The following is a 136,070-nucleotide window of genomic DNA, read 5'->3' as shown; positions in this document are numbered from 1 at the left end:
AGAGAGAGAGAGAGAGAGAGAGAGAGAGAGAGAGAGAGAGAGAGAGATAAGAAAGAGACATCGATTCACACAAAATGCAAAATGTATTCTTTTACGTAAATAAATTCAGAGAAAATTGGACCGTTTAAAAGCGATATGATGTCGAGTGAAATTATTACCTCGATACATCGATATATTGCATGCAATACGCATGTTGAATTCGCGACACTACCAGCGACTCGGGCGCGCGCACACACACACACACAAATATAATCAGGCATAATTCTTTAATTTGTTCACGGAACCGCGCGTTGCACATCGATCTCAAAGTCGCGCAAACAAAGAGAAACCGAGAGTGATTCGAAAGCCATACGGCAACGATAAAGTATGCAAATTAACGTAGTAAATAGGTGCATAGCAGTAAACTTTGCTTCTTTTTTTTCTCCATCGAATATGTGTTATACATTAATACCTACTCAAGTCGTCAGTCGGTTAATTATTATTACGCGCATTCTTTTAACCAAATGAAATCCATTTTTATTAAAAGCGCTGCCTTTAGTTTTTTTTCTTCTTTCCTTTGCTCTCTGTGGCTGATTGCAAGCAAGCGCATTTATAAAACCCATATGGATTGTGCATATAAATATTAATCGCGCGGCAATGTATCCGAGTTGGAATTAGCGACGCGGCGACAGCGCGCTACCGTTTTGGCGTTCAATTAAAATGCGCGCGACTTAAATGACCCAAACAACAATCTGTAATTGGTTGTGACGCGACTCATAAACCGGGCAAAAACTATCTCTATCTCCCTATGACTAATTCCAAAGCTGATTGGAATTCGTTTCTGCCGTATCGTTTTATGTGTGACGGCATTAAAGCCGCACGTATCGTTCGATTGGTCTCTTGGCTGTCGCACATTTGCTGCTTTTTTTTGTTATTCTGTTTGTTGCCATGCAATTATGCGTACTACAAGTGGCAGCCGATCAGCAGGTACACTTGAAAACTTGTCCTTGTCAATCGAATGCAAATGCATGCGTACATAGTGTCTCTTTTTTTTGCTTCTCTTCTGTTTTCGCTTCAATGAACAACTAAACACAAACGAAAACCAAAACAAAAAAACATATGAACTTTATTGGGCACTTGGCTCTGACAATCTGCAACAACATCCGTAAATAATAATTTTCGCAGTCAATCATAATATGGCAGGAGAAAAAAACATACACACTCTGGGGAGTGTGGATGCAATTTTTTCGTCATCAACATATCAAAAATGTCATGCCAATGGTTCATTAATAAGCAGTGAATTAACCGACCGCAGAGGTTTCTGACTCGAAAATGGTATTCAATGATATATGCTTTAACTCTGCTGTTTTTTTTGCTCTCTATCTCTCTCTCGAAATCGATGTCTTGATGCTGGACCATCATATGCTTTCATCGCGATAAGTGCGCAGAATCAGAATGAAGAATAGTTTGTGGTTGGAACATTTCGAGCGGACTAATTTTTTCTTTGGTCGGAATCGAATTGTAATGTTTGTTTGTTTTTGTTTTAGCCTCATCAAGTGAGTTCGATGATTCAAGTGGTTTTGCATTTGCTCAAGTAAAACCACTTAGTCATTGCCGTTGGCCTAATAAAAACCTATCAATAACGATTGTTAAAGTGAATTCCGATATGTTTTTTTTTGTTCGTTCGTTTATTCGATGTTACATTTATCGATCGTAAATCAAAAGGAATTTCACCATTTATACCTCGAGGCTTGACCATAAAACATTTTGTTTTTTTTTTCTCTTCTAGATGAGTATTTCGATTTAGTTGTTTTCATTCGGGAGAAATGAAGAGAAACCGAAGAAAAAAAATCGCGCAACATTGCATACGATTTGTTGTTGGACATCATGATTGGAATGATGCGGTGAACAGGTTGAGAGTGGCTTCAATTTATCCATTAGCCATAACAAAAATTAAGTTGTGACTTTTTATTTTGATTGTTAGCATTAAAGCTTAAGCCAAAATGAACTCTTTCTTGGACTGTGTGAAGGTGAAGAAGTAACGAAAAAAATTTGTGTTTTAAAGCCTATTTAGGTTGGAGGCAAAACCGGCAATTCCGTAATGTCAAAAAAATGGTTAATTTTAATGTCTTGATTATGATCAGATTTTTTTTTTTTGCTGGGGTGCTACGCCAATAGGCCATTAAGCATTAAGAGAGATGATAAGGCATATGATGGATGTGACCGATGATGGAATTGATGTTGAACGACCAAAATCTGTCCACCGTAATGACCGCAGTCAGTGCGTGCTCGCGAACCAATGCATCCATCAGAGAGAGAGAGATAAAAGAAAGATCGGTGCGTTTTGTACGCACGTCATAAAATCCATTACAACTCCAAATGAGTGAGCTCGTAAATTGGACGCACTACATCGAAATTCTTTCACTTCAATTTTTTTTTCGGTCGGTTATCTCGTCGGCTTGATTTCTTGATGCAGTTGCCAAGTTAAATTTGTTGCTTATCTGCATTTTGTGGACGACATTGCGTTCGAAATGTTCGTTGAGCATGCGCGAACGGGTAAGTGAACGAGCGCTCAAGAACAGGCCCAATATATGGATATACAAAGCATTTTTAATATCATAAATCTTTGCCGTCGTAAGAGTCCAAGTGCAACATTTAAACGGCAACGAACCAAACCCAATACATATAGGTAAGTGAATAAAAAAAAACAAATCTCGCTTCGGTTTTTATCATAAGCGAACATGAACTCATAAATAACTCAAAATGAGTCGATTAAATCACCAGCACGAAGGTTCGGACTCTCTGTGTACACAAACGCAACCAGACCATAGTGCTTGCTTGATCAATATATTTTTTTTCCTTCTTCTTCTTCTTCTTTCTTTCCCAAACTGAATTCGACACTGTTATCTCTTGGCCAAAACCGAACCGAGCGCGTTGTAAATTTACGACGTGTCATTATTTGTCATTAAAATGTAATTTCTTAATTTTTGATTGTAATCATTTGTGAAATTTATGTGCGTGCAAACACAAAAATCTTCGCGTTATTGGTAAAATTGGCGAGCGGCAGCAAACGCGACGCTTGCATTTCACATACTCACCAAAAATTTATATGTAATATTGCGAAACTGTGAAAAAAAGCACACAGCTCAGCACATCGCAGCCCAGCCAAGGAAAACTTAATAAATTTAATGGTAGTCAGTACATCTTTTTGATCTTCGGAAAATAATACACATTAAAAAATGTATAAAAATTTCATTAAAATCCCAAGTGAAACAACGAAATTGCCTGCCAGGACATAATCAAGACCCATGAAAGCGACGAAAAAAACAATTCGGTCCATTTCGTTGATTTTTTGGGAGAATCTTATGAAATCAGCCAACAGTTGTTGGAGCAAGTGAGAAAGATGCGCGCGCTGCAACTTCATCATCAGAACAAACACAATGCAGCCATTTATGCTGCTGCTGCCGCTTGGAGGCGAACATTTTCCATTGAACCACTCATAAATCAGATATAAATTGATCTTACGCACATATTAAAATTCACCAACAAATTATTGTTATTAAATATTTAACGAACAGCGAGAGCGATAAAAAAAAACGAATGCACAACGACCAAATGACCGACCCGACAAAATCCATAATTTAATTTTATGCATTTCCAAATCGCTTCATCAATGTGCTTTTGATGGCTTGTTCAATTTTCATCGCAAATGTTATTCATCGTCTTGTGGCATTTCAATCAATTCCGTGGCTGCCAGACCAACTGATTGCCGTCGTGGTCGTCATCATTTCTGCCCGCACAACAATGTAGCGGACAGATTTCTTTAAGGTCGTCACTTGGTGTGAATTTTTTTTTTCCTTTTCGTCGTTATTCCCTTTCATCTTGCAATGCATTCTCAAAATCAGTAATATAAATGTCTGATATGTTTTCGAAATTGTTCGGCGTAATGATCGTAATCAATGGGAAAAGGCGAAATGTCTTGTGATGTTACCTAGAACGACAGCCGTAATAAACGATGCTCAAAATTTAGGCGGATGTAAAACACATATACATTGTATTGAAATTCGCGGAATTCTCTGCCTGGAAATTGGCACTGAACTGAAATAAATATTAACTGGAGAAATATTTAAATATATTTTGTTTAAGAATTGCTTCATGTCAAACCGAATGTTAATCTAAATTTAATGAAACGTTCTTAATAATTTTTTTCGATGAATAAAAAAAACGAAAGACTTAGGCGACGAACTGGCCGCAAACGTAACGAAAAGAACATATGATAACAAGTTACCGTACCGGTACTGACACTGTGTCACTGTGTATTCGCAAACGGTGAACGAGCGATGAAATTCCGATTCGAATTCTGTCAACCGTAAATGGGCGCAGCGAATAAAGAACAAAGACAATGTAAAAAAAATGCACCAAGGATAACAGGATCGCATTGTTGTAATCAGTTGTACTGGATCAGGAACTGTGAAACGTACACGTTTTGCGTATGTACAACTTACTCCGGTTCCATACTTCGGTTCATTAAAACACAAAGCGTACGCAAAGAACTCGACACTCATTACTACACGTATGAAAAGAGTTCGAGTCGAGTTTATTAAGAGAAAAACGTGCCTCATCGAACATGGTAATGAGTGTCACGAGAAATATAATATTTGTTATGTTTAAGGACTTTTTGGTCGTTAAAATTTTCTTCGGTTTTTTCTTTCTGTGTGTCACTCTCTATGTCTTTCTCTCCTTTGCTCGCTCTCTCTCTCTCTCTCTCTCTCTTCACCAAGTTCATTTTATCGATAGTCGAATATAAAGAATCGCCTCTGAATTTCACACGTCCATTTTCAGCGCGCATAATTAATGCATTCTTGTTCGTTGTTGGCAAACAGCCTTCATGAGTTCAATAAGCGTTCATGATCAGAACGTTATCAGATTGCATTGGTTTTGTGTGTAAAGCCCCAACGAACGTATATACACTGAATCAAAATTTTTTTGGGACCGCGTCCAAAGCTGGAGACACGCTTAATTAGTGCCGTGCAGCGCTATAACAAGTGCCGTTACCGTCTTAATTGAAAGATGCAAAATTTATAAGCGCAATAATTAAGTCATCGATTTTGTCGATAGGTACTGCCGACAAACGCTGCAGAAAGAATCCATTAAAACGCGCTTCCTACTGCATATATCGGTTCGATTTCATCACAGGCGGTTGGTTTTTTTCAGTCAAGGTTTATTTTCTCCTTACGTGCGCGCACGCTCACTCGCTCGCACGATTTGTTTGCTACAGAAAATCGCTTTATGAACACATAAATAAATATTTTGATCCGCCTTTTCGCAGTCGAAGCGGTGTGGCGGTGCGCACAAACCCCATATACACTTGTTCGCATAAAATATGTGTATGCGTATTGTTAGCCCAAATAAAGAAACAACACAAGCCAAATGAATGCGCTGTGGCGTTTGTTCGTTCTTCACTGCTCTTTTTTTCAAGCAATTTTGATAATTTATTAATATTTTTTTGCTTTGGTTGGGCGCAGGCGCGACGGTTGTTGTTTTTTTCTCTTTCAGCTTTGCTTTTTGTAGCAATTTCAAGGCGTACTAAATACGATATTTGGTGCGCTGGTTGAAAAGAAGCGACAACAAACACAATCTGCGCTCTGTGTTCTTGAGCCGCGCGCGTATAAACAATGTGTGGTTGGTAAGTGAGCGCATGCTCGATGATTAAGTGCTCTCTTCGTGGCAGTAAATAACACGACAATTGTTAGCTCTGACTCTCTGTGGTGTTTCGCTTAACGAAAATATATGTCTTTGTTGTACAAACATAGCCAAATGTGACGTCTTTATTTCGATTTCGTTCGACACAATCCAATGCCGTTGTGAATTGAATTGCGTTTCTGCTTACAACTCAATCATCCGGATATCATTTTTTTTCATTGACGATGTGCTCTCTTAATGGATCCATTTCTTCTTCAGTTTTTTTTGTTTCCTATTCCCATTGACAATGCGGTGCGTGTTTCGTAATCGCTATACAAAAATGACTTAAATTGAATGAACAACTGATCAGATTCATTCACAGAGTGACTTTTGGATATTTGTGCTTTTGTTTCCCCGTTTAATTTCCGCTGCGAAACGGTGTGATTGGATGAAAATGGTGAGATTCATTTCAAATGAATGCACCATTGAAATTTGATGGTCTAGCACATAAAATTGCTAGATTTATGGTATGAAAAAAAGAGCAAAAGAAATCCATTTCCAGGCGGTATTTGGGTTCGATCATAAAAATCATTTCACCTGTTTGTTTTTTATCGCCGAATTATGCGCTGTAGAAGCTCTACATTAACAAGTTGAACTAAAATAAAAGACGTCTTGTATTGCTCACGGTTTTACTTTAATTAATTCGATTCATTGAAAAATGGTTAATTGAACAAATTTGCTGATACAATAAAAAATGCTGATACAATGTAAAATGCTGATGCAATAAGAATAAATATAATTGGTATGTAAATGCTAAGTACGAATGACGTTGCAAGTGAATTTATGCTTGATATATTTTTGTTCACTCTTGAACATACTCCCGGGCACGAAAAGAAAATTATTATTACAGAAATAGGGAAACAACAATTAATTTAAATGAACGTTTAACATTTCAAATTACAATTTTGATTTTAACAAATTTTTTCTTAGTTTATTTCTCCCATGGCATTAATGCATTGTTTGGTGCTTCGGTAGCATCATTGATTGTTATTACGCTGCTTTGCACATGCTTTTCAATGCGTGTTGGTAGATTTCTTGGCATTGGAGTCGGCTTGCTTGCTAATGTCTGCAATTCCAATTCCAATCGGCGCATTTTTTCTTTCAACTCCTTTTGTTGTAAATAATAATCGTTTTTTTGTTGATTTTTTCTTGTTTTCAAATTTTTTGCTCGTTTTTTCATGAGGAATGCAATGATATGTAGAATCGTATTTCCACACAGGCTGCAAAACACGTATATCTTTATTGTTTTTTTTGTGTCGTCGATTTCGATCTCAATCGCTTTGAAATGCTCTTGATCTTCCTTTATAAAGTTGTCGAGACTGAATTTAACTTCCTTTTCGAGGCAATCATACGATGCACCCGAAACCCAATGTGGCGATTGTCTTCGTTCGCGTTGAAGTAAATCCGTTGGTGCGGAGTCCACGATATTTGGAGCTATGGCAGCCATTGCCAACATAATTAGTGTCACGGTAGCTAATTTTGGCACTGGTTGGACTCTTTTTTTTATTTTTTCTTGCTGTTGATTTTTTTCGTCGTCAGTGTTGATTGGTAGCGGAGCTAACTTTGTAACGGGCCGCTTTTTTCTTTTCGTTGAAATGTTCGTTAAAATGTTCGTAAAAGTCGAAGGACCATTTAATGTAGAAGCTCTACATTAACAAGTTGAACTAAAATAAAAGACGTCTTGTATTGCTCACGGTTTTACTTTAATTAATTCGATTCATTGAAAAATGGTTAATTGAACAAATTTGCTGATACAATAAAAAATGCTGATACAATGTAAAATGCTGATGCAATAAGAATAAATATAATTGGTATGTAAATGCTAAGTACGAATGACGTTGCAAGTGAATTTATGCTTGATATATTTTTGTTCACTCTTGAACATGCGCATTGGGTTCAGTGTCCATTAGTCAAGTCCAAAAACCAAATAGGATTATTTCAAATAAACTTCGTTCAGAATTCGATAAGAAAAAACACACCAAAAGACCGTCGTAAAAATGTTTTTATTTTTTCCTGATTTTGTTGCATATAAATCCACATGCAAACTGGTCGTGCGAACTCCAAAACAAACTGAAAGAAAAAATTTGTCTTGCTGACAAATTAAAGGCAAAAAAAAATGCGATGCGATGCGAAAGAAGACAGTGATCATTTTCGATTGCGGTTGATTGGCACACTTTATCTCGGGCATGATGCTTTTGAGCGAATTTCTGTCCATTTATACGCAAATGAACCGTTCGTTTCTTCCTTCTTTCTTCTCGTTTTGATTTCGTCGTCTTTGCATAACATCGCACGGAATGACGTCGAAGCATTTGCAGAAAAAATGCGAACGCAAAAAGTATTTGCGCTGATACTTTTTGAGTGGTTTTCGGTGTGTCGTGTGACTTGATGCATTTTCCGGTACACGAGAGAAGAAACGACAGACAGAAAAAATCATGATTCGGAACGAAGTGAAATTAATCCACATTGTCAATTGTGTGGCAATGCACCAGGCTTTTTGTTTCTTCTTACTTGCCGCCGCCATGTCGATTTTTGTTGATTCATTTAGTATTTACTCGGCGCATAATTTTGTTTTTCTCATAACGGAATTGTGCGCGCATTACAACAAAATGGATATTAAAGCACTTAAGTGGTTACGCTTATGTATTTTGTTTTTAAGTTTTTTTTTGACTTTTCTGCGCACATTCACACAAAATGAAGCGCGTGGAATGAATAAAATTGGCCTTTGTGTGGTTTTGCTGCTTCATTTCACGCTGCACTACCACTGGTAGTAAAGTGGTGTCTACCAGTGATAAAATATGCTAATGTTTCCATGCTGATTAACTTTCAAGCAACCATTCACAGACGCATCATCAATGGGATTATGCATAAATCACTGTTGGCTGCAATTCATTCTACATATCACTTTCGACAACTACGGCCGAGTTCATCAAGTCCGATCGTAAAAAAGACATTTTTCAAATAACAACGGAAAATAAACGAAGACTGCAAACGGAAATAATTATTAATTAAACGGCGTAGATACACGTCTATAATTATGTGAGGAATAAAGGGGCAAGAGAATTTTTTGTGTGACGATGGTACTCATTGGATTCGCTTGTTTGTTGGTGCTTCTTATCAGTTGGACGTATCTCACACAACTTGCCGTAAAAATCGCCAACAAATGATTACGTTGCATATCCGCAAGTGCGTTCGACATCCGCCTGGACCATCGTTGCATTTTGGCCCAGCAAAATGCATGCGAAAAACCGGCATTCACACATTGTACCTCACGCTTTGCAATGGTGTGTACGTGTTCGCACCCAATGTTTTAAATCATTTACCTTTTATAATTGCCCATTTTTGTTTGCATCCATCGTAATTAAATATATTTTAAAAGATTTTCGGTACTTTGAGCGTTTCACTCTCTCTCTCTCTCTCTCTCTCTCTCTCTCTCTCTCTCTCTCTCGTCAAAATGTCAAAAGACCATTCGATGAAAATGGCCAATTCAATGAGAGACGGAATTATCCGACAAGAGAGTGAGAAAGAAAGAGAGAGAGAGAGAAAAAACGAAGGAAAAGAAGAAAAAACAATCGCCCGGGAAAACGAACAACGAAGATCAAAGAAATTTTCGGCTCAGGCTTTATATATATTAAATATTCACGATACAAAAGTATTCGGCGTAATGAGTTATAATTATATGTTTCTGGCGTTATATTCACTTAAAAGCTTTTTTTCTCTCTCGTTGGATTCTCTTGTTCGCCTCATTCATACCCACTGACTCGATCTCTCTCTCCCTCGTGCTGCCTGATTTTTTGGTCAAGAGCTTGTTGTTGCGATTTATTTAAATTACTTTCCGAGACGTCGCATCCATGTTGAGATTTTCGGTTTTGACACGTTGATTTTTTTTTCTCCATCTTCTTCTTCTTCTTTTCATTTTGGTTTCATGCCATTTTCTGTGCAATTGCTTCGACCACAAACAAATTCATTCCTCAGCCCGCCCGTCATTCGGCTTGGCTTGGTTCGGTCCGGCTATCGCATAATCATCACATCGATGATGCTGATTGCTGTGTGCGAGTATATTTTTCAGTTAATTTCGGGTTAATAGCTTAAAAATATAGACAAAACTGAAATTACTGTTTATTTATACATTTGAAATTGTTTGACGTAATGGACATGGTCACTGAACGCACACAGTGTTCGCCAAGTTCTCTCTTTACTGCTGCTGCTGCTATTCCGTTTCCATTCAGCATTTAATGCATGCAAATTATACGAATAGACGTGTTTAGGTCAGAAAAGTCGAATTTGTGATGCCGTTTTTTTTTGTCTGTTCGTTCCATCGTAATTCTGAAATTCGTGAATTTATCGGTGCTTTTTGACCAAACAAAGCATCCATGCTGTTAATGATGGTGAAAAGAGGTAAAACAAAGCGCACGAACCAACAACAGCTAATGTGTAATTGTTTGATGAATTTCAGTCAAAACGCGATGTAAGTACTGCCGAAGATTTTTTTCAATTAACTGTCCGTTCTGATTGTTTTTTTATTCTCTTGACTTGGCAATAAAATAAGATAATTTATGAAATAAGAGAGAAAAAAAAGTTCAAATTTCGTTTGTTTGGCACATGCGAAATATGCGAGCAGCAGCGACGACGGCGGCGGCAAATGGAGCCCATGTAGAAAGAAAAATCATACCGTCCAACATTAAATTCATGCAAATCAATGCCAAAAAATGTAAATAATAATCGTTGTGGCGGCGCAACATGAGTTTTTATGCACGCACACACACATCGCTTTGCCCCCTCTCTCATTTCTTCTGCTGCTGCTGCTGCTGCTGTGGCGTCGGCTATATTAATTTTATAATTATGTATTATTTCATTTAAATTTCGCATTTAAACGGCTTGAAATTAAATTGTCAGAAATGACGAGAGTAAAGCGTAAAGCGTTTCACAAAAGGTGTCTTATGCGCCATTGCATCAGTGTCACTGCGTCAAACCTCTTCATTTTTGTAAATAAATATACGCACATTCATCGTATTGGCAAATCAAGGCACACGCATTCACGCACACCATTTTTTATTTTTTTTATCTACGCATAGATGAAATTGAAAACCACAAGATAAAGACATAAAGTTCTATTTATGCCATAGTTTCATTGTTACCGCATGATATCGATCGCTGAAATTTGCAAGTAAATTAAATTTTTCTTTTCGTCCATCGCATCGTTAAAATTGATTTGAGAGCGATAAACGGAAGCATAAAATTCAAATCGCCATAAAAAATGTGAACAAACATTGAATCTCTTTATTATGTATCTAGACTCCTAAATCTCACCCAATTTTCTTTACGGCTCAGAAAGCTGAGAAATGGCTGTTGTTCAACTAATGAGTAAAAATAAACGGTCGAAAATACAAAGTGGACAGGCTAGATTACAATCGTATTAAACGAATACATTAGAGAAAAAAAGAATATATTTATCGTAGCCAACTCATTGAAATTCAGCCGCGCAATCGAGATCAGCGACTCAGATCTTTTGTCTCTCTGGCTAAATAGCGAATTTATAAAGAAGGAAAAAAAACAATTTTATCGCATTTGATACGATTCAGTGGCATGACTGAAGAAACCGAAAATTTACACGAGCATCGATTTTATCGTGGTGGTTAATGCGAGCATCTCAATTGTGAACGAACGAGGAGAAAATCGATCCAATCATTTCGTTGGAGTTTGAGCATCCGTTTTAAGCGTTAAATGTATGGCGTGTCAGCCAGTACACACGACTTTTCAGCCAAGCGGATTGTCCCGCTTCAAATCTCGACGGTTCGGCTGTAGCTCGCTTCAAGTATTTTATCTTTTTTTCTTCTTCGTTTTACGATGGATTTTTTTTCTTGGCATCAAATCTTTTTTTTATGCATACGCTGGATTAAACGAGAGCCAACATAACACTCGTATAATTATTGTACACGGCCTAGAGGCATACGCAAATATCAACTATCAATCTTTTGTCGATTCAATGATTTCTACTTCTTCTCCGGCTTGGTTTCGTCTCAAGTTTTTTTATTTCGGTCTTCATCTTCGTTTACGCCAATTGTATGTTATTTAATGCGATTACGACTTGAGTCGTCAGTCGGTTTTGGGTTTTCTCTCTCTCTCACTCTTTCTCTCTCTGTCTCTCTCTGTCTCTCTCGCTTCATGAGAGAAGTTTGATACGCGATGAACGAAATTAAGTGCGAGACGCACAGTTGAACCGAATCCAGAAATGTACAATGTTGGCTGCTCGGAGGGAGACACCAGTCGACAGGGCAAGTACGGTAATTAATGTACAATTTTTTACATAAATTTGCACGTGCGTCGAATTCAACACGACACAAGAGAAGAGAAAAAAAACACGAACCGAATAACGTCATCCGTTTGAATGACAGGCGATGCCGAACTGTGTCTAGTGAAACTGAAATGCATACATTTTATTGCGATAAATTTTTTTTTCCTCCACAAATCGCACCAATATTGATATTAACAACTGACATTTCTTTCTCTCCTGATCACAAAACGTTCGATTGAACGCGATACGATTGCGAAGAAAAAGAACAGAAAACGATGGAAAAAAAATCGCACTGCAATTTCTGGTACAAACGTCACACGAATGCGATACTGATGGATGCGGAAAGGTTTTCAGTGTGTCAAAAATTGAAGGCGGCAAACATCAAAACGTCCGACCGATCTGAAGAAAACAGAAGAGAGAAAAAAGACAAAAGCCGCAGTTGCGTACCACTGATTGTAATGAAAATGTACATTTCATGTACGATTAACTGCGGGTTTTCCTTGTTCTTAAGCCATGTCAATTGTCATGGAAAATAACAAGAAAATTTTCGTAGAAATCATTTTGGATGCAACAAATAATAGCGGCAACAACAACGGCGGCGATGGTGGTCAACTTCATTGATTTTCAACGAACATCATCAAAGCGAAATTTTATTTTCAAGTTCATTTAAAATATGTAAATCATTCAACTACAAATCTATATTTTTCTACAGTAAATAATAGATATAGCAGCTAATCCGACGATGGCCGTAAATCATCGAAATTGTGTGTGTGTTGGCAAACATTTGCATTTCAAATGCTTTTTACGCGGAGTGTGGCACATGGTAAAATCACCGCGAAAATGAAATTCATTTCGTGGGCAGCCGACCGTTAAGTCGAATAATTCGTAATGAAGTTGAAATTCCAACATTTTGTAATTATATCATAAATGCTGTTAATATATACATAGGAAATGTTCACATATAAATCTAAGCGATTTGACGGGCGAAAACAGAAACGCAAAAAAAAGAAAATGAGAGAGAAAAACGAATTGCGAGCAATCGGTAGGAGCAGGGACCACACTTTCGATGGTCCACAACATACAAGAGCATGAACACAAATCAAATCTGGCACTATTAATATCACATAAAGTCAACTAAACTACAAGGAACTGAAATGTAGTCTGTAGCAGGCCCATAAGGAAGAGATAATGCAGAGAAAAGAGAACAACCGAATGAAAGAAGAAAAAATCTACTTAAATAATTTTTGACACCTCTCCACGGGCGTTTTCGAAGCGAACAGCATTTTTGAATATTTATGAAGTGTACTACACACACACACACATACACACACTGGGCATTGATATGGATGAGGATGCATGGGTTTCGTTGTGACCGTCTTTTTTTTCTCGAAATTTTTCGTTCGCTTGTGCTAAATCGAAACAATGTTTTCGAGAAAATAAGGAAGATCTCACAAACGCACCAACAACAACGACAATATCAACAAAGGGGGAAAAATACCAGCAATAACAATGCGAAAGCAAAGTGATCATGCTGCTAAAAATTATGTGAGAGAAAACAAACTGGTCGGTTGCACCGAATGAATGTGAATACAAAAACATAACGCGACTTTATCACCTCGCCTCAATTGGAAGTTACAACGCATAAATAATGTGCGCTTGTTCGGCTATCGATTCGTTCGACAGCCTGCCTTCTTTTTTTACTTGCTTCTTCTTCTTCTTATCTTCGGCTGTTCGGCTGTTGTTAATGTGTGTATACGTCGCGCGCGGTCTCTTCCTTTTACAGAATAATAATTATAATATATCGGGTTTTGGTGCATTATTGAAAGCCACACGTAAAATGTGCGGTGCGCGTACATTTGGTAATTGTGGCGAGTTGAAATTGAAATGGAAACAGAAACAGAAACAAAAAAAAACAATTTATGCGTTTCGTGAAATTTTTATGCATTCGCGAATTTTAAAATGGATTTTATGCGCTATGTTGTTTCCTCCACTGTATTTGATGCAGCAAGGGGCATTGTTTACACGGCGAATTGTCGGAATATTTTACGGAGGATTCGAATTATGCAAGCAACAAACACAGAGACGCACACATACGGCAGCCCATAATAAAAGTCGATTTAGCCATTTGGCTGGGGCACTGCCACGAAGATGCCGATCACATGATAAGCGCTCGAGCATCTTACGGTTCTTATCTTTCTGCCTCCACACGAAATGAAATATTCGTACGACTCGCGTGAGAGAGAGAAAGAGAGCTCAGCAAATGAAGAAATGAACGATCACTTTGCGTTTTTCTTGGTCTCAATTTTATGTTCGTTTTTGTGCGTTATTTCTTATTTAATTTTTATTGCGCTTGTCGAAATGACCGACCACAACATAGAATGTAGTCCAATAAATTGCGTTTTTATTGATAGCAATAACACAATAAAACATCTCGCAAAATGCACATTCATTCACCAGAAACGAATTTCTCAATTCATCTTCGCAAATTTCAAAATGTTTCCCTATCGCCTTGTGTGCTGCCTTTTTTTTATTGTGTTTTATCTCTTCTTGGTGTTATGGTAACAGGCGAACAAAAAAAAGTACGCTGCACTGAAATGAAACGAATGAGCTCGGTTTGGTCGAAAGCGTGAATATGAATTGATATGGTGAACAGTGAGGTAAGCAAGGCTCTGCAAATTAAGATGGAAAAATGAAAAATCGAAGCGATTGTTGTTGCATCTTCACGACAACGACGTCGAAATGGGCTGGACACATTCGAGTGTATTTTTCATGCACAGCAAATGACTTGGAATTCCGCATGTGTATCATACACAAATCTATAAAAAAAATAAAAAGCCGAAGCAATGTTATCATTCGTGTGCTGAGAGGAAAAAGGCAACCAACAAATCGAGGCAGAGTGAACCGAAAAATAAAAATGAAAGAACGGTTTTTCTTAATGTGCTGTTAATAAAAAAATAAATGACTTAATTAGGTACCTGTTTTCATGTAACAACCCAAGAAAGAAAGAAAAAAAAGAGTCCAATGCAAATCGGTTTGGTGGTTACGACGATAACGAATATAATGCGTTTTATTCGTCATATAGACGAAAACATTGTGCATGCGCCTCCTTTCTAAATTGAGTTATTGTCTTGGAGCCGGACGGTTGTTTTTTTTTTGTGTTCGGTTTCGGGGTTTTCGATACTGTTTATACATATTTTTTTTTTATCTGCGAATCGAATGCATAAATGAATGAATCGAATGGTCAGCTCTGTGAGGTGAGGTAGATTCGCATTTTGACCATATAAATTTCATTTTAATGATATTCTTTCGGTCGAAAAAAACACAGAGTCATTAAAACCTTGCAATCGATTGTGTACCAACACAAAATACACACACTCTCTATCTCTCTCTCTCGGTCGCTCGCTCGCTCGCTCACTTACATTATTTCTTGGCCACCACAATCAAGCATTTTTCGACAGCCAGCACAACGCAACAGACAGACAGAGAGGGCAAGAGACACATTCACGATCCATGAATCTTGCAATTAAACAATGTTTGCGTGTGTAACACCTTGACTGAACGAAAAAAGCAGCAACAACATCGCTTTGAATCTGCACAAAACTGGCACATACCAAGGCGTCGATGCGCATGCAATGATTTCAAAAATGATGAACACGAGCATTTCAACAAAGCAAAATACAAAAAAAAACAAAACACAGACGAGTGAAAAAAAAGAACTGGAAATTATTAAATTTTCCCGCGCGCGCAGCGAAGATTGTGCGAATTTTATTCCGCGATAAAAATGATTGAAACGGGAATGATTTGGTGTGCATTCGACGGTTGGTAATAGGAGTTTCATCCTCAATTAATCTCATTTAATTTAATTTTACCTCGTTTCATGCGACTTATACCCCATAATTTGGTGTCAACTACTACTTTCATTTTGTTTCTCGTTATATTTCGTTTTGCACGAGACTCTGTGTGTTTTTTTCGCGCCCGCGTGCGCGCGTCGTTGCTCTCGCTTCAGATTAATCAGAAGCAAAGCAGGCAGCGATATCATAAAGGTGCAGCATTTCCAATTAAATGCGCCAAAAAAAAAACAACCAACGAAGAAGAGAAAAAAAATACAAAAAAACCAAGTTAATTTTGGTTCGACCCTGTGAAAGTCATAGGCCAACACAAAATTTCATGTTTTCAACACGAATGCCATATTTTGTTGCTCTGTTACGGCTGCAAATAGAAAACGGCCGGATTTTCTAATCAAAATTCATGTTCAAGAGCAGTGCAAAACCGCCTAACGGCAACCGTTAAAATAAACATCTCGCCTAATCGAGTTCACGTAATGCCAAATTGCAATAATTGAACGCCAACCGAACTGCCTGCTTTGCTTGCCTGCCTGCCTTACTCGGCACTTAACTTTTCGACTGCAATCAGATGTGATGCATTCTAGAGTCGTGCCTAAGTGCAACCAATTGGAAGTGGCTGCTTAATTTCGAACGTACGTCCCTTGTGATTGTGATACATGACGTCGAAGAACTTGAATGAACACTCAGAAATAGGTAATAAATTTTTCTATGCGCGTTGCACCAATTATTAAATTGAAGTTCAGGTGATGGTCAGCACGCGAGATTTTTTACCGTGTTGTCGATTATAAGACGGAACCATATTTTTTCTATATCTCTCTCTCTCTCTCGATCACTCTCTCGCTGCATCAATCGATTGGCTCAATGTTTACTTAAAATCCTTGTGATAACACGGCCGCATTTCATTGCAGCTAATGCAAGAGTGCACAATCAGCAAATCGCAGTAATCAGCAAGCAAAAAAAACAGCTACAAAAACACATCGGTTCACATGATTACAGCTCGTAATCGATTACTTTTATTATTATTGGCTTTTGTGCAAAGCCACAGAATCAAAAATTAAAAACAACAAATCGAAAATATTGGAAAGCTTCTCGTATTTTTATTCGCGTTAAAGTCAATTAACAGAAATGTGATGTGAACGAAAAACAAAAATGGTGGTAACGGTAAAAGCGAGTCTATAACATATATGTCGGTTTTGATTTGTGCCGTGTTTCAAAATGCATTGCAGGAAATCGGTCTTATTCAATGGGCTCCTTGCAAAATGCATGAACCTTCTTCCAAATGAAATGAATATAATGTTGATTTATTAAGACAGTCGGAAATCAAAGTGCATTCGGTTACAGCGAAAGTTCTTTTTTTTATTTCTTTCCAATATCTCCATCTCTTTTACTCCCTCTTTTTCACTCGGTGCGTGTAACCCAAAGTAGAAATTACAATCTGACCGATAAATTGATGAGCATCGATGATTACTTCCAATAAAAATCGGATATACGATTGTTAATTTTAATTATATAAAATTTATCCGGAGGAATTTGACTGCAAGGCATGCGAATAAACTGTGAAAATGGGGAAACCGCTTTTTTTCTCTTCCATATTCCCTGCACATCATCAGCTTCACCAAAAGATGCTAATGCATAAATTTCCAATCATGATATTTTATGATTTTGGGTTTTTGTGCACAAGCACAAACAGTTTTTTGTTCATTTGATGGGTTCTGCGATTGGGGCAGCAACTGTAATTGGACAGCATGTCGATTTGCGAATGCCTGATTTGTTTCAAGGAAAAGCATAAAAAACCGTTTCATACCGTCCAAAATGATATTTAACCACTAATTTGGTGTATATTTAATCGCATTGCATGCGAAAATAACAGCGGCAACAGCAGCCAAAAAAACACCACACATTGAATTCCCAAATAAAATACTATGTAGTCGTGCGTATGCGCATAAATTTGATGTACGGATGTACCAATTAAGAACAATAAAATTACGCGAACTGAAAACGCGAAGAATCAGAAACAAGACGAGGAAAAGCACAATCACACACTCACTCACACACACACACCCAAATAACACACAGAATGCATAACAAAGTACATGCGATCCATAGGCAAATAGAATCGTGCAGGAAAACAAAAATTGCCGTGTACAGTGCGTGTGTGCCCATTCGACGAATGTGCAATCACTTAAGCCCCTGGATGCAACCAAGCGCACATGAAATACAATCAATTTTCAATAGAGTGCATCTGACCCCGAAACTCGAATCAACATCAAATTTAATATTCACATATTATCAATTAAATTATAAAACATAAGCAATCAATGGCTTTCGGCTGTAATTAAAAATGAAACTGTCGATCGTTGTTAATCATAAAACCTACGATACGGGCAACATTTTCTTCGCAATTCGTAAAATAAAAAGCCTTTTGTATCTGTATCTGTCTCTGTCTCTGTGTATGTATATGATTTGTTCCAATGGCAAATCGAAAGAGAAAAACACGCGCAATGAAAATGCTGCCGAAACAAAACCGATCGATCGACATTGTTTTTTAATTGGCCCGCGCAAAGAGACAACGTTTTTATGTAAAATCGAATCAGAGTGACCGAAAAACCGAAGAAAAAAAAACAACAAAAAAAGAAAAACAGCAACACTTCTGTTTATTTTGGCTTCGTTTCTTTTTTAGTTAACCATTACTCTGTCACTTCCCCCACACACACCATTTTACCATGATTTTTTTTCTTGCTTGCTTCGTTCTCTCTCTTATGTTGTTTCAATCACGTTTTTTGTGCCATATCTCGCCACATCAGCTTCACTTCTTTCTCTCTCTCTCTCTCTCTCTCTCTCAGTCGTAGCACTGAAGCGGACATTGATTTGGGTGCGAGGACTTTTCAGCGCATATTTGTACCAATGGCTGTTTTTTTTTTCTTCATCAAAATATGGGGCCAAAACAAACGGTTCGGATTAATATTAAATAGCTATTGCATCACAGGAGAACTCGGTCATAGCAATAAAACAACAGTAAAAATACACACCGAAAACAAAATACACCATCGAAATTTCATTGAAATATTATTGTGTAATGCAATCATTTTTTGTTGTCGGTTGTATTTGTCTGTCTCGCTTCATTTTGGAATAAATGTTTTGTAGTTGCGCCGAAAAAAAGAACAACGAAAAATAATGCACCTTTGAATAACATAAAATCATAAAACAAGCTAATAAAACAGTGAGAAACATGCATTACGATCTCGATCTCGAAATCAATAAAAATAAAGCCGCATGATCCGATCGAATCAGCAGCGCACAGAACAAAGTGTGTTCGTGCAACAGCACTAATCTTTTAACCAGAAAACCAAGACAATTATTACTTTCAATCGGATCGGATATAAAGTCAATATTTTGTAAAATAACACTTCGTTTTATATATTCATTTTGTTGGCTGCATTTTTGGCATCAAGTGAATTTTGTGTGTGTGTGTGTGTGTCGGTCGGGCTGATGATGCAATGATCTCAAAAATATGAAATCAAGCCACACTCGAAACCGAATTCGGCTCTTATTTTGTTTTTCTTCTTCTACTGACTGTATGTAGTGTTTGAATTTTGTGGCTGAAATCCATTACAGGTCGATCAAAACATTTAAGACGGAACTGTGGGTTTTTCATTTCCATTTGATTTCTAAACTGTTCCACTTGCAAACGCATTCTCAGGAGCCACACTGTGCCCCGGTGATTACACATGGATGACTTCGTTACGCACGAAAATCGATTGATGTGCGAATGCATTTGCATGTAAAATAATACGGTTGTACTTAAAAGTAATAATAATATATTTACACTTGGTGTATGTGTATATCTCGTTGGGCTGCACATATAGGTTGTTATCGAAAAGTTGAGTACATTAATGTCATTAAAAAATGAGCAAAAGCGTTTATTTTGCCCATGTATGACGATGGATCGTCGATCGACGATCGACGACGGTTAGGCGAATGCAAAAATCGGCAATTGCTGAATTAAAAACGGCGAACAAAAAAGATACACACACATATGCGAACGAAGAAATGAACGAATGAATGGTAAAATCGATGGATTGGTAAAAGAAATGCCGGTAGGAAAAATATTGGACCAAGAGTTTTGTTTTCATTTTACTTCGTTTTGTTTTTGCTTTTTGGATGTGACTTGAGTGATCGATTCGTTCATTGGGCCATTGCGCGGTATAATTCCACCACCAGAAAAAAAAACAACAGACGGCAAGACGTACATATGCTTTTTAGCAAGTGGCCCATTGTTTTTGCTTGTGGTCACTTCGGATTTTTCGCTATGCAATTTTTACACGCCGTTTTTTTCCTTCTTCATCTCCCCATGATTATAATGTACATGTATGCGGAGGTTATGATCAACGAATCATTTCACTGAATTTTTCGTTTCATATTTCGTTGTCGATATCTGCAGCATATCCGAGGAGTATGGATATTATATTTATGTAACGCGTGAAGAACAAATAATACGCATGCACTGCACACACATTTAATCATGCTGCCGAAAAAAAATAATGGATGTTGGCCCATGAATAGGATGCGTTTGCATGCCGATGCGATGAGATACGCTTCAAAAAATGCACGTGGAAAAGAAAAGAAATTTTTAATTGAAAATGACGGAATGGAAAATTATGACTAATAAAACTCCGAAATTGTTGATCGTAATAACAATAAAAATGAGGAACGAATTTTTCGTGGTACGGTATCAATTTTGCCGTTTAGTTCGAACAATTGAAATGCATACCATGCATCGGAAGATTTTCCCCGTCGCCGGTGCTGCATTCCGGCTGAAACTGAATTTAATGTGATATTTATATTGACAGAATGACGAGAATAATCACTTTTTTACATTATGTTACGTGAATTTATTTACGGTGAAGTCAATAAAAATCGGATTTCATGCATGCTTTTCTTTCTCTCGTCTGTTGCATGTGCCGATCTTGATGGGATTGGCTTGAGAAAATCTGACAATGATGGAAATGAACTGAATCGAAGCAAATGCAAACTTCATCATCCTATTTTTTGGTTGGGGCCAAGAGAATAACGGTAAAAATGATTTTTTTTTCTTTTGAAAATTTTACGCGAATCCAAGCAACACTGATTGCAAATCCTTGAGAGTATGCATAATTGATTAGCCGTTATTCGACGAAATGAAACCGTGTGGCAGTGGCTGCCGCAGCAGCAGCAGCATCATTCGCGTCTTAAATCATCAGACCAAATTACACGGTACATCGACGAATATTGAACTCATTAAGGGAAAATACACACCATTTCGTCTATTATCACACGGCGAAACGCAGCCGTGCAAAGGTTAATGTATGATTCATGGATCGCTTCGTAAATCTCTATTTGACTGACTCCGTTTTTTTTGTTTTCTACATTCGGTCGAAACGAAGTAACGCCAACAAAAACCTCACTAATTCAATTTACCGATCTTCTTCATCATCATCAGCTGTACCTTAAACCCATTTTCGCAAGACGATTTTTAATAGCTGTAACTAATGCGCATCAGATATTTTAAACGTATTTCGCACTGTGTGTGTGTGCTTGTCTTTGTCTTTTTGTGCGAGCGTTTGAGTCGTTTGTTGTAGTTCATCATGAGAAAATTTTTGTGGCCGCATACATTAGAATGAAACGCAAATTATGAACGCTCAACTCACAGCGCAGCGGCAACAATTCAAATCTCGACAAAATTTTAATAATAATGACAACGATGATGAAGAAGAAGAAGAAAAAATCCTAATGGAAGCTCACTTAAGCATATAACGTTTTTGGATTGTGTACACGCTCAGCAGAATTGATGACGATAATAATTATAATTAGCGCAACGAAAGCTATTTAATGATTTTTGCTGTCCAAGCTTTGCACCGGCTCAGACAAATGCTTCACCTAGGTCAATCACAGATTCACCAAGCTATTTATAAATAGCATTTTGGCGCGTTCGTTTTTCTCTGTGTGCTTTTTAATCGTTTTAAGTGCCTTATTTTTGCAAGTTGGCAAGTTGGCCAATTAGAAGCATTTTGATCGAAAATTGCATATTCTCCATTTTGGGTGCGAACAAGTTCATTTACCTGAACAAATGTGACATAGCGGTTTTTCTCAATTTTTGAGTAGTACATCAAAATGTTTGTGTTTGGAAGTGTACAAATTTATGAAGAAAAAAAAGTGACCATTTAGAATTCAGAAAAGTATATTGAATTTCAACGAAAATTCTGAAGACCTAATTTTTTACTTTTGACACTATTTCAAGAATTTTGTCGAAGTTGACGTGAAATCTGCATTAGAACTTCAGTCCGCAAGACACTCTGCATGATAACGTTTGAATTTGCGGTAATTTCTTTAATGTTTGGCTAAATACTGACGAAGTTCGAGACTCAAACGTTTTATAAGCATCGAAATCAAAACTGCGTCCAATCACTGAGTGGAAAGCATAAAACAAGATGAGTGATTACAGCCAATTTGAGAGTCCACACCAACTTCGGAGTGAGAGTAAAGAGAGTCGAACCACATTTTCCATCTCATCAATTCTGGGTGCTCATTTTCTAGTGTTTGGCAAAGAGAAACACAAAATAATTCAGCGGCGGCGAAAATTAAGCGAAAATTTCTTTGTGTGTTGTACACGTCGCGCGTGAGATTCGTTTCAGTTTCATTCATTCATTCAGGTTAATAAGCTGAGTTCATCTTTGGTCTTGCATTAGTTCGCCTTCACAGCAAAAGTTTTGTGATTGAAATTACAACTGTTATTTTCTCTCCCGAGCGCATGAGAAGCCGCAGCAGCATTCATTGAGTTGGCGAAAATTCTATGCGATGATTGTGTGTTCGATCTGAAAATCTGGGTCGTTTCTCGGCATTAATGCGGATCAAGCACAGTCGACAATTCCAATTTAGAGATATTGAAAACAAGACACTTCTTGCATCGTAAAATCTCATTCGAATTAATTAAAACTGATCCGCTTGTTGGGGTTTTTGTTTCAACTAGAATGCGAACGCATTGTTTTTGGCTCGTTTTCGAAAATTAGCTAAGCGATACTTAAGCCGATAAAATCCGAATCATACCCACGATATTTTTCGTAGATTTACAGTTAGCATTTGGTGCGTTGTGTTGTGCGAGCAATCCTCACACACACACACACATTTATGGTCGTCGTCATCAATGTGACGGTTCAAAAACAAGCGACTGAAAACAACTAAACAAACAAGACAACGACTTGATTTATTTATAAATTTCGAAAATGAGATATCATTCAATTTTCAGTTAATCTGACAGATAGACGGATGGATGGATGACCGAGCAAATGTACAAACCGCCAAATGAAGAGAAATAAAGAGCAACGCTACACAAACACACACATTATTCAATTCAAATTGACACACATAACCAATCAAATGGAATTTGGGTGTATTAAAACAACAAAACGAGAAAGAAAATAAAAACAACAACCGTCAGCCATCCATCGGCTAAGCTATAAGCAATTTTAATTAGCCGAATTTGAAACCAAGAGAAAAAAAACCAGAACGACCAAACCGAATTGCAATGGTTCGATAAGAGCAACACATTTGTTTGTTTGGCAACGGCACATTTTCCATTTATGCTGTGTTTGTATGTGCGACGATGGGGCAGGGTGCGCGTGAGCGCGCGTAATTTCAAGTGGATGCGTGAGAGATCGCTTCACATGCCTAATTGGAAAAGATATTTATCATTTCGTGCACGCATTTCGATTTTCCTTGTTGTTCTTGCCTTTTTTTCGCACGGCACATCCACAACCCGTTGGACCGGTGTGTTTATGTGTGTACTGCTTTTCTGCTCATAAAACAATAAAAGCGTCTCACTCTTCTTATCTAATCCAGAGAGCCCACATGCCATTTAAACCATTTCAACTCACGCATATTTACCAAGAGCTTTACGTTTGATATATTTGACATCTGGATCTCTTCTTCTTGAACGCACCGAAACCGTTTTGTTTGTTTCATTGCGCGTAATACGGTACAACCGAAGAAAAAAAAATCGAGGGGCGATCAAACAAATAGGCAAATAATTATAGAAAAAGAAAACACACGCGTACAACTCTGACTTTAATTTAAAACTCCATAATTGCATCTGCGCTACGTCATGATGTTTCGTCGAGATTTTTTTTTGTTCGGTTGATGTCGTTCTGTTTCATTTCGTCTTGTGTTGTTAATTCGTTCACTGGATTTTGCACTTGGAAATCAACAGGCTTTGTTATGCGCTAAATCCATCACGCTGAATAAATTCATGCGATAGATTTATGCGATAAATGCGATGCGCTCGCTTTGCGGTGAAAGAAGTCTGTTGCTCTTCAGTTGTTCACGCATGAACGTTCATGCTTTGCAGTGAACGCATAGCTAAGCGGTAGTGAAGAGCGACATACCTCGTTCACCGCAAAGCGAGCGCATCACATTTATCGCATAAATCTATCGCATGAATTTATTCAGCGTGATGGATTTAGCGCATAACAAAGCCTGGTAATCAAACAGCGGTAGTTTCCCATCATTCCGGCTAATAGAAAATATGTGCGGCTACGAAATACCTAACGGTAAAATGACGAAAAAAAAATAACGACATCAGATCAATTTATCATAACTTGCCTGACATTGGATCAGCCGACCAGAGAAATAAATTTGAATACAAGCCACTAGATTTGTTTATCTCTCGTATGTGCGCAGTTGTGTGCGACTTGATTGTTTCGGCGTGTCGTTGACGATGTGCAAAACATGCGAATAAACGATCGAGTCAACTGGGAGACTTTTCTATCAAATCGTTCTTCAACTCGAAAACGAATGATGGATGTTTTGTTAAATGTTTACTACCTCCAGCAGATTTCTGCTGGTCGAATAAAATGTGTATGCTGTTTTTTTCCTCATTCTCACTTGATTGTCATTGCAATCGACAGCTAATAGTCATTTGTATCGTGAGCTAAAATAATTAATGAAAATTGATCGCTGACACACAAACAATCACAACATTTATTGACGGAAGTTTAAAAGCATTCTTCGGACAGCGTGTGTGTGATTTTTTCAACGCGCCAAAAGATGATGCGATGCGCATTCGCGAATGAGATATGAAATGGCCACAGAAAGAAATTGTCAAATAAATTTTCATCAAATTACTAAACGACAAAAATTAATGATCGATTTGCATGTAAAACGTTTTTGACACGCATTTATGTCATAATTATGAAAATTTGCATATTTTTTGATTTATCTTTTGCAAAGAAAACGTAACGTAACGTGAAGCTAACGGACGGAATCAATCAACATGATTTCTAATGGAATGATAGCCGGCTGAACTGGAAATCGCTTGATTTTGCTGCTATTTTTTTTCTTGACTTATACGAACACACACACACACACACACACCCCGCAAGCACTCTATCCGATTTCGATAATAACCATCAGATTTCTAACTGGTAAGTCATTAGCCTTTGATGTTAAATTTAAGAGAGAAACAAAATTTGTGTTGGATATCCAGCTGTGTTATTTGATCCACAAAGGTCACTCCGATTTAATTCAAGCGTATTTACTTTGTGGCTCTTTTTTTCTGGCGGTCGTGATTAATCGTGGATTTGTTTGAAAATGTTATGTTCGAAAAAAGATTTCAAATCGATTCGAATCGAAAATCAATAAATCTCTTTTCCAAAAGTGGCCATAATCAGATTTCGTACAATTTCACCTGCCTTCGTCGTTGTCGATATTGATACCGTTTTCGTTTTCGTTTTGTGTGGAAATGGAAGAAAGTAATTACAAGGATTTTGAAGAAAGTTTTTGCATTAATTTGCTCATTAGTCAGTGGCATTGGCAAAGATGGTTGTGATCAGAGCACGACATATAATATATAAAACCAAATATGGCGAAAAGATTTATCAATTTCATGAGTGCGACGAAATCGGGTGGCTTTACTTACGTGGCTCTCTGACTACTTAAGCCAATTAAAAACACATAAAAATCATAATATATTATCGTCGTCGCTTATTTCCTTCTTTCTCTCTCTTTCCCTCTATCTTTCTCCCTCCCTTTGTTAGTGTGATATATAGACGATGTCGACGGAAATCCAATGAAATGACACTTGTACAAATGAGTTCGGCCGCATCAGTCTCGCCCTGTTATTAGTCGAATAAAATCGAAAACGAATGAAAAACTTAAGACACAAAAACAAATAAAAAGAAACAAATATCTCTGACTGAACACATATCTCTGACAATACAATCGAGATTTTCTCATGCGCTAACGGAACTTTGAGCGAATCAAACGGTCAACAATGTCCAAGCCCATTCATAATCACGTATTACATTTCGAAAATGCGCTAACGTTTGAATTTCTCTGAAAAATTCCGTTTCTATTGGTTGTCATCTGATTTATGGTACACTATTTTGGGCACTGATGCTGATGATGATGAGATTCACCAAGTGATTATTTTCTTATTATATGAAATTTTTCGCTATTTCTTGTTGTCATCAATATTGTTATTTTTTTGTGTTGATGTTATTGTTTGGTCTGTGTCAAACTTGTATTTTATTCAATTTGATGTGTTCTTTGCGTTTTTTTTTATTTAACTCATTTTTTTTCTGTGTAAATTCTGTGCATTAAGCAGTTTCACGGGCTTAATCAAAACACACACACACACTGGTTGAAGTGGGTCAATGGCATATATTATGGGTATTTTATTTTACGTTTTACGGTATCTTGGTTGGTTTTTTTGGAGCTCTTGTTTTTGTTAAAATTTATACCATAGTCTTTTCTCCCATTTTCTTCTTCTGGTCTTTTGATCAGTCCATTTTGATCGGTTTATCATTTAATTTGTAGTCATTTCTATCAATGTTCCCAACATTTCTGCACGACCAAATCGCAGAGAATCCAGAGCAAAGTGAAACATGTGGACGGTATGCGATGTGATGAAGAAATTCGAAGCGAAGAAACCAAACCAATGAGTTTTGGCTTTTTGTGCACATATGCAAATTATGTAAATGGACAACCAACGAGATAAAGTCAACCAATAAATTACGATCTTGGCTTTTTTCTTCTCCCTTGAACACATCATTATCGCGTTGCTTTTCGTATGCAAAATAGTGAAAACTTTTGGTAAATTATGTCCCCAAAAACACAATTAATTGATTCTTCTTTTATTTCAACATTTTTTGATACGAAAACGTAACAACTTTTCAATGATGAGAAATTAGTATGCATGTGGTTTAGTTTCAAAAAACCAAAAGAAATAATGCAGTGATTTGAGTGGAATGTTTGAAGGAATTTTCGTCTGTATTCCATTCAAGATCTGTGAAAGATGTAACGATAAAAAATTCACAATATACAGCAATGGTGCGTTTACAAGAATCGTGGTAGAATCATTATGTGATTTTATTATTGAAGACAATTACAGACAATCTTATGAATCGCATTTAGAGCTGACCAGCTGACTCAGATAGAAATCGAGTAACTACCTCTATGTTGATGTGCACGAGCCAATAATAAAAGTGAACGAGTTTTGGAGATTTTCTTCAAATATACTCTCGGCTCCTTTTTAGCACTACATGAAAGGTAGAGCTACTAATTTGCTTTTTTTCTTAATACTTTTTGAGTGATGAAACAAATTATGGTGAATTTGAATTTTATGCTTATATTTTTTATTTAATTTAAAACAGTGGCAGTAACGACAAATAGGTGCATAATATCTCAAAGCGCCAATCAAATTTTTGTTATCAAAAGTTGTTTAAAAATTACATTAATTTTTCGTATAGTATTTTCCTGAGTCTTGAACAGAATTAAAGTGATTTTAGATTCTATGCTCATATTATATATTCAATTCAAACCAGAGGCAGTTTATTTCAAAAAAGAAATAAAACCAAGATCTTGTAATTCATTTTGCAAATAAATATATTACTTCAAAGTTACTTTGATGAAATACATTTCATGTAGTGCGCCAAAAAATAGTTTGTTGTGAAACAACAAAATAGAATAAGTAACTAAAAACTCAAGAACGGTCTTGTTTGTTGTTGCAATGACTTTGACTCTACTTTCGATTCTTTACTGCTGGATATGGGTGGGATATTTCGATGCTGAACATTATTCAATCCACAGCTTTACTAGAAAAATAATTTAAAATAGTTTGCACTGGAACCAAATACACCGATTGGATACATCACAGTGCTATGCTTTGGAGTGATTGCAGCTGAATCTTCACAATTATTCCTCTATGTGCCTCTCATACTTTTCATATCCGTTTGTTTTCATCAAGATGCTTCCTACAAAATGTTCCGACATTTATTGCGTCAGCTTGAATCATTCGATAAAAACCTGAACAATGGACAGATCCTACAGGATTTAATTCAATCTCATATGGCTTACAAGAAGTGAGTTTTAAGAATAAGGCACTTGATACTCACATATAGTTACTAAAAATACATGGGTTAATCGAATAGCTGAAATTTCGTATGATTTTTCGCAGATTCTTTTTTACATCCGCTCGAATCTATCGATTCAATATTTTGTCACAACTCGTATGCAGTGTAATTACATTGGCTGTTGTCATTTTTCATATTGATCGGGTGAGTTTGTTATGTTTTATCTTGCGTTTTATTTTATTCAATTGCCGTATCTACGCCTCAGGGAGTTTGTTTTCAATCGAATTTTGAAGAAAAGGTCCGACACATCCAATGATTCTCCATCCAAAAATTGTTCGATTGTGGAATTTAACGTTATGGACCCCTTTTTCTAAAGTTCAATCGATCGTTTGAAATAATTCCGAACAATTGTTGTGGAATGTCGTAGAATACCGACACATGACTAATTGAGTTATCATAATTTAATCAGCGAATCACGGACTTCAATGCTGACGTTGTCTACCTTCTGTTTGTACTATATGTTCGAATAGTGTACCTCTTCTTGTACTGTTATTTCGGGAAATTGGCTACGGACAACTACAAGAAAATGGCTGACAGCTTGTACGAGAGTAATTGGCAAGATCTACCAGTCAATTTGCAGAAGTTTTTCGTCTTTATGATTGGAAAAGCAGCCAGACCACTTCAATATGATGCATTTGGAATTACTGCTTTGAATTTGGAAACATACACTAGAGTACGTTATTGTGACTATGAAAAAAATAAGATTTCATTTGAATCATAAACTAACGAACACTAATTTACAGATCCCGAAGGCTGTCTATTCTTACTACATGGCGTTCAAAAGCATAACATCGAAATGAAGAAACAACAAAAAATGAACATTTTAATAATACAAATGATATTTAGCTATACATCAACCCCTCATGATTAAAAAATATAACAATTGGAATTTGTACTGTGTGTAAAATGATCAAATTTGTATGAAGAGTAAAACACATCAAATTCAAATTGCTATATTTTTGAAATTGATGAATATTTTTGGAGGAAACCTTTCTGATTAACTATTTATTAAAAGGTTGTAGAAACGATGTGCAAAATAATAGGAGTCTAACTATTTCCGAAATATGTTAACGGATCTATTAAAAATGGTCAATTCGTATGAAAAATGCGTAGAAAATTTGCGTTAACAATTAGATGAATATTGACATCTTACTAGCATTATGTTTGTTAAACTAGCTGCTAACACTTGTCCGACCAGAAAGTGAAATCCTAATGATTTTGTGGTGAAGAATGGTTGAACAAATTTTGATTTATTCAATCAATTCAATTGTTCAGTGAAATATTTGAAAAATTGGCGTTCATATTCTAAGCAACATCTATGACATATGTAACGTTAAAGACTGTTTATTAAACTATATAACACACAGCATACACGGTAGCATAGGGACCTAATAGATAGTTGCTTCAGGGAAAATGAATGGAAAGCAGTATACCAAAACAATAACTGAAAATGATGCAAGTTCTGTCCACTTTTATTCGTTGTTAGATAGATTATAAATTGATTTTCAATGATTTCTTCTTTCTATCATATTAATATCGGTTTAAAAAGTCACATCAACATACAAAATGGACTTCAAATCACTTTAAAGTGTATATCTTTAGCGTCATGCCATAGCTTGCAAACTTGAAAACTGTATTGTGATAATTCATCAAATATTCTTAAACTAAAACAATATGTTAGACATTTTAATTAGCTGTCAACAGAACAAAATGCTATCAAGGAATTTTTCATATTTTTTCCTTTCTTCTTGTAATGATATGGAATGAATGTCTATAAATATTTCTTATCTCAAAGTTTTCCTATCTATTATCAGTATCGTAAAAATTTATGAGAAAAATAAATTCAGAGGTGAATTGGCTTTTTTGTGTGTACGATATGCGCGTAACTGATGATAGATAATGTAGTGGATAAGACACGAATGTATTAAATATGAATATAAAGTCGACCAGACAGCTGCATACGCATTCGTGTGCAGAAATATGCGCCGGACGATCAACAATTGCCCAGATAATATATGGGTTATTATATGATGACATGTAATACAATTCTAATCAATAAATCAGTCTTATTCACTACCTCAAACTGGTAGCGTTATAATTAACCCACTAAATTAAAAGATAACTGTTCACAGAACCTCGTGTACTACAACTCCAAAATTCTTATACACCAAGTTGCTATCTCTTATCAGTCGTAACAAATGGAAAAATCCGCAACAATTATTTGACATGTAAACATACGCAGACAGAACCAACAGAAAACATACTCTTCAGACATGGAAATCGATTATCATCATTCAATCTTGAATATCATGAAAAATTGTCATGTTCTGGCATTTATTTGCCGATATATTCCAATAAAATATATTCAAGCGATATTTCATTGAGCTTTATGCTCTGTTTGCGTCACTCCGATGGATAACGACGATAGCGAACACTTTTTTCCTAATCGCACTGCTAAAAAAGGCCGCTATTAATCACTGTCTTTAGAAATGTTATCTGATTTACTACGACGTTTGCTGAAAAAATGACTCTTTTAAAACATTTTCTTCAATAAGGAGATTCACCGAAAATAGATTGAAAGTGTGTGGCTTGCATCCCTAAATCAATGGTAATGGCATTTGAATGTGAATTAGTGATTGATTTGCAACTCACACAGCTTAAATCGATGAACGATTCATTTCAAATAGAAGAATTGAGGTTATGTTATTTGCACCAATTGGTGCATTCAATTAATTGCTCAAATAAAACAGCAGCGGTTTGGGTTTTTATATGAAAATCACTTTAGCTTTATTCATGGACCTTATGATTAGAGAACAATCGCCAGAAATGCGATGGAATTATTTCTTTTGGGCTTCCAATTGTGCACGGAGCTGATTGTTGAAATCATCTTCTACGTTGTCGTCGTCCCAATTGTCTTCCCAAACGTTGACTTCGTCTTCGTTTTCTTTGCCATCGGCCCATTCTATTGTGAAATCGAAAAAAATAGCATTAGTCTTCACTTGAAATATTTTCTGGTGTGATTGTTATTTAATTCCCATCGAAAAACAGCGTCGTTTTAACAAAGTGACTGTAAGTAGCCACAAACTCTGTTGCCAACACTGAATATGACTTGCATGAAAAACGAAAAAAAAACTCTTACCTTCAACAGGGAATTCCTCGAATTCATCGTCCTCTTCCAAGCAACCGAGATTTGGATTGTTCTTGTCCTTGTCTTTATCAGCCATATTTGAATTTTATTTCGTTTTTTCTGCAAATTTCCAAAATAAAACTAACTCAAGAATTATTGTTAGGCGCTTTGCTGTTGTTTCAATGAATAAGCAATAATCATGTAAATATGACGGCTGTCAAATTGCAGAGTTTTCGAGTACATTCGGTGTTGCCATCGCAGTATTTTTCTAAGTATTCACTAAGTATGTATACGTTTTGGTTTGAATGGAACTGCTTTTAGAAGTGGGAATTTCAACCTTTTTCATGTTAAAAAAATCTTCTATTGAATTCATCTCATTCAAACATACAAAAGAAACATTTTTTGATTCAAAAGTATAACAAACATTTCCTTCTCTCTTAAACTAACTCCATTCCAAAATAGGTTGATTCAAAAAGTGCGACACGAATGGAATATCAAGTCTTGTACCGTTTGTCAATGTTGCCAGCAAAGTACCTTGCGAATCGGTTTGATGGGGTTCGCTTGAAATGTCGTTAGTACATCAAGCTGACACACACAATCACACTCAACCAACACCACCGTACGCATCTAATGAAGCTGTCATCGACGTTTATTTTTGTTCGACATTATTACATGAATGGTGATTCTCTCTTTCTACGAACCACACAAACGAGCATAAACATTTGCATGGAGTGGCTGCACATTTTTGCTAGTGGCCACAAGAAAACAAACGCACTTTTAAAATTTGTCTCAATTGCAAATCGCAGCACCGCCCCAAAATAAACCAATTGAGTGAATAAAGTGTTTGAAAAAGTGTCGGAATCATAAACAATTTCATTGGACTTTGGAAACAAAGGGAACAGAACGATTCCAAACGAAGAAGAGAAAAAAAAGTAGTTCGTGTCTTTCATAACAGCACACCAAATTCAATGTTGTTGTGAAATATCGGTTGGTGTGTATTCAGACTCACAGCGGATACACTTGTAGGCAATATTTGAAAAAGAAAGCGCAAAAAAGCAACAAAATTACGTTTGGCCAAACACAACAAAGAAGCACCGAGAATAACAAAGACCACGAAAACAACAACAACGTGAAGAAGAAGAAGAAGAAGGAACAGAGAAAAAAAACGATCCGTCTGTATGAACGAAAAACGAATGTACGTAATTTTGTGTGCGAAGTCAACAGTGTTGGTGTATTGGTTTCAATGACACACATCCACTTAAGAGCATTTCATCGTCATTGGTGTTGTTGTTTGTGGGTAAATTACGCGCACGTGTAAGTGTGTATATGTATCGTATACAAGCCGTTGAAGTTCCATCTCTTGCCACAAACGAAACAGAAAAAAAAGCAATTGCTATTAGACCAATGTGCGTGTGCGGGATGCATGTGAAATAACAATCAACACACAAACACAATCCCAACAACAATCGTCCGTGTTTCGATTTCATTTTCGTCAAACGTTATCCGCAACGCTGCATGCATTGATAATCGTGCAGATAGAGAGCACAAGTGAATTTCGGAGAGAGCGTGATAGAGAAGAAAATCACATTGTCATATCATTTGCAAATTAAAACGAATAAATATTACGCCGAACAAGCGCGCAGAAGAAAAAAAAACGCACAGCCAGAGAGTGCGGAATTTGTTTTTGGTGGATCAATCAGAAGTGCCGAAAAACTTTGATAACGAGCGAGTACGAAAAAAATGCAGTGGAAAGGTAATTCGATGAACATTGTGTCGGGTCACACAGTTAAATCGTAAATCATCAAACACAATGTTGAAATATTCTCGATGAGAAGCTGTGAAAAGACGAGAGAAGAGGAAACAAAAAATAGAGACGAGTTTTTCATGCATACACAATATTCGTTCAAGTGTGTATTCGCGTCAGCTACGTCAGTTTTGATGGAGTGAACATTGTTCCGAAGGCGAAGTCGCGTGTGTGTCTAACTACATGGATCGTCGAATTTCAATGTGTTTCTAGTTCCAAACAAGTCGACAAAAAAAGAAGAACGAACAAATTGGCCACACAAGTTTTTTTTTCTTTTTTGTTCCAATAATTCGTTAATTTCGGTTTCGTTTGCAGTTAATTCGGGCCGCCTCATGTGATTTCCTAATTTTCGGAATTTCGAGTTTCTTTTCGATTTCACGAGACTGCTTGTGAAATCAATTTTCGCAGCATTTTTTTTTATTCACGGTATCGTGACTAGCACGCAAAACACACCATTCAACTGTCTGGTTGAGTTGTGCGAGTTGTGTAAGTCGAGTTTAGAAAAGAAATTTTCGGGTTTTTTCTGCTTGTTGCTACATTATTGTCACATTGGCCATAACATTGGTCAACCGTAGCTTCATGTGTGTGCACGCGTGATATTTTCATTTTTAAAATCATTTGATTCGAAACGTGTTTGTGTTTGCAAAACAGCCAAGTGCTATTGAAGACAAGAGGAGAGAAAATCGTGAAATCAAAGAAAAGTCGTGCCTTTCATTGTGTGTGCGCTAGCGCCGATAGCAAAAGAGAGTGACAAACAACCGATCGGTATTCAACGATTCGTCGTGCATTTCAAAAATATACACAAAAACACCGATCACCAGTGGTGCGCGCTGCGTCCAAACCATATATATACTCCACGAGTAACGCCAAAATACACAAAACACCATATTATACACATCGCAATTTGGCGCTTGATTGAACTTCGCGCGATCGATTGTCGTTTTTTTTCTCTACTATGGCCGACTTTGATGCAATCTACGAAGATGTACAAGATGAGGAACCACTTCCACCATCCATACCAAAGACCGAACCCATCCTCATTCGTGGCACTGGAAATATGACTGTGTATGTTTTTGGTGTTTTTTTCTCCATTGCTTGTATTGAACAGAAAACAAAATGCAAAGCACCAACGCTATTTTTTTTCTACGCTCAAGGCATTTTCATGGTCGTTTCTATTTTTGATTTTACAGTTTTGGATTAAGTAGTAGCTTTAACACGAGTTTCCCCGCTGGCCTGCAATCACGCGTAGCGCCCGAAGAGTTCAAAGCGACCGTTGGCCGAGTGAATAATATTCTAAAGAAATCCTTACCATTAAAGTAAGACCCCGATTTTGTTTTTTATTTGCAATTACCTTTTCGTTCACTATTTCCATGGTATTTCGACATGTGTACTAAGCTTGTTGTTTTTCTTTTTTGTTCTCTATCTTTCGAAACAGCATTAAGTGGCTTTTTTGCGGATGCATTTGTTGTTGCTGTACGTTAGGTTGTTCTTTCTGGCCTGTGATATGTTTAAGTAAACGAGTAAGTAAACATATTTTTTTTTCCTAATACATACTACCAGCCATTTGGTGGAACATGTGTTTTCTGGATCAATTGCATTGAAAATTTTAATTGTTTCCAATTTAGAAGATTATTAATTAATGATGCCAACAACAATGTTCTTTTTTTCTGTTCATTTTTCATCTGGGAACAACATTTAGACACAACACACAATCAACAAACTGTTGGAATGGGAAAATCAACATTTGTACAACAAACTGGGACTACGCTGGCGATTAAATAAACAACAATGTGACACAAACTCAATGCTGGAATACGTGTTGATGATTGAATTCTTGCCAAAAATTGCCATTTATCGTCCGGATTAGAGAAGCAGACAACGCTTAAAATGCTCCAGCAACATTTCAACTGAAACCGATCCAACATCAACCATATTTACTTCTGCAAAATGTTGATAGAAGTTCGTTTAAAATGTTAGGCTTTAACTTGCAACTAAATTCTTCTATTTTTTCCTCCCTTTTGGCTACGATTTGGCATTCATTTTAGATTTTAAGGCAATTTGTTTACATTTCTTATCAACACGTTTTATTTACGTTTTCGCTTGCAACAACAAAGGAAGCGTTTGTAATCGGAGCGAAGCGATTGGGCATGTTTTGTCACTGTTTTGTAAACATTTTGTTGGAATATTTAGAATCAATCGTGTTCTATTTGATGAAGAGCAGAAGAAAAAAAAATTCGATCATACTTTTTGTATGTTTTTATCAAAATGCCGCCCTTTTGAATCGTGATCATCGATCTCTTGTGATGACAAGCCTCAATGGCTTTGCTCCGTGAATATTTTCAATACCAGTAAAACTTCAGCTGCAATTATTTTTACGAAATTATTTTAAAAGCATCCAAAATTTTAACAAGCATCCTCTACACTCTAGGCAAAAGTATTTTAGACCGAGCTAGACTCGCACCATTCAGTGTAAATTAGCAAATCATTTTAAAATTCATTTCATTTCTTATGTTTTTTTTTGAAATAAGTCAAAATCACAATTTTGTTTTTCTCAACAATCATTTTCAATTTTGGTCCTTTCCACTTTGCAAGGATGAAGAAATTTATTCAACTTTAGCATAAGCATTACAAATTACTACTACTTCAATGATAAATAAGGTTGGAGAAGAAGAAGAGGAGAAAACAACCATGTAAATAAAATGCGATAATTAAGTTTCGATTGTTGACAACCGATTCAACCAATTCAATTTTATTTTTGTAATAAAGTGTAAACATTTACAATATGTATTAAAACGAAACAAAACAAAAAAAAACGAAGAGATTTGATGAACGGAAAAAAAGCGAAAATGCAACGGATTGTATAATGTAAATGATTTGCAAATCAGAGATTAAGCGGTCGAAATGTAGAATTTAAATGAGATGAGTAAGAATGATTTTTTTTTGTTTCGAACTGATGATAGAAAAAAAGGCTTGGATGACAGCAAACACCACGAAAATCTATTTGAACAGAGAGTATTTACACACATGCACCTAAATTTCACGAAGAGAGAGATAGAGAAAGAGAGCAAAGTCTACTTCAAGAAGAATGAAAACAACAAAACACTATAAACAAAACTGAAGCTTCCCAAAAACTAATTTTAAGGACAACAAACTAAAACTAAATGTATATATTTTTAAGAGCTTGTTCACATGAAAACTACTCGTTGTGAAATTTGTTGAACTTATTTAATCATGTTCCGAGATTTGAAACAAAACAAAATTGTACGTAGAAAGAACAAGTCCATGGAATATATATATAACAATCGTAGCCGCAATATACTGAACGAATCAACAGAAGATCTATTTATATATACACATAAAACAGAAAAATAGCTAAACTCATTAAAAGCACATATTTTGGGTACACATATTTTCCAAAATGCCTGGAATTACAATCATTGCCAAATGGGTGGTTGTTTTTTTTTATCCCATTTTGGATGGCAATGCGATACGATGGGACTATTTGGTACAGCGTCGCGACTAATTGAATAAAGGTTGAATGTGGAATGCTGAAATCATTGAACTGTCTGAACTTAGAATGTGTATGCGTGCACTGTACATGTAGAACGGGATCAATGTTGACCCAAAATAACAATATTTAAATGCGGACATTTTTTTTGTTTCGCTTCAAACTGTTAGCCGATGTAATTGTTGAAAAATAAAACCGCTACATGTTCTTTTTTTCGTTCGTTGAGTATGTGAAAATACCATCTCATTTTATTTCGCTTGCGACACAACGAATTCAGTTGTTTTCGGATTATGTTTTTTCTATCGTTATCATTTCAAGTAACAGTTCGATTCGATTAGTTGGAATCATGTCATACACCATTTCGGATACGATTTATTTACGCAAACGGTATGTTTTTTTGCCAGTTTGTAACCATTTACCTCTATAAAACGCCATGTTTTCTGCTTCAATACAAACATATCCAAGATTTCGGTTTTTGGATTCTTTGACACAGAAATCGCCACAGAATCGAATGAAATACTGCTACCGAACGAAAAACAAGAAAATTGTTTTTGTTTTTTTGTTGTTGCCTCAAATAAAACAGAATATAAATGGTCAGACAAAAAAATTACACTTTATTTATTTAGTAAGAAGATGGAACTAACTATGGTTACATACCTATTAGTGACTTACCGAATAACACAACAAATCACTGATTAAAAAGCATATTTACAAGTTACAAATTCGTTGAGAAAAAAAATGATGAAAAAAACACATTGAAATAGATTACCAAGTTATCGAAATAAAAATCAGTCTTGAAATTGAAAATTGATTGTGTGTTTTGCATTTTGTTGGAAATTGACGATAGATGGGAGTTGGATGAAGTTGTGTTTGTCCTAGGCTCTTTTTGGAAGTTGTGTTTGTATTTTGGTCGGATGATTGTACATCGAAGACAAAGACTCCTTAGGTTTATTTTGGCTTTGGTCATTGGTTTAGATAGAAAAGCCCAGTTTGGTATCCATATCATCATGACGTCCACAGTTTGTTTGCGGATCAATCAGTTCGGCGCGTGTGCAAATAATCGCGGAATTGTCAGAATCGCTGTTTGCGATGGAATCCAGCACTCATCAAAAGCCAAATCGATGTGCAAATATAAATTGTCGACATGAAGCAGCATGAAAAAAAACTGATTCACTTCAAATTTCACGGTCACTTGAAGCGTGGCAATACCATATTTTTTTTCTTTTGTGGCTAATAACTTTTGAATTTCATCTGCTTCTCGGTGTGTGCCCAATTCCAAAGCATTTGGCGAAAAAATGAGCCAACTCAAAATAATTGGTATGCGCAAAAAGAACCTCAAACCTTTCAATCCACAAAATCATGACCGGTTTTTATTTGTAATTTTTTCTTTGGTTTCGTTGTCGGCGTTTTGTTGTGCGTCCATACACACAACACTCACGACACGGGCGAAGGAAAAAGAAAAGAAACGAAATCGAGAAATACATTTGGTTCCATAAAATTCGAGCATCGGACAATAGTTTTTGTGTGCGCAAAAAATTTAGGGTAATTTCGGTCATTATTTTACAACACACACCAAGATTGGGCTCGCAAAATAGTGTGTACATGTACAATGGTGCGAGATTTTGCACAACTCAACGCTTTTGTGGCGAATTTTAAATGATTGAATGACATGCACACACCATACAACAATCGACATCAAACCGAGTGAAGACAAGCGTCTCGCATTGTTTTGCATGTGCCCTGAGATGGATTCTACTCTCGTTAATCACATCTCGTCGCTTGTTGCCATTTTATCATGCTGAATGATTCGGTCTAGTTATTTCTCTCGCTCGCTCGTTCGCTCGCTCGCATTCACTCTCGGGCATCATTTCTGTCTCACGTCTTTCTTATTGCCATTCGCCAAATTGCAAAAATCAACTGAAACTATTGTACACATTCACGCAAACGGTGTGTATCGAAGAGCGGTGGCAACAAAAGAAATGATAGATGCTTATGGTGTGTATTTTTATTTCTTTTTTTTATTCTTCTCTGTGTTTGACTTCAATCGCATAGAAAGGTTCATAACGGTCTACAGCGTGCCACCCAACAACACTGGCCAATCTGTGTCCTGCCATCATGCTCTCAGTTTTCTATTGACTTTTACAGAGGTTAGTGCTGAATATTTGTTTTTTTTGGTTTTATGTTGGTTTTATGTGTCTTGAAAGAAAACAAATCAAAGCATTTGGTTCAAAAGTTACCCAAAATTTTACTTCTAAACATAGTTAGAAGCATCCAATTCAAAAACACTCAATTTTACAGCATAGTCAAAATCATAAAGCGCTTGGTAAGTGTTTTTTTTGTTGACCGTTCATTTTTACAAGAAAATACCACATTGCGAGTTTATAGTGTGTCTGTTTGTCAAGACGTCAACGAATTCATTCTTGTTTCGCCGAATTGAAAATACGATTGATTCACAACCGGGCTCTGCACTTTCAAGCATTGTTGACAATATTTTTTGCGATATTTTTCGTTCGTTCGTTCGTTCGTTCGATTGTATGATGTAAGCTGAGCTAAGGAATATTCCATCACATCCATTTAATGAAACGTGTCTCAAGTGTGATGTTTTAAAATGTTATGTGTGGGAACGTCATCTTCTATCGACCACAACAACAACAAATGAAACCATTTGAAATTAGTTCCAAGAAATTTGAGTGATGGATTTTGCTGGTGCTGCACCTCTTCAACCGATTCGCTCACAATGGAAACGTTTTTGCGTTTATGCAAATGTTGATGAGGGCTCTGACACTGGCAGCAGGTAAAACCCTCTCGTCCGATTGAGAGAATGTCGGAGGATTCAACGAACTGGAAATTCGTTCGACGCCAACGATCGCCTTGAGGATAGAAGAGGCATCGTTTGCAAAGTGAATCATTTATCGATCATTTCAGAAAATATACTCATGACGTTTTTTTCTCTCTTCTCTCTTTATGCTATTCAAACACATCATCGACTAATAAATATTCGACATACCAAACCAGTCGGTGAAATCAGCCAAAGTGGCAATTTTATGCTCATTTTCTCGACTTCTTCGTATGCTCTCTTTTTGTTGCTCATTTGCAAAGCATTGTTCGTGTTTAAAGCCAGATTTATGTGTGGCAAAAATTACTAAATCATGTATTGAAGACGATTCCAAACTAATTTCAAGTCAATTCCAAAGGTCCACATCAAAAATTCCAGGAACATGCATGCAAATTTTCCAATCCTTTTTTTTCTCATGAGTGTTTAGCGTTAGCATAACTTGATTCGAGAAGAAGAGCACCGACTACCGGTTACTGATTATATAGCGATGATATTCATTCGCCCAATTTCCATATCAACACAGTCATTAGTGCAACAATAGACACTTTGACTCGACGCACATTCTCCACTCATGTCAGTATAATCAATTTTTTGCATTATTTTGAGCACAGCTTTATTTCATGATTGCGATTGAGAAAAAAGTGTACCGGAACACACACACACACCGTTTAAGGTTAAATTCAAATTCGCAGCTGAAAAAAAAGCAAATTGGCAACCTTGGTGGTTTTTGGCGACTTCGTCATGAGTGAGCACGACAACGTCATTTTTCCAAAGAAAAAACAAAGCCAACCATTTCAAACCCCAAGGGAAAACACATGGTGTGCGTTCACTTCAAATGCCGCTGCGATATTGACTGAGTATGAGAGTTGACGATGTATTGTGAGTACATCTGTTTCGTTGATTTTGATGGTCTCGGTTCTTGTGTCAAACTCACCGAGCTCATTCAGCTGTGGAAACACGAATACGCATGCAAAAAATTCCCAATCGATGATTTTCGCGACGATTCGATTAATTTGAATCATCAACGCCAAAACGATCTAAGCGACGCTTGCGATCGAACAGGAACATAACACAAGAAAGAGTACCGATCGTTTCGATCGCACACAAACTCGCGCGATAGAAGAAAACAAAACATCTATCAACCCATCGATGTGTGTGGTTATTTGCTCCATCATTGATGTGTGCGGAATTTTCAGTCGCCAAATATTGTGTGTGAGTTGCGATTCAAAATGAAATGGAATAGCGTTAGCACAAGCCACTGAATGGATCGCGATGCGAGAAATGAGAAAAAAAGCGGAGCGATTGCAACACATCACTCGCAGGCGGCGATAATACGGAGATTAGCCAGAGAGCTGTGTACGCGAGGTCCCACGCGAGAGCAGAGGGAAAAAATGAGCGCCGTCACTTACATGTATGCACAATCTCCATATCGCATTGCCCGTTTTGCCTGTAACGTTGTTTTTGTTGGCCGACTGGCTGACTGGCTGGTTGACTGCTTTGTGTGTTGTTGTTGCTGTCGCTGCTGCTGTTATTTTTTTTCTCTTTATTTTTTCACAGTAATTTCGATGTTAACCGCTGCTTATACACAATCAAAGTGTGACGTTTTGCGTCCGTCGTGCTACGTTGTTTGGCAGTGTGTTGCGGTGCTGGTGTGTACGCGTATTCCGTTTATTAATAAGATTGATATTCTGTAGCTAAGCACGATTCAGTTTCAGATTCGAACGGGTGACAAACAGTTCCACACACCGCATTTCACGACGGAGTGCAAAATTCAAACGAGCACATTTCTCTCAAGTTCATCTCAGAAAAGTGTTAAATGAAACGAGCAGAAAAAAATAACTGTGTGAATTAAACGATTCAGTGGGACCAATAAGAAAAAGAGAAGGAAAAATATACAAGTGAAGAATCCGTCGAATTCTCACTGTCAAAACACAGTGAAAACAAAAGCAATCTCGAAATACGTTCACTGCAAAGACATTAATCACTTGAAAACAAAACATAGACAGAGTAAAGTGTGTCGGGTTCGGACCGGCATTCAGAGACTGCTATTGCTGCTGCTACTGTATGCAGCTGATAACAAACAACTGATAAATCAAACGGCAAAAAAAATCCAAAATACAAAACAATAACATCGAAAACTCATTGGATTTCCGATTTCCAATGCAACTCACACCAGTGAAACGGACAAACAAAAACAATGCTTTTTGATCGCGATAGCTGACGATTGCTCATTTTTCATGTTTGACATTCGTCAAATAAATTTATTCGTGTAAAAAAAGCAGCAACAACAGAAAATTTGTTTTTTCTTTCGTCGTTCGCCGTTTTCCTCTTTCGTATGTGTTTGTTTCATTTTGGCTACGGTAACAATCACTGCGAAACGCAAAAAATCTGCGCAAATTTTAAATATGGCATTAAAACTGAAGTGGACTACAAACGGTTTTTGAAGAGAGTGTGTGGATATCGATAGAGAGAATTCAATTCACAAATCAGTGCATTAAATCGCGTTTTGTGTGCTCGACATTCGTGCGCTATCAACCGCCCAACCGACCGCTTGCCCGGCGTGTGTTTCCTCTCGAAAATATCACAGCATTCATATGGAAATTTCACCGTCACAACAGCCGTCTTCAACACTAATAACAAGCGCGAAATATCTGTAATATTTTGTGCTCGCCATTCGTCGAAGAAATTGTTTCCATTCATTTGCGCCGATTTCTTCGAATTGTATTTATTTTTCTCCGTTCGTTCGTTCATTCGTTCATGGTTCAATTTGCGCTGATTTCATTCGAATGTGATATTTATGAATGATCATAAGTGATTTTAGTAGTTTTTTTTTTAAATGTTGATAAGTTTTGCTATTTATTTTCATCGTTTTTACTTAAATGAAATCGTCTGGTTGTGCAAGTACAAAAAAGTTGTTGGTTAAACCTTTACCTGTTTGCTAGTAAATAATTAACTTCGAATAAACTAGCATTCTCTTGCTCTGTTACTGCTACTGCTGCTGCTGCTGCTGCTGTTCAATAGTCAACGTTTATCGCCACAATTGTGTTTTTTTTTGGCCGAAGGTATGACCCGTGTGCTTATTTATGTATAGAATCGAATAGTTGCTGCTTGTGTGTGTTTATTTCCGCTTCTCTCAACTCGGTCTTGTTAAAACTTTGAACACAGCATCGACACAAAAAAATTTAATATTTGTTTTTATTTTTGTTTCTTTTTTTTCTTCTTCTCTCAATCTCTTTTTCTGCTCGGTATTAATCATTAGTCATAAAACTTAAATTTGTAACGTGACATTGTCGCAGACTGTTAACACTTGTGTCCGTCAACATATTTATCACACATAAACACTGGCAGAGCCGAAAATGCAGGCACCAAGCGATGAACAATACATTTACAACAAGTGAGTGTTGAGTAGTGTCAATTTCCATTGTTTTTTTTTCCTCTCTCCCTCTCTGTCTGTCTTTGGATTTCTCTGTGCGGTTCCATATTGTACATATTTCTGCCCGCACAACCATTCATTGCTTGACAACATCACACCGCTCCACATATATGCATACATCGAAAATTCCTTATGTCTATTGATCGATACCGCCGTCATTGAGATAACGTGAACATGACCCAGAAATATTGTGCAATTAATTCGGTGTGTGTCCACAAAGTGTTCATGACTCACTTTTATCACACTCTTTTATCTGTTCGATTTGAGAGAACGATATCATCGCCCAGAATCAAAAATTCCAAGATACGAAACGGAAAGAACAATGAAGTAAGTTAATTCAATGGGTAGAAAATCAGATGGCATTGATTTAGAAACTGAAGTCAGACGGACGACTTCTTTTTTTCGAAATCATCTACACATCGCTCAAAAGAACCGTTCAAAAATAGTAGACTCACGGGACAGTGCCAAATGAAACCTGCGCACTTTGAACAGTACTTTTCGTCGGCTTGCACTTAGTGCAGTGAACTTTATTTTCAACGAAACTCAATCATTTCAAGCGTTGAGCAAATGGTTTGTTTTGAAAATTCGCGCTAGCAACGAGGATAAAAGTCATCATCTGTGCATTGACAATTTTGTTTATGGTGTCGTTTGTTTTTTTACGATGTTCGTTGTTGAGCCCGATACTCTGTTTTCATTTTCACAATCATGGGAACACCTGTCTCTACACGTTTATTGACGTATGCCCTGCAAAATAGAATACATCCACATTGCACTCACGAAGTAAATGCATGTTTCGACGAAAAAAAAGCAGAATTTTTCTGGTCTTTTTGGCAACCACAATCGGTATAATTCACAAAAAAATTCAAGTAAATTTGAGTCAGTCAACAGTGTCAGCAGTCCAAAGTCAGTCGGGCATGCATATTCATGAAGTGATCAAGTGTCATAAAAAAATTTACGCTCGCTCAGGTGTATCTCAAATAATCTACATGTTTTACACTTTACAATGGCGTAATTTACGGTTAGCAGTGTGCCTCAACGAACAGACACACGCAGAAGCGTTTAGATAAACGATTCAATGTTCTCATCTCATATCGGCACATCGTCATGTTGCTAAAGTACTACTCTCACGCTTAAATTAAGCGTGTCGCGTCTGTTGATCTTATTTTCTATGCCACAAAACATTCGTTGTTTTTTCTCGCTTGAATTTCAACAGAAATTATCCACCAAAATGACTCACAACAAATTGTTTGATGATGATTTGCTAGAAAAAAAAGCTAACATTGGATTCATATTGATTTCATCGTCACTTGCAAAAAATTTTCGTTATTTCATTTTTTGCTACTTTGTTCGTGCACCGGTTGACAATTATAGCACGTATGAGCGTAGCAATTTCACGGGAACATGCTTCTATGACGACAGTACATGATATTTTGCAAATTTTAACGCCGATCCATGCATTCAATAGAATATTGATAATAGAATCGCGAGCGTGCTCAACTGAGCGGAAACCTTAAAAAGTTTAGCAAATGACTGTTCTTTGTCATCTGCCATTAATTTTTAATTAATCGTTCTTTTTTTACTCAGAAGAAGATTGTTCGTACTGTTTCTTTTTACTGTCTGTCTGTCTCGTGCACTTTGATTCCGAACCAAATTATCCAAAATAAAGACGCGGACTCAATTCAAGCGATAACTTCTACGATGCGGAATCGAATAAACGAATATTTTTGATTGAGGCTAGCAACAATATGGACTCATTCGATGTTGATGAGAAAAGATATTTTCAACAAAAACATTGTCGTTGCGATATGTTGTTTGGCATGATAATAATTTGTATGCTTTTATTCTTTCTTCGCTGTAACTGAATCGATTGTAAACAATATTGATGCACACAACAACGGCTTATCGGTGTTATTGCATTTTTTTCGTGCATTTTTTTGAATTTCTCGTATTCATTTCTGCGTCATTTTTATTCCAGTCAGCAGAAAATGACGTATTCAAAATGCGATCGATACAACGTTTTTCAGCCTTTGAACAGACAGGCGCACACTCACATACTCATTTTGTACACGAATCATGCGCCATTAGACTGTTAATCGATGCATTCTGCTCAATGATATATACACCGAAATTAATAATCAAAAATGAAACGGCCTGAGACTGGTGTTGATAATTTTAACCAGGAACATAACACAATCTGTCGAATAGAAACTTTGTTTTTCCGTAAATGACTATCAATAATAAAACAAAGGCATTTATTTGAGGTTGACAACGATTAAAATGTTATTTTTAAACTTTTTTTCTCAACTTGTTCGAATTATTTTCACAGTAGTGACGCCCTCCCTTAGTACACACCAGCTTTTAATTTACGAAATTAATTGTGTGTTTGATTTTATATTTCGATCATATTGTACCATCACAATTTCGTTCGTTTGCCCTTCTGTTCACAGTAGTGATGGCATTCTCCACCGTTTAAAAGTGATTAAAATCGTCCAAAGTCATCAGAATGATCGAATTGCGACGCCAAAACTCCAACTTCTTTTCATGGTTGCAATTTTTATCATTACGTTCGGCATGACGCATTCAATGAGTTCATGTGTACTTGTTGTTTGTGACACAGTGAATAAGTTTCATGTGATATGGCTGATAAATAAATGTTCTGAAAATCGAGCAAAAAAAAAAACCAAACATTTTATCCTGCCAACGGCTCTTATCGAACCAATGGAAAGAAGGGGCTGTAACGAAAATCACAAAATTAATGCGCCTTGAATTCAACAGAAAACATAATGTTCAGTTGGCTTTCGGAAACTGTAACAATACGTAGCACTTAAAAACCAGTTTGAATATCTATTCACTGTTAATGGTAATTCAACGAATTCTCAAAATTCGTTCCCGTATCATCGGAAATACAATCGATTCCAGATTCAGTGGCTGACGTCACAAGTCAGTGTGTTTTTTGCAATTCATCAGCAAAAATTCGATATTTGCATAAATTCCGTGAGTCAAATTATATGCCAGTGAAGTAAATAAAAATCTAACAAAACGCTAGAACAATCTTACAAGCTGAGAAACGATCTCACTTGAATAACGAACAAGAGACAACCGACAACAACACAGCTGTTTTTCCGCGGAATTGTGATCGGAAATCTCTTATTCTTACTTTATCGGATTGCATATTGTAAGCATAGTGTGCAGTTTCCAATTGCGATATACATTACTTTATTCAATCGAAAAACGTCATCGAGTTGGATATTTCAGCGGGTGAGTCACGAAATCAGTGTAGAAACTATTAAATGAGATAGAGAGAAAAAAAATCCCACCCTAATTTATCATGAGTTCTTCGAAAATTGATTAACACTTGCGAAGCACAGCCGTGTATAATGTCATAGCAACGATCCAAATGTTAAAGTGTGACAAACAGGAAGGAAATTACGTGTTCTTTATTCCTGAAGAAATATGTCAAACAATCGCAATATATGTTATCGCTTTTCGTAAAGAACCGTAAAATTCTATAGTCAGATGTGGCGTAAAACACGATTCTAGTATAAAAACCGACACAACGTAAAATAATAATAATTTCTAGTTAATCATTACTTTTTTCTTCACTTCGACTGCAGATTTTTCAGAAAAAAGAAGAAAATTGTCGTGAAATATCGGTAGCGCGTGGGCCGACGTCGGGATTCGGGTCATTGAAGCTAGTAAAATGCAAAAATTTATAGACACCTAAGCAACGGTAATGATGAAACAACTTCTTCGTCGTCGTCTCATCGTCGTCGTCGTCTAACTATACAGCCTCATTACAACGAATTTACTCTTTTTTTCATTTAATTTCGTCGTTTTGATAAGTTTTCAAGTTCACTTGCACCAAAAATATTAGCAGATCAGCAGCTTGATTCACTGTTATTCGTCAGTGTGTGTTTGTGCCTGGGCATGGGTTTGTGTCGAAATCGTTTTAGTCACATTCCGAAGTATGTGAGCGCTCTCATTTGTCGCGTCTCGTCGCACAGCTGACATTCGCAGCGCTTGTTCTCTCGTGGCGTAGAATTCATATGCAAATGTCGAACAATAAAAATAATAAACGATAGAAAAACGACACAAAAAACATGTGCGGAATATGTTCCATACGTGGAGATCGACTAACTAAGACTAGATTGTGTGTACATGTGACGCGAATCGTCGGATTTTTTTATGGATATATTTCCAGATAGAAAAACTGACACCAGCTACGGTGTCGGTGGTGTTGTTGATTTGCGTGTAATTAGACACAATTGATCAGATTGAATGCACCGCGAAAATTGGTTTGAATTATAATCAAACGTGATTACCGGCAATTATCGGACTATTTGAAATCCATATCAATTTGTGGTGCGGGCATACACACACATACGCTGTGTTTGCGCGCGCGCACGGTATGCAAATCGATGACAATGAATTTTTTTTTATTCCTCGTCGAAAGAGAGAGATAGAGCGATTAATTTATTGTTTTTATGTCGATGCATTCGATTTCCGGTGCTTCAATGTGATCGAAATGAAAGAGAAAAGTTATTTGGAATGTTGTTAATCACACACACACAGCATGAAAACGTGTCACTTTTATCGCATCATTTTCACACTACGGGCAATATGATCCATTTGACCGACAATGTTTTGTCAGAAAAAACCACGAACCACGATTCATTTTCACATAACCAAAAACCAGAACCAACAAATTGCCGTTTCGCGTGCCTTTCATGACACCTCGTTTCTTAGCACTACATGAAATGTAGAGCTACTAATCTGCTTTTTTTTCTAGATACTTTTTGAGTGTTGAAACAAATTATGGTGAATTTGAATTTTATGCTCATATTTTTTATTTAATTTAAAACAGTGGCAGTAATAACAAATAGGTGCATAATATCTCAAAGCGCCAATTAAATTTTTATTATCAAATGTTGTTTAAAAATTACATTAATTTTTCGTATAGCATTTTCCTGAGTCTTGAACAGAATTAAAGTGATTTTAGATTCTATGCTCATATTATTTATTTAATTTAAACCAAAGGCAGTATATTTCAAAAAAGAAATTAAACCAAGATCTTGTAATTCATTTTGCAAATAAATATATTACTTCAAAGTTACTTTGATGAAATACATTTCATGTAGTGCGCCAAAAAATAGTTTGTTGTGAAATAACAAAATAGATTAAGTAACTAAAAACTCAAGAACGCAGAGCGGAGCGAAGCATTTTGCATAATACTACAGAAAAAGCTTGCGGTTTTCAGCGCAAAGAAATGCAAATATTTTTCATTATTGCTTTTTGTTGCTATCGCTATTGAATACCTCTTTTGTCGCTGATATTATGAATTTCATCTTTTTTTGCATAATGTCACAAAGCTGTAAAAATGTAATTGACGTGCGATGAAAAATTGAATAAAATGATAAGTAGCGTCGAAAATTGTATTGAATTACAACCGAACTGTGTGTACGGTGGCAAAATTAGAATGTCAAATAGAGTTCAGATATATGCGCATGCGTAATTTACTTTGTTTTGATTTGTTTTTATATCTCAATTAGCATTTGATGATTAATAACATTCGATGAGCATTAAATTAACGCCCCAAAAAACGACTCGCTGTAACTTTAGACTCGGCATAACAAGTTTGATTGAAGTTCGATGAACACGAATGAAAAACATGTATTTTTAGCGGTGCTAGAAACAAGCACGGTTATTTTCAGTGGTGCTGGAGCCGAGTGTGAATTTATAGACTCTTATCATTTTATCACATGACGAATATTATCATTTTTTGTCACATGTTATCTAAAAAACAATATCAACGAATGGGTCAGAATTCTGCTGCTGTTCGATTGACGATATTATCATTTTCATGCAACGTTATCGCTGCTTTTGCATTATTTCGCAAACTTTGTTTTTATTGACATCCAGTTCGATTTATTATCACACGTAGTAAAGTTGGTTATTTCGCCGAAAAATTGGAAAATTCGAAATATTTCAATCAAACAGTGATCATTACTTTGAATTGTTGAAGCAAAACAAATTCGATCTAAAGCAAGCTTCCAAGCGATTTATTCAGTTTTGAAACCTTTTGCCCGAAATACATCGTTTAACCTCTTTTTTTAAATGTATTAATTTTGGTGTGTTTTCTTTTCGTGTTGCTTCCTTTTATATTCATGGTATTTTAAACTAGATCAATCACGTTTTTTCGGAATGAATATTCGAATGTTCTATTTTTATATGGTTCGATGGCAACATTAGGTCCTTGACACAGTATTAAAAAGCAATCTTTCCACATTCAACTGCAGTCAAGAGTTCTTCTCGTTCGATCTGTTGCGCCAACACACGCATAAATACTGTCTGAACGAGAACATCGAAGTGAATTTATATGTGATTAATCGGTCATCACATGCGATTTCAAAGAGCACCAATTTCAGTTCTTAGAAGAAGAAGAGGAATAAAAGCGTACAAAACCAATTTCGCAAATGAACTGTGTGTGTGAAGTGAATTCACACTTTCGCAGCTAGCGAAATGTAACATTAATGTGGTGTGTATAAAATGGCATTTCGAATCAACCGATCAACTGACCGGTTCGCCGCACAGCGAAAACAAAATATGTCGAATTGTGCTCGAAATAGCTGTACAGTGCCAAAAATAAATGCATCAACTCTTTGTTTAATCTTTCCGCAATTTCCAACCCGACCGAACACAAAAGTGAGAATAACGATTTCTTTTTCTCATTGCCGCATTTAAATGTGCAGGAACTAAACAATATCTCGTTCGTTCTCGTTCAATGTTAAGCCGTTTTTGTTGAAATCGGGTCAATTTTGAATTCAGTAAAAATGTTCAATGTAGTTATCCTTTATAAGATGTGGAGAGAACGAGAGAGAGAGAGAGAGAGAGAGCCATAAAAAATGACCGAGGAAAAGGCTGTACAATGACAGTCGATGTGTCGAAAAAAAGCGCACAAAATTATGCCAAAATTATTATGACAAATTGCATTTTTTTACAGTTAATTATGGTTATTACTGCATACATTTCACCTTAAGCATCGGCCAATTTTGCAAAATATGGCGAGCGAAAATTGATTTTTGGCACGAAAGCACCTCGGCTTTGAAGTAATCCGAGAACGTACAACTTTTGCTTTGATCCCATTTTTTGTTTGGTTGTGTCTTTCGTGTGCTCCAAGTTTTGTTTCGTGCTGCTCTTAAAAACACAAACACACACACACACACACACACACACAAATGCTTCAGTTTAAGTGTTCAATTTTATAAATTGGCCCTAATTTGTTGATACGATTAACATGAGCAAATAACGCATTTCGTTGTAACCGAATCCCGTATTTCAATTTGTGTTTTTCTCTGCTGTCGAGTGCCTTCAAGTGGTGTTCCGTCTCTAAATCAACACACTTTTGTGAGAGAGTGATGGTGGTTATGCAATCGAAACTGAAACTTGGCACATCGTTTATCCAGTCAGTTTTGGTTATTATCATTAAAATGAAAGAGACAACAAATGAAACGATCATTACTTAATAATTAATTCAGTAGGAAATTAAAATACAACAAAAAAGCATAAAATGAACGAGTTCCTAATTGAATCGAATTGAATAATAATAAACGTATGCATTGGGTTATCTTCCTGATTATAGGTACATTTGTGATGAAATGACGGTAAAACCGGAAAGTATTGCAACGGATCAATCGTCCCTGGATTTAGCATGGACCAAGTTATTGGAGAGTCCCACACCAAGCCCGGGTCAAGTGGTCATCAAAATGAACGATGATGAAACGGCACGTGTCACCACCGTCGATAGTACGCCCGGAATGAAAAAGTCCGCCTCTTGGATTGGCTCGTTTCACAATCAAATCCGGTCATCAATTAAGGCTGTTACCGAGTCACCCGGCCCTATTACTAGGTAAACAATGAAGCAAACACTAAAATTCATTTCCTCTATTTTTAGCACAATGCAAAACAAACGTAAATGTAAATATGAATGAATAAATCGTTGACCGACTGATGGACATGTGTCCAAATTCATACGCACAAAACAAAAAAAACAACAACGACAACAGCACACGCTGAAATTTTATTACCTCACATTTTACGTTATTCATCGAAGGCGCAAGGAAAAAGCTTTTCAAACAAATCACTCAAACATCTTGATAAATATCGTTCATTCGGCAAGCCAATCAATTTGGATCGATTCCAATGGATGCGAAGAAAATTGAAATAAAAAAGAGATATTGTGAATGTTTTTTTTTCCTCTCAAGTGAACCGATAATTGGAGCTTGAAGATCAACCATTTTGCACACATCGCAAATATTCAGTAATTGGCAATGAATGTGTTTTACAGCATCCCATTTCATAATCTTTATACGAATTTATTAACATGTTTTTTAATTGCGCGAATTGAATTGAACGATCGTCGTATGCCAAATGCCGGAGAGTGACAAGCACCAATCCAACTGAGCAATTTACCTTCGAATGTGATTTCATCTGGTTTTTTCTTCTTCTTCTTCTTCTTTTTCTGAAAGCAACAACAATAACAATTGCAATGACACACAAGAAAACATGGCCAATTGGCATGAAGAAATAATCGGAGAGAAAAAAAAACAAATACACACAATGCGCAACATTCTAAGAATTTTTTTTAAACGATTAATCCTGTTACCATACGAAATGGCATATGACTCACTCATTCTATAAATGAAACGCGATGTGATTTCACCATGTGACGAGAAAACAACAATAATTGCATTGTAAGCAAGTGTATTTGGATACTCGATCCATTCTGTCTTTCGTAGAATATGTTCCGGTGATTTACTGTGGTCGATCTCTCTCTCTCTCTTTCATCAAAACTCTGTTCGTGATGGACCACAAGAAATGATGTTGGAACATATATTTTTTGCACTCACTGCTCGCGTTGAATCATTCGATTCATTTCGGCAATGCTCACAACAAAAAGTTATCATTTCATGTGTGATTTATACGTCGCGATCACAAACATTGAGAAATTCGCATGTAGACGAAAACGATGATAAACCGTTACAGCATTTTTTTGACATCAATTCAACCGTCTTCCCCTATTCGCTATAGTTAAAGAGGCTGACGATATGAACAAAATCTAAAAATAGATGCACGAACATACATATATATCGTCAAACCAATACAAAGTCGAAAACGACTTTTTGGCCTGAGCAGCAGCTGTCGCATTTGTTGTTTTGCTATACAGCCGAATCGTCATCGTTGATTGCATAAAATGTAGTCGAAATGTCAGAAATTCTTCTCTAAGCCAAAACAAAAAGAGTGTTTTCATAGGAATCATAAGCCGAATAAAAAACGAATGGCAAGTAAGCCAACAGATTCAGCATGAACGGAACACAGCCGAACGACATTTGAGAGTGAGAGAGGAGAGCTGATTGTTGAGCCCATCGTTGTTGTAAACTTTAGTCCATTAGAGATCTCATTGACAGGCAGTTCAACTCGATTCGGTTCGTTTTGTTTATTTGTTTGTTTCGAAGCAGTGTGTGAGTTTCTCGATTGGTATTCGATGTCATAGCGTACAGGAACTGTTGTGAATCAAAATCAGTCATCGCATCGTGTGTTATGTGAACATAATTTCATTTTATTCGCATTGTTGTGCACCTTGTTCAAGACCATTGCGTTGAGTTTTTCCTCTCTCTCTCTTTCTCTCTCACTGAACTTAATCGACACAGCAAACACATTGATAAAAATATATCGAAAATGTACGGCATTATGAACGACGACGATAGCGGCAACGGCGACAACGATAACGACGATTACAAATCGTTAAAAGGAAATGCAAATTGCATTTTATTCAATCAACTGACATCTTCGTCATAATTTTATCGATTTCGAGAAGAAAAAATAAGCAAACAGTTGTGTGAAGGTGTTCAATGTAATCGTATGTGTCGACGCGTAGCGCATGAAAAATTCAATTCTTTGCCTATGAACGAATTAGCAAAGCGATGATAGTACACAACGATTCAAAGTGCCCCCGAAAAATGAGTATAAAGTCAACAAAAAAGACGTTAAACTGAAACAATTCACATAGAGCAATACAACAAACGCAAATTAATCAGTTGAATTTCCGAAGGTGACATACCAAAAAAAACAACAGAAAGTGCTCGCATATTAAATTCTGTGGCATATCAAACAAAAGAAGTAAATATATAGAGAGAGAGTGTGATAGAGAAGAAAACGGTGTTGAACAAACCCCGTCAGAAACGATAAAATTTGTCAGTTATAATAACAATTGTGTGCATTAACATTAGACTGCCAAATCAGAATCGATCACGTTTCGGTGGTTCGATTGGAATAGAAGGTGCAATTAATGCCGACTTCACTGAGAAGATGCCTAAGTGATGTATCAATGATCATAATTCGTGCTACGAATTCGGGTGAACGAGCCTGGAGAGAAGAGTACTTAAAGTATGTTCCAATGCGTGTACATTTTCTATCCAATTCACAAACATTGGCAATCCTTTTCATTTTGATTGTTCATTTTGGTTTTCGTTTCTTTGTTTGATTTTCTACATCTTCAATAAAATTTATGCTGTTCTATTCTAAAGGAGAGACACGAAATTTAAATGAGTAAAATTAGAACATTATTCAACGATAATAGGAAAAATAGAAGAAATTAGTGAGTTTGGTTTGCCAATGTTAACGCTTATGGACATATTGTTTATTGTTTACAAAATAGTCCCGTTAGGACTTCCATAAGCGTTGTATTGACAGTGTAATACGCTCTGCAAGACATTTTACTAGAAATATTAGCACAATATTAGTACTTTTGCACCAAAACTAGAAAAATTAGAGGACATAAAGCAAAAAATATATAAAATTGAGTGTAACTAGACTCTAATAGAATTGGTGTCTTGCCCCTAGGTTCTATTGTGTTTTGAGACGCAGAATCCTCGCAAAATAATTCTCATATAGTCACAACATCATATTTCCGACGTCATATCGGCTATTTACTCAACGCTTCTCATTTTTTTTCCTTCATTCTGTGTTCCTCTCTGTTTTGTTGACGTAAGCAATCTCTTTTTTGCTCTCGCGCACCACAAGCCAAACAGTAGCAACAGTTTCAGCATGCATGAGACTTGATCAATTGCGCACACATGCGCATATATTCTTGGACAATGCCCATATGTTTATTCCACACCCAAAAATTCAATTGAGAATCGTTTTTCTGTGCAAATCTGATCTGATGAAATCCGGCCTCATACCGAAAATTCGATCAGTAGTGTTTTGTCGTCATAGCTTGTGTGCTTCGAGACAGTTGTTTTGTTTTTATTAATTTTTTTCTCTCTGTTGGTTTACATGTGTCACACAGAAACAACAAGAAAAAACACAGACCACCGTCAATGCCATAGTATAAATATTTATTAAAATGTAAAAACCGTTGACAATTTTAGTGTGCCGATTGGTGTGTGCGAACTGGTAGAACTTCCAAACAAAATATTTCGACAGTTCAATTTGCAAAATCAACGGGAAAAAAAATCAGTACAAAAAAATTCAAGCACAAAAACTAGTCCGCAAATGAATTCACAGCATACACAACTCGAATTAGAGGAGTTCACGTACGACGGGTAAATGACAATGGCTTGTGGCCAATTTAGTGTGCGAATATTTCAATAGAAACCCTATTCGAATAAATCGACCTGACCGAAGGCAATTATCGTGTTTTTTTTCGAGACCAACGTTCAACGTTACACTGTCAATCTGTCATCGTTCATCAGCAGAAAAGCAACAATTTTTTTAAACGTTCATTGTTTGTTGCGAATGCCTATCGATTTGTTGTAATCGTTCTCCGGGAGTTTCATATAAGGTTGCCTTGTAGCAAAAAAACGCTTACAGAATCCCGCAAACCACAACAATCGATTCAACGACATTTCGACTTTGGCTAAAATGGACTTTGTAATATCATAAATACTTCAATTTCCCCCATTTGAATGCGTTTCCATTATTCAAAGTGCCGCACGGTGCTGTTACACATTTCAATTACGTACTCATACACGCGCGCCAACTTGCAGAACGTCGGTGTATTTGCAGAAAATTACCGCTTTCCTCTAATACAATACCTCTAAATGCCAAATCGGCCAACGCAAATCTCTTCACTCATTCGTCGCTATCTCTATTTATTCGAATATAAATATCGCATTTGAATGTGAAATTATTTAGATTAATTAATGCAATGTCAGAGCAACAGAAACCGAAGAAAAGATCGGCACCGACCAAAAATTGAAAGTCAAATCACCGAAACACAAATCTAACAATAATGCAATTTTTAGCAAACCAACGATGAAACTCGATTTTCACTTGCCATTTTATTTCGCGTGCAATTAATTTCTTCTGTTTCTTTTTTCGGTTCGTGATGTTTTTCCGATGAAGAAAGTCATAAGATCTATGTTGATGCTGCGTTATTTATAGCCATCATTCTTCATCATCATCGTCACGTAATTTATTTATTGCAATAGAAGTGTAATTGCGAGCGCCTCCGTTTGGCTATATCGAAAAAATGGACGAGGAAATCATGTGCCCCGAAAAATTCCGATGGTAGTTCTGCAAAATGCATTCAATCACCTTAATCTCCTGTGTAGACTGTCGAGCGACATTTGCTAGACATACCGTCATCCATTTATCCAAAATCAAAAAGTCATCCATTGTTATGATGTATTAAATTCGACCGTCCACACACTTCCGCACTGAATAATATCGGATTAAAGCAGTCACAGTGTGATGGAGCACGTGTCCATTGTGTGATTCCATAAGTTATTAGTTAATTATGATCTCAATCAACGGCATTTATCTGTCCAACTCAGCAAAAAAAAATAATTCGCTGTTTTTTTCATCGTATGTGCTCCCAAATGGCGAAATATGAATGAATGTAGCCAACGCGCGAAAAAAAAAGTTTCAATTTGTCAGCGCGCGCGCATACTCAGAATTATGAATTATAGTGCAATAATTTCATTTGTTACATTATCCACTTTTTTCTGTTTCTCACTTAATTGCGGAAGTAAAATAAGTTAAATTGAATCTAATTTCATTTTGATTTCGAGTTTGGCCACGGCACGAAATCATCCAGATCACAATCGGAATATTGGGCACAGCAATGATAAGAATTTGAGAGAGATGTATGAAACCTATGGATGAATGTCTTTGTGTTTGCTAAAATTGCAATTGTTAATAAAGCAGCACATTAACAACACGGAACCAGTAACAGTGTGGAATCTGAAATGAGAATCTCGTTCATCATCTGTCCGGCTTAATAAAATGCAATTTTGAATTCAATTCAATTTCGACTTAAATTGAACGGAACGTTGAGCATAGAGCTTTCCTATGCCATTTTAAAACTCGTTTTACGTATGTAAACGAGACTGAATACGAAGAGAACAAAAAAAATGCAGTTTAAGTGATAAAAATGACAAGCGACACTAATTTACAAGTTGCGTTAAATGCGAGGTAATAAAAGGAAGTGTGTATATTGACCTGGATTCTGTGCTAATTGGTTTTCGGACTCTTTCGGTTTTTTTCAATTTGAAATTTTCAAATCGATCGATCGGACCGATCGCAATGGAATATTTCGATGCATACAACGCAGTAGATTCGCCGTTGATGAACCCGTTTTAATTGGGAATTACTTATTTCAACAGAAAATGTTTTGTTATTTTCTGTTTCGTTGTGTTTTATTTTGCAACTGTTTTGGAATGTGTTTGTGTTGTTATTGATACAACTGAAAGCTATTTTCACAACTAGGATATTCATAACTTGGCGATTAGGTTAAAGAACGCGAGTTTGTTTCGTTAGCACATCAACGATATAATTCTTTTCGATAGCTAGCATGATTCAAGTTTCAAATGAATGTATATTCCCCCAAATGACACTTGAATGTATGTGTTTTTAATACAATTTGGTTTTTTTGTGTATTGCAGATACCGTCAAACGCGGTTCTCTTCACGGCGGGTACGAAAACGTGTCGTATTCAAACATGGAGATTGTAATGTTGTTCAAGGGAACGTGGCTAAGCGGCGAAGAAGATATTTGCAGGTAAATTAATCATAATCACGAACGAATAATAATGGCCAAATTGAAAGAATTAATATTCATCACCGTCTAAAATGCACGATGAATTCAATGTTAATTGTGTCATTTAATTTGTGTTTTTCTTTTGTTTTTATTTCTTCTTGTGCTGTGCACACGTTTCATTAGGATATTTTCACGACATTAGTGGATGTGCAATGGCGTTGGACGATATTGGTGTTTGCCATGAGCTTCATTGGCACATGGTCAGCGTTTGCCGGCATTTGGTGGCTTATTGCCTTTTCGCATAACGATCTGCCCGGCATGAGATCGGCCAATGAAACGTTCACTCCATGCGTTATCGAACTCAAAAGTTTTGCTACTTCTTTCTTATTTTCCGTTGAAACACAGCACACAATAGGTAATTGTCCGAATGGAACCGTTGTTTTGCGTTAAATTGCTCTCAAAACTGACCCGATCTTATTTGAATTGCGTTTTTTTTCTTCTTTTCACACATGAAGGTTATGGCGTTCGTTCTATAACGGATCAATGTCCGGAGGCGATATTCACCATGTGCATTCAATGTATTTTGGGCGTATTGATTCAAGCATTTATGGTCGGTATTGTCTTTGCCAAGTTATCACGCCCGAAGAAACGTGCGCAAACCTTGCTATTCTCACGAAATGCCGTCATCTGTCACCGAGATGGAATTCCATGTTTGCTGTTCCGTGTTGCCGATATGAGGCGATCGCATATCATTGAAGCGCACGTCCGTGCTCAAATCATTCGCAAGAAAGTGACAAAAGAAGGTGAAGTGCTGCCATTCTATCAGCAAGAATTGAAAATCGGAGCGGACGGCGGTGAGGATCGTTTAATGTTCATTTGGCCCACGACCATTGTGCATAAGATCGATCGTCAATCTCCACTGTATGCATTGTCTGCACAAGATATGCTCAAAGAACGTTTCGAAATTGTTGTGATGCTAGAAGGAGTTGTCGAATCCACCGGGATGACAACACAAGCGAGAAGCAGTTATTTGCCCACCGAAATCTTATGGGGTCATCGTTTCGAAAATGTGGTCACATTTCGCAAAGATACCGCCGAATATGAAGTTAATTATCAAATATTTAACAATACATACGAAGTAGATACACCGCTGTGCAGTGCTAAACAATTGGATGAAGTTCGAGCCGAACTTCATCTACCAAATGGTCTAGGTGAGTGCTTTACATGATCTATTTTGTGCGTACTTTTTGCCAAATATTCGTGACACATTTGTGGACACGCTCCATTCGTGCCAATGATCAAATAACTAATCGAAATTTCCCAATTCTTCTTTTTTCTTATCCTATTTATAGAGAGATTGTGTTCTGCTGGTATAATACCACGTGTTTCATCCGCAGTTTCATTAGATCCAAGTGATGAGTCTGTAGAGTCGACGGGTCGACTACAGATGAGATCCTCTTCAATACCAAATAATGCTTCATTCGAAAGCAACATTTTTTTAAATAATAATACAACAACGACTAACACCTCCACGAAAAAGAAATGGTTACCGACACCAAGGCGACTGTCGGTTAAGGCTGAACAATTACCAAATGATTCAATTTGCTGACATTCAACAACTTTAGAACTTAGCACAATATTTTTTTTCTTCTTAGGCTTAAGTTTCAAAAGCAAATTTATTGTAAATGAAAATTGTAAAAAAAAAGAAGAAGATTGAGAAAAACAAACAATTGTATCGGAATCGAAATTTAGAAAAAAAGGAAACAAAACACAATCAAAAAAAAAGAAAGAATTTCAACCGAATTGTACAAAATGGAGAAAGAAAAATCAACAACAAATTTTAGTAATAATGTGAAATAAACAAAGATGAATGAATCATCAACAAAGTAAATTGTGTGTGTATTTTCATTTCATTCCGAATAAGTTGAGACAGAAACGAACGAGTCATGTGTTTGTTTCTAGGAAATTAGCGACGCGACTAGATAAAGCTTGTGAAATGAGGACATTGGTTAAGTAAAAAGTGGCTTTAAATACAGCAACGCAATTGAAAGCCACGTACAAGTGATTCATTCACAAATATCTGCGTGTGATTTAAATTATAACGTTGATTTAAAAGGCTAGACAATGATTTCTGGTTGGAAGTGGCAAATATTCGTTAGATGGCGCTGTTGCTAGCGTTGCCTTATCTGTCATTCAATCGATGTCATCTTCATGTGGCTGAAATTCATGTGAAGTATCATCAAGTTGGTAGCAAGCTCTTTCCTTTCCCGTGTAAACTTTAACATGGTGAGTACGGTCGCTCCTCGGTGTTTCCGAAAAAAGTGGAAATTTTTCGATTTAATTGTGCAAAAATAAAGCGAAAAATTTAACAAAATGTTTCAAATGTGCAACATTTTAAAGCAAATTCAAAATGAGTGTGATTTTTACGGAAAAATCGTATTTTTTTTTCATAAAATTCGAATCGTCTTGCTAAACATGTGGACTTTTGACAGATTTTCCATTGTGTGATTTATTGTAGTAACTTGTTGTAATTGAATTGAGAAATAATCATATTATTTCGCGATCAATATCGTCAAAGTGATGATAGATTAATCTAAATTAATAAATTGGTGATATTTGAATTTGCTTTTTGTGAAAATTGAATGAGAAAAAACACGATTTTTTCTACACCGTGACCTAACCTCAAATTCTGAACCAATTCCAGTGTACGCAAACTGATGAACGATTTTTCCTTTGTTTTTACAGGCACCGAAGAAGGATACAAAATCGTCGGCCAAGCAGCCACAAAAGACCCAAAAGAAGAAGGAAGGAGGTGGTGGCGGCAAAGCCAAGAAGAAGAAGTGGTCGAAAGGAAAAGTTCGTGACAAGTTGAACAATCAAGTCTTGTTCGACAAGCCAACGTACGAAAAATTGTACAAGGAAGTCCCACAATACAAATTGATCACCCCAAGTATTGTATCCGAAAGATTGAAGATTCGTGGCTCACTCGCTAGACGTGCCCTCATCGAATTGCGTGACAAAGGTACGTATATTGACAACAAATTTTTCTTGTGTTGGCAATTTGTTTTCGTACATTTGACTCGGCTTTGCATTTCTTTGAACGGTTTTCTGGCAGTTCAATGATGAACTTGCCAATTTGGCCACTTCTCCTAAATATGTTTAGTAGAAAAAAAACTTGGACCATTTCAATGAAAATTAATACAATTTGCCATTCCATTCTATTTGCAGGTTTGATCAAACAAGTCATCCAACATCACGCTCAAGTTATCTACACAAGAACAACAAAGGGCGACGATCCAGTTGCGTAAAAAGAATATATTATTTTATGTTCTGTGAAATGAATGCGTGTTTTTTATAAACCTAAAATGACGATCATTTTAGCGCAATAAAAATTTTCTGAAATCATTCAAAACAACCATTCAATGTGTATTTGTTTCATTTTTGTGTGTGTCATCCCTTCATTTCAGGCGTTTTGCAGCAAAAAGTTCCGAATCAGAGTGATCTATTGCGTTGAACGATTATCTTTTGAGAGAAAATAACATTGTCTTTTGCTTTTTCCTTATCGATTTCATATGAAAGTTCACCGGCGTTGGCATATTTGCATACAATTGAAATCAAATTCATTCCAAGCATTTACCCTATGTTTCAAAAAATTGAGGTTATGTCCATCGAATCCAATGCTTCGCACATACATTATCTTTATCTCGTTCGCACCTTCGACACTCTTCCGAATCACAACGTGTCAAATACTGAGCTGTCAAACAGCTATGATGTTTACTTTGCGTCAAACTCAACAATGAAACAAATCTAATTTACGAACAATTTTTATCTTCTTTTTTATTTAAATTTTCAAACGGAATCAACTTAATGTCGAAAATATGATAGAAATTACAGCCAAATTGGTCCATGAGAAGAAGAATTTTTTTTTGTGTGGTGAATTTGTGGAATGTTTTATATCGTTTTCACATCCATCGTTGCCTGAATATAAAATTGCTCAGAGCAATAAGTAAGAGTTTTGCCTTTTGTTAGAAATTAAAATTGAATTTTGTGAATTATTTGCTAAAATTGCGAAATGAATCTTCCCAAAGACTAGAGAATTTAGCGTGGGCCACTGCACAAGTGCACTGCTATTGTTCGTCGGCGAATGATGAAAAATCGAACGAAACCATGACGAATAAGAATGTGGTGAAAGCAGCCATCGTAACAGCCGATACTGCGTTAAACACACAACAGGGCCAAGGGAATGTGGTGCTTGAAACGAAGCCGAAGATTTTATTCTGTGATTTACGGCTATCGCCCGGCGAAACGAGATCATGTAAGAATTTCTCAAAGTGCTGAGCAATTTACGAAAGACGCCTGACCTATTTTCAACCCATATTCCATTCAACTTTTGTTTTTCATTCAAACATTTAATAGATTTGTTCAAAGAAATCCTGCCAATGTCTGGTCCGCCCACATATCGAGGCACGAGCATTCGATATTTCTATAAAATCACGATTGCAACGCAGAAAGTACGTTTTAAGCCTATTGTTGAACGAATCGCACGTTGATCCTGAAAATTTTCCAAGAAAAGAAAATCATTCCTTATGCCTCTCAATTCATTCTTAGGTTGGCGCCAAAGTGCATGCATTACACATGCCAATTCGAGTATTGTCACTTCCGACCATGATCAAAGTTGAGGAAATTTCGGCCCTGTGCAATGACACTTCGGACGAATTATCACCGACAAATCCATTTCTGGAAAAGCGTCAAAATCTCGAAACCAAATTGGAACTGGCATTACATCATTTACAGAATATCACAGCCAGACGAAGGCCAAGTTTTTATATGATTTCGAATAAACGTGGGCGAGTCGGTCGTTTCTGTTTGTTTAAGCAAAATTTTAAGCTGGGCGAAGATATTGTCGGTACTTTGGATTTCTCTTGCCGTACTGTACGATGCGTTCAAGTATCGGTCACATTGCAATGCGAGGAAATTCTTCTTCGACCGGATGCTGCCAGCACGTCGACTCAACAGCCAACCGAACCAAGTGCGAATGGAACGGATAACTCAGTTTTAGCGGGCAAAATTATGAACTTCACCAAACATCACGAAGTGTGTTTGGGTCTTTTGCAAACTCAAGTCATTCTGCCGGTTCCATTGCACGTCACACCAACATTTTCAACCAGTGCCGGTGAGTGGATTTCTTTTTGGATTCGAATTGAGTGTTTTTTGCTTAATAAGTGAAAAGCTCGAAAGGATTGCTTGTTGATTTTGAAAATTTCTTCCAAGAAGAAAGAATTATTTATAAGTTTAGATGACTAATTTTCTGTAAACAATGTCACCCTCTCTTTATTTCAAAATTTCTCTCTCTTTCTCCAGTCGATGTACGATGGCGTTTACATTTTGAATTCGTAACAACACAAAGTGACCTCGGCGTCGAAAGTTATTCGGCAAATGATGAAAACAACTGGCAAGCACCACTCGATATTGAAATCGAGACAATGATCTGGAATTTGCCAGTAACACTCTATCCGACGGCACCGATGCAATCGTTACAGCAACCAGCCAAATATACAGCAACAATTAAGTGAATCATAAGGCAAAAATTTCAATTCAAAAAAAAAAAAACATAAACATAAAAATTTTCAGACGATATACCGATTATTCCAAACAAATGCGAGTGGCAGAAAATAGCTGAACAAAGCAATAAAATCATAACAACGATAACCATACCGAATTGGTAAGCGTGTTTTTTTCCGTCTTTTCTTTTCTCCATTTAGCTACGCGAGATTGACATTCACAGCATAACGGCATATTCTTTTTGCATCTTTCTATTCTGAGTTTCATAAAAATGTGCGTGTCGAGTCGCAAGCACTTTTACTCTCGCTTTTAGTTGATCGGAGAACGTGGTGTGTTGTGTACAACAGTCTCAGTACATTTTAGTATAGTGGTTTTTGTCAGTTAAATTTGTATTAGTTTTCAAGTCATGTCAAATAAACGATCAGCTCGAACGAAAAATATTGATGCAATAATAAAATCACCGCGAAAAAGAGCCAACAATCAAATTGATTCGGATTTTGAATCACATCATTCAAAACGACGACGTTTGGATAAAAATGCAAACGAACGGATACTATGCTTACCCATCGATAAGCGTCATTTTTATCACATCCAAAGTCTTAACGCATTTTTGATTGAAAACAACAATGTGGCCGATGACAGTGGCGACGATGATGAATACAAATCATTATATCGGCAAATTCATCAAGTGGAAATAAACCGACGGCGATTTTTGAGCAAAGGTGAAAAAGAAATGATCAATTTATGGAATACGTTCATTGAGAGCGAACCGTGCTTTGGGCTCAAACACATGCGGGTCATTTGTCATCGTTTCGTTGATGCACACATTCGTGATATTGTGCAAAAAAAGTTGTATGCCCATTGGTTGCGGCATTTGTGTCTTTTGAACGAAGCTGGTTTGCTGCTACCAACCGAATATTTGAGTGTGGTGCAGCACATACAAAGCTGTATGGGCTTGGGAATCGAAGCATTCAATGGCATCGTGGAAGCGCAGAAACGGAAGAAGACGGAACAAACGAAGAAGAAGAAGCGATCAAGATCATCGACGAATAGCGACGCATCGGATGCAGAGCCAAAGCAAAAACGCTACCTTACTCGTTCTATCAAATCAACCGCACTCGGCTGACAGTTCTCAGTCGCACCATTTGCAGCAGTAGCAGCAGCAGCAGCAACAACAACAACAACGATGCATTCAATCAATTATATATTTAGAAGTTTTGTATTATCAATTGTTATATTCAGAGAAAGCATGTTTTTTTATGACGATAAACCGTCACAGTTCTTCAAGTGCCTTATTTTCGTTGTTAAAGCTCAACCTGTCTAATAGAGTTATCGAATTTATAAATAAAACCAAATCTCAATCATTTTTTTCTTCAAATTTTCAAATTTTTTCCGCATGTTTATTTCATTCATTTGTTTTTTCTGTTTCTTTCGGAAAGGAAATTTTTATTTATGGCATAAGCACATATTCTATAAATAGTTCGAAAGCCTTTTTGATCGATTTTTTCTTCGTATCGTAAACAAAATGCGAATTCACCCTAAGTAAGTATATTTCGTTATCCATTAGCATCAGCTAAGCGTTTTAATAACTTATTTACTGCATAAATGCCCGATGCAAGCTGTACAATTCAATAAATTATTTTTGGTGTATGGTGTATGTATGTATGTGTGTATGTGTAAAGGTATAGGTATAGGTAAGGTGCGCCGACAGTAATTTGTCGTGAATATTTCGAAAGGTTCGTGATTGTTTTTTTTATCTTTAAAAAAATAACTAATGCACTTCAAAGAGTAAACACGAATCGATTCCATCGACGGTTTATACTACGAAATTAGAAAATCTAGAGCTTTTTCCTTGTTATTATCAAACTTAAGCAATGCATCTGAAATTTGTTGCTCCTCAAAACCTAAATCCAATAATTCGCCCAAACGTATCAAATGCTCGATTATCTGCAAAATTGAAAGCGAAGGTGGGAATTAGTCATCGATTTTATTTATGTAAACAATGATATGTTTTGCTGCGTACCTTTTTATCATCTTTGCCCAATTTCTCTGTTATTCGCGCTACTTGCTCCAGTGGAAATCCCATCGAACTGATATTTCTGGCTAAATTTCGAGAGGAAACGGATAATTTACTGTAAATTGGATTCGCATCGATTGAGTTTGTTGAGTCAGAAGTATTTTGGCTCGTCGGTGCCGTGTCTTTATTTTCGCCTGAAAAAAACGTTAAAATTGTTGATTTTCGGAGTGATCTCAATATGGTTTATTCTATGAATGAATTTCAAAGGTTGAATGAAAAAATGCTTACTTTGGCTATTGTTACGCACTCGTCTGCCCTGTGAGTTCTGGATTTCGGCGTTAATTTCTTGCACAATGTCCGGTACGCTTTTTGATTTCGATTTCGCTTGGATGCTATTTGTTATCACAGTTTTATCACCATACACCGATGTGGTATGAGCAGCAGGAGTAGCGGCTGCGAAAGCAGTAACATTGGCCGGTGCTGGCCTTTGACCATTGTAAACTGCCTTTATGTAATTGTTGGGGGCGAATGAATGTTGGGCGATCGCATACGATGGATTATTGTTGATAGTTGTGGTATTGATATACGTTTGGTTGCCTAACGAATACGTTTGATTCGGATCGATGTGATGATTGTAGTGGACTTGGTTTACATAATAGCTATTCGTAATTGGAATCGTTGAGTTGGTAGCTGCCGCAACGGAATGCTTCATATGTTTGCTATTTGTTTGGTTTTGCTGCTGCGCATTTAACGCTCCTGGATGAAATGAGTTTGAATTCAACACCGGTTGATAGGTGTGATTTGGTAATTGATTCGATTCGCTGGTATTCATTGTTGAATTGATTTTCGACGATGGCTCATCACTCGTCGGAGTGTTGTCTTTAGCATTTGAGCCGGGATTATTTATCGCTACCGACGTGTTCCACACTTCGGCCAAAATGTCCAAATCGTTAATGGTTTTCAGTTCCACATTATCGAACGGGCTGGAATTGTCACTTTCAAACTCATGAAAATTGATCTTCGAATAGTGTGGAGTTTTGGTTGAGATAATATTTTGCTTGATCTGCGTATTTGCTTGGCCTGGCATCACGGTCGGAACTAAAATGTTGTTGAAATAGTTTGGTGGACTGAACTGTTGTTGTGGCCCTTTCGATTGTACCGCCGGAATCGGAACAGCCGATTTGGATGCATCACTCGATGACGTACCATGGCCACTGTCATCACCATCATCGTCGGATGATAAATCATCGGTGCTGGGATACGAGACAGCCGTCAACATTTGCTTTTGCTTCGCATCAAATAAACTCTGTCGCTCCTGCTGATACAGACGCAATCGCTCTTTTCTATCACAGTTTTCATGCTGTCTCATGTGCTGCCATTCGGACATTTTGGCTAACATCGTTCGCTCCAAAGTAAAATCGTACGTACTCTTTTCGAGCAATTGCGTTGTAATACTGGACGATGTCGATAGACGTTGCGATACACTTTGTGTCAAAGCCAATTTTTTCGGAGGTTTATAGCTTTCAGCTATTTTCACAGGCACTCCGCTCATATAGTTAAAATGACTTTGCGACATGATTTTGTTTTCTCTTAACTGTTATCTTACAAATTGATTTTTTTTTGTTTCGTTTAAATCTCAGGCAACAAATTTATTTGAACTTTAAAAAAAACACACATAGACGTATTAGAAATAACTTAAACGCGTACAATGACAACAAAATGAAGGAACTTAAATTAAATTAGTTTACTTTCTTGGTCACATTCAAGCGACAAAACGCATATGAAAAGAAAAACACACAGACACACAATTCGAGCTGTCACAGTTGTTCAGGCAAAACAATGTCTCAGTGAAGTAATGAACTCATCGTAAATGTGCACCCCAATTCATCGTAACACAATTTCTGCTCGATCGTTCTGCAAAATGTGCACAAAATTCCGAGCCCAATGACTGATAACTCGTCACAGTCACTGCGAATGTGAACGAGAATCTTTTCACTCTATTTACTTTATGATGATGATCACACACAGTGTGCAAGGTGATAAAATTCAATCTATTCCAAAGTGTTGCTTTCCATGAAATCCATGTAGTTGAGGGTCTTTTTTGTTATTTTCAAGCGACAATGAGATGACGTATTTGCATCTGTCATTGTGATTCAATGTCGTGCGGTTGTACGTATTTTCGTGTGTTTGAACCGATTACGTAAATGAAAGAGATGACTATAAACCGAACCGCTGCACGGAATAAATGGAATGCGCCGCAATCAACGATGATAAACATAAATTAAAATTTCAGACAATGTTAAGTGAATTGAATTTTTTTGGAATTTCATTGGAATTTCGGGTTTAAAATGGATTTTCGATAAAAAAAAATGCATTTCGTATGCGGTATCAGTTGAATAAGAGATACACAAAAAAGGCGACTGTGTGAGTGTGCGTGTGCGTGCATACACCGATAGCTCTCAAAGCGTGCATACACCGATATTGACAAAGAGATCACCGTCAATACCCACACACACACAGAGACAATTTACGAATGTCAAAAACAAGCAGCAGAGACAGACACAGCCACGGAATAGAGAAAAAAGATCTTTTGGGATTGGTTTTTCGTTATTGTCGCGCACTGAGCGAGAAACATACACTGCTGCTGCTGCGGTACTTCACATCGACTACACACAACAGTCGAAGCGTATAGCCAGCTCTATAAAGCAGCCAACACAGAAACCATTACAGTTTTGAGTTTTCGTTCAAGTGGATTGGGGATTTTTTTTCCGTTCATGCGTGCATTTTTTTCATTATTCAAACAATAACTTCTTGTGTGTTATTTTTTTTTCGTTCGTTCGTTCGTTCTGTACGTTTCGTTCCCTATGTGGTTATATTTTATATATATACACTATTTTTTACACTCTGATGCTGTTGCTGTTTCTGCCCTAAGCCATTGATACACGCAATTAGTTTGTCTTATTTAATATAATAGCATACACAACTACATCGATTTATCGTCGTCGTATGGCTCGGTCTCTTTTCGGTTGCGAAAAGAAATAAGCATAAAACACACGAAAATGGAATACAAATTAGTCGTTGTTGGGGCAGGTGGTGTCGGTGAGTGTTTTTGAAAATTGTGATTTGATGATTTTATTGTCATTTGCCTGAATTCGTGTTGCACATTTTTGTTTGCCTTCGATTCGCACACACACACACACACACACACACTGTGTGTCTCTCTCTCGCCGGAATATGCAATGCATCATACTATGGGTGTACGGTTTGGCATTGCACTCGTCGCTCTCGCGTCGATCTTTGCAAATCTTCTTGCGGTATACGATCCGCAACTCATTGTATAATGCATTCAACTTGATATTCATGCCATCATTGACGTTTATTTGCATCGATGCAACTAATTGATTTATTACCACATGGATTTAACGTATTTATTTATTACTATTTCGTATTCTTCTCTTTTTCCTTCTCACTCTCTCTCTCTTTCTCTCCCTCTCTGAACAGGCAAATCCGCTCTTACAATACAATTAATTCAAAATCATTTCGTTGACGAATATGATCCGACGGTAAGAATTTTCTTATCAAATCACACCCAATTAATTTTCACGTATCTAATTCAAATCGTTCTCTTCTTTGTTTTTCCTACCGCACAGATCGAGGACTCGTATCGTAAGCAGGTCGTCATTGGTGGGTGTACAACAATTATTTTTTACAAACTCCTCAATCGAATTATTGGCTTTCAATTCGTTTAGAACGTTGCGTACATTTCATTTGGATCGGCAAATGTTTTTGTGTTGTTGTTGTTGTTGTTGTTGTTTTTGTTGGTATTATTAATTTTCCAACGGTTTCAACGAATCAGCCCATCACAAAATCATCACGATAAACATTTGGCTTATGCGGATTTAACAACCATTATGCTAAACTCGTGTCGAATCAACGTCTATTTTTGGTTGCCAATCGATAAATGACTAATTTTTCCTATCAGTTCAAGTGGCTCGTTTTTTTTTCATACGGAATTCAAGTGCATTGTTTTTGCCCAATTAACTGCTGTGTTTTTTTTGGCGAAATTCACGCGCCGGACTTTCTTTAGCTGAAAACTTGCTTTTGCAATGCATGAATCGAATGAATCTTTTCATATGAATATTATTAGCACTGTGATTGAAGATAATCCGAATGAAACACAAACAAACATTTGTTGATTCAATGTGCAATGTTCTGTCATGAATCATAAGGAATGTGACGCGATGATCTATTTCAGCTGATTCTCAATCCGAATTTTGTTAATCATTCATTCAGATGGCGAAACATGTTTGCTGGATATCCTCGACACAGCGGGTCAAGAGGAATACTCAGCCATGCGAGATCAATACATGAGAACTGGTGAAGGTTTCCTCCTCGTGTTCGCCGTTAATAGCCCAAAGAGTTTCGAAGATATCGGTGAGTATAGCACTCTAGATGCACATGAATGCACATCGCACACCGACTTGCCGCTAATAATATCGTTCATGGTTCATTTTCCATTTCACAGGAACTTATCGTGAGCAAATTAAGCGGGTCAAAGATGCGGAAGAGGTTCCAATGGTGTTAGTAGGGAACAAATGTGATTTGCAGGCGTGGGCCGTAGACATGACCCAAGCAAGAGATGTGAGTAAATAATTACTATTTGATGTTCAAAATAAAAACAAAATTCATCCACACAAAGAAACTTATCGTTCGAAGAAAACAAAAAGAAAGAAAGAAAAAAAACCGAACAATAACAACAACTGAAATCAATTTCATCTCGCCAAATGAGTCATTTTGATGTCTCAATTGGCATTTGAAGCAATCCAATAAAACAACCCAAGCAATAACACCAATCATTTCAATTTTCATAAATTAGGTTGCCAAACAATATGGCATTCCATTCGTTGAGACATCGGCCAAGACACGTATGGGCGTTGATGACGCATTCTATACACTAGTGCGAGAAATTCGAAAGGACAAAGAACAACGTGGAAAGAAAAATCGGAAAAACAATAAATTACCGCATCGTCGATTCAAATGCACGATACTTTAAATACTACTTTTTTTGTTTGCTCTCCCGCAATATTTTCTCTCGCATCATAAATTCTTTTGTTTCTTCTCTATCTCAAACCGTTCTCTATATTTTTTTTTGTCTTTTTCCGTTTTAAAACTCTTTTCTTAAAAAAAAAAATCGTCATTCGGAAGCACGTGAAGAGAAGAATGAAAGAAATTTGATTATCATTTGGTTCAAAGATTTCTCTATCTTTTTTTTTCCTTTGCAAATTTGTAGAATTTTAGACATTTGTGTAAAAACAAAAATGCATGTGAAGAGCACAAACAAAAGATAGGCATTGTGTATTACGAATAAGTATAATTCATTTTGTCTGTCACACACAACGCATGCCGTACATTATTTTTTTCACGTCATCGTCGCCGGGTAAAAATCGCACACGTTATTCGTGAACATCAATTCCTTCGTCATCAATGATAACAGCAAAGGAAAAAAAAACAGAAGAAGAAGAAAAAAAAATGTGAAGCAAATCAAGTATATTTTTATTTCGTGTATATGCTTTAAAACAACACACTCACTTTGATATATATATATATATATATATATATAAAATAATTGAGAAAATTTATCCGAAATTATGAATTTACTACTTATTAACTGAAAAAAATTATTATGTATAAAAGAAAACAAACACATTTATTGGAGTTTTGAATGCAAATCAGCAGAAAAAAAAATCTATTGAAAATTATGTAAAGGGAAACAAAAAAGCAAAAAAAGAAATCAAACAAAAACAAAACCAATTGTCAATGTATGCAAATCCGCGAAATTGTGGAATTGACTATGAAAAATAACCCAAGCGTTTTGCCGCTACTTGTGTCTAACTCTATTGGACTGATACCTGTCCGATAGCAAATTTAACAAAAAATTGAAAGAAAAAAACATTTTCAACTATATTCAACAAGGAAAACAAAACAACATCCAAACATTTAGAAATGATGAATTTACATGAATGAAAAGAACACGAAAACAACAAAAATTTAATCATATTTTAGATAAAATGCAAAAAAGTTGAACAATTGTTTGTAATAACAGAATATTTTTGTGTATATATAAAATTGAGAGTGAAGAGAAGGGAATGAGAAAGAGTTTGAGACACTTGTGTGACGTACAGTATGATTTTTGTGTTGTTGTTTTTTCGGCGGACACGGTGAAATGCCATATAAAGTGCGAACGAATCCTAGTTGGGCAGAAACAGAAAAAGAAAATTGTGATTAAAAACAAAAATATTTCCGGGGTAAAACCAATACTTTTCCTATAAATACTTGCGGAAAAGTAAATTGAATCTAGTGATTTGATAAACATGATTGGCGCATGGTTTTTTTTTTCTTCTTCGACGAATCGATGTCAGTCCGCAATCCATTTTAAATCGAAGTTATACAGTCTCAACCTGTCTTCATCATGCACTCTGACATACTTTATCTCGGAAGACTAGTTAAGCTACGCCCTAAAGTGCTACCCAATAATTTTGGTTTTAATTTTCATCGTAGCTGAAGTGAGAAACAAAAAACAGAGACTCTGCCATGCAACAACCAATAGAAAGAAGAAACAATTTGATCTATGTTATTGACGAACTTTAAGTTTTTAAGCTATTCTCTCCGATTAATTTTCCCCCTGCAATTGCCAACATATTTTAGTGCCAGTCTTCCAAATATCATCACGGAGGAATTTCAAATGCTAGAATTAACAATGAAATGAAGAAAAAAGAGAATCACATTTGCATACACTGTTCCTAGATTTGCAGTTGAATGGCTTTCCTTGTTTCGACCAAAAGTAGAAAACAGACGATGCCATTGTTTTGACGGTGAACAGGATGATTTTGGTGCAAGAAAACAGCCAATCAAATTATATAAGATACAAGATAACACACATATACACCGACTAGAAACAAGAAAGAAACATCAAATTGATTAAACACTACACGCATAAAAATAGAACAATGAGTCGACATTTCGTACTTCTTATATTCAGATGCAAATCATGTTTTTTTTTTTAAATAAATAATAAGCAAATTTAAAAGCAGATTTTTAAAAACGACAAGAAAAAACCCACTATGAATAACATGAGAAATAGATAACACACACACATACACTTTTTTATGCTTTTAAAATGGGATGAACGATGTAATAGAGTGCCATAAACTATGAAAATCCAGTAGAAAATTCCTTTTTTTCTTTGCAACAAAACAAACTAAGCATCATCATCAATAACAATTTGTTGTTCAGCTTTATAAACTTTTTTCTGAATTTAAAGAGTGAGAAGTATTCTTTTTAAGTCGCACAACATACACACTGAACTTGATGGCCACAATTTGAAGGACACACACTTTTCCAAACAAATTTTGTTTGTGGGAAAGTAAAAGACAAGTAAAAACATTCAATGCCTAATTTCTAATGTCAATCAATTTCAGTGAACACTGTTAAACCAATTGACTTGAGTGTTTTTTTTTTAACAGAACAAATATAACTTGGGTTTTGGATTCAAGCGAATAATTTGCACAAAAGAAAAATCAGACCGCAATTTATTACATAAATCTAAAAAGAATATATATATATAATTGAATTCAAGCAAAACTCAATTTGTCGATCAACTTGAATATTTCGTGTTTCCTTTTTTTTTCCTTAAATAAAAAAAAATATGTTTAGTTCTATCAACTTATGAAAAACCGAATATGAAACAATCCACATGTTTTACCAATGAATGCTAATTTGATGCGATCAACAGTAGATCTCAAGAAAAAAAAAGAAAAAAGAAGAAGAAGTCTAGAGCGCTAAAAGAAATGATAGAAGAAAAAAATGAATGAAAATTGTTTTAATGAATTTTAATCGGCCAGAGGAATTTTCACACATACACATACACACACACACCTACGTCTCTCTTATTGTGTAACTTGAGAAAAAAATATTTTTTAAGAACAAATATCTAAATGTAAAAACAAACAATTATGAAATAAAAATTTAAGAACTTTCAAAACAAAATAACAACAACATACAAACAAAAGAAAAATCTATTGAGTTTTTTAGCTTGTAAAGTCAATCACGCGTGACATCTGGTCAATCAATGGACTTTGGCCACGATCTATGCACACAAAATGAATATAGTCAATTGTTTGTGTATTTCGTTTTTTTTTATTCAAGAACAAAACAAAATGCTCGTAATTGTTTTTCTGTCCCATTGTTTCGATGCCATTTCTGAGAATGGAACATTTTATGGACGAATTTGTTTGATTTATGCAACATAACTACTGATGTGCATTATCCAATCGACATTGAGAAACTTGTACACAAACATAAACAAACACAACACATAAAATACGTAAGCATGAGGAAAACCAATTCAATGTATGGAAAGGAATTATATGATGTAAAAACTACAATTATTATCGAAGAAGATGAAATAAAATCATTTACAACAAAACATTGAGGCGGAGTTTTCATTTCATAGTATCACATCAATTGGTGAGGTAATGTTTTCTAATGGAAAAAGGACTCTTCAAGGGCTCGAATTAAAAGAGAGTCACTCTTGCATTGTTAGCAACGGTTTCCGGAACTTAAGCCCACTATGGATTTTTTTGGACATACGGAACAAACAACTTGAACTTTTGAGTTCAAGCTCCTTTGTTGGGGGTAAGGATATAGATATAGGTATGAACAAATTTATTCTCCTACGCAGGAATGAATACATCAATCTACTGAAACTTGATTCTATGACAATTTCTTTGCTTCCTTTTTTATCGCTAGTACGCCTAACCTACCTGTTATTAAATTCATCTTTGCATTAAAAAAAAGACCTTTGAACTGAGCACGTTAGACACTCAATGCGAAAAGTTTCCATTGTTGATAACTTGCGATTTCAAGTGTTTACTTGTTCTTCATTCATTCTCACCTCAACGTGCATCTTGCCTTAGAAAGTCAACTCAAAAATGGGTTAGAACTACTGTAATAAAACATTTATTGCATTTAATGTCCCATTAAAACAATAAAAAGACATTAAAAACATTCTCAATTGGCTGGTTTAAATGATTTCACCATTTGGTGGTTTTTTTTTCCCATGGTGATGGAACATTTTTACGCAAATCATTAAGATACAAACTCAATGAAATTCAATTTATACAAGTGATTCTGGTTGAAAATCAAATATCGGCAAAATTTTATTTCAGAAGAATGATGAAAAATCGACTTCCTTCACTGAATGCATAAGAAATGAATAAAATTGTCTCCGATAACAAGTTTAAACATTTTGTTTTATTTTTTTTTATTCAAGCGCCACAAATGTTTTGAAAAAATCGAATTTATTAAAAAAAATCGCATTCAAATCCATGATATGAAGCGCCACAGCTTGACATTCACCACATTTATAGATGGCGTCGATAAAACACTACAAATGTTCATTGTTCTGACCAAATGAAGTTTCTCGAATTGAATTGTGACATTTACTAGAAAACTCGTATATTTACAGTGCCTGCGACGAGCAAGTAACAAGAAGAACAATGCGAATATTTTCATAAACATATAGCGAACAAGTTACAACGTAGTAGCATCAACGAATGGTAAACTCCATTTAACTGTCAACATTTGTGAACAATTTTTTCTTGAAAGCTAAATTTCAAATAAACAAAGACTGCCGATACGTAGAAATTCTCGTGAAAATGTACTCAATGAGTTCAGTAAGAGCGACAGAACATCCAATTACTTCGAAAGATATGAATCAAAATCCGTACACGACACCGCTAATAAAGTAAGTACATTTTGAATGGATCCAATCTCCTGTGATTTGTGTCTGGCTTCCAGTGGCCATGTCATTAAATGTTGATGATATTTGCTAATTGCATTCGTTTTGTTTGATATTTCTCAGCAGACCATCAATGTTTTCGAGTTCACATCATGAACATCAGCCGTATGAGTCTGTGGTCAATCCGGAGTTGCCAATACTTCATCCGAATGTGTTTCAACTACCTACAACATCAACTCAACCACTGCTACTTCCACAGTCGGCATTTTCACCATTGAATATGCCACAAAACGGTGCTCCATGGAAATGCCCTGAATGGATGGCCAATCAAAACATTCAACCCGGTTCGTACATGAGTTTCAATGGTCTACAGTCACAGCAACGATTGCCATTCAAACGAAAGGCTGCACCGGATATGGATCTAGAGTAAGTGTTGTCGCACAAAGCGATTCGATTTGAGATACTTGATTTATTTGTTATTCACAGTTGATGTGATTACTAATTAAAATGTCTCTGTGTTTGTGACTGTGTGTATGTGTGTACATTTTCAATATATATCTAGATCGATTCAATCGAAGCAGTTGATAACCGAAGAAAAAATGGCTGCACATCTCGATGGACTGCATATTTCATCAGAATTCAAAGCACATGACATCAATCAAACGACAAAGACTAATGAAGCATTTGATGTAGACAGTGATAGTTCGGATTCATTTATTTCATACCCGGCCAATTTGCAAGACATCGAAGAGAAACTGAAACGTGCTCAAAAAATTGTCGTCGCCGATGTAGTGAAGAGTATTCAAGAGGAGCCACTATTACCGGCTGCAATATTGGAACGATTCGAAAAGCCATGCAAAGCGCTTGTCATTTGGCAACCACCACAACGACTCACCGATATGATCGTATCGAAAGCATCGCAAGAACAACAGCAGGACGACGATGAAAACGCCGATAATAACAATGTCGACTTGATAGATGCAAACAACGACTTGCAAATGGATATGGATAGTTAAGAGTATGTTGCGTTCAATATCTAATTATTGATAATTTCACATTCGGGTGTTAAGTTTAGATTATAGTTCGTAATCTCTGTCGTCATGTACGAACCCTTAAAAAAATGATTTGTAATCGCATCGATTAACACGCATTAATAAAAAGAAACGAATTCGAAGCTTTTTTTTACCCAAACAGATTGTGTGTGTGTTTTTTTTTTGTATAGAAACAAAACAAATGATTTATCAAACGAGCTCTAATCGGTAGGTGCTTCTAAATCGGGCAATACCATGCAAGAGTGATAATTTTATCTCTGTCTCTCGTTCGTCTGTTAGCAGCGTCATTTCAATACAATACGCATCCGTCTCATTCGCACGCGTTTCACATACAGCGACTTACGGCACATATGAACACGCTAACCGCATCGCCTGTACACACACAGCCCAGTGGAATACATACGTGACAAAAAATTGAACAACTGAGCGAGACGAATACTGAATTTCAAAGGCAAATCGTTTCGATTCAGTATCGGTACAGCAACTGAAGCCGAAAGTTGTGTTCACTGGCATCGGGTCTGGCATTTTTCCCGTTTCTCCGTTCGATGCGTAAACTCCATAGAATTTCGTGTTCGTAGAAAATACGTATTTTCCATCGTCATCGCATTCGATCGCATTTAGACTCGGTGTAGCGTGTGTTTTTTTTCCTGTTTTTCACTCGGAACGATTCTCGCATATTCACAATTTTCAGTGCGTTCTTCATCGATATACTAAGCGAGAGAGATAGAAAGACTCTCTGTGCAATAACTGCGATGGAAAACGAAAAATAAAGTGATTTTTTTTGTTCGTGGTCGTTGCCGCCACCGCTTCTACTGCTGTCGTCGTCGCCGTCGTTGTCGTCGTCATTTTCTTCGTGTGCGCTGTGTGTTTCTCATTTCAGCTCGTGTGAGTATATGTTGTATAATGGCGATGCCACACTTATGTACGGTGTAAGCTAGAATGATTGCAGCAGTCATGTTTGTAAGACCGACGACGACGATTTACATTCTGCGTGACATTGTTTCTTTTTTTCATCGCTCATCATAGCGTATGTGCTTTGGCCATATTTTCGAGTTTCCGTAAATATTGAAAGTTTTGTTGAAACGAACGAAAAAAAGCGAAGACAATTCGAGCAACCAACAACAAAAACCACTCCGGGCGCATCAAATGAACTTCAAATAGATTTTATGCCGTGCATTAAAAAAAATAGGCTCAAATCATTACTCGAGCAGTGAGAGTGAGTGAACTGTAAGAGAAGAGAAAAAAAGCATTCTAAATCGAAAGAAAATTTATTAAGTGAGAAAATTTATGGTGAGAAAATTGAATTGTGAACATTGTGGTGCACTGTCGAATGTAAATTCAACGAGAACATCAGAAACCTAAGTGGATAAGTCGGTGAAATAAGGCCAAATCCTTCGAGATCGACAGTGTTTTCGGTATAAAATCATATTTTTTCTCTCTCTTGCCCCATAAAAAGAATCTATGAATGGCTCATCGTACACGTATCTCCTTCGCGATTAAGAGCGTAAGCAAGCAAACAATATAAAACAACGAGCAAGTCGAAACGCGTAATTGAAAAATATTCTATAATATGTGGCACTTTGTGGTCAATATCCAAATAAAAACAGTAGACGCTTTCTCTCTCATTCTCTTTTCGTTGTAATTGCAACTACACGTTTAGGCAAATTAAACCAGAAATAAAATAGAAAAAAAATTAAAAGTGTAAACCAAAGAAAAAACGACGACGACGTCGTCGTCTCGATACACTTCGCGCAAAAACTGACTGAACTGGATAGAGAGATTAAAATCAAAATTGATTTAAAATGGTTTATTGACCATAAAAAAAATGTTTTGAACTTGTGTGTTTGGGTTGCAATCTGCTTTGAATACAATAATAGCATATATTGTTTTCTTCTGGTTCGTTTGTGATACCGTGGAACAGTACAATTCGTTGAATTCGGTGAATGTGCATTTCACAGTGTCGACACAGTGTGAGTGTGCAAAATGTGTGGTATGGGTATGTGCACGAAAGACGACGACGGACTGTGTAATTGATAAAAATCAGAATTAATTACAAAGCAATTAGTTGATTGGGCGTCAGTAACGGAAAGTGTAATTCATCATTGGGATTCGGGTCAAATAAATCTCGGTGGCGATAGTTCGAGAACGTTTACAACTTTCGGTCCAGTCCTTTCCAAAATAGATTTATTTATTTTTATTTAGTTGCAGTTACAAACAACAAACAAAACCCACCAACCGACCGACCGACAACTAAAAAAAAGAGAAACAAATAAATATTTCTCGAGGCGCTGCCTCTCGGAAGCAATAATTTTATGCGACACTGAACTGCACCAACGAATATATCCACGAATTAAGCTCAATAATCTTTTTAACACAGTGATACCATTCAGTGTGTTCGGTGAACTTTTATTTTCGGGGCGCAAATGAACCATTTCTGTTGAAGATGTCGGAGCGGAAAAAGATATCAACATCGACAAAACAGAGTCGCCGTCAATTGGTATGTATAATTGTATAAACACATCATTCAAACCATCAGCATTTTCGTGTATCTCTATTCCTCCCCCGAACCAAAAAAAAAACGTGGACGTGCCAAGCTAGTTCGTTTACAAAACCAGTCAGGACAAAGATAAAATATACATAAAAAACACGTAAACAACGGCAGAAAAGAAAATTGTGTGACTCTTCTAACCGAGATTAGGCTATGTTGCAATTTTTCCTTTACATTTCATTCAATTTGTTCGGTTTTCCACAAATATTTTCACTTTTTCGTTCAAAGAATACCAGAAAAAACTATCCTATTATGCATACGTTGCATATTTGAGAATCAAGCCGTTGCCGTAAAAGCGTAAGGCAAAAATCGTTGAACTGATAGTGCCGTACAATGGCAAATTGAATGGAACCACACTGAACTGAACTGAACTGAACTGAACGGAACGAAATCGGAGTCGAATGTCGGCGCGAGACGATGTAGGAAAACAAATCATGCTAAATAAAAAATCATCATCAAAAGGCCATGCATTGCATGACGACGGTGTTCAGTGAGTGAAGGCTGACAGTCCCAAAAGCATTTGCAAAGTAGAATTGACTTGCAGAAGAAAAAAAAGCACCCAGAAGAAGAAATGTTGCTGCGGTTGCATTTTGATCCTCCTCATATGTGCATTTTATTTAAAGGGAAAAAAGCGAAGGAAGAAAAGAAAAACGGCATGGGGCATGCCAATGCATGTTTCGAACAAATTTTCTATTTATGTGCTCGCGCTCGCACTATACAAAATGACGCCATATCACTTTGCACTCACGGTTCGTTCATCCGTTGTGCGAATCATCAATTTTTCATCATCGAATGCACATTCATGCATTCAAGGCCATAATACCATGAAATATTTTCGGTGGTTATCTGCATAGCGAAAAGTGATTGGATGCATTTATGTATTCCCAATATATCGAGTAATTGCTCTATCGAAATTCTTTCATAATTGATTAAGCTATGACAATTACAACAGAATTAAATGCAGAGTGAGAGAGAGAATGAATGGCATTATGATATCAGGCTGGCATACACATAACAACAATCGTTATTCAATGTGATGAAGAAGTGTTAACGACCCAGTAAAGAATTTTCAACTTACACACAACGATTATCAAGAACAGAATGTGCAGAGAAAAAAACCATCGATTTTTTTGTCTGTTTGCTTGCGAGCGAAATTCTCATTTCGCTCCATATTTTGTGACCGTTGTTTTTCCTCGCTTTTTCGTTATTTTTTCCCCTCAATACATTCATAAAAAAACATAGGTTTTACATTAAGTTCCGCGGCCTGTGAATGAAATGAGCGATAACGTGAAATGTGTGTGTGTAACGGTCCTGAATAACGCATAGGCTGCATAAAGTAATTTTTCGTTGATTTCGTTGAATGGCGAAAATTGAATGAATCGGTGTGGATTCATAGCATCCGTAATCAACACTAAATGGCTGTGCAAATCGTCACCGATGACAAAGTTGAAAATATGCTGCTGCTGCTGCTGCTGCTGCTGTAGTTGCCTTCAGAGCCGAACGCACGAACGAAAAACGGAGGCAATGGCGACGACAACGACAACGACAACGACAACAGCAGCAGCAGCAGCAGCAACGCACAGCACAGCATAGCAGATCGACCCCATAGTCATCATCGACAAGTTCTCGCATTGTGTATCTCTCTGTTCCCTTTTGTTACTTCTCCTTCTTACTTTTTCTTTTCATTTTTCGTTCGAATCGCTTTTCTGGCTGTACGCTTCGCTCAATCTGAATGGCATCCAGTGCTATCAATGTCTTATATTGCATCTCTCGCAGCAAGTACAAGTGTTTTATGGTGTGCTCTTGCTCTGGCCTGGCCGCATACTGTGTCTCTCTCGCTTGCGTACGAGCTCTCTCCCTCGTTAGTGTTCTATTCAGTCGATGTTCACTGGTTTTTCGGGCAGGCTCCCGTTCATACGGTTTGCATAACTCCACCACTGTGTGCGAATAAAAGCGAACATGTTTTTTTTCACTCAGAGTGTGCGATATACATGACTGCAATATTAGTCATCAAAGTGATTAGAGTATCATGAAGTAATTCTTTCTAAATGCATATATCGCACTCTTCCTCCATTTACCAGACCCATACACACATAGTAGCATACAGAACGCTGTCAAATCCAAACCATTTTAAATTTCAATATATAGCAAAACATTATAATATGTTTTTCAATGTTATCGTTGATCGTGTGCGGCTTTGAAACACATGACGAAACCCAAACACTTTGCCGACAACGTTACGACTTGCTCTCTTCTGCACTCGGCTAATGATGATTTGTTTATTTGTTGGTTGGTTATTCTGCAATGAACTTTGAATTCATTTGGCATTCTATTGCCAACAACGTGAAATTAAATCGAATGATTCACACGAGAGAGACGCACAGCGAGAGAGTGTATAGTCGAAGGGTCGTAAATTTTATTTTTATTTACATGAAGGTGCTCTTGTAGTTGCCACTGACACCTTGATTCTTTAGCTACTTAATATTCAGTTTTCCCTATTTGTTTGACGACAGGTAGAGAGAGGAGAAGGAGAAGGAGAGATATGCTCTCTTGCACTCACCTAAAATCCATCGGTATTAATACAATTTTCCACATTGTGCTGATTTATCCATTCGAACGGTTGAGATTGCTCGTCGCGTAGCAGCACTTACTTCCCTTGGCGCGTATTAGCATATTTTCTTTTTCCTGCGATTTTTTCTCCACTTCACAAATGGTAGCGATGCTTTTTGCCGTATAAAATGTGCTCTGCTTTGTTTTCATTTTCGAATCGTTTGTTTTTCCGTAAATGCGCACAAGGTTGCTGCTATTACCGCTTCTGCTTGGCTGCCGCTACCGCCGCCAAGAGAAAGAGAAATGTTAGGCGGAAATGGATGCAAACGGAAAATCTTCAGATGGAATACAATCAACGACCATTTCATTTTAAACGAACTAGCAATTGAGCACGCAAAATTGGCTCAATTTTTGTGTTTATTTTTATCGATGGCAATTTAATCTGCATTCATTATGTTCAATGTAAATTGGTATCAGAGCGTGCTTCCTTTTGCCAGTGTTTATATTTTCTCTTACTCATTTTTCTCTCTGTTTTCATTTTATTTTTTGGTTTTTTTTTCTTCTGTTCGTTTGTTCACTTCTGGACTTGATTCTGACACATTTAGCGCGAACGTAAACAACGTAAAGCTTACTCAGACTACTTAATTGATGACGATCATGAGGGAGCACGAGGGTTTAGTGTTGCCGAAAAATTGGAGTCATCACGATTCGCACAGGTGGATATGGTGCGTGAGATGAAAGGTCATGATTTGACGATCTCGTAAGTAGCTCACACTTGTTGTTTGGTTTATTTAAGATTTTGATGATTTTTCTCTAGTCTGGCGGTGGGCGGGTGGATTTGTTGGTTGTAAGCCATGTTAAATATCCGCTTTTAATGGTTTTTGTTTGCTTTTTTTTCTTGCACAGATTTTTTCAGCAGTATGGATTCAATATTCCGTTGCTGTTTAAAGGTTTGATCAATTTTCTACCCTCTGTAGCTTTATGATGATTTTTATCGCTTTCAAGAAATATATCAGCTCCTTTATCTGTAAATTTAATTTCTTACAAATCCGATTAGAAAAAACCGGTCTTGGTATCCGAGTGCCATCATCTGATTTTTCGGTGAATGATGTGCGAATGTGCGTCGGATCAAAACGCTTGTTGGACGTAATGGATGTCAATACTCAGAAAAATTTGCGAATGACGATGAAAGAATGGCAACAGTATTATGAAGATCCAAATAAAACGCGTCTATTGAATGTAATTTCGTTGGAATTTTCACATACCAAACTCGATAACTATGTGCAAAGTCCGTCAATTGTACGGAATCTCGATTGGGTGGACGTTGTTTGGCCGAAACAATTGAAAGAGGCACAGACTGACGCAACCAATTCGTTGGACAGCATGATGTATCCAAAAGTGAAGAAATACTGCTTGATGTCGGTGAAAAATTGCTACACTGATTTTCACGGTGAGTTTGCGACAAATACCCAAAACAATCCCTAAACGATAATCAATATTCTCTTGGAATAATAATCAATAATTTCCTTTCATTTTCATTCTTGGTTGAATCAGTCGATTTTGGCGGCACCAGCGTTTGGTATCACATTACACGCGGTAGCAAAGTGTTTTGGTTGATACCGCCAACCGAAAAGAATTTACAACTCTATGAAAAATGGGTTCTATCCGGCAAACAGTCGGACGTCTTCTTCGGCGATACGGTTGACAAATGCGCACGAGTTTATCTAACCGCTGGTATCTAACGTTTTTTCCTTATTCATTCACATTGTGAATTTCACAATATACCAATATTGGCCATTTTTCAATATATAACCAGTAAATTTTGAAGCAAACACTGATCCGATTACCATTTTTCCGTCTAGGCAATACGTTCTTCATTCCAACTGGATGGATACATGCAGTTTATACACCCAATGATGTAATTATTTCTCGTCTATTTCTTTCTCTCTTCTCCTCTAGAAGCTCAATGTTATTCACATTTTGTTATTTCTGATGATTTATTTTCTCTTTATATTGTTGATTTTTCCACTCAATTTTCTTTATTCTTTTGAAACAACAGTCGCTCGTGTTTGGTGGAAATTTCTTGCATTCATTTGGCATTTTAAAGCAATTGAAAATCGCTAAAGTGGAGGATTCAACCAAAGTGCCGCAAAAATTTCGCTATCCATTCTTTACGGAGATGCTGTGGTATGTTTTAGCAAAATATGTTCATACACTGTTGGGACGGTCACATTTGGAGAATGAGTCGAATCGTGAACATGAGGTGGTCGGTCAACCGCACATTCATTTGACGCATTATGAACTGTTTGGTCTCAAGGAGATTGTTATGTATCTGTATGATCTGCCTTCACAACGTAAAAATGTGCCCGAATTAATCGGTGATCCCGTGCAATTGATAAAAGATGTACGCAGTTTGGTTGAACGTCATTGCAAAGATAGCCCTGAGGCGGCAATCACCGGATTACCCGTGCTACATCCGGATTCAAATCAATCAACCAATATTCCGAATCAACAACAACAGTTACCCAATGATGAACAACACGCGGATGATGCTAGTCATATCGAACAAAAGAATAATTCAAATGCGGACAATAACATCGATGGCGAACCACAAAATTTCCAACCACCAAAAATAATTCCAACAAACAAACCGCTAACGAAGGCAGCGAACAAAAAGAATGCAAATGATGCTACAAATGGCAACGAGCGCAGCAATGGCAACTCATCGAATACACCGAGACGACGGCGTAGACGATGCAAAGTTTGTGTACCATGCAATTCAACTGAATGCGGACAATGTGCATTTTGCTTGGATATGGTGAGTTGAAGAATTTCAATTGAAATATTTTTGCACAATATTATTGATTTAATTTTGAGTTATTCGACATTTTTTTACTGGGAAGTATTTCAACGAGTTCGAAGAAAATTTCATGGTTTTTGGGTTAGAAAAAGAAACTTCTGAAATTTTTAAATTTTTTGCAATTTTAGATAAAATTCGGTGGACCAGGCAGAGCCAAGCAAACGTGCATGATGAGACAGTGTTTGCATCCAATGCTGCCGATAACGGCTCAGTGCATCTTCTGCAATTTGGATGGTTGGCACAAGCAACCAGTCACATCACCCCATGTAAAGTCACAAATTTCACAAGAAATGGGGCCATCATCTCTGATGGAGTGTTCAGTTTGCTATGAAATTACCCATCCTGAATGCGCTCAGAAGGCCTGCGGCGACGGAATTCAAGTGAATGGTGTTGTTAATGAGGATCTACCAAACAGCTGGGAATGTCCACTGTGTTGTATGTCTGGGAAAAATACGGATTATAAGGTAAGATTCGATTAAAGTAATACTTTGATATAGTATAAGAAGGGATATTCGCTTCCAACGCGGATTTGTTACATAGAATTCAATAAGATAAGAATGGTTTTAGTAACAGCTTTAAACAAAAGATTTAACAGATCTATTCACTTTTTACCTTTTTTCGCAATATTTTTTCCAGCCACGTCATTTCCGTGCTCGTCAAAAATCCGATGATCTGCTGAAAAAGAACAACGGTGAGCTGGCTGCCACCAGTGGAAACGAGAGCAAAGCCAATTTGGAACAAACCGATGAAAAAAGTGGGCCAGTATTAAGCGACTCCGATATGGATAACAAGTCAAATATCAAAAAAATCAAGGTGATGAGTCCCAAATCAACGGCAAACTCAATTAAAAAAGAAGAATTGCATGAAACAAAATTCAAACCAGAGCCGAATGATGACAGCGAAATGACGGAACAGAATAATCACAACAATGATCTGTGTGATATTCCGGTGAAGCGTCGAAAAAGTGACGACGGAGGTAGTATTTGTAGTAGTTTACAGGATGGTGGCACAGAACACACCGAATCCATATCGAATCATATGCCACGCAAGAAGAATACCCTTCGTACGCAGTTGGCGCAGCAAATTCTAAATTCCTCATCGAAACCATTGAGAAAGCCAACGTTCGTTGTACGACCGGCGAATAACTTATCTTCAGGTAGCTCAGTATCAGGATCGACATTGTCGTCTCCATCAGGCAGCACTCATTATGCCCTTGATCCGACCGCTTTGTTAGCAATATTCCGTTACTTACCGCAAGAAACGCTTAACACATGTACGCTCGTCTGCAAAACATGGTCAAATGTTTCGGTCGATCCGAAACTTTGGACAAAAATGAATTGTTCGCACCACAAACTGTCGGCCAGTCTTCTGATGGCAATTGTACGGCGTCAGCCAGAGCATTTACTCCTTGATTGGACCAATTTGGCAAAGCGACAATTGAGTTGGCTCATGGCACGTTTGCCAGCGCTTAAAAGTCTAAGTATTCAAGGTACACAAATCGGAGCGGTGCTCGGTTTGCACACATGCCTGTGTCCACCGTTGCATATGCTGGATTTGAGTTTTGTACGCAGTCTCAACGATAGTGCCATACGCGATATTCTGTCGCCACCAAAGGATTCACGTCCCGGTCTCACCGATTCCAAATCACGTTTGCGCAATTTAAAAGTGCTAAAATTGGCCGGCACGGATATATCGGATGTGGCGTTGCGGTATATCACCCAGGGTGTCCCATCGCTGGTTCATCTCAATATTTCGTCATGTCAACGGGTTACCGATGCGGGCGTTGCACAAATCGGATGCTCACCAAGTGCTATCAACACACTGGTTGAATTAGATCTCAGTAGCTGCAAATTGGTAACCGAATTGTGTCTTGAATATTTGGCCAAATGTGAAGCGCTCACATACTTAGATTTACGCCATGTACCTCAAGTACCAACGCAGGCCGTCATCAAGTTTGCTGCAAAATCCAAACATAATCTGCACGTTCGTGATATTAAGCTAGTTGATAAGCGTAAATAAGTTGCTGCCTTGATTGGATTGAAATCGATGGCACAAGCCAATTGAATCGAGATTTGATCTTCTTCGGTTACATCACTGGCAATCAGCTAACGATTTTTGTCATCAATTCGATTCGAAGAAGAATCTTGTGCACACTGGACAGCAACAATCAATGCAAAAGTTTATCTTAGTAAATTTCAAGTACACATTTTTCGAGAAATGATTAAGCTAAGTAGATTTCTTCTTTTTTTGGAATTTCGGTCACACCACGTTTTTCTTTTCTCTAGAAAAAAGATAAAGAATTTACACTTGCAAATAAATTCAATAGTTATGGCACAAGATATATAAATATTGCTGGCTTTTTTGGCCGATCTAAATACGACAAGTGGTTCGATTGCAATTCAGTTCATTATGTATAATTCAGTAGTTCAAGTTTTAAATCCACTTAAAAGAAGAAGAACAAAAAATGTATTTGTTTTTGCCCTTGATTTGAACATTTTAAGAAAGAACAGGAAAATTATATATACACATTTAGGCCAAATTATTTGAAATTGAACGTTTTTTGCGCTGGATTTCGATGTTTGCAAATTCATTTTAGAGCAATGTTTCTTTTTTCTAAATAATTGAACGACAAAAAAAATGCATGAATTTAAAATTAACTATGTTATTTGAACGCATAACACGTTGTAGTGCAAATCTAAATTGTAAATCACCCAAACAATTATAGATGTAATAAAGCATTTCTATTTGCCACAGAATAAAACGAGAAAAAAAACCCAATGACTTTCCATTTAATTACGCCCTCTTGAAAATGCATGACTTTGAAAACTGCAACGAAAGTTCAACACAAACTCATTAGCTAAGAAAAAAAAAACACACTTGGTTTCGCAAATATTTTTTTGTTTTTTAAGTTGAACTTGATAATTGTTTTTTATTTAAATTTCCATAGATTTGGTTGACAACTTTGAATCTCATCATAAGTTGAATTTTGGATGAGCTATTACTAAACTTATATGCCGAAAGATATTGAACAGGCTGCTGAAGTAAACTTTTTTTGAAATCCGTGGATCCGTTGAATAAATGTGTTGTTGCAATTCAATTTATCATTATTGGAAATACTACGAACGCTGATGAGCGCACGATTTGTTTAGTGGTACTTGTAGTTTGCGTGGTGCTCTGCAAATAAATGACAACAACAACAATAACATTAGTGACATTGTCGGAATTGGAATCGACATTGAATCGGAAATAAGAAAGAATTTCCACTTACTGAGACGGTTATAGTTGAAAACGTAGAAAATGAACATATTGGCTGCAACAAATTGGAAAAATGGTGCGACACCAACACGTTTTGTTTGGCAATATTTGTGTTGCCAACGCCAGAACAAACGACTGCATGCACCAGCCAAGGCTTGTGGTGTCTTATTACGGCGACCGAACCAGCTTCCAAGTTCGCTCAATTTTAATTGGCTGAATGGAGTGTCGGCTAAAAGAAAAAAAAAACAAAATTTGTTGTTAACTAATGCAAAATTCGAAGGAAAATTTTAACAAAAAGGGAAGTCGTCGGTCACTGATCATCAATTGGTTATGTAATTTTACGGTGACAAGGATTCAATGATAATTTTTTGCGAAAATTTACACGAAATCTTCGGAATTTCTCGACGTTTTAATACTTACGTTTTCCGTAGAAACGAGCTGGATCGTATGGTCCATGCTTTGCCGGATTGTATTCAGCTGGATAATCACCGAAACCCATTTTTTCTCGTCTTCTTGGATTGAAATGTTCTGACCGATGAAATGAGAAAAATTGTGAGTTTTTGACTTATGATAATGGTACGACGACAGCGCCACCCAATTCGACATGAATCTTTTGACACCGATGCCGTACTAGCTACCGCTGCATGATTTGTCAAATGACACGTCTAGTACAACACCATTCAAAGCTACAGTTATGTTCATCGACCATATTTTTAATATATTGAAACGCTTTATAAACGAAAAGATCATCTTCAATATTCATCTATAACAAATTTAATATTGAAAATGAGGTTAAAAATGAAAAATGTTTAAAGAAAAAGAAAAGTAAATGAAAATCTCCGAATTTTTCTGAATCATCAATATTTATTATCCGCAACATAGAAAAATTAAAGTATAATGGTTTCATTGCAGAAAGATAACAGCAGTGATAGAATATAAATTCTTCATGATTTGATATAGAGTGAATGATATATTGAGCTAAACATTAGTTTTAAACAATATGTTGCAAACAATTTTGTCTAAGGTTTTACTTTTTTTGTAGATTTTTTTTTTCTAATCTAAAGAACAATTTTTTGTTTTTTCTTTTCATGATAAAATTTGGAAATTTGGTAAAATCAAAACGAAAGAATAAAAAAAGAAATCGATTTGTGTGTTTCTTTTATTATTGTTGTTCAATTACGCTACAAAAAGCAATATTAATCGATTTTAATTGTGGATAACTTATAACTTGTAATAGAGTTATAGAACATTGACACATTTTCCACGCGTGGAATTGGTTGTGTTTGGTTTTTTTGCTCTTCGGTGTAACATAGATCAACAAACAAAAAAATGAATATTAGATATTCCAAATTATAAAATGAATACAGTGTTTATATATCACGGGTCGATAATATCTCTAAAAACAACATACAAGCCGAAAAAAGGAGAAAATAATTTCGTCTTATGAACGAAAGAAAAGAGAAAAAAAAACGAATATATAGGGAGGGCATATGAATCCAATTAGTGAATAGCTAAATTTCCTTATAACAAATATCTGATTATTTCAACGATGCACTTAACATGCTCACACACTCAATGATAATAGTGTTCATTTGCTCATAATAACTTTTGTTTGAATATTGCATTCTGCGTACAAAATACATACTAATGCTAAAGCTAAAGCAATTTAAATTTAGAACAATTCACATTAAGTCACAATTCAGTGGTGACTAAATGCTGGAAAGCTTCTTCTGTTTTTGTTTTTAAAATTTCAATTGGTGTTTTAAATTCATTTTCTGTTCTACTAATAAACATCCGAGCTGCACTCTCTCTTTTTCACAGAATTTCTTGTTCGTCTTATAATTTAGTGAAATCAGCGGTTAGTGTATCGGATTTGCGATGTTGAATTTGTTCGCCGCTGGCCTGGTTTGGTTGGTCGATTGTCACGTTTGGTGGAGGCGGAGCTGGGATTTGAGGTCGTTTTATAAGTTTTGGCTCGAAGCAACGCGGTGATTGTGGTACGGCAAATTCATTATTGCCTGTATTTGTTGTGCTACTGGACATTGTGTTGCCAGTGGACGTGGATAATAAATGAGTTCCATCGGATGTGCCGTTATTGGATTCGGTCTCTCCGTTTGATTCATTGGATTTTTCCGATTGATCGCCATCTTTCTCCTTATCATTTTCCTTATCGCTTGACGACGAATTTTTTCCATTCGATGAGCTCTCACTGTTTGTTCCACTGCCATTGCCATTGCTTTGTTGATCAACATCAATGATTTCCACTTGCTTCTTATCAACATTATAGATATGTGTTCGTTCTAGAGTGGTCAAACTGCGACCGGTAATACTGCCAACTGCATTTGCGACGGGTGTCGTCGAACTCATGCGAAAACTTTGCGTTTTTTTAATGCCTGGACTGTCGGGCAAAATGGTTTGATGCGAATCGAATTTATCAAAAACAGCCCGAAGATTTGATTTCATCAACGATGTAGGCCGCTCTGGAATGGCCGGCTTATCATTGCGATTGTTTTCATTGCTTCGATCGCGTAAGTGCACAATTTCACTGTCATCGTTCAAATTGAGGCCGGTTGGTGTTTTCACCGGCGAAACTGTTGATAGATTCTCGGTGCTGCGTGCAACATTCAAAATATTTCTTGGCAGTGCAATTGGCCGACTGTGTCTCTCACTTCCTTTCGATTTGAACGCATTCCTCTGGAGTGTTTGGCTATCGATAGCAGGCAGTGCGGGCCTTGGTGGTTTGTCTGGTTTTGTGGCCGATAAATTTTCCGTGCTACTTGAACATTGTTTCATCGATGCGGGTGTCGATGGTGGTTTGAAAACGGTGTTTGTTTGTTGTGCTTTGGTTTCGTTGCGTATGAAGCGATTTGAACTGAATTTGGAATCATCGGCAGGCGTTGAACACGAATTCAAGAATCGTTCCTTCATGGCTTGCATAGACTCCGAAGACGATTGTTGTGACCCACTATTAGTATTGGAGTAATGCTCGGCCGCACGTTGCGTACGATTATCGGGTGGTGTTGGTGCCACTTTCTTTTTACGCACCGGAAGCTTTGGACTGCTTTGCGGCGGAGGACTTGAATCTGACAACGAACTATTCGATTGGCTTCGTTTTGCCAACGAATCCGTACTGCCGCTGGTAATTTCATTTTCGATTAATATCAAACTAGTATCGTGACTACTGCCTCTGGAATGCGTTTGATATGAATTGATGCTTGAATTGCCGACCGATTGATTTGGATGGTGATGATGGTTCTGATTGTTTGCGGCCGAAACTATATTCAATGACTTTGTCATTATGTTGTCAGTGCTAAAATCACGATCGACCGGAAAACCACCGTTGTGTGGAAACAAATCATCACGGCTCATTGTCACATAAAAATCACTAATCGCAAAGTCATCACCGAAAAAGTACGTCCAATCGGAAACCAGCGCTTCGACAATCGTATTCACTGAGGCGGTACTATTCACTTTTGACACATAGTCACCATCACCAGTTTCGGGTGACCACAGTAAATTCGGTGACATCACAATCGCTATATTTTGTGGCGTCATTTTATTCGTTTTATTCTTTTGGGACAGTAATTCTATGGACGAAAAGAGATAGAATTGAAAGAAATGTGTTTATTTTTTTCCTCATCTTTCGATAATCCGATTAGGAGTTGCAAACAAAAGTGTTTTTTTTTACCTAGAAATTTTGTTAAATATCGCAAGTTTAGATAGTTTGGCTTTGGCAATAGATTGATTGTGTTGAGAATTGCCGTTTTACGTTGTTCTTCGGTTGGACGTTGTGAAGCGGCTATAAATTGATCATATAGATTAAAGGTGAGCAATGGCTCGGGCAGGTCACGTAAATACGATTTCAATGCACAGGCAATCACATGAACATCTTGATATTCGTTTGGATATGGTGTCGTTACCAAATTCGCATCCATCGCCGAACGAAAGCGACGAAGTTTTGAACCAGCTGCAAATCATAAAAAAAAGTTATGGAATTTAATCATTTTATTCGTGTTTTAATAATTTTTTTTTATGATTGAAAAACAACAACTCCGATATGGAGAAAGAAAATGAAACTGGCGATAAGTAAACACATACCACAGCCAACACGTAGTAAACCTTCTTCGAATAAACCCTTTTCCAGTAAGCAACAAACACACAATTCAATCACATACGATATTGTTCGTTCGGTTGTGTTCAGATGTTCTTCAAGCGGTACTTTGAATACTTTTCGATTATTTCCCTCTGCAAAGTAGATGAAAAAATGAAACAATATTTCATTTAGAAACATTTTTTTTTTCAAATTTATTTTCCATTCCGAATGAATCATGTCCATTTTCGAGAACAAAAAAAAATCAACTTACTGATGAGACCATTAATGCAATTCATAACGTCTTCAATTTCTTCAAGCGCTGATTTATAATACAGCTGCTGATATTTGATGTAATTAATCACATGGTTTGCCATGACATCCTCTTCGGAGATTAATTCAAACATTTCAGCTGCCCAAATATCACGTTCTTTTTCCAATTTGGCTTCGCATTCCTCTTGCTCTTCGCGCAGTTGATTTATCTTGCCGGTGTTGTCGTTGACACGGACCGCCGCCTAAATGAAAACAAAAACACAACAACAACCGAATAAATTGCGCGAAGAAAAAGAAACATCAAATCACAGTTAACCAAAATGTTGGAATGAAAAAGCACGTTCACAATCGAAATGTTGAGTACAGTGAGACTGGTATTGTTTATATCAGTTTATTGTTTGGCTCAAATCGAATCGATTGTTTGGACTTTTTCGGTTGAGAAAAAAAGAACACTGTAACACTGTTTCCAATTGTAACGGTGACTATTGGCTCAAATTGGGTGTGATTTGATAGAGAAACGGTTAACAGCTACACAGAGAGCATTACTCAAAGTTGGATTCGTTTCAAAGAGTTTTTTTTTTCTGTTTATTACCTGATATTTGTGTTTGGCCGACTCGTTGTCTTGCATAATTTTTGTCACTATGCGTTTTTGCTTCTGAATTCGTCCGATGTGATTTTCCAAGATAATAGCCAACTTTTTGGTAACCTCATTCTCCACATTCACTTCATTGTTTACAATTTCCATAGCAATATTCTTTTCCAATTTTGCTGTTTAGTTCACGGATCATTTCAAAATATAAATAAAGAGAGATGAGGAGACAAAAACCAATTGTACGTACATGAAACCAATGCGGGAAAGAAAATGGAAAGAAAATGCTTTTCAAAGAGAAAACTTACCGCAATTTTCTAGTACATCATGTAGCAAACCGTCTGGTAAATCTTTCAAAGACTCTTCCATCGACTGGGCAAGCTTGTACTCGTGTACTTTTTTGCATCGTTTGTCGCGTGCATCTTGATCCACGGCATTCGTATTGTTACTGGTTGGATTTTGTACGAATTTACGGCAAATTTTCTCCAGCACCTCTTTGTATTTTTCGACATGTCGATCGGCTGCAAGCAATTCTTCACTGTTCTTATCGGCTTTTGTTGGCCTACAATTGATTTGATAAAACAATCGATACGAATAAGTCTCGGTACTTTTACAAATTTTCAAAAACATTGACGATAACTCTTATTAATTTCCAATTTAAATTATGTGTGTGTGTTTTTCCTAAATAATCAACGGCTATTAAACGACTACTGTGCAAATGGTTGCGACTTGCTGAAACAAAGTTATAACGGCAAGTATAACATCGTCGCAATTTTTTCTAGCCGGCATGCCTCTGGTTCCGTCGACCATTTAACGCTCAATCATAACAAACAAGCGTTGAGCGAATCAATGATTATTCAAGCAATGATGCTGATGTATCGTGTTTAATATGCTAAATATAACGCATTCTTAATAAAAAGGGCGGATTAACATTATGTTATACCGTTTGTTTTTTCACTTATCCGGCAAGCAAGCAGGCAGAGGCAGGCAGGCAATTGAGCTTGGAGAACAACAACAAGCTGAAATTTTTTCGCGGAAATCACCGCTCAGAGTCACACGCATACACATGCACCACACGCATATGCCGTGGATGCACTCATTCATGAATCAAGCTTACTCTCTACATCTCATGGTGGAGCAGAGATGATGATGATTAGGCAGAGCAGCCACACATACCGTGTGTGTGTGTGTGTATGTACGATGCAGAGAATGTGGTACAAAATCCACGAACGACTGACTCGTGAATGAGAGTGTGCATAAATGCGTTGTGTGGGCTATTGTATAATGCTGTACGTAAAATATAATGTAATCGGCGAAATTATTTTGTGCAGTTGGAAAATCACACAAAAGCCAAATTCAGTTGAGTGTGGCGTGTAATATGTGGAGAGAGAGAGAGAGAGAGAAAAGTAGAGAAAAAAAGTGCCTTTGATTCAATCATCTCACAGCACACAATACAGAGTGGCAAGTAAATCGAATGAATTTTATTGCTCTCACACGAACCCAAACAGAGTAAAGCCGAGAAGAGGAACAAAAAACGAACAGAATAAATAAATAGCAAACACGCTATCGTTGATGATGATGATGAAATTGTGTATGGTTCTTTATGTTTATCACGTTAGAACCAGAGCAAATCATCACTTTTTTCTCTGTTGTTCCCGTGTACATTGTGTTTTGGTGTGCATTCTCTGGCGAAACGCAAAATAGAAAATATAAACACACGTTGCTGATACGGACCAACAAAAGCATCAATACAAACGCCTACGAATTGGTTGCTGGAGTTTTTTTTTTCGCTCATACCGTATTATTCTCACACTCAAACGCTTCAGGTTTTCGGTTTATTCGCCCGTTCTGATTGCGCACTGCGCACACACACCGCACATATATTTTCGCATGGCAGCATATGAACAGTGCCGCAAACAATGGGATCGGCAATAAGCAATTCATTTTTATGTGGCTGAGGTTCAATTTGACACAATATACGGGGAGTAAATGGTCGTTCGTTCGTACCGTTCAAAAGGCACTTTGTCGACGAATTTTAAGCATTGATCACGATGCGAAGAAATAATCGCTTGGACTTGCGCTTAATCAGCGAGATTTTCTGATTCGTTGCTCACTTTTGTTTTTTCTTTCTTTCCTCTTTTTCATCGTTTGATATAATTATTCGTTTTGTTCTATTCGGCATCGTGTGAGTGAGTGTGTGCTCAGAGCACACCAACGAATCGTGTCCGATTTGCGAGACAGTTATCTTTGCTTTTATATTTGATATTGTTCTTTTGTTTATATAGTTCATATGATTTTTTTTGCGCGATTCTCAATTTTATTTCGTTTGGATTGGAGCGCGCACGCTAATGAATCTCATCGGAGTGCGATATATTCGTGTCACAGTGCCGTATTGTTGTACTTGCCACGCAAAAAAATCAACAACAACCAGTCTCTTCGTGTGTACATGTATTAAATGAACTGTATGAGGTGATGAATATATGAGATTAATTTAAGCGATTGAGGCCTTTGTTCCTCTGGTGGAACCAGAAAAAAAATAAACGTATACAAAATAACACATCGTTCGTTGCGTTAGAAAAGCGTAACAAATGAGAGCAGCCCAAAAATAAGAGCAAACATAATTACAACCGCTCTACCTGCCTGCCTGCATACATTAATTACTTGGTATGATCACAAATTGCCCAATAATATGTACAGCGTACATTGTACAGCATATGGAAAACAGATGAAAGCCACCAAATGACCGAAGAGAAAGAAAAAAAACGATTTTTTTTTCTCTCGTATTAAACAATAACATCAACACTGCGTAACCTTCGAACGAATTTTTTTTTTGTTTTATTGTAGCATAAAATGACTGACTGACTCACACTCTCTACAAAGAACGACGCGAACCGTGCCGTTCGTTCCGAAATTTATATACACAACAAGCATTTGTTTTCCCGTTCGTGTGCGCTTCTATTCATCGTGCTCAATATGATTTCAAGTTCTGCTGTTTGTGTTTCATTTATTTTTACTAGTTTTTTTTCTACATATGTTCCACTACTATAGTCATAGTTACACATTTCTATGATGTGTAAACATCATTTGGGAATATTACTACAAACAGCCAAATGAAACTATGACGAACAGTTATAGCCCAGCACAGCCAAGTAACCCGTACATCAAACAACAACAACCAAACAAACGAAAAAAAAAAGAACGCACCGAAAAATGCGTCGTGGAATGCGTGATTTTGTTGTTGCGTGTTCGTTTAATTTGCTTACCTTGAAAAATTTTCAGCTGCGATTTTGATTTTATGGAATTGCTTCTTCATTTTGACGGTCTACTGTTTTTTTCTTCTTCACTATATATGATACGTCAAATTTATCGTTTTTGTTTCACTTTATTTCTTATCTATTTATGATGTTGTGACGCGAGCGAAATTCGGTGTAATTTTTTTGGTTTTTTATTGTTTATTTCTTTTTGTCGGTATTAAATTTCTTTCGGCACCAGGAAATTTATTCGATTCAACACGCTTCGACAGAGAGGAAAGGAAGAAAAATCGATTCCAACGAAAATTGCTTCCGATTTCGTTTCCGACTATCTAAGTACTTGCGACGGCATCTAAGGGAAATTACAAATAGAAACGAAAAGCTTTTAATATCTATGCCGTGGATTGGATGATTAAAGGATTTGTCAATGTATTTTTGGGGTTTAAACCATCCACCGAAAAAGAAAACAAAAGAGGGCGACTCTTTTTTTTTCTCTCTTCATTCAAGAGTCTCGAACGAATGAACCCATGCAATGAAAGCAACGTTTATCTTGAAATCGCTGAGAGAACTTGAAGCCTCACGCTCCGTCATGTTATCGATTTTTATTTTCGTGTTCACGTTTCCGTTCTTTGTAACCTTGATCTGAACTTTTGCCCACATTAGCAATGAGAGTGAGTCGGAGAGAGAGAGAGAGAGAGCTTCGGCTCTCTCCGAATGTCGCTTAGATTTGTAGTTTTTTTTTGTGTGTGACATTGTCATGTCACACGAAATGTTCATTAGAAAATTGCATTTGACTTTGTGTGTCGTATGACTTTGAGAACGTGCCCATTGTGTCATTCCGAATGAAATTCCGTTTCGGCGAAGAGCAAATAAATGGACGATTACAACGACTCATAAATGCCAATTTTTGATTTATGAACTGATAAAACGACAACAGAAACACAACCAATACACCACACACCGTGTGTGTCTAAAACCAGCCAACGAGTTGATTCTATTTACACACGTTGTCAAAATACAATATTCCATTACACTTAACTGTCCCCGTCTCTGTATGTGTCGGTGTGCGTGAACGTGATGAAGGCGAGCTTGAAAATTGATATCGTTGTTGGATTTTTCATTAAATTTCAAGCACTCGATCTGTTGGCGTATTGATTACGACGGAATGGAAAAATGAAATAAAATGAATGATCGAGGTTCAGTGTATTGGATTCAGTGGGGTTTGCAAGAGTTTTTGTGCCCATTTCGAGTCCATTCGATGATCGAGAAACGCAAATTCCTAGCCAATTTTCTACTTATTTACATATCATTTTCGCTTTTTTATATCTCTCCATATAATACCTATGCCATATCATTTATAGTTTTATAGCCAGTTTAATCGGTGCATTTGACAGAAGCGATTATCATCTTCTTGATCCAAAAGCGCGTTTCAGCTACTTTCGCTACTGCCGTCCGTTTTAATAATGTTGTTTTTTTTCACTCGTCACTTTGTCTCTCACTCTCCCTCGTCTTATTAATATGCGTATGAATTTCGATGTGAGATGATTGCTTGGCTCGGTTTTTCTACTCGGCCTGTTGCTGCTGCTGCTGTTGTTTTTATTATTTTTTTTTCGCTTGTGATTCAATAAATATTTGGCGTTTTTTTCCTCTTGCGTTTGTGCTGCGTTTTAATTGAATTTATAAACTGCGAGTGCACCAAACAGTGTGTTGATTGATAACAATATAAATACGAAAACGGAGTGTATACGTGTGTTTACACAGAGCGAGAGAGAAAGAAAGAGAAAAATTCGATGAATTTCAATTCAAAAATGTTTTGTGAAGTGTTATTGCTTTTTCTGAATGCATGCGAACATGTATGAATTGTCGTAGTGGTTGTTGGTGTTTGGTTTCTCTTCGCTTGAATCGTATTTGCGATGTGTTGGAGCTTAGTCACCATTACAGATGTTGTATGAGATCATCGGCTGTACGCGTAATAATTGTTGTTGTTTTTTCTGCGTTTGTTCGTTCGTTTATATCTTTTTTTCCTTTTTTTTATTGTTTCATCTTTTTCGTGCATTCACTTTTTATTTGGTCTTTCGCTCACTCGGTTGCCTTTTATTCGATTTTGTCTTTACTCTCTTCGTCGTCGTCGTCGTTCGATATTTTCATTTACCGCATAGACACACACGTAATTTCACTTGAGTTTATTATTATTTTCCTTGTACAAAACGACTTCGATCGATTTATGTTGCTTCAGTTAAATGCGTATCCAATAGATCGATGCACAAAATTATACGTAACACAAATCATCGTTGAACACACGGGCTATTGCTTATTGTTGACTTTGATGCAATTGCAGTATAACATTAACATACAATCTCGTCACCACCATCATCATCATCATACTGCTAACTGCCGTGCTGCTAATTTATTTATTTACAACAATTCTCGTCTCGTGTATTTCAAACAGCAAAGAGCGAAACAAAATACGCGACACAGCAATGGAAGTATTCACAATGATTATCACTTTCAGATTCAATCGAACCAGCCAAGGCAAAAAAGAATACACATACAATAAAATATGAATTTAAATACACTACGTCGTACATACAACAAATCGTCGTTTTCTCCAGTACACACTACTTCCACTTAGACACTTGTATCGAATATGTATTGTTTTTTTTTGCGTTTCTATTGAAATCGACTGGATATGAACGTGAAACACACAAAACTACAAATTGTATAAGCGAGAAATTATCCACAAAAATGATAATCAAATGAAATTGGATTTTAGTTGCCACAATTTATGACGAATTTAAATGATGCGCTGGTTTCGAACAATTTCACATTGAGAAATGGGTTTTCTTTCAGTTTTTTTCGCCTTCACAAAAATGACACACAACAATTCAATTTGTGCTGTCGTCGTCGTAGTCGTTGTCGTTGTTGTTACTCTTTTTTTCCTACTGTGCCTTTGATATTTTTTCTGTCTTGTCTTTGCCTTCTGCACACCTCTTCGGGCGACTCTCTTTCACACTGACGATACAATTTACATTACACATCCACACTGATGTCACTAAAATGATATAATGTGTACTAATACACAGCGGATTTATTGCACTGACAGCAATGCTATCGTGGTGTTTGTGAGGAAGAGACCGAACACAGATAAACGATTCAAAGAGCACAAGCATGTATTCAAATTGGATACAACAATACATCCACAATGCCCATGTATAAAACGTCAAACACGCACACACGTTCACGTGCACATGTACGGGTTTCTGCATTGGCATTTCAGTTTACATTGTACAACATTATGACGCGTTCACAGTAGATCTCATCACTTTCGCAACGATTCAACGCAGCGGCACCATATTTACGATAAACTCATGCTCAGAATTCCAAAGTTTAAACTATGATTCGTTATCAGCTACGAATACATTTTTTTTTATCACAAACAGTTCACTTACTCCATACGGTTTGTATGTCGATAAGTCTCTTTTCGAATACAAAGAGAATTCCAAACTCAGTAGCATAATGACTAATGTTTATGAACTTGATCTGCTGACCTTTGTTTTCAAATCGACGCTGAGGAAATGATAAGTTAACGTAAGGCAATGTCGTTTGAGTGCATTCCAGTGCATGCAGCAGATTAGATTGGATGAAGAAGTTTAATAAAAGTCATGTGTGTGCTGCATTATATACTGAAAATACATCCAGCATATGTATTCCTGTAATAGAAGCTAATTTGCTCTCTATACTACTGTTTTTTAATCCTGTACACAAATTATTCACTTCGTTTTTGTTGCAATTGAGGAATGTACTCAAAATTGTATGCATTAAATGCATATTCACAGCGTAATTTAAAATTTATGAACAATACGAGACGTCAGCATTTATTTATAGTAAAATACTGTTTAAAACATAGACCAGTTTTGTTTCTCATTTTGAATTCATAAAAAATGTAATGGTAAGAAATTCCCTCATTCAAGAGTAAAAAGTTTAAGCTTATAGCTATTGGAAGAAATTAGGTGAAGCTTTATTGAACTTTTAATTATATATGTAAAAATATTTCACCTTTTTTACGCAAAGTAAAACTACTACTACTACTTTTCTCTAAGTTAAATTTCTCTTGACTTTTATGAATTTATATGGAAATGTAAGTAAGAAAGGTGAGCGTTCGAAATATTTTTTTAGAAATAATTTTTTTTTCACAGGTTTTTATTGAGAAACGATTTTTTGAGAAACTTGTAAAAAAAATTCAATTTCATTTAGGTACGAAATGAAATCAGGAGAGACTAACACCACAGTTTATATTGTATGATTTCATTCTACCTATGATCAAACATATGATTCGAAATTTGAGTACTATGCAAGTCTTGATAGCTCATCAAACACGCCATAACAATTAATATAAAATAAAATCATCAAGATCAAAATGAAGATCTTTTCGTAGATCGTAGTCTTCTTTATCTCAAATAGCCAAGCATCAGCTAATTTATTCTTATTATCAATTTACAATAACATTGCTGAAGTACCATAAACTACATGAATGAACTTCATAACAATACATTTGCCCAGCACTTCTAGAAGCATTTATATTAGATGTATTGATTCAACACTAATATCGCGTTTTTCGACGTTGGTTCATTGGAGATGTTTTGTTGTTGAAACAGCTCGGATCAAAAAAAATTTCTCTCGATACTGAGATCTGTTGAAGGTAAGTTTTTTTTCTCAACAAAAACCTCAACAATTTATCTTCTAATCTATCAGTCAGTAAACAATTGATTTTATGATAAAATAGATTATGTTGAAGTTAGTACCTAATCGTTGTTTATTTTATATGGTTTTGAGCTTGAATTACGATTTTGAATTAATTATTTTCCAATGTTATTGAAATGCTATAATAAAATGGACATACAGCAAAACATAAGTGAAAAACATCAGCTCTTTTAATTTGCATGGGGTTTCAATTCCAAGTGATCATCCTTAGTTGTGATAAATAGCATTTTCTTCAATTCGGTCGGAATTTGACTTTTGAATGAAACATTATTGGCTTTATGGTGTATTCACGATTTTTATATATGAGTAATCAGAATACATTGGGCCAGGATTGATTATTCAATCTTCATCAGTTTTGTTGTTTTCACAATAGTCGATTAAAGCAAGGCTGGAAATCGCATATGGTTGTAGAATATACCTCTCAATGCAAGGTAAGCTCGGATTGGATTTTTGATTTGATGATTTGTCATCAAGTTCAAAATATTCCTTTGAATGTCAGCAGTAGCGATTAGTTTCTCATTTAACTTGCATAAATGACGTCTTCAATCAAATTTCATGCCCTTAATGCTCTTTTGATGAAGACATTGAGTTTATGGGCTAGTTCTACTAGCTCAAAATAGACGCAATCGAACTGAAGAAAGAAGGAAAGTTACGGAAACTGACTACTTCTAGTTCATTCGATATTGTATCCTTTGTTAAAATAAATCGATCTGTGAATTTCGTAGTCGTTTGTGACCATCTAGTTATAACCTAATCACTATTTTTTCGCGTATAAAATGCTCTTTCAAAGCAAAACGTATGTGATTGCAAGGATACACAATAACTACACGTGGATATAGTAATAGGCAAACGCAATCAAAAACGATTCTAATGGGAATATGATGTTATTTTAAATGTGATATCCTATGATTTGATGAGATTTGAGGACTCAAGTTTAGTGGTTTTTAATGATCATGACTGTAAAGTACGACGTGTTCTGTAACAAATTTGAATTAAAATGCATTTTAATGTCATCATCAAATGTGTGGAACATTTCGACTACCGATATTGACCTAAATAGAGCCAAAATTAGATCCATCTTTTTTACAATTCATCGATAATGGCTTCAATCATTTCATTTCGATTAAAAAATAAAGTATAAAAGGCTGTAACCATGATTTAGTGTCTTCAGTTGCATTTGGGAATCGAAAGTGATAGACTAAGAAAAAACAATAGTATACCAACTACAATCAGTCTGTAAAAGTCCAAATTAACTTATAAAATAGAGTAAAGTTCAAAGGAAATAAGCTATAATGACAAAAATTGAAGTATTAAAGTACAACCAAGCCGTTATGGCTCCAATTGGTCTCTATTCATACCGTTTGACTGAGCCGACAAATGAGTTTTTCAATTGCCCGGCCACGTACTACATTTTATTTGCGGAAGGAGTTTTAGGCTTTGTTGGAAGTGCCGCGTTTGTTTACAATCATTGGCCAAATTTTAATCTTGTATCGCAGCCTTGTTTGATTAATTTTGGAACCGCAGTATGCTCTGGAATGTTCATCAGTATCGGACTTAAATTGAAGACAATTAAAATGTTGCATTTGAAATTACAAGAAATGGTCGACGAAGGTTAATGAAAAACCATTAAATAAATTACCAGTACGATCCGAATTTTTTTTCAACTTAATTTCAACACTATTTCTCTCCCAATTAGTTGAAGAGGAACCTGAAGTCCACAACATTTACTGGAGTACAGAGCAAAAATGTCGACAATTCACAAAAACGTTGTCTTATACCTTCTTCTCAAATGGAGTATATCTATTCCCAATTATAAAAGCCATCTATGACATTGCTACTGGAAATTATGATACATCCGCTTGGGTTTTACCGTTCTTCATCAGCGTTCCGTTTGATACGGAAAGTATTTGGGGATGGTGTGTATTGCTTTTTATCAACATCAACATTTCGATTGCATATTTTCTTGCGATTCCACCGATTGTATCGTACTTCGTCAGTTGCTGCTTTTACACCCGTGCTATCTGCGATCACTTTGATGTCATTGTCGGATCTGTTGAAGAAGACGTGCATTTGAATAAGGACGAGAAGAATCTGTTCAAATACATGAAAAGAGAGAAGAAGATCAAGGAAAACTTATGCAAAGCAATACGCATCCACATCAAAGCACATGAGTAAGTTACATACTTAACAAATATAATTTTCATACACCATTTTCCAACAATCGCTAATATCGTTTCATCAAGCACAGTAACGTCAGATCATACAATATTAAACGCATCCATTCACGTTAAGACTCAATGTAACAAAACAAAAATTTGTTTGCACGAAATTCGAAGTCAATGAAAAATGATCAGCGCATAGTACTAAATGCACTCGTGCTACCGGGTTCTACCATTTTCAATGCAAAATTCTCTAAATATTTTTATAGAATCTTCGAGCTGGCGGCTGAAGTAAATGGCGGTGCAATATTCTCACTATTTCCTCCAAATGTTATTTTCACAGCTTTAGCCCTTTACAACATGGAACACGTAAGTTTTCTCAAATTTGCTATGTTTTACACTTTTCGAATAGCTTCTTATTCTATTGAGAACAAGTGAAAAATAATTCACATACGAATAATTATCACGTGGTTCTTTTCCAATTATTTAGTCTGAATTCGACATCGTTATGTTTGCCACAAACATAATTTGCTTGTGCGCTTCTTTGTTTTTGTCAACGATTGTCGCTTACTTTGCAACGTCTGTAACCAATCGCCTGTCAGTCGTTGGCTTCACTGCTTACAACTGTAACTGGTTTGAGTATCCCGTTGAGCTGCGAAAGTACATGATTTTGATCATCGCCCGTTCGCAGCAACCAGCTCATTTCACTGGATTGAAACTATTTCCGTGTACATTGGAACTGTTTGGAGAGGTGAGCCAATCGAAAATCAATCAGGAACGGCTTTTTCGAATGTATAATAAAAATTTGGAATTTCAGCTTTTCAAAACATCGTGCTCGTACTATTGGTTTTTCCGAAGTTTGGGCCATCGCTAAAATTGTCTTGATACCGAACCTGGAAAGTTTATCACATCACTGCAAACCTCTGGCGTGATATCTTGTATGTTATTCACCAATTGATGAAGCTTCTTTCGAAATTATATTATTACAATAATGATTATTACTATCAACTCAAGTAGCTACACTGACACAGTATTATTTATACACTTTTTGTTGGCTTTGTCAAAACATAGGGCCAACTTTCGCTCACTCAATTACTAATGAACAACAATTACTAGAATCTAATTTAATTTATTTGCACTGGCTTTGGGTAAATTTCACTGTGAAATTTATATACTGGTTTAAAACTGCATTAGATTTATAAACCGGACTATTCAGTAGAGACTGGCTGTTAGAATTTAAAAAAAAAGTATGGAAAACCACTAAATACTAATTTGAAATCAAAAGCACCCACTAGTAGAATTATTGTCTTAATGGATTTACTGTACCTAGCAAAGATCTTACCGCATAAGGTTTGCTTTTATTTGCTTGCACCAATGCAACTCAATTTTTTTTCGAAATACGAAAGATTTCCCCTCAAAAACTTCTAATGAAATCTTGATATTTTTATAAGAATGTCCAAATCAATATTCGATTGAAGGTCACTGAGTGAACTAATAGTTCACGACTTGATTAAATTCGATTGCACTCTGTACAGAAACCCATCAATTGGTTCAATTTATTAAATTGACATCAAGGACACGTTTCCTAGAACCTTTCTGATAGGGACATAATATAGAAACGATATTGTGAATTCGTGATTCGTGATTCATGGTGGGAATGTGCATTGTGCACATGTTTGACAATTGCCAAGTATTTTCTTGGCAATGGAACGTAAGAAAAATCTTAGGACAACCGAAATACCACGTGCAGTGGTGATTTGATGATGAACACTGGAACTGGAAACCGAATTATATTGTTATGAAAATTAATTAAGATGATTTATGTAAAACAAATCATTCTCGATGAAAAATAAAAATGCACAAATATTTCTGTTCAAATATTTCTTATTCTAAACTGTTTCAAAATGGATCGAATACAGTAATTATGTCCAAAATAGCTCGCACGATATTAGATGTCGACAAGCTAGACACAAGCCATTTACGATCACAATTCAATTGGTTCGTCTATCATGATGAATGTAATCACTAGACTTTCCGCAATAAAGAGTTGAAATGAATAAGAATCGGAAATAATGTTTGCTATTGTATACTCTAATACACAGTGGTTTAACTGAATGATATTGGATAAATGCAGTAAAATATTTTAAATGTTCACAACATTGAAATAGGCGCTTTGACCGTGTGTGCACTAAATACAGTCGGCGCAAGCAAAACCGTCGTGATAGGCCTTTTCCACACATCTACAGAGTCACAGACACCTCGTTTTTGCGTAACATAGAGCCGCGCTGCTACGACATACGGAAATGAATTCCAGTAATTTTGAAATTTTATTTCTATTGGTAAGGTAAGATGTCCCCCCAAATTTGGCACAAACACTTATTTTTAAACCCATTTTTTTATCGGAAGAAAATGAAAACAATCCCAGCAAATGACTTTGAGAAAAACTCTTTAATAAATTGCAAATAATTTCGCAGAGCTGTGGTTTGAAATGGAAAATTCGGCTTGGAAAACCATAAATATATTTGCCCAAAGCTTACTTCTGAGTAGTGGAGTACTTGTAAGTCTGTTCAACAAGTTCAGTATATAAGAGATAAAAGCATCCTTCAACCCATTCTAAAACACGCGTGTAAAATCCATCCAATTTCATCAAATGACTCCACCCGTGTGTTTAATAAAAGCGCCTGAACGTATGCTATCGTGTAATTTGCGCCAAAGCTATCGTCCCCATCTTGAAACACGAGTGTTTTGAGACATTCGCACGTGTATCCCGTTTGTCTTTGCGTTTATATCTTTATATGTGTTATGTAATTGTTCATTAGACGTGTTAAGTCACACATTGTTTTGTTTGTGGCATCGATATATATCTTGGATTGCTCATTGTCTAAAGAGATGTGAGTGAGCAAATTCGTAAGATTTTGCCTGTCGTCAGCAACAACAAGAACAACAATTGTGTAATATATTTATTTTCTATCTTGATTTCGTTCCATTTCAACAGCCTTCGACACGATGCCACCTCAAGCATTATGTTTTGCAAATATTTACTTGGACAGATACGAATCGCAAATATTACGTTTGCCAAAAGCAAATAAGCCTCTCTTGATCCCGACTGCCATTTATAGAGTCTCTATTTTCAGACTACTATTAGTTTTCTACGTCTTCTTCTTCTTTTTTTCCATTTCAAATGAGTATTTTGCTAGTCTTGAGAGAATCTTTATCTGATTGCGGATTTTAAAATCAGTGAAACGGAAAGGTTGACGGATTTCAGTGCATTATATTGACCTTGTGCTGAATTTATCTCGAAATGACTCACGTTAAAATGGCTAGAACTTGCTTAATCGTTTGCTATAAAGAAAGTTCTCGTTGTACACTTACACATACACATACACACAATGGGATTGGCGAGAGCCGAATCCGATTGTCGAAACGGTGTTTACATGATTTATACCGACCATTTGGCTTGGATCACACACACATTCTACTCGCTTCACTGTGAAAAGTTCAATCGGTTTTTAATGTAACACATTCATTTTCGTTACTTTCTTTGCCAAAACTTACAGTCAAAGTTATTTGTATTGTGTGTGTGATTGCCATTGCAGACACCCTATAACCTCTGAAGATTTGATTTATTCAGCAGTAAATCGCATTAAATTTACTTTTTGCTGACCACAACAAAGGAAAGTTGCAAATTTATTTGAGAAACTGAACTCTTCCTTAAGTGCAAATAAACGGTCGGACAGTTTAACAAAACGCACTAAGGTGTTTTGTGCTAAGACAAACATTCACCAGATGGAACGTACAAGTTTGAAGTGCTATTTCGTTTAGAAGATTTCATATCACTGTTTATTTGTGTTACATTTTTCTCCATTTATGGTCTGCACACACACACATACTTCCTGCATGGGAGGAACCGAAGAACAAAAGACTCTCTCTCTCTTGCATTACGAACCGTTCGCATTGATGATTATCTCGTATGGTGCTAAAGTTTCAAAGATGAACAAAATAAAGAGAGAGAAAAAATGTACGAGAAAAAACATTTTACCTCCGGTCAGACATGCATTTTATGCTTTGGATCAAATAAAAAAAAAGTCTACTCGAACTACACTAACCACACATGCTCTTTATTTCATTGAGATAGTTCTGTTTGCGTTTGTGTTTGTTTTGCTCGGTTTGTAATCATGCTCGCAGGAGAATACACCAGCACCCATCACTCTGGTTTTCTTTTCGATGAAAAAAAGTATCTTCATTCCTAACTTTAGATTGAATCGTGAAAAAGAGAGAGAAAGAGCGAGAAAGATAGCGAGTGGAGAGAGAAAGAAACAGAGAAAAAAAAGCCGCACTTGAAACAATTCCATCGAAAAAAAATCGCTTGCAAATATAACGAATTCTCCGAAATAGCCTGAAGGAGTGCAATTTTACTTTCGATTGATGGAATTCGTCGAGTTACCATGGTACACATATATGTAGATAAAAATTTCCATTAACCAGAGATAACGATTACACAAACGAATCAAGAGCAACTGCTTCCAAATATCAATTTCGATACACATACACATACGTGGTGCGCCGTTCGATTGGATTCGAATCAAAGATAAACGCTTTTGGAATATTAATACGATGCGATTAAATGTAGTGGTACCTTTATTTTCGGGTCAATTAAGTCATTAAAAAACCCAGTGGAAAATGGGTGAAAACATTCAAGCACCTGAATTCAATTGACGCCGTGGTCAATACAAATACAACTATGTGGTAATTTGTATTAATCGTCAAGACAATAACAATCATCGCAATGTGATTGGCTTTTTCCTATTACTACTTTGAAAGTCATGAATCGACAGCGACTCTTTCTTTCGCTCACACATTTTCGTTCGATGTGTTTTAGAATGAAGAAAAAAAGAAGCAACGAACTGTTTACCAGCAATGGTCAAACTAGTTTCATTCGTTAGTGTTTGTGTTCCGTATTTCCATTCCGGTGTAAATGTTGCAAATGGTCATCGTACGACTTGTAATTCACACCAATTTGTTGAATTACCAAATTAAGACCAAATGCTGTTAAGCACACCGCACGTATCCAAGATATTGGCGCTGGTAATATTCTCGTCAACCATTTGTTTTGTACGGAAATGGGTCAAACGCTCAAAACACACACATATTCGTTAGACATTTATTTGTTTTTTTTTTGTACTTCGTTCAGTCCTTCGATTGTCTCACTCTTTGCGTATTTGTGCCATTACCGACAATTTCTATTATGGCTGCTGCATTTAACGACCAGAGTGCATATTCAATTTGCCAAATTGCTTCTCAATATGGACACACACGGAGGAAGAGTGAAAAATACACGGAGAAACTTTTCACAAGAAATTAAATTGGATTCAAATAAAAGAAAAATGGTTGAAAAAAATCCACTTTCTACATAAATAGCGCACCATATTTTTTCTGTTCGATTCTAAATCGGCAGCAACCGATTGTGGAATATTATTTTGCGTGCGCATTAGAAAAGAGAAATTGCTGCAGTGGAAAAAGGCAACAAAAGACGAAAAAAATCGAAAAAAAATGAAATCGTTGATTGAAATGAATGGAGAAAAATGCACACAGAACGAAAATTGTACGAAAAAAAAATGCGAGGCTATACCAAGAACCCATAGAAAATGTTCGCAGAAATGCCAAAGAAATGAAAAAGTATGCAAACGAATGAGAAACCATCTGAGGAATTTATTTTCCAAAGAACATAAGGTGTGTTTGAGAATTTATTTTACTCACCGTGATGTGATGCGTTCGCAACAGGCTACGCACCCAAATGCAAACGATTCAAACCTTTTTTTTTTCAATTACCTTCATAAAAAACGATGCACTGCAGTGAAAAACACATGCGAAAAAAAATTTATGCTTGAAAAAAGTAGGTTTGTGCATCCAAGACCTGTATATATGATAGCAAATTGCATAAATATTGCAAACAGAATTGATGGCACCTACACTTTAATGGTGACTTAACCTCATTTGTGATGAAATATAAATACTATAAAGCGCTTTTGGTGACGCATAACTCAATCGTCCACCCAAATCCGTATGGAAGAAGAAAGAAAAATAAAACGCATGGTAATTTCAATTAAAAATAAAATTATGACTGTTTTATTGGCAATAATTATTATTAGATCCATAAAACCTAATTACAAAACAGAAACAGTTTTCGATAAATTTTCCATATCGTCTCTCTCTCACTTGATCGTGTATTATGATTTTTTGTTGTTGTTATTTTTATTTTAGCTCAACTGTTAAATTTAACAAATAGTTGTGTTTTATCTCTCTATGCATTCAAATGATGTTATCTATTATGTATTATTCTCTCGTGTATGCACTCTAAATTAGCCTAAGCAAATGGGCATATGTTTGTTTATTTCTATTTCACATTCTTTCTCTCACTTCTGTCTGTGTGTATTATTCGATTTAAAAAAAAACAACAACAACAACAGAACAAACAATTTATAAACGTGTCTCTCACATTATAACGAACAATTCGATATTTTATTCAATTTTATTAGCTGCGACAAAATCGATTCAGTTCGTTTCAGTTCGATTGGTTGTTGGCTATTGCTATTCTCATACACATATACAATTTTTACTGTGTGAATTTAAAATTGGTTGGGATATTATCATAAAAAGCATTTATTCCGATAATAGCAATGATGCGAATGGTTGTGATTTCATCATCATTTGAATATGTTGATTAAAAAATTTGCTTGGCCCATTTGACGTGTTTGTGTGTTTGTTGGAAATTGATTTATCTGCCTATTTATTCCTAATAACGACAAGAAGAAACTATCTGAGTCTATGTACAAATCGTATAGTTTGTTATTTAATAGGAGAGATTATTAGCGATGCATCTAGACTATTTTATATTGATTCACTTGATACGCGCTACTATTCTGTTTAATGAATGCTCTTCTTCTATTCTTTTCTCTCTCGTCATTCTTTCACTGTTTCGTGTTAAATTTTTCGCACAAATTGGTGACTGGATACAAAACGATGAGATACATTTCAACACTTGAGCGCGTGATCATTGTTTCTTTTTTAAAAAAATGGTACATATTTTATTCTATCGTTTCGGTTAATGGAGCGTGAATATAGTTTATTTAGTTGTTGTTGGCTGGAATCCCGAACAATCGCAGTCACACATCAATTACACACGGTTTGCATGTTCGATAAGCGAGCTGCTGTGTGCTGCAATCGTGCATGTTACACATGTAAATCCTAACGTTTGTCTGGCTTTCTGAAGGGTTTTTTTATTCATTCTCTTTCATTTTCAATGTGTTTGCTTCTTCTTTCGTGTGTTAATTATAATGTAACTTAATTGGTTCAGTCTTCATAATTTACATATAAAATATATAAATAATATTTGTTTTCATTTATTTGTTGTTTCGTTTCTGTTCTTCTGTTTTCGCCTCTCTTCATTTTGCTCATTTTAATAAATACGTTTATTTAACACAATTTTCAACACTTATGCCATTTGCTGCTCTTGCTACCTATCTCGTTAAATGGGCTTTATTCTATTGCGAAATAGTTTTATCTTTTCGATTGCCATTGATCGCATGCTCGAAATTATGGGATTTTACAAAGAAAACAAAACGAGAGAAAAAAAGCGGATGATTGAGTGGAACATCTTCATCATTCAAAAAGTATATGTATCCTTGGCATCGATGATGCTATTACAATGCTTGCTGTGTGCTCTGTGTGCTGCCGTTTTTATGTGTGCGATTTTTATTGAATTTTTTTCACCACTTTTACTTATCAATCTGACAATGTATGCGCGACGGCGCACACGAGATTGCACAAAATGAAATTGCATATTCAGCGCGGGTAATGTTCTTCTTTTTTCTCTGTATTTACGTTTTTTTTTTCGTTGTTTCGCTCATGAATAGTGAAATCTGCGTCGAGATAATTTATGGATGTAAACCATTTCGCTGTTTCATCTTCACTTTCAATGCAATCGAAACAGCAATTGTGCTGTTGGTTAAGACTCTGCCTATGCCCATGTGATTGATTGCGTCGCCACCGCCGTCATCGATTTTGCGGCAGCGTCGAATAAGAATGTCGAAATTGACATTCAAATGAAAGTGAAATGTTGAAACTCAATTGTCACACACACATGCACACCGCAATTATCGCCGTTAAAATCTGATTTGAGTCACCGAGCAAAATAATGCGGATATTTCATTTCATACGACTCGTTTCTTCTCTTTTTTCGACTATTAAACGAAGCTCAAATTGAAAAGGATGGCGTAATATTGTGATCACATCATTCTCGTAAATATTTCAGTTTTATGCTGCATGTCGACCGCGAAACCATTAGTCATTCGCTACGAAAATACATAAAATCTACGTTTTTCTCTGCGTTTCTTTGTTTGGGTGAATTGATTGCGTGTGCGCGAGCGCGCTGCTAATTCGAAATCGCTTGGATTATTTTTTTTTCTTGAATTTTCATCATCGATTCACAGTTGCATGATTCATTTTGAGAGTGTATGATGTCATTATCTCGCATTTCACCAAGCAATTTGATCGAATCATCGATTTCTGGTTTCACTATCACCTCTTCGGATTTCTCTCTCTCTCTCTCTATCTCTTCATTTCATTAAATATTCAAATTTGCCACAAATTGCGACACAAATCAGTTGTGGTCAACAAACTCGTAATTTTTTTTTGAATTTTTTCTTTCGATTCTGTCTCCTCACACCATTTTACACTAAATCAACATTCCAAATGAGATTTGACACGTTTGCATTCCTGTTGTTATTGTTGTTACTTCATCTGAGATTGCATCTTGAATGCAACAAAAGTTGTTCTTTTTTTTTAATTCCTGAATTCTTCATTAAATAAGGCAATGACTTTCAATTAAGTTATGAATAAATTCGCAAAAACCAATTTCTCCCCTTTTGTCCCTCTCTTCTTCAAATGAACAATAACACACACTTACAAAGTAGCATATTCATTGGGAAAAAAAAAACAAATTATTATTTTCTTTCTGATATTTTGCTTGCTTCGTTTCGGTTTCATTGCGCGATCTCATCCAATATGAATGGTTTGGAGCGAAAATGTAGAAAAATTTGAGCGGAAAAATGTCAAATGAAAAGGGATAGCTATATAGTTCACTATAGTTTACTATACAGTTTACTATATAGCTATCCCTTTTCCGCTCATTCATCATCGACATTTTTCCGCTCAACTTTTCTTTATTACATTTTCGCTCCAAACCATTCATATAATGCATGCTCAATCCATTCAACAACACGCCGATCAAAAACGAACTAATAAAACAATCTGTTGCTAGATTCACAATTTCTTTTTTTTTCTACACTTAAAAAATACGAACAAATATCACGGTTTTTTGGTTGACTCATTGTAGTGCTTGGCAATATCTTTCTTTCTTTTTTCTCCCTAAAAAGCCACAAGCTCTTGTTTTATATCCGGCAGCAATGTTTTGTCATCATTATCATCATCATTTCCATTTGCGTTATTTAATAATTCACAAAAATGAGTGCTGGGCCTAGAAAAAATTATAAGACTTTGCTGCTGCATTTCTTCTATTTCTTCATTTATTTTTTGTTTTGGGTTAATTCCATTACGAAATGGAATGGCTGTTTGTGATGGTATTAAAATTCCCAAAATCACCGTTCGATATTTGGATTTTTCGTTGGATTTCGGAAGAATCCGAGTGTTTCTAGTGTTTTCACCGATCGTTGGATTAGTTCATCTTTGAATTTCCAAATGGTTATATCACGTACCGAATGCTCTTTGAATTCATCACAACTTTTCTTGAGTGTTTTGACGCAATCGGCGCGATAATGCTGGAGCTGAGCATCATCGGTTGATATTGGATACGATTGGCACACACCGCCCAGGCAAGCCAATGGAAAATGATTATGCAATGTGAGAACACGTTCGGGATTATGAAAACATTTCACATATTGATTTGGTTTGGTGAAATTTTGGGCACGGTACACATGCTGCAGCATATGCAGATACTTTGGAATGTCATGATACCAACCGTGCTCATGTTGATGCGTATCTAAGAAGTATACATTGCGAACATTATAACTTGGGTATGTTTCATTTTTTACTTTCAATGCTTTTGGTTTGACGCGTGCCATGAGCTCAGCCCATGTCATATCTTCTTTCGGCATAATCACCTCGTCAATGTCGAGCAGTGCAAGGAAATCGTACATGTACATATTCTTGTACAGACAATCATTATACGGGATAATTTCATTTTGTCGCTTGTGATTCGTTTTCTTTGTCAAATACAAATGCTGAAACCCGGGTACGTTTGGTTGGCCGCCAGACAGTGTGAGCGGTGTCACTTGTACTTTTCCCTCACGTTCATAGTGTTTCAACACTTTTGAAATGTTCGGATGCACTTGCAATTCATAGAAGTAGATTTTCTCCGCACCCAATATGTTTAGCATTTCAATCCATTCGACGAGCCGCACCGACAAATCATCGTATAGGAAGTCTAAACCTTTCACACACACCGCAAATCCTTTCTTCTTATCATCGGGCGGCCGATTGTAAATCACACGTAGATTATTGGTAGCTGTATCGCATTCCTTTTCCACAATGGACACGGAAGCCGGAACGATGCCATGGAATGGCTTCGGTATTTGACATGCAATCAAATATGGTGAGTAAATGCCTTGCTTATAGTTTCCCCATTTATTGTACCAAATGTACTTGTATTCAAATGTTTTTACGATGAATGGCTCCTTTTGGCCATCGAACCAGAATTGACAAAATGTTTTCACTTTCGGTTCGATGCGATCAATCATGCCGAGTATACGTACGGCCGGGCCAATGCGTGAATTCTTTCGAATATCATAGTAGGCGCCGAACAATTGAAACGTTCCGTTTGTCGTTCGCAATGTTTGCCAGTAAATGTTATTGAATTCTAATTCAAATATTGACGGGTATTTGGCACAGGTTGACGCCTTTTTCTGCGAAAAATTCTTGTATTTGCTCCAGTATGTGATCGGCAACGATGGAATGCGATTCTCCACATCACGCACCAGTGATTCGTCGTCGATACCTTTTCGAGAGAAAGAGAAAAAAATGAACACGGGAAATGAACGATTTTGTTTGAATTTACAATATTTTTTCTACGTTTAACGTCGTAACTCAACGCCGTATTTTGTAATCTAATTTTTCTACGAATAACAACAACAAAAAAACAAAATTTGGTTACCTTGTCGACTATCGATTAGCACATCTAATGGTAAAACGCGATCGGTTGTCGTTGATGTGGCTTCAAAATTGAATTTGGAATCTTTCTGTAGTAGCAGTCGACCGCTCATCGGCGCTTGTGGATAATCTTCTAAGACAATGTTATTGCTATGGATCTTAAACAAACCGATGACAACGAACGACCACACGCCCAGCGCAAACAGTATTTTTAATATTGACTTTGAATTCGGCATTTTTGTGTTGTTTCTGTCTGTTTTGTTTTGGCTGCTTCACACACACACTCTGTGTGCTTTTGCTATTTTTAGCGTCTTCTTTTCGTGCTTCCTTTGTTATCGAAATGCAAACTCCAACTGAAAACAAAAACCGAGACAATGAATAAGACAAAAAAAAAATTATACACGTTTTATACACAAATTGCAAATGACAAGTTAAATGGGGTTTGTTTCCTAAGTGCAATAACTCTAATCGCTACAATCATCGCTCGCTCTCGAGACGATATTGCACAATATTGTCTTAGTTGTTGTTGTTTCGAGTGACCTTAGCTTTTACGACCGACAAAAGCACAATTCACAAGATCGCAATTTCAAGTATATGAAGCCAAAGACCCAAAGAATATATGATTGAGCTTTAATTCGTATTAATAGCTTCCGACGACCGTATTCTGATGATGATGATACAGTCGAACGGAAAGCAGTTTCATATCGGCAATGATTTTTTTGCCCTCTTTCATCTCTCCTTCCCTACTTCCATAAACGCTGATTATGGCAATTTGGCACAGCAATGACGTTCGGGTGTTTCTATCGAATTCGCAAATCGATTTACGATAAAATAGGTACATACGCTTTACGCTATTATTGTAAATTAAATTTATGGTGTAAAAAAACTGACGATTTGGCGAGTATTTTTTTTTTCATTTGTGATGCTCGCACCTATAAATTGTGTTCCCTTCACAATAAACGTTTCTTCTCAGCATATGTGAATGATATATTGGCTATTGCTAATTACGTTATCAGCTCGTTCATCATGTATGGCGCGTGAGCGGTGCATCACAATTTTTCTGTCGTTTACCTTGTGATAAATGAGATGAACGGGAACATAAAAAAGCACTACAAATTAATTAAATTTGCCGTGATTTCTAGAGATGATGTACGTCATCGACGAGCCAATGGCGAGAAAGAGAATCGACTAACACAACTGCAAATGCAACGATCAACATTGGAATATGTCGTATCCGGTGTTAATCTCTGTTATTATTAACACTTGTCGATGCTTTGCTGAACACAAAACAACGACGAAAACAAAAGATGCGCACAACATACAATTACACATAGAATAAACATGGCACACGATTTAAGATTCCCTTCTGATGTAATTTATTTTAAACGTCAACAATGCGTAACAACAATTTATTTTTCCTTTAAATTTATTTTCGGAGAATGAAAATTTCTCCCGCTGTTATTTCATTCAAATTCACTGATCCGTAATTAGATTTTGGCATCTTGATATTATTCAATGAATGCGACGCAATGTGAAATGAGAGACTCTCTTCACGCGGTGACTCTATTTATGAAAATCATATTTTCCATCATTTTTAAGGCGATTAAACGGTTCTCTCTCTCTCTTTCTTTCTCTCTCCATCTCTCCCTCCCTCCTAAACTGTTCGTATTTTTGTTTCTTATTTTTCTTGTTCGACTTTACATATGGAAGACGAAGAGAGAGAGAGAAAAAATGGTTCCATGAATAAAAATTAGTCATTTCGCCGCAAGCGACACATCAAACTTTGCCATCGAGGAGGATCCATGGCCCGACAATTTAAAACGCTTTGCTCTTTTTCCATTAATTATTTCCATATCAGGGCATGAAATCGGAGCCGATCCGCGCTCATAGATAATTATTTGAGCATAATAATGTGAAACAGACGTCGCAATACACTCCGCTCAATCTTTTTTCTTCTTTCTCAATAAATTAATTTGAATAAATTATTATGTGTGCGGTGTGTCGCAAAGCCAAGCATTCACGCATACTTGGTTCTTGTTCTCATTCCCTTGTGCAGTGCTGGTGTTGGTGTTCACTTCTTTTTACGTGATTTATTCTAGAATGAACGCCATGAACCCACTTTCTTTCCGTCTGCCTAGATCTTTTGTGTCGCGTGCGGTGCTTTGCTATTTCCGTACCGTGCTCCATCGAATCGTGTTCCATTGGAATCTTTCTCTTTTGCCACATCCAATAAGGTAACCCGTATTTTTAGAATTCTAACGCTACAGCCGTGATATTTAACACTTGCGTTTTAATTGCATTAATCACAGTTGATTACAAAATGTTGAATGAATGAGCGCAAGCGGCGTGCAAACACACAAAATCTCTTTTACCATACGCTCTTGATATGATGAGGGATTTAGTGCACGGTGCAGCTCTTCACATCATCGTGTACCTGGTCTTTTAAGACAAAACATGTTTGTTAATTTCGAAATGTAAGTACCGAAGTGAAGAGTCGCACAAAAAGAATTCAAAAAAGAACGAAACGAAACACGCATTCAATTCACTTGGATGTGCATATTTCGTGCAATGGAACACTTGGTGTGCACATTTTATGTAGCACATGCATTGCATTTGTTTGACATCGTTCATCACATCGGGAGATTTTATCGGAATTATTGTTTTTCACTTCGTCTTGCACGCGATTCAAAGAGAGTGAATCCTCTTTTTTTGCTTCAAACCGGCGACATTTCAATCGCAATTCACTTTGTGTTAACGATCAATTTCCGATTCGATTTTGTTGGAATTTTCCCCGCAACGTACTCTTTATTGAAACACAAACAGTTTTATTTCAATCAACAGCTCGGTATACAGTAGGCAACAGATTTTCCACCAAAATCGCACATTTTCATGATAATGTTTCAAGTTTGGCGCACGGAACAAACGAGACGCACTTCACAACCAACGTATAATTATATAGCAAATCTCTATATTTAGCATAAATTAATTTCAATATTACGTCAATACACACGGACCGTGTATCAAGCGGTTTTGCATTAACCCTGCCAATAAATGTTTTTGTACATTGATGTTAAGTTCACGGAAATTATTGCTCCGATAAAATTAGCAAAATTGTACACGAAACTCTCGCAACGAAAGAACGTCGAGTGAATTGCAATGCAAAAAAAACACACAAGTAGAGTGTAGAGTGTACACAGCAAAAGCACAAACAAATCGAGTTTCAAAGGTGTTTCCTACTTTGAAAACTGATATCAATTCTTCCCAATTTAATTAATGCACAAAGAGAATTATGCACGGATTCCGTTGAAAATCGTGCTATTCGCTCTTGCCCATGATACGCACGTCCGCTCTCTCTAACACACACACTCGCTCATCCTCTTTCTCTCTCCGTACACAGATGAAGAGCGGTGTATATAATTCGGAAAAAGCGATTTGGGCTGCTTTTCGTTCTGTAGTGAAATTGTATGAACGTGTCAGCTGCTGTGCAAAATTCACAACAAAAAACGAACTCGAAAACAATTAATGTTCGTTTTTTTGCACCTCCCAAAATAAATTAAGAATTGAAATCTGAAAATAAGAGAGTGTCTGTCGTATTTTGTATTGTTCGTTCTTTCACTCTCTCAACATTGATGAGTGTCATCGGAATGAATGTGCCAGTGTCTGCAAAGATTTCCAATTCGCACCGAATGAGAATCTTCGTCTACGAAAGCCAATCAGAATGTGTTCTATTCTGCTCTCGGTACACGAAATTCATTAGCATGCGAATTAAATAAGGAAACGAATGTACAAACGCCGTGCAATCATTTAAAATTTATTTACGGAAGAAAATTGAATTATGACCGTTTTGTGTTGTTTCGGTTGATTTTTGGGCGAATTAAAAAAATGTTTGTATTTTCATTAGTTGCTTTTTTTTTGTTTTATAGCGCCGGTCACACAGCGCAAAATTTATGTATTTCCCTTGTCGAAAACAATGAACATTTTATGGACAATCTCGAGTTCGAATCAAATGCGACATTGTATTTTATGAGGAAGACGAAGACGAGTGAGAGAGAGAGAGTGAGAAAGAGCATCTGCCGGTAGTAATAACCATAATATTACCATTAAAACATTGTGCTCAAGTGTAGAAGTCTTTATAATTATCAAAAATCTTAATGAGTTTTATGATTACGATGTGGTCAGTTTCATTAAACAGACAACAACAAAAAGGAAAATAAACTGGAAATTTATGCGAATTCACGTGCTAAAACGCATTTTGGTATGATTTTGAGTTTGATGTGTGTGTTTAAAATGACAAATGCTTATGAAAACCAAAGCACACAGCTTAGACGGTGTCGACCTCGGCAAAGGAAATTTCATCATAATGATGATGATGAGTAGAGCATACACACCAGAAATAGTCAAAAAAACTATGAATGCCATAATGATTGGAGATCTATTTAAGTATCTTCGGTGGGTTTCCATTTCAATGGATTTGTTTGCACTTTCAATTTCATATGGAGTACTCTCGATTTATGACGTCATGTCGATCGTCAATAAACAACACGGTTTTTTCGGCGGTCGCGATGTAAGTATTGTACTTACTGAGGTACCATTGAAAATGAAAATGAGTTTGACCCCAGCAACTCATAAACATCAACGAAACATAACGTAACAACAGCATTTTAGCATATTGAAGCACATTATAACCGCGACCTTATAGTCTTCCAAACCGCAAATTATTATTCAGAGCATTGATTCATAAATTAATGCGCGTCAAAATAGATGTGTAATTCAATGTCTAGTACGTTCATTGGCATGTTATCGATCACATGTTTCGAGCGATGAATTTTCGATTTTCCGCCTTTAGCTGTACATATCTTTTCACTTTCTGTGTGTCTGTCTCTCTTTCTCTCTTTCTGCGGGCTGCCAAACTTGTGGAAAAACAGCAGTAATCGCTTGAAAATACAATGTTGATTGTATACCGTTTATGTTTCTATATGATGCATATAACTGAACCATTCGCATGCAGAGAGCGAGAGGGAGAGAAAAAGAGCGCTCCAGATGTTAAGCCAATTTCAAAGAGCTCAACAATTTATAATAACACCGCTGTAACTGTAATTCACCAGGTAATAATGATAATAATAATTGAGAGGTATTGCTTTAATTTTCTAACGTTTTTTGCTTTTGTTTGGTGCGAACGAGGTGGAGAGATACGAATATACTGAAGGAGAGACAAAAAAATTCAACTCTTGCTTTGAAAATGACTGCATTGTTCGGTTGTTCAAGTATTAGCATGTGCTTATGACACACTTATCGTAATTACTCCGAATACCGTTTAAAGCCCGGTTTGGCACAACTGGAAGAAAGACGCAAAGATTATAAATAAATTCATAAATGGCTGGTTGTAGGCGAATGGTACACAAAATGCACGATGCAAAGTTTGAAGGAAAAAAAAAATCGAATGTTTTGCATTTCAATTCCACCATATAAATTGTATGCAAATGAGAGCCAATGTCATGATGGTAAAATGGTTAAAATATCATTTTCCAAAATAAAGAAAGGTCTCAACGATTTGCCAATTGTATGAAATTCTGATTTATGAATACATTTTATTGGCTACTGGCCTTTGTACGATTTTATTACGCAAAATTCCGATTGCGTGTTTTCACAACCCAAAATCGGATGCAATACGTGATGAATTGGCTATTTTCATTCGGGTTTCCATCCGTCCAACAAAAAATCCATTTGCAAAGCGATGTAAGCGCCTTTTGATGGCAGTCAATCGACCAAATCTAATTTGAATGGTTTTGTTGCTATTTGCAGCCAACGGACATCCGACACATTATCCGACAATGAGATGTTGCAAATAACGGCATTTAATAGCATCGCACGCCATTTTTGTCCCATACAAACAAACGCAAACACGATGCCAAACAAATCAAATCACTGTGTATCAATTGAAATCATTGAACTGTTGATACCATCGCGTGTGAGCATTTCGAATACGTGCTTCAGTCACAAACACAAATGGACACATTTCATCATTGTCAGTTCAATAGAAAAGGTGACACATAATCGTATTGGGTTTTTATTTCATTTCGCTTTGATTTCAATCGTTTCAATTCATTTTGATAGTCATTTTCTAATTATCACCATCGCGACATAAGCTCTGTGCATTTAGCCCGATCGTTTCGATTATCGAATCAAATTTGATTGACCATAAAGCCACAATTGAAAAACCATGTCAGTCTCTCGAATGGAAATTTGTAGCAATCCGACGCTTCGGTTTGATTCGTTTCCATTTAAGGTTGAAAAAATCCTCCGGAAAACCGTAGTTTTTCAACAGCTCGTTACATGATAAACCGAGTTTGGGGTCTGTGGTGGCACACCGATAGATTTTTTTAATGGAATCTAACCGAAACGAAAACCAAGCAGACAATAATAAATTTTTAAGCGCTATGTCTGATTGATATGTGTCGTTGAAATGTAGACGAAAAAAAAACAGTCTACGTGAATGTTTATTTATCGATATAAAATGGCATTCTGAATGCAATTTTTGTTTCAGCTATTAAATGTATTCATATCCAATGTTATTGAACGGATAACACGTGATAAATATTAATAGAATCAGACTCGTTTTGCATTTACCTATAAAAGACATTTATTGCTTGCGTTTTACTTTGATGACACATTTATTGACAACGTAATATTTTTGCGACGCCTTTTCGCGAAAAACTTGAAACATTAAAAAAAAACACATCAAACATTAATTATAAAATAATAATCGTAAATCACTGAATGAACACCAGCGAGAAAAAAAATGGAATGTTGTAAATAAATCTTCAATTACGAGTGAAAAGCATAAAATAAACGCCGTTCAAATTGGTCAATGCTCCAATGAATATTTACATTGACCTCTTGCAAAGATGTTTGTTTTCCATTAGCCACCTCTGTTTGTCAAGATTAGTGTGTGAGCGAGTAAATTTGCTGCTTTGAATGCAATTACAAACACGACTCACCGTGTTTTAAGTCTCTTAATATTGATGAAAATCAGCTGTCAATACCATCAATTGATATGAACAAGATGATGATGCGTTCGGTTCAAATAAGACATAAAACTACTGCATACAATTTCCTTGGATTCAACATCACGATATATTCAATGAAACACACATGTCAAAACATGCAATAATTGACTTTGATTCTTTTGTTCACTGTCACTTTTGTTTTTTTTTTTCGAAGTGCCTACTACAAATGAGCACGATTTTTCACGGATAAAATTGTGATATATCAATAGGTTTTGTGGTATCACGTCAAAAAAAAATGATTCATACGAAATTATCGAATGTTTTTTTTTACATTTGTCAGTTTGTTTCACGAATTGACGATGAATTGACCGATAGAGCGGAACAATGTGCACGAGATGTGTACGCGACGACTCACAAACAGCAACTTAATCGAAGAACCCGGTGTGCACGAGATAGAGATACAATCGTGCAACAGTCATGCACAGACACACCAGTGCCTCACCGTATTTTTCTATATCTTCTGATCACAAGCGTACACAGTTCAAGACTAAGTCTGTGTGTTGTCCGCACTCGCTGCTCGCCGCTAACATAAATATTGTAATTAGGAGGTATTTACGTGAAAAAAGGAAGAAGAAGACGAAGCAAGCATTCGCAACACAAAACATTTGTACAGCCAGTATCGACGAGCAGCCGAACATGCCGAACTCTCTAATCGCGGTTTAACAATGTATTTCTTCGTCATTTTCATCAATATTCAATTAATCGAAAGCGAAAGAAGATTCACGACACGCAGATCACAGCATGAAACGAACACCGTTCATCGATGCCGCTTGTTCGATCCGCGAAGTTGGGGTGGGGCGAAGAAAATTATGAACAAATTTTATTTTTACATCGATACTTATTGTTATTCAAATCATGCGGATATAAAGATACGAACAAGAAAAAAAAGCGCTACGATTTTATTCATTGGGTTTTGTGTTCGTGCGCATTTTTAAGCATTTCATGTTGAGGTGTTTGAGCAATGAGCATATTGATGACCATGCACACGACGTTCTGTGTGAATCTTGAGCAAACGCATTCCTATCTTCATCATCATTACGATTAGCGTTATCATCATTAGAGGCTAGATAAATCGTACGTTGCTCACGTTGGGTCACAATCAAATGGATGGATCGGGCAATTTGTGCATGACGCGAAATAATGACCTTGATGATGGAATCAATAAAAGGCTTGTCGTAATCGACAAAAACAAAACTATGTGTACACCTGCCGATTTTGTGCGGTGTTTAGATTCGATACGTTAAGAGGTACAGGCGATTATTTGTGATTACGAGAAATAAATTGGCGAGTGAACAAGAAAAAAACCAATCCTGGTGAATAAATTGTGCACATTCATCGTCAATTTGATTTCGATATCAATTCAGAATTAAAAAGTCGAAGATGATGAAATTATTCGCTTTGCTGAACAATCATAGGTCATGGATTCCTGTTTAAAATAAGTATGACGACGTCGAGCAATGATGATGTGATAAAAGCCGTGAAAAGCACTTTGAATGAATGAATAATCAATTCATTGTTTCCTCGGTCAAGCGATTAAAATTCGGTAGCTCAAGTTCTGAATCGCAATATCACTTCCTCTATATATAGAGAATCCAATCGAGGGAGATAGAGAAAATTACAAAATTTGGCATTCCGATTGCGTGACCAAATGAGTCTGATAAAAATCCCATGCCGAATATCATTCATTTGCATTTAAAATATTCGTTTTTTCTGTACACAGGCTACTACTGTTTATATCCATACATTTTGAACACGCAATTTAACAAATGACTGCAAATCATTCAAACGTTACTGTTGCCATACTCATTGCAAAATACAATAATATACGGTATGTTTTGCATATTTTTCGGTTTTAAATTCCATTTTCATATTTCACCAGCATGTTTCTTTTCATGCATAACTGCATTTGATTGCTGGCGGCCGCCAGAAGAGAGAAATGTGTGTGTGTGTGTGCCTGTGCATTGCGATCCATTTTTGGATGAGAAATCATGGTTTTGGCCATTGTTTTTGCAAGTGCATAATTTTCGACTTACCGACATTTCAAAGCATTGTGCATTCGGTTGAGCCACAAGAAGAAATGCTTTATGCCACAAAATGGGCAAACAAATTACATAATTTCTCGGTACATTCACGTTCTCTCTCTGTGTGTGCCTTGCTTGGCATTCCTTTCCATTAAGACTGGCTGAGAGTGAAACAGGCGATATCCTTTCTCAAAAGCAGCAAATTAATGATGAAAATAGCTTCACAACAGTGAGCCACTAATCCTTTTGTTCGGCAGACAATATGCAAAATAAAGAACGTAGCAAAATGGCAAAAACGATGGTTTCGGCTCATAAAGTGCACAGCCAACGTGGCTAGAACGCGGGGAGAACGAGAGAAAGAGAATTAGGGACAAAGACAGAGTGAAATTTCCAGGAATCCGCACACGACAAATTAATGAGAGAATGTTTGTAATTTGAAAGCATCGCCATTTTCAAGTGCATAGAGCAGTGTGGCATGAGCGTTCCGCTTGTTTGTAATTATGCAAAGTGAAAACGGGTTTCTATCGAGAATAATGAAATGAAGAGCCATTGATTGGAGATTATTCTCGATTGTCACGAGGTAGAGTGGAGGGTGGGATTGAATCATCTCAATGCGGGAAACGCATTGACTCAACTATTTGAATCGGTTTTATTCAAATATCAGATGACGGTTCGAAAGTGCTGCATATTTTCGGCAGTTTTGTTATCATCGAATTTATTTGCATGGTTAACGATGTGCAACAAACCAGCACATAATCATTGCAATTCCAGTGTAGCTGGAAAACCAAAAAGCCCAAAACTCCACCAACAAAAACATTGGTCGTTATGCACCGTAATACAGCAGTGTTGCTATGACAAAATATTATTATGGCATTATAGCTTGTTGAGAGCTCAATACATCCACACTACTCAATTTCGTCGTGCAATAATCAACTCTGAATTATTGGTATTTGCATAAATGCATACACACACACGCGCGCGCGCACGATTGCAGTACGCGAAGCTTTTCTTCCGCTATATGGTTTTTCGGTATGAAATGAAAGGTGTTTGGAATATTCATTGAATGGAATGCATTACGACCGCATTGCATTTATGTGTCCCGAGAATTGGCCATTCAAAAACTGATATTGAACGCTTAACGATTCGCCATGGAAGTCAAACGTTGCTTTGTCTGAATATTCATTCAGTTCATCGAGGCATTTGGGTACATTAAGATGTTGAACAACTTCAACGAGTGCATTAATTTGCATGTTTATGTCTTCCGATCAAAAGATGAAACACACAGACGCACACACATCCAATGCGAAGAATCACTCTGAATAGAGATTGCAAACAAATTTTCAAACATTACAACATTTATCCAAATTTATAGCCCATTCACTCTTTCACATGACATGTTCGATCCTTTAACACTCAAATTCCATTGAAGCCAAATCGATTGTGTAGTAAACCTCGGGCAGCAGGTATTAAGTCTTCCATTCAATGTACCCACGAAAAGAAAAAAACTCGAAATGGAATACGCGCTCGCGCGCTTGTAATCACATTTGCAACAAAAAAAACTCCAATCACAAAAGAAACTTATTTGAATCGAAAATGTTCGCGAGATACTACAATGCCCATAGAAATTGACTTAATCCTCCGACCCAAACGCATTGTAATGCAAAAACGTTGAATCCGCGTAAGATTTTGTAAGCAGAGCAAGTGAGAAAAAAATGCATTTGAATGTAAATGGTTGGCGGTGGCTAGAAGAAGGTGAACCAAAATCCAATTCTATCGACCCGCATTAAATTCGTAATAAGGAGGAGCGGTTTCTTTTTTTCTCCCCGATTTTCAAATGGATAAATTTGTTTTTTTATCTTGTTTTCAGATATAAATTGAGCGACTGTATTTCCGTGGTTCAGGTGAATTTGCAATTGTTGCATGCACCGACGGACGACCCTGACAACCGTACTTTTTCCGGTTAGTTCGTTCCAATGCACAGTCAAAGTGAGTTTACTTAAAATGCAAACCAGCATTCAAATAGGATTTTGCTTCTTTTGTAGCGTCATGCCTTTTTCGTCTCTCTCTCTCTCTCTCTCTCACTTCTGAGTTGCCTTCACATTTCTTCCGATGGAAAATTCGAAAGAAAAATTGCACGTCGGAAAATCGCGGTTTCGTTTAGTTCTGCATATAAATGTTTGGCCATTCGTTACGATCGAAATCGTTGAGTGTAAAACTATCAGTTCAAATATAGTATATAGTTCATCATAGCAAATTGCCTCACCCTTGTTCGCACACTGTACCTTGTCATCATAAATTTTACGAAAGGAATTCACTTTAAAAATGGGCGAAAACGTATTCACTTTGCCGCTGCCGCTGCAGTGGTTTTGTGTACGGTAAACAAAAATTATACGTTGCCTTCTATCGCTTGCACTTTGATTTGATTAGATTTCTCGCAACAAACATTAACCACAAACATTCACAACTCAAACCTTTTATTGAATCCAGACAAGCCTTAAATTGATTTTCTTCCTTTTCTCTCTCTCTCTCTCTCTCTCTCTCTCTCTCTCGGTATATTTCCTTTGATTTTATGTTTACTCATAGCTCTTTCTATCGCTTCTCAGCACAGAATCAATTGCATAATGTTGACGGCGGTTGGCGTAAAGCATCCGAATGAAAGTCAAACAGGAACATCTCGTCTTGCATGCGACTGACAAGTGTAAGAAACCTTTAAGTGGAATGAAACGGCAAAATGCAAAGATTGGCCGTGTATGTGTGTGTGTAGTTGTCTGCAAACAGATGGAAGAATGAGTTGAAATTTATTCGCGCTTATTTGTGAATTTCTGAATGGCAACAATGTTTATTTCATTGCTCGCGTTGATTGATCTATACCGGAATCCAGTTTCATCAAGTTACGCCAAAATCAAATAATCTCTTTGCAGTGCAGATCACACCATCTGCTCGAGAATTAACTTTACCATTTCGCATAATTCACCAACCGCTTCTTTCTTTCTCTCTTTCTTGGCGAACCGCGCCGCGCTCATTTCTCAGCCATGCACTTCTTGGCTTGTTCAACTTATAACTTCAATTGAATTATCAACCGAATGAAAAACAGTTTGCCTTTCAATTTCCAACACGACAAGCATGCATCTATCCAGTAAGCCGTATTTTTTTTGTGTTCAATTTTGAACTAGAAAAGTGGATAGCATTTAGTTGATAACAATAATAATGAATGCAATTGTTTTTCAATCATAGCACGCTTAGTCGCTTACGCTGCGGATGCATCTCTTGAGTTTATTGCTTTTTCTTCGCGTTATTTTTTTTCTCTTTCGACTTTTGGTGTGAGAAATGTTTTAGTGATAATTTTCACTTCATATTCCAGACATTCACCGAATAGCTCTCCGTTGAACTCTCTGAACATCTCATAGTCGACGGTATATTCTTCGACGCGTTAAGTGCACTTTTGGTGGAAATAATTGTAGTTCAATTAATTGAAAATGTGTTTGCATGTACGTGATCAAAAGTACTTTGGAGATGCGAGCGACCGAACGAGAGAAAGAGAAATATGATCTCTCGTTCGGGTTAAAAATCTTTTTCAATTGCAGCGATTTTCTTGGCACCATAACAATTTTGCCCACTTGAATGCTCTGGTGGAAAAAAAAGGTAAAAGTACTTGAATCACAGCACATCATTCGAGAAACTCTATTCAGCTGGATGCACGGAATGAAAGTTTGAACAACGGCTACAGTAACAATTATAGAAACACATCACCGACTTCAGTTGTTGTCTAAATTGGAATTAAAGGCGATTTCTCATAATCCAAGGAATCGACAACGAATTTTTCGTCATTGTTTATTTTCCACTCGGTTGATTTATGTTTTTGAGAACGAGCAGCAGCAGCGGCAACTCAATATATATGTGAATGCAACTCTTTTGTACTCGAGAAAATGCATTTAAAGAGAAGAGAAGATGCCGTAGAACCGATTTCCTTATTGAACTCGGTGTTGTTCTACTAAAAAGACGGGTTTTCGTTTTGTTTACACAGAATTTTTCTAGCGAGTTGTGTGTGTGTGTTTGCCTTTCGACGTCGATACATGTGAGCCGAACGAAATGTGAAGACTAAGATAAATAAACCATGTGCAATGACGCAATATCCATTCAATACAATGTTATGTGCTCTGTGTAACCGTTTGAAAAGGCATTGAGATTAACCGGCAGTGTATGGCTCAAGTGTAGAAAGAGAGATGCACTTCAAGGAATCCATAGAGTCAGTCAATGATCGGTGATGTTATTTGCTGATGCGAAGTAGCATTGTGGTAACGTGTTGAGAAAGAAAAAAAACATATATCGAAAAAACTGGGTAAAAAAAACATCGATGTACACATCTCTCTCTTGTATCGGATTTATTTGAAAATCAAGTTCTCAAGTAAATTTCACATATCAATTCTCAGCCCAATGAACAGCAACAACAACAGAACAGCAACATCGGTCGTGTCTCTGTTCTCAAACATCGATCCGTTTGCTGGTGATTCGAGATGAGCCGTCATTCGCATGGAACAGGCAGCAAGATGAGAGACGTGAAGAGAAAAAAGAATCCAAATACACGGGATTTAACTCACAAATAAGAATGTCTATGTACAACACTGACAACGACTAAAACTGGATATCACAGTTATTCCATCGCATCTTTGGAATTCGATTTTTTCTTGCGACGAACACATCATGGCCTTAAGTTGAACAAACCATTTTTCTTTCCATCTCTCTCTCTTTCTCCTGTGATTGTAACTAATTCTTGGCGACATAAAAAGAAGTTCCTGGAATGGATATAGAAATAGATTGCGAACATAAAAATCGTTTAAAATCTGACTGGCATCCTTTTATCGCACATTGCATTGACTCTTCGGATTGGCTCTCGTCGGATTCAGGTGAAACGCACATTTCAAGACCATTTCGTGAAGTGTTCTCTAATTGTTTAGTTCCACATGTTTTCGCACGCAAATTTATGCAATTGCAACGTGCATCTCCAGCACGAATAACTTTAACAACCCATTAAAATCCAATAATAATAAATGAACAAAAAAAGAAAAAGAGAGAAATAGAGAGAGAGAGATACATGCCTAGCTCAACAAGCATCTATAAATAAGTCTCCATTTATGGACTGATTTTATGCTCGTGGCACTGTCGAAGAGCACATGCGATACCATCGAACAGAATAATTAGCTCGTACATCTTATCGACGGCCAATGAACGCTGTTTTTCTTTGTTTGTGAAAAATGTCAGTGTGTCGAGTGAGAACACTGCTGTGTGTGTCCGTATATACATGGTTTGAACTTTTTCCACGTTGCCAATATAGGAAAATTTGCACGTCCCTAAATGCTTATCTTTTGATTAATTGCAACTTTTCTGCGAAGGCATTCATCGTGAGGCTCCAGAAAAGCCTATCACAACAAAAACGGCATTCAATCAATTCAAGAGCCAAATTAGAATGCCATCAAAATCACTTGTTTTTTTCTTTTGCTGTCAATATCAAAAAAGAGGAGAACAGAAACGCCATTGAGTTGCTTAAGCTACTGAACGACACAGCCTGAATCTAATTAATTGGCCGTGGATCAATGCACAAAGCGAAGCTCGTTATAGTCAATTATGCATTCCCTTTGTTATCGACAGATTTGATTAAAAAGCCAATTGTTTGATTTATAGATAAACAGCATTCCCTTTGTCAGCCGCATAAATTCTTGTCGAAGGAAACACCAACTGTTTTTTGCCTTTGATCAACGAACAAAAGGAAACTTATAACAAATTTTGAGGAAAAAAAATGTTTCTTTAGGTCTATCGTCGTCGTGTTCCTTTTCGTTGGTGCAGTCTAATCGGATTTGCAATGATCAGGATTGACAAACAGCATTTTCCATACGACAAGTAAGTTCGTTGACGTATATTTTAATCATCTTAAGATTTATGCGACACCCGCTGTGAGGCGATTAACGTAAAATGAGTCAACAGAAGCTGAAACGGCTAAACATACAAGTTTCTCTCTCTCTGTCTCTCTCTCTCTCTCTCTCTCTCTCTCTGTGTGTGTGTGTGTGTATTGTATTGTCATCAGCCATTCAAGTGAGACGGCGTTGCCTCGTCGAAATTTCTTGAGAATAACGGACAAATAAAATTTAAATATCAAAATGTTTGCAAAAACACTCAAGCAACCCAGCTTATTCTCGCTTTGTTGACTTTTTGTCTAGCTATTTGAATTTTCCAGTTTGAAGTAGTCAACCTGGTAGAAATATTAATCGCTTACGTAACCAAAATGCCAAAAAACTGACTCATGCTGAGCCAGCGAACGTACCAAGTTTGTACTAATACAAACTTAACTGTTTCCATTTCGATACGGATTTCACGGACTGTTGTCATCTTCTTTGGGGGCGAAATTAAGATTTCATTGCTGTGGATTTCCCTTTTTTTCGCTTGCTGCATTCAATTTCTTAATGCTTAGCATTGAGAACGTGCTAAATGCTAAGACGCGATTAGGATAGGTTTATACTTGTAGCGGATTTGCTAGTCGTTCAAAAATAACGTGCATTTTTGGTCGTGGGAAGAATACGATGCTCGAAGCGCACGGAACTAAAGAAACCGATAACTTAATTAAGAACATTCAAACCGACAATTCACAATGCAATGGCCGGAACATAAAATTTATGTACCGTTATTTTGGTTGCGTTGGCCTCAAATTGTAAAAATATTTTCGTAACCAAATTCGACTTTTAAATGATGCCAATAAAACTCGATACCAAACGACAATAATTCTCGATGGCAGCACCGAGATGTGTTGTGTATGTACATTCGATTTAACTGGGCATGAATCGGCAAAAGAATGAGTTTTGGATACGAAACAGTGGCAAAAATGCAGAAAGCAACAATTAAGAGTGAGCTTCAAATCGAACATATTTTGAATATGGCACTCACACACAAACCCAATGTCGGCACAGGCATAAATGCAATCGACCAAATATTTCCTATGGAAAATGTCGAAACGATGCACGCGTACAATACCGTAACATGTGATTTTGCACTTTCAATGCTCGGCGCTACCACCGCTGTTGCTGCTGCCGATGCTATACAATCGAGAGAGAGAGAGAATTGAAATGAAAAAAAAAACAGAGTACAATCGAAACGATAGTTAACTAAAACGACCGAATAGGAAACCAGAAAACTTGCACAGCCGGCCAACACACAAAGCGAGAACTTTTCACAAATAATGTTTATTTCATCTGTTGCCAATCGGACGAATTTATTTTCTCTGTGTCTGTGTTTTCTTGATTTTTGCACTCGCTATATCCACACAAAATGCAATGCAGTTTTATGCCGCAACGGACATGGCATTTCAGTGGCAGATCATAGCCAACGACTGGCGCATAAGCCAGCAACAGCAACAGCAGCAGCAAATAGCCACCAGAATAGAATACGATAAATGTTTTTAATACCAATAAATGTCGTCTGTGTGCTCGAGTTTTCTACTCCGGATTTTCAACTGTCGATTTTTTTTCCTCTCTCTCTCTCCATCTCTATTTCTTTCGTTCCGTTCCTCACACACTGGCGGCATTGCACAGTCTCGCACAATTGTCGAGAGTTTGCACATTGCTCTCAATTCCGTGGAGATTTTTGCATGTTGCTCTGCTGTTGTAACAAAACAATTTGTGACGTTTTTTGTTTGCTGATCCATTTAAACGACGACGACGACAACAACAGCAGCAGCAGCCCGTTCTCTGTGTATGTCTATTTGTTCAACTATTTAATACATGTCTCGTTTTGTTTAGTCTGTCACATAGCAAAAGAGCGAGCAAGCGAACGAGGATTATGGATCAGGGGAAATGCGTGCACGTTAAGCCAGCACACAATGAATAGATTTTATTCAAACATATTGGTTTTTATTCTTTCCTTGTTTTTTCAAGAGGTTTTCGTTTGTTTCCAACTGATGACCGAAATAAAAAACAACCACCACCACCACCATCGACCGACACACATAACAAAAACACGAACCGGGATAAAATGATAATGTGTGAGACTGCGGTGGCATTCATTGTTACAGCCGAAACATTTTTATCCATCGATGGCACACGATCAAGAACGAAAATAATTGCAACGATACACATGGCCCAATTACAGGATATTATTAATCTTGTGGTCGGTCTCGATTAAATGTTGAGCATAAAAATGTTGCTATTTTTCGTTGAGATTAAAATGGAATTTTTTCTTTTGGTTTCGTTGTGGATTTCTATTCAAAGTGAAATGTCATGAGCAAAACAACAACCCGAAATGAAATGCGATAGTGAATTATCATTATAGAATTTCGAGAGAGAGAAAAAAACTGTTGCTAATCCTTCACTCTGAATTTCACTAATCTTCCACGACCTTAATGTCAAATCTCGGCACGTTTTTTTTTCGTAAGCAAAGACAACTCGGTCTGCATACACAGCTGCTCATTTTCCCATTAATTAGCGAGCATCATTTGCTCTGAAAATATTTTGATTGCGCGGTCATTTATATCGAAGAGCTGCCATCATCGAATCTGTCTGTCGGATATTGTTATTCGTGGGCATTAAATCAAATTGAATTTGATACACGTTTCGGGCGGTTGCTCGGTTTCTTGTTTTCATCCGCAACAACAACGACAACGACGAGAAGAAAACACGTAGAGCGTTGATTGTTGACGAGCGTTGTCAATTGCACAACCGGCCATAATTTCTACTTCCTCACTTGAGAGTCTCATTCTTGTGTCTCCCCGATGTGAGGCACATTGTGTAAACTTTGGCTTTTGGTTTCGCTGGAAAAAGTGCTCATTTTTGGTCATTACAAATACGTCGCGCAACAACAATCCCATGCTAATGCGTTTTCACAGCGGTTCGCGACACTTGAAATCGCTTGTGGAACCGCACTGTGTTGCCCGTGTGTGTGTGTGTGTGTGTGTGTGTTTACCGCTGATACGCAAAGTATGAGCAAACATGGGAATTCTATAATTAGTTTGAAATATAATTTTGATTTAATTATTCAACATGAATAAAATTTCGTTGCTTCAATTTGTCAAACGTTCCGAACGCATGAATTGCGCATGCATTATACTGGTATTTCGTAATTGAATCAGTGTCGCATCGGGCGATTCTCATCAGTTCGCGCCCGATTTGAAATGGATTTTTTCTATCGTCTGACGATCGATATAGAATTAATAGAATTGTGGCTGATTTGCCCCACGCAACGCATAACCAATTCTAATTTTCATGGCAGTTTGTTATTATACGCGTGGAAATGAGCATAGATATGATTATCTCGATTTCCCAGGCACTGGTTGGTTCGTTGTTGTTATTGTTGTGCGTATCTTTTTTTTTAGATTAGTGTGTCATTTTTGTGTCGGAATCGCTGATGAACTGAAACTGTCAAATTGTTGGGCTGCGTAAAGTCTGAAGCGTGAAATGTTTGTGTTCACCGAATTACAACAGCATTGTAATGTCATGTGTGTACTCGTCAACACACTCGCAGAGCAATTAATTAAATTTCACGTGAATGTAATGTCGTGCAACTGTCCAAAACACCCATGATCAGTGACTTATGAACAAGTCGACTTTGTCGACGAGGCTGCCGTCTCAGCCAACTCAAAAACAGCAAAAAAGGGCTTGAGTACATGTGTATAACTTCGTGGGTCGACACGAAAAAGTAGCTCGTAAATCATACAGAAAATTAGTTGATTTTTATTTTGAGCTTTCTTGTAAACGAAAATCCACCTGTGTGTGCGGGCGCGGGCGCGTTACGCTAAAAATACCTAAGAGAGAGATAAATTAATGTATAGCTGAATGAACATGTAATACTATTTGTATCGTTCAGAAAGCGTATCACATTCCATTATTTATCAATAAATCAGTGTTGGCATTTTGTTTTCGTACGGTATCGCGCAAAAAGAGAAGAAGAAAAAAAATTAAAGCAAAAATGCGATATGAAATATTGCACGCATATCGCTCAAAAGATGAGTTGATTGAGATAAAGAGACGCTTGTTCGACGTGCTGTCGGAATTTTCTTTTCATTTTCGTGGGAAAGTCGAGGCTGCATTATTTTTTTCTCCTTCTTATTTTATCGTGAAAGAAGATATTTTTTTCATTCTGTTTGCCGTTCATCCCGAAAATCACGAGATGGAAAATCATCTGGAATTGCATCGTACAAGTTTGTTTACCATAGAAATTGTTTTCGTGAAGTTTTACGTGCATCTTCTAATTTCGTTCATCGTTTCTTCTTTTTTTTCGGATAGAATGAGTGAATTTGCTCTAGAAATTGTCGGTAATAAAACATCTCATGACAAGATTGTTGAACGAGTGGTTTTGCGCGCACACGCCCGCACAATTGCATGTAATGCATCGATAATAAGTAGAACAGCAATTTTTTCCCATCTCCATCTTCTGCTTTGCACTCGTATCACTGGAAATGGGCCACCACAAATGTAATTAGATCGCTTTGTTTTCCAAATGCTTCCCATTCGCTCGTTGTGTTTGCTTCATTTCGTCGTGGCAGCGCACACGATGCGATTAGATATTCTTGTTCGAGTGAGGTCGAGTGTATAGTGTAGCCGCTTCACAGTAGTGAATGATTAAATTGAACACGAAACAGATTCTGCGATAAATCCTATTACAACATCGCCATCGAGTGATTTGCAGCGGCTGAGCGAGACAAAAAGAAGAGAAGATGAAAAAAAATAAGGAATGCGGAGAAGTTCCCCATTTTCACAAAACAAAGATAACCTAACTGCACGGCCACAGCACTTACAATCAACCGAAATAAATAAACAAACAAACGCCCGCAACACAGCAGCAAATTACAAAATAAATGCGAAACGAAGATGGATTGTGTGAAGTAGTCGTGAACAAAATGTACTTTAGTGGCGAGAATAAGTAGGGAAAAAAACAACCGACTACGACTTCGATGATGATGACGGCGATGAGAGAAGATATTTTTCTCGCTATTTTACTTTTTAGATTGTCTCCGTATCGTGCTGCTTCTGCTGCGACTCACTCGCTGGATATCGCTTCTAGTGGTTCAAAACTTTTCTTTTGTTCGGTGCATGCTGTTTGGCATTATTTTGTGGTTGTTGCTGCTGCCTTTTCATCTGGTTGCTTTGTTGACTTTGCCTCAAAAATTTTTGTGTTGCGTAAGATTAATTATTTTCGATAATGTGCTCGCGCGCGGGCAACAGCAAAAGAGAAGCTACGAAAAACAAAAACACAACGCAACCAACACAAAACAATCGAAGTACAAAGTAAATAAATTGGGTGCATTTTCGCCTTTGAACAATTTTTTCCCCCTTTTGTCGTGTTGTTTTTTCCTTTCCTTCTGTCTGTCTTTTTTTTCGGTGGACTACGGTGTAAAAGTGTTGTCGATGAAGAGTTCGTCTATGCTCGAGTGTTGTTGTGTCTATGCTTTTCGTTTTTTTTTTCTGCAAATTTTCTTCTGGTTTGCGGCATTTTTTCTATTACGGAATCAGAAGAAAATACTACACATGTAGTCGATTTGCGCTTATTTATTTCACTTGCAAACAACAACAATGCTCACATCAAACTCAAACAGTTACCCGTTCGGAAGTTTTGCAATGCAATCGGCTGGCGGTTTTTTGCGGGAGCAATACTACAAGAAAACGAGGCAATAATTTTTTTTCTTTCTTTCTTTCTTTCGTTTTCTTTCATATTCGAAAGAAGAAAGAAAAATATGGCAAAGTGAGAGAATGAGCGCGCGGTAGCCACGTTTTCGTGCAATAAATTCAATCTGTACGATGCAATTTAATCGGTTTCGTACGATCGCCAGCTTCATAGCAACTGGCTGGCTGCATGTTATCACGGTTTGTAGCAATTAATATTTGTTGGCTGTAAAATGCTGAAGATTGATTCTTCGCGCGTTCGCCGAGTATGCGGCACATCGTACGCGTACTTTTCTTTCTTAAACAGTTATTCCGTGCATGAAACATTAAAACGTCAAATAACATGTTTTAAGGTCGAATCGTATAATTTTTTTCTTCTTCTTCACACTGAGCGAGGGACTTGTTCAAATTGAAAACGACGCAGCGATTTTGGTAATAAAATACATAGAAAAATATGAAATAGGAAGCATCTTCTGGTGCTATGATACGCCCGCAAGACAGAAAAAACACTACTACAATGTCGAAACGGCCACTGATAAATTACTATAGCCAGTTCAGTTATGTTAATGGCATCATATTCATAGAGCATTTCCAGTTAGTTTTAGATCATAAATCAGACATATTTCATCATCAGCGTTAATTCCACATTTTATACATATTATTTATGTTCGACTCATCTGAATAACATGACGCCCGAAATATAATTTATTACTTTAGATTTAGAAGTAAATGTGTGAATTTTGGGCAGCTCTCATAGTGTGGCCAAATGGTCATTGAAAGCACACCTAGAATGAGATAATATATTAACACTATGACGGTTCTTGGGGAATCCAGGGCCCCAAGCGAATTTTAAAGTTGAATAAAAGTACTAAACAGTGTATAAACCAACCGGAGTTAAGTCTCATCGTATAGATTGAACATTTCTCTACACGAATGAAAAAAAAACATATGCATATGTATGAGTATGTGTAAAATACAGCCTGCCGCAAAACATGTTACGCGGTTGTTCTTTGGGGACCACAGGGCCCCATGGCTATTTTATATTATAACTGGACTATGATAAGAGATATCGACTTGGTGTCTGTAGCAGTGTTGTAGACTAGTTTATGTACTACAATTTCGCCGTAGACATCAAGTCGTTATCTCTTATCAGTTACGCGAAAAGCCGCGAAAACGTGAAAAACGCGAATTCATAGTTTCTCACTTTTCAAGGAACTGATAAGAGATAACGAAATGGTGTCTATGGTCTCTGATCGAGTACTACAACTTCACTACAGACACCAAGTCGTTATCTCTTATCAGTTCCGTGAAAAATGATGAGGGAAAAACGCGTTTTTTCGCGGTTTTCAGCGGTTTCTCGCGTATTCCGCGAAACTGATAAGAGATAACAAGATGGTTTTCGGCAAAGTTGTAGAGCAGTTTGAGTACTACAACTTCGCCATAGACATCAAGTCGTTATCTCTTATCAGTTACGCGGAAACCGCGAAAACCGCGAATTTTTTCTTATCATTTTTTCGCGTAACTGATAAGAGATAACGACTTGGTGTCTGTGGCAAAGTTGTAGTATTCGACCTGTTCTACATTTCTGCCGAAGAAGCAAGTCTCTTACTTCTTATCAGCTTCACTAAAAATAAGATGGGAAATTTTCGCGATTTTCGCGGTTTTTCGCGTTTTTCGCGGAACTGATAAGGGATAAGCAATATTTGTTGCAGCAAAATTATAGCAAACCTCGAGTATTACAACTTTACCTCAGACACTATTTTGTTATCTCTTATCACAGTCCAGATTTCATATGAAGTACATATGGGGCCCTGGGGCCCTGGGGTCCTCAAAGAACAGGAATATGTCAAATGTCAGAAGAACCGTCATAGTGTTAAATGATTAAGTCTATTTAAATTGCATTTGTTTCGCTTTTATCACGTTCCAATGTGCGTGTTTGCGTGTGTGACAAAACACCGTGTAACAAATTTCAACTTTTTCTTCTGCACATGAAAAATTCCGATTGCTTGTTTTAGAGGACCAAAAACCAAGCGCTTTTGCATCATTAGTTTGTGCGAAACCACGTCTAGATTTTTTTTTATCGACACATACAAGACAAATTTCAGGCCAAAATGAGCAAATCACAAACATGAGCTTCGGTTTGACAGGTAAAAGCAAATGATTTCTACCTTTTCTGCCTTTGAACATCTAGTATGATCCTTTACGAATATTTTGGGTACTTACATGACCGAATCGAGTGATGATTTCACATATTTCTAGCCGCATATTTGGTTGGTTCGATTTCAACTCTAAAAGAATCGACTTT

At 36.7% G+C, this 136,070-nt stretch overlaps 11 protein-coding genes across 29 annotated transcripts in view; 7 read left to right on the top strand and 4 right to left on the bottom strand.

Annotated features, from left to right (window-relative positions):
• Nucleotides 1-31,949: 31,949 nt before the first annotated feature.
• On the top strand, nt 31,950-37,547 carry LOC129577296 (cysteine-rich hydrophobic domain-containing protein 2). Its single transcript, XM_055464081.1, has 4 exons — nt 31,950-34,297; nt 34,423-34,548; nt 34,668-34,752; nt 34,932-37,547. Exons 1-4 carry the CDS (start codon nt 34,188-34,190, stop codon nt 35,097-35,099), a joined length of 489 nt encoding a protein of 162 aa, XP_055320056.1. The 5' UTR covers nt 31,950-34,187; the 3' UTR covers nt 35,100-37,547.
• Nucleotides 37,548-38,862: 1,315 nt separating this feature from the next.
• Nucleotides 38,863-58,940, top strand: LOC129577243 (G protein-activated inward rectifier potassium channel 3). Of its 10 annotated transcripts, none has more exons than XM_055463953.1 (9): nt 38,864-39,063; nt 41,134-41,225; nt 41,286-42,638; nt 42,836-42,970; nt 50,649-50,915; nt 56,956-57,070; nt 57,233-57,464; nt 57,565-58,260; nt 58,402-58,940. In XM_055463953.1, exons 4-9 carry the CDS (start codon nt 42,933-42,935, stop codon nt 58,656-58,658), a joined length of 1,605 nt encoding a protein of 534 aa, XP_055319928.1. In that variant the 5' UTR covers nt 38,864-39,063; nt 41,134-41,225; nt 41,286-42,638; nt 42,836-42,932; the 3' UTR covers nt 58,659-58,940. The 10 variants fall into 10 exon arrangements, with proteins under 10 accessions (XP_055319917.1, XP_055319928.1, XP_055319956.1 ...); XM_055463963.1 differs by lacking the exon at nt 38,864-39,063 and adding an exon at nt 40,773-40,987; XM_055463942.1 differs by lacking the exon at nt 41,134-41,225 and having other exon boundaries at nt 38,863-39,063.
• A 256-nt stretch (nt 58,941-59,196) lies between these two features.
• LOC129577305 (40S ribosomal protein S25) lies at nt 59,197-60,472 on the top strand. The gene is made up of 3 exons (XM_055464093.1): nt 59,197-59,335; nt 59,795-60,071; nt 60,278-60,472. Exons 1-3 carry the CDS (start codon nt 59,333-59,335, stop codon nt 60,355-60,357), a joined length of 360 nt encoding a protein of 119 aa, XP_055320068.1. The 5' UTR covers nt 59,197-59,332; the 3' UTR covers nt 60,358-60,472.
• Nucleotides 60,473-60,793: 321 nt separating this feature from the next.
• Nucleotides 60,794-63,989, top strand: LOC129577282 (RAB6A-GEF complex partner protein 2). The gene is made up of 5 exons (XM_055464054.1): nt 60,794-61,055; nt 61,138-61,364; nt 61,466-61,560; nt 61,658-62,222; nt 62,411-63,989. Exons 1-5 carry the CDS (start codon nt 60,928-60,930, stop codon nt 62,620-62,622), a joined length of 1,227 nt encoding a protein of 408 aa, XP_055320029.1. The 5' UTR covers nt 60,794-60,927; the 3' UTR covers nt 62,623-63,989.
• A 154-nt stretch (nt 63,990-64,143) lies between these two features.
• Nucleotides 64,144-67,131, bottom strand: LOC129577279 (uncharacterized). The gene is made up of 3 exons (XM_055464039.1): nt 64,917-67,131; nt 64,635-64,822; nt 64,144-64,558 (listed from the first exon to the last, which is right to left on the bottom strand). The coding sequence occupies exons 1-3, from the start codon at nt 66,202-66,204 to the stop codon at nt 64,433-64,435; spliced, it is 1,602 nt and encodes a 533-aa protein (XP_055320014.1). The 5' UTR covers nt 66,205-67,131; the 3' UTR covers nt 64,144-64,432.
• A 120-nt stretch (nt 67,132-67,251) lies between these two features.
• Nucleotides 67,252-73,116, top strand: LOC129577289 (ras-like protein 1). Its single transcript, XM_055464068.1, has 6 exons — nt 67,252-67,727; nt 68,130-68,191; nt 68,279-68,312; nt 68,922-69,062; nt 69,154-69,269; nt 69,505-73,116. Exons 1-6 carry the CDS (start codon nt 67,688-67,690, stop codon nt 69,679-69,681), a joined length of 570 nt encoding a protein of 189 aa, XP_055320043.1. The 5' UTR covers nt 67,252-67,687; the 3' UTR covers nt 69,682-73,116.
• A 981-nt stretch (nt 73,117-74,097) lies between these two features.
• On the top strand, nt 74,098-75,618 carry LOC129577235 (uncharacterized). Of its 2 annotated transcripts, none has more exons than XM_055463902.1 (3): nt 74,098-74,433; nt 74,551-74,853; nt 74,990-75,618. In XM_055463902.1, the coding sequence occupies exons 1-3, from the start codon at nt 74,345-74,347 to the stop codon at nt 75,441-75,443; spliced, it is 846 nt and encodes a 281-aa protein (XP_055319877.1). In that variant the 5' UTR covers nt 74,098-74,344; the 3' UTR covers nt 75,444-75,618. The 2 variants fall into 2 exon arrangements, with proteins under 2 accessions (XP_055319877.1, XP_055319888.1); XM_055463913.1 differs by having other exon boundaries at nt 74,112-74,433; nt 74,554-74,853.
• Nucleotides 75,619-75,831: 213 nt separating this feature from the next.
• Nucleotides 75,832-85,999, top strand: LOC129577206 (jmjC domain-containing histone demethylation protein 1). 6 transcript variants are annotated; one of them, XM_055463846.1, is made up of 10 exons: nt 75,832-76,364; nt 77,688-77,976; nt 81,183-81,337; nt 81,484-81,527; nt 81,635-82,027; nt 82,132-82,311; nt 82,440-82,495; nt 82,637-83,395; nt 83,566-83,901; nt 84,074-85,999. In XM_055463846.1, the coding sequence occupies exons 2-10, from the start codon at nt 77,923-77,925 to the stop codon at nt 85,454-85,456; spliced, it is 3,360 nt and encodes a 1,119-aa protein (XP_055319821.1). In that variant the 5' UTR covers nt 75,832-76,364; nt 77,688-77,922; the 3' UTR covers nt 85,457-85,999. The 6 variants fall into 6 exon arrangements, with proteins under 6 accessions (XP_055319821.1, XP_055319831.1, XP_055319838.1 ...); XM_055463856.1 differs by having other exon boundaries at nt 75,855-76,364; nt 77,857-77,976; XM_055463863.1 differs by having other exon boundaries at nt 75,858-76,364; nt 77,682-77,976.
• A 313-nt stretch (nt 86,000-86,312) lies between these two features.
• Nucleotides 86,313-87,273, bottom strand: LOC129577238 (putative ATP synthase subunit f, mitochondrial). The gene is made up of 3 exons (XM_055463929.1): nt 87,113-87,273; nt 86,706-86,921; nt 86,313-86,611 (listed from the first exon to the last, which is right to left on the bottom strand). The coding sequence occupies exons 1-3, from the start codon at nt 87,189-87,191 to the stop codon at nt 86,583-86,585; spliced, it is 324 nt and encodes a 107-aa protein (XP_055319904.1). The 5' UTR covers nt 87,192-87,273; the 3' UTR covers nt 86,313-86,582.
• Nucleotides 87,274-87,833: 560 nt separating this feature from the next.
• LOC129577195 (rho GTPase-activating protein 92B-like) lies at nt 87,834-97,993 on the bottom strand. 2 transcript variants are annotated; one of them, XM_055463827.1, is made up of 8 exons: nt 96,237-97,993; nt 94,908-95,247; nt 91,953-92,206; nt 91,648-91,823; nt 91,057-91,297; nt 90,791-90,937; nt 90,381-90,659; nt 87,834-90,279 (listed from the first exon to the last, which is right to left on the bottom strand). In XM_055463827.1, exons 2-8 carry the CDS (start codon nt 94,955-94,957, stop codon nt 88,529-88,531), a joined length of 2,898 nt encoding a protein of 965 aa, XP_055319802.1. In that variant the 5' UTR covers nt 94,958-95,247; nt 96,237-97,993; the 3' UTR covers nt 87,834-88,528. The 2 variants fall into 2 exon arrangements, with proteins under 2 accessions (XP_055319802.1, XP_055319808.1); XM_055463833.1 differs by lacking the exon at nt 96,237-97,993 and having other exon boundaries at nt 94,908-96,204.
• Nucleotides 97,994-107,912: 9,919 nt separating this feature from the next.
• LOC129577183 (uncharacterized) overlaps nt 107,913-136,070 on the bottom strand; it is a 70,391-nt gene continuing 42,233 nt past the window's right edge. Inside the window, exons 1-4 of one of the 3 annotated variants that reach the window (XM_055463812.1) lie at nt 119,868-119,884; nt 119,666-119,752; nt 113,043-113,391; nt 107,913-112,886 (exon numbers count right to left, since the gene is read on the bottom strand). In XM_055463812.1, the coding sequence (XP_055319787.1) occupies nt 111,472-112,886; nt 113,043-113,274 (1,647 nt within the window). In that variant the 5' untranslated portion in view covers nt 113,275-113,391; nt 119,666-119,752; nt 119,868-119,884 and the 3' untranslated portion in view covers nt 107,913-111,471. Of the gene's footprint in view, nt 112,887-113,042; nt 113,392-119,665; nt 119,753-119,867; nt 119,885-120,036; nt 122,946-136,070 lie in introns of those variants that run through there. The other 2 variants (XM_055463803.1, XM_055463794.1) reach the window with 2 other exon arrangements.

The sequence above is a fragment of the Sitodiplosis mosellana genome, unplaced genomic scaffold (assembly GCF_009176505.1).
Source record: "Sitodiplosis mosellana isolate CC-2019 unplaced genomic scaffold, AAFC_SMos_1.0 Smas_scaffold_1, whole genome shotgun sequence".
Classification (NCBI taxonomy): domain Eukaryota; kingdom Metazoa; phylum Arthropoda; class Insecta; order Diptera; family Cecidomyiidae; genus Sitodiplosis; species Sitodiplosis mosellana.
The sequence above is the reverse complement of the archived record's forward strand: the minus strand, read 5'-3'. Positions and strand labels throughout refer to the sequence as shown.

What these genes read in the sequence shown, in the direction of transcription:
- LOC129577296 (XM_055464081.1), top strand. Translation starts at nt 34,188, where the DNA reads ATGGCCGACTTTGATGCAATCTACGAAGATGTACAAGATGAGGAACCA. An exon ending in GGCACTGGAAATATGACTGT is followed by an intron (nt 34,298 to 34,422) that starts GTATGTTTTTGG and finishes TTGATTTTACAG; the next exon opens with TTTTGGATTAAGTAGTAGCT. An exon ending in TGATATGTTTAAGTAAACGA is followed by an intron (nt 34,753 to 34,931) that starts GTAAGTAAACAT and finishes AACAACATTTAG; the next exon opens with ACACAACACACAATCAACAA.
- LOC129577243 (XM_055463942.1), top strand. Translation starts at nt 42,933, where the DNA reads ATGCAGGCACCAAGCGATGAACAATACATTTACAACAA. An exon ending in TGAAACACAGCACACAATAG is followed by an intron (nt 57,465 to 57,564) that starts GTAATTGTCCGA and finishes TCACACATGAAG; the next exon opens with GTTATGGCGTTCGTTCTATA. An exon ending in TCATCTACCAAATGGTCTAG is followed by an intron (nt 58,261 to 58,401) that starts GTGAGTGCTTTA and finishes TCCTATTTATAG; the next exon opens with AGAGATTGTGTTCTGCTGGT.
- LOC129577305 (XM_055464093.1), top strand. An exon ending in CATCGAATTGCGTGACAAAG is followed by an intron (nt 60,072 to 60,277) that starts GTACGTATATTG and finishes TTCTATTTGCAG; the next exon opens with GTTTGATCAAACAAGTCATC.
- LOC129577282 (XM_055464054.1), top strand. Translation starts at nt 60,928, where the DNA reads ATGATAGAAATTACAGCCAAATTGGTCCATGAGAAGAAGAATTTTTTT. An exon ending in AAAATTGCTCAGAGCAATAA is followed by an intron (nt 61,056 to 61,137) that starts GTAAGAGTTTTG and finishes ATCTTCCCAAAG; the next exon opens with ACTAGAGAATTTAGCGTGGG. An exon ending in TCACGATTGCAACGCAGAAA is followed by an intron (nt 61,561 to 61,657) that starts GTACGTTTTAAG and finishes ATTCATTCTTAG; the next exon opens with GTTGGCGCCAAAGTGCATGC.
- LOC129577279 (XM_055464039.1), bottom strand. Translation starts at nt 66,204, where the DNA reads ATGTCGCAAAGTCATTTTAACTATATGAGCGGAGTGCCTGTGAAAATA. An exon ending in AGTGCGTAACAATAGCCAAA is followed by an intron (nt 64,823 to 64,916) that starts GTAAGCATTTTT and finishes CGTTTTTTTCAG; the next exon opens with GCGAAAATAAAGACACGGCA. An exon ending in TGGGCAAAGATGATAAAAAG is followed by an intron (nt 64,559 to 64,634) that starts GTACGCAGCAAA and finishes TCAATTTTGCAG; the next exon opens with ATAATCGAGCATTTGATACG.
- LOC129577289 (XM_055464068.1), top strand. Translation starts at nt 67,688, where the DNA reads ATGGAATACAAATTAGTCGTTGTTGGGGCAGGTGGTGTCG. An exon ending in TCGTAAGCAGGTCGTCATTG is followed by an intron (nt 68,313 to 68,921) that starts GTGGGTGTACAA and finishes TCATTCATTCAG; the next exon opens with ATGGCGAAACATGTTTGCTG. An exon ending in ACATGACCCAAGCAAGAGAT is followed by an intron (nt 69,270 to 69,504) that starts GTGAGTAAATAA and finishes TTCATAAATTAG; the next exon opens with GTTGCCAAACAATATGGCAT.
- LOC129577235 (XM_055463902.1), top strand. Translation starts at nt 74,345, where the DNA reads ATGTACTCAATGAGTTCAGTAAGAGCGACAGAACATCCAATTACTTCG. An exon ending in TACACGACACCGCTAATAAA is followed by an intron (nt 74,434 to 74,550) that starts GTAAGTACATTT and finishes GATATTTCTCAG; the next exon opens with CAGACCATCAATGTTTTCGA. An exon ending in GCACCGGATATGGATCTAGA is followed by an intron (nt 74,854 to 74,989) that starts GTAAGTGTTGTC and finishes ATATATATCTAG; the next exon opens with ATCGATTCAATCGAAGCAGT.
- LOC129577206 (XM_055463846.1), top strand. Translation starts at nt 77,923, where the DNA reads ATGTCGGAGCGGAAAAAGATATCAACATCGACAAAACAGAGTCGCCGT. An exon ending in TTGCTACACTGATTTTCACG is followed by an intron (nt 82,028 to 82,131) that starts GTGAGTTTGCGA and finishes TGGTTGAATCAG; the next exon opens with TCGATTTTGGCGGCACCAGC. An exon ending in ACGAGTTTATCTAACCGCTG is followed by an intron (nt 82,312 to 82,439) that starts GTATCTAACGTT and finishes TTTTCCGTCTAG; the next exon opens with GCAATACGTTCTTCATTCCA.
- LOC129577238 (XM_055463929.1), bottom strand. Translation starts at nt 87,191, where the DNA reads ATGGGTTTCGGTGATTATCCAGCTGAATACAATCCGGCAAAGCATGGA. An exon ending in AGCTCGTTTCTACGGAAAAC is followed by an intron (nt 86,922 to 87,112) that starts GTAAGTATTAAA and finishes TTTTTCTTTTAG; the next exon opens with CCGACACTCCATTCAGCCAA. An exon ending in TTTCAACTATAACCGTCTCA is followed by an intron (nt 86,612 to 86,705) that starts GTAAGTGGAAAT and finishes ATTTATTTGCAG; the next exon opens with AGCACCACGCAAACTACAAG.
- LOC129577195 (XM_055463827.1), bottom strand. Translation starts at nt 94,957, where the DNA reads ATGAAGAAGCAATTCCATAAAATCAAAATCGCAGCTGAAAATTTTTCA. An exon ending in GCAGCTGAAAATTTTTCAAG is followed by an intron (nt 92,207 to 94,907) that starts GTAAGCAAATTA and finishes AATCAATTGTAG; the next exon opens with GCCAACAAAAGCCGATAAGA. An exon ending in TTTACTACGTGTTGGCTGTG is followed by an intron (nt 90,660 to 90,790) that starts GTATGTGTTTAC and finishes TATGATTTGCAG; the next exon opens with CTGGTTCAAAACTTCGTCGC.